This window comes from Patagioenas fasciata, chromosome 5 (assembly GCF_037038585.1).
Source record: "Patagioenas fasciata isolate bPatFas1 chromosome 5, bPatFas1.hap1, whole genome shotgun sequence".
Classification (NCBI taxonomy): Eukaryota; Metazoa; Chordata; class Aves; order Columbiformes; family Columbidae; genus Patagioenas; species Patagioenas fasciata.
Window position 1 is genome coordinate 65,768,035 of NC_092524.1, and position 117,410 is coordinate 65,885,444.

A 117,410-nucleotide genomic window follows, 5' to 3' on the forward strand; every position below is an offset into this window, starting at 1 on the left:
GTCAAAGAGACCTTGTTGACATGAGCACGTTTGGCCTGGGATAGCTCCTGCTTCACAGGATCTTCGCCAGTGTAAAAAGCACAGTGTTAAATGTCACCCGCTGAACCCATATTACTGTCCCAGCGAAAGCTCTGAGTGTTCTGGATTTAGTGTAAATAAATAATGTCGAAATAATAATAAAGAGCTATTAAAGCTATTATCTGGAAAGATTGCAGCCTAATCTCCAGTACAATGAAGATACTGAGTGTTGAATCATGCCTGGAGCATCGTCAGTAAGCGGCAGTGGTTTTGATAAAGGATAGAAGTGGATTTTTGGTTTCAGCCTGTTGTATGCCTACAGATTCCTGTGGTGAGTTGTGTCGGACCCTAAGCTGTGGGTCCATCTTTCTCCTGGTGGCAGAACTGACTCAGCCTCCTGTACTCCTGTACCTCTCGGTCTGGCTTGGGGAACTGGGCTGGTTTGGCCACACCAGCAGGACCAAACGAGTGGCACATGGCCGGGGTGAGCACATGGGGACAGGATGCAGGTGGGGAGGAGAAGGGGATGGGAAAGAAGAGAAGGAGATGGGAGAAGGGAATGGGAGGAGAAGGGGATGCTGCGTCATTTCAGCCCCCTTTTCATCCTCTGCTGGACCACATGGCAATAGCTGCATCAGCCTTCCCCATATAATTAATTTCCATGAGGAAGAAACTCCATGTGTGTCCTGGGGCCGCAAGGGCTGTGACTGCAGTTTGGGAAGGACACTGACCTTGGCTGCTCAGCTGGAGTAAAGCACCCAATTCCCTGGGCCTCCTGTGATGGCAAAGGGAGGGTGATCCCATGGCCAGAGCAAATTCCTGCTTGCAAAATCCCTTGTCCTTGCAGAAAGGCAGGCACAGCGCAAGGGAGTTGCAGGGCCTGGATTCGGCAACTCTGCGAGCTTACACCATCACTGGCAAATGGGAGAAGGTGGCAGGAGTGGGCTGCTAAATGCACAGCTTTCCAGCAAGCCTCAGAAGCAAACAGCTGTCCCAAAATAAAACAAAACACCCCCGGACAAGTTGAGGATACACAAAGGAACTGGCAGGCTCTGAATCTGGCCTCATATCAGTGGGTCATAACTTGAAAGCTTGCTTTAGACTGCTAAGAAAAACAGCTGCAGAAAAATACTGGAGACCTGCTTTAAAGGGGGATTTCAACACGGAGAGAAGCACTGGGCACCTGCTGGAAGCAGAGCACCTAACTCCCCTAAATGCCCTTTGAAAATCCCAGCCTACAGGCTGCAGAGCACTGCAGAAGGGCAGGATTTGAGTGATCTGAAGAAAATAAAAATACTCATGAAAAAAAAAAGTCAGCAATTTAAAAGTAATAAAAACCTACCTTGAGGAGGTGGGGAGAGCTTAGTGGAGTTGTGAGCAAGGGACAGGAGTCAGGGGGTGGGTGCTGTGCTTGGCAAGCTTTTGGTTTGGGGCTGTGATGCTGCCAAGAGCAGCCTGTGCGCATGGACCTGTGCAGTGTTGGAGAAAAATATTTGCAACTGCCAAACAGACCGAGTTTGCTACAGTGCCCAGAAGAGCTCTATCGCTGAATCCCTATCTGCACAGCAATAAAAAGCAGGGAGGGGGAGATAACTCCACGGTGAGATTCTTGCGAGCTCATAAATCACTGCAAGCCCGGGTCTTGGATCTGATGAAATCCCTGGGAACCCTGGTGGCCTGGTTTCCGCAGCGCTGCCGGCCCTGCCTCCACTAGCGACGGCATCATTGGGAGAAAAATGGAGCCAAGCAGTTGGGAGAGGGGGTGGCTTTTACTGAGCAATGGGGAAGCTGTTACAGCCCAAGGCTTTCTTAGGATGAAATGATTTAAGCACCTCTCTGGCATCCTGCTGATCTTTCAGACTGAGGGCAGGGGGGGAGTCCAACAGCTGAGACTCCTTGGGATGATAATTGTGGTGTATTTGCAGAATCAAAGGTTTCCCCTTGGAGCAGAGCCAGCAAGCTTTGGGAAGAAGAATGGATCCAATACAAAGGGTTTTTTTAAAAGCCCATTAAGTTGCCTAGGGGCTGAGCTCACGTTCCCACCGCCTCGCCTCGGCAGTCGGTGCCGGGGTAGCAAAGTTTCGTTCCCATCGTCTCAGCCCAAGTGGGAAAGTTCTTCTTCCCTCGTCTTCCCCTTCCCAGGTCTGCACAGGGAGGGGAATTGCCCCAGGGTCTGGGGGCAAACCTGGCTGTAGCCCCGGACGGAGCTGGGGAGCTGCCATCTCCCACCTCCTGTGCTGCAAATGCCCGGCCAGCTGCGGGGAGGCTGGGGCTGGAAACTGGGGCAGACGTGAGCCCTGAAACCTGTAACCTATGCTCATCATTTATGCTGTCCCTTACACATAAGCCAGGCATCTGGGAGGTGCATAAATGCTCCCAGGACCTGATCTCACCCTCAACTCTTGGGCAGCATCAAAAGCAGAGTGGCCAGCAGGTGGAGGGAGGTGATTCTGCCCCTCTGCTCTGCTCTGGTGAGACCCCCCTGCAGTGCTGGTCCAGCTCTGGTTCCTCAGCACAGGACACACATGGACCTGCTGGAGAGGGGCCAGAGGAGCCACAGCAATGATCCGAGGCTGGAACAGCTCTGCTGGGAGGACAGGCTGAGAGAGTTGGGGTGTTCAGCTGGAGAAGAGAAGCTTCGGGGAGACCTTAGTGCAGCCTTTCCGTACTAAAAAGGGGCCGATAAGAAAGATGGGGACAGACTTTTTAGCAGAGCCTGTTGTGATAGGACAAGAGGTAATGGTTTTAAGCTAAAGGAGGGAGATTCAGGCCAGACATGAGGAAAACACTTTTTGCAATGAGGGTGGTGAGAGCCTGGCCCAGGTTGGCCAGAGCGGTGGTGGATGAACCATCCCTGGAGACATCCCAGGCCAGGCTGGATGGGGCTCTGAGCAACCTGATCTGGTGAAGATGTCCCTGCTCATGGCAGGGGTGGCACTGGATGAGCTTGGAAGGTCCCTTCCAACCCAAACTCTTCTATGATTCCATGATTCTAACTCACCATAGGTCAAAACAGGGAGAGCCATCAACAGACCAGGCTTGCTGCAAGAGCTGGGGGGTCCTCTCCAAGACAAGTCTGTATCCTGGATATAATCTCTGGGAAGACTGAGATGTTTCAGAGATGGTGGAAAAGTCTGAACTCTGCGTGCCCATCCTCTCCTAGTGACACTACCTTGGAGGTTGCTTGGGGGAGCCCTCTCCATCCCAGCCCCCTGGGCTGGCTCCGTCCTGTGCCTGAATGCACATCCTGCTCCCAAGCACAACCTTTTGGTTCCCCTGATTTTGCCCAAAACTTAAACAGCCTGGTAGTCCCATCAGCATTTATCTCCTTAAGGGTTTCTGGAGGCAGCACCCAGACCAAGGAGTCAGCTCTTACTCATGCCACCCCCATGGAAAATATAAGAATAGGGTTAGTAATCCAGCTGTGACTAAGGAGGTTGCAACTAGGGAGGTCCTCCTTGCTGTTGGTGTGACCGTGATTCCTGCCAGCTTGGCAACACCCTTGTGTCACCAGCTATTTGGGGCAGTGAGGACATGGCCAGGGTCTATCCAGGTTGGGGGTTCAGGGGAGGCTGCTGTCACCACCAGGTCTTCTACCACCCCCAACCCTCCACCGCACGGCAGAGCCGCTCACCCCTGTTCTCCCAGGGGCTGCTTCTGTCCCAGGGAGGTGTTGCTTTCCCAAAGCTGTGATCTGAGTTTGCAACCGCTGAGCAGCACCAGCCATGGACAGCTTTTAGATACCGAGGACACCAGTCCTGCCAGGATATCAGCCAGACCCTTGTCCATGGACTTAAAATTATTGCAAGGCGGACAGAGGAAGAGGAGAGGTTTGTATGCTTGGGCAACCAGGGAAAAGGCTGAGCAGAGGAAAACTAATAGCTTTCCTGTTGTGTCCAACCCCATGTTCAGCCAGAAAAACTTTCCAGCAGGGCTATTCCTGTGGGTACAGCTCAGAGCAGTCAGAGGTGGCTGCAATACTCCTCCTTCCCCATCACCAACACTGCTCCCAGCACAGTGGGATGAAGCCACAGCAGTGCAGACACCGTGGGGTGGAGCAGCAGCTGGGCACCACGGAAAAGGGCATGCAAACCTGTGAAAGTCCTCCCAGCAGGGAAACTGCAATTGGAAAGCAACCAGAAGCCCTCCAGGGAAAACCCATAAGCAAATACACCCAGCCAAGACAGACGATCTCAGCGCACTGATGTCACCCCAGAAGTGCCCAGCGATGGAGCAGGGAGGCTGGAGCAGCCCTGTGCTCGCTCCAGCCACGCAGCACACCTGCCCTGTCATCTCTTGACGGGGATGCAGCGGTTGCTCTGCTGATTGTAATACTGTTGTCCAAGTCTTGTATCAGATCTGTCCCAAATCCCACTTTTTAGAAAGAAAAACATTGTGAGGACCTGAAAAAGACACACTGCTGTTTTGAAAGATACTGGGACCATGTAACAGGGATGGGAGGAAAATTCCCGCTTGTGCTGGTCGCTGAGTCTTCACATTCCAGCCCCTGTGCTGGGAGGAACAAAACCTCTTAGCTCTGCATTTACTGGAGACAGGAGGCACAAACTTGAAGTCATCTGGAGTCAGGCACTGTAAAAATTTAATGATGCAGGACAAATCAGGGTGACCAAAATAGCGAGCAAGACAGAGATGGTCTCGTGATTTAATGCGCTCGGCCAGGACTCAGGGTATCTGGGAGCAGTTCCCAGGTCGACTACAGGTTCCATGTGTCACCTTGGCTGAGTCACTAGGGACAAATGCTGCCAAGAATTGGCTTAGGCATCTTGCAGAAGATAGGTGCTTGGAAGACTGAATTATATCAAAAATCAGGACGATTAAAATATTTCAAATGCTGCTAGGCCCTTGATGGGGGCTTCTAATTCCCATTGGATAAGCTCCTCTCCCTAATGGATGGCAGATTTGGGCTGAGACCCACCTGGTGACCTGAGGGTTAACTGTTTTATGCTCCATTAAGACAATGGAGGTTCTGCATGAGTCTAAAGCAACTTGGCACTTCCTCACTCTGCTACAGATCTGGAGCAAAGGATGCTCTACTGATAAGGCAACAGCCTCTCTTGGCTCCCTGGCCATCATGGTGTGTTTGCAGCCTGCTACCCCAAGCAATGGAGCCAGCATCTGGCCAGGCCACTTCCACCTCCCCATTTGCATTTCCTGAAGAGCCTTAATCTGAGGTTTTAAATGGGAATTAAGTGACACCCTGGCTTTTTGCTGGCCCCTCTGCAAAGGCAATAAATTCAACCCCTGCTAGATGTGAACAAATAAAAGCAGCTCTCCCTGTAGGCTGTGTATGCACGTATCCCTGTTAAACCTTCCTCTGACAGCCCGAGCAACAGCTGGTGTAAATCTGCAGCAATCTCTGGGCTTGAGAGAGAGGCACTGATTTACACCCCTTTCCCACCCCTTTCTCTCCTCTTCCTCACGCTTCACCTCTTCCCTGGCCACTACGCCTCACCTTACCTCTTTCTCTGCTCAAAGGAGATAAATAACCTTGGATGTGAGGAAGATAACAGGGCACTGAACTTTCATCTGTTGAGAATTTGATCCATCTACCTTGAAACAGGGTGAGGAGTTTGCCTGGTACCTTCAATAGCAATTCAGTGCAAGAAAAGTCATCACTGGGAGTAGGGGGCAGAAAAAAAAAAAAAAAGACATGGGCAAAGTCACAGATCCCTAAGCAGGAATGGCTTGTTTTCTAGCAGGGTTGAGTAGTGTAGGTGAGAAGAGACAGTGCCCTCAACCCACTCCGATCAGCACATTTGCCCCCAAACACGGCATCTGACGCCGGCACAAGGCTACGAGTGAAGCCTGGACCTGGCAGGAGGATTCACCCTTGGCTTCGCGAGCTGTGTGGCAGGAACCTGTCAACTACAGGCCAGGCAAAAGCGAGATGATCCAACCCCAGGGCACGGCCACACGCGCAGCATCTTGCGGGAGACAGCCGGGAGGATGGATGGCGAGGGAAGCACGAGGCGCTTCTGGTGGCCGCAGAAAGCAGACGAGAGGGGAGGAAGGCAACCGCAGGAGCCACAGAGAGGGGTGGGGTGAAAGACCCTGGCCGAGGCAGTGAGATTATTAATGGCTTCCTACATCCCCAGAATGCCTGAAAGTGTTTTATATCTCACCGCCACTCGTCCGAGTCATCCATTCCCTGCAGGGCATGGTGGTTTGTGCAGAGGAAGCGGTGGGTGGATGCTGCGCTCTTCCAGCATCTCCCAGCAGAGAGTGGGCTTGGACAAGGCAGATCTAGAGAAAGACCTCAACTAGAGGCAGTTGCTGTTTGCAAGAAGTCTCACAATCTGCCTTCTAATTATTTCTTACATTTTACCCTTCTCTGAACATCTTGGGAAATAAGTCAGTTGCGTGGGCTAAATATCCCCACCTCCACCAAGGTAGAACTCCCTTGTACGCCATAAAGCATTTATGTGCATGTGATTAAATGCCATTGAAGCGAACGGGAATTTGCTTACAAGCAAATTACAAATTCCTTACAAGCTTAAGGATTTTGCAGAATCAGGGCCTAAATCCACTGAGTCTCTGCTAGCGCTCCCAGCCAACACAGGCACGGCTCAGTCCTGCCTTGGGAATGCATTTATTTTCCTTTTTGAGGCTATGAAACATTACGCCGAAGCTTCACCTCCCCCTGCCAGCTGCCGGGAGCTGATGTGAATCCTGGGGTGAGATTGGGCTTGGAGCTGTTAGAGATAATGCTGGTTTAGGGTGCGGTTTGTTTTCAAGCAGAACCTACCAGCTCAGACACACAGTCGCTAAAGGTCTTCTATGTACTCTAAAAGCCTCATATCAAAGAAAGAGCAAAAACCATAATGCTGTATCCTACCTTTGAGCTAAAACCAGTCCTGATTGCAGTTGATGGAAATCTTCTCTAAGCTCCAGTGGAGCAGGATAGTGGTAAAAGCACGGAGTGTGGTTTAGTTCATTCAGACTAAATCTTCAGCTTAGACCAAAACAACAATTAAATAAGAGCTATGGCCCATTTTTCTGCTGAGCAGATCATCTGCATAAAATGAAAGACTATAACCTCAAGAAGAGAGGGTTTTTTTCTTCCAGAATCAATTTTATTTAAGTTTTGTAAAGGGATGGGTTCCATATTCCATTACTCTCAGCTGAAACAAGAATGTCCTTTTAAGTCTCACTGGAGCAGACCCATAAAAACTCTCCCCCAGGGATAAGACAGTATTGATCGCACACGGACTGAGCTCAGAGAACATTTATAGGGTCTAGTGAACAGCTAACAATGAGCGATACCAAGTATAGTCTTACAGCTTTAGAACAAGAAACCCATTTTCTTTCCCTTAGCTCAGAGAAAGTCCTGGTTTAGTTTTGCATCCAGTGAACAAACCTATCAAAAACCTCCTGTTACAAGGCATTATAGGGATTATTCTCCAGGCAGGCCTGGTACCCATGTTTTCCCCTTCTCAGAGCTGGATGCTCATCTGTCTTACAGGATGACTATTGCATGTGTCCTACTTAACCAGAGAGGCTCTGGGCAGCTGGTTATTGGTTTTTCCTGTCTGAATATAGGAGCTTAATTTAATAGGCGGTTGTTGGAAAAACAAGCAGGAAAGCAACACAATGGGACTTGATAAGCAGCCTCCAAACAAGCTCCGAGGAGGCAATTACAAGAAAATGGCTGAGCTGCTTCGATGAAAAAGATGCATTTCCAGATGCCAACTGTTATACAGCTGCTTGCCCAAGCTGGGAGCCTCCAGATCAAACCATCACAATGTAGTTAACGAATGTTTTTGAGGAGAGGAGTAGGAAGGGGAGACCTGGGAGGACAATTTGTAGAGGAAAAAGGATGAATGCAAGAGTGTAAGAGAAGCTGTGCTGGGCTGGACACGGGGACCATCCCATTCAGCATCCTCTCATAGCCGATGGTGTGTGATAAGCCAAGAATTGTACAGGGATATTTTCCTGTAAACTCTCCAAGCCTGCAGCAGGCTGCAGCTCCAGAACTTCCTGAGTCCGTGGCTTGTATAGAAATAATGTATTGAATAGTCCTAGCCTAGTCATTTACCTAGGTGAAAAATGCTCCATATCTTTCATCATTAGCTCTTTGGTGAGAACAGAGACCAGAACTGCTCACAGTATTCAAGAGGAGAGCAAACCAGGAATTTGTATAGTGGTTTTTCCTCTTTCCTCATTAACTCCTACCCGTCTATTTGCTTTCTTGACTGCTGCTCAGCAATGACTTGATGCTTTCATCAAATTTATTATAACTTGGGACTCTGTTCCTGTGGTGTGACAGTCAGTTCAGAGACCATCACTGTGTGCATGGCATCTGAAGTGCTTCCCCTGAGGCTCATCACTTACATTTACCTCCACTGAATTTCATCTGTCATTTTATCACAAGGTCCTGAGGTTCCTCTGCGATTTGCTGCTGTCGGCCTTCCCAAGCAGCTCAGTGTCACTAACAGCCGTTGCCACATCCCCACCTATCCCCACTTCCACGTCATTGATGAGGATGCCGAGCAGCGCAGACCCCTGCACAGATCTCCACCAAACTCCTCTGGGCATCCCTTCACTGCACAGACTGACCATCCCTCCCTGCCCTTTGTGCTTTTTGTCTTTAAACCATTTAATTTTTCATGGCTCCTTACTCTCCTCAAGAGCCTTTGATGAAGGATTTTGTCAGAGCCTTTAGGAAATCTGTATTTATAACATCTATTAGGTCTCCATTGTCCACCAAATCTTTGGCTCCATTCAAGGAATGTGTGATTGCCACCTTCCATTGCTCCAACACCAAGGTAACATTGAGAGCACCTGCACAGTACGATGAGCACATTGCCATTTGCACCTCAGGTCCCTGCAGCACCCCTGTGCAAAAAACAGCTGGTTGTGGCAGCTGTAATTATTCCTTTTGCCAGTATGATCTGTCAGCCCTTTTTCTGGTACTTCAGCTCGAGATGCAGCTTCTGATGTTGTCCCTCTGCAAAGAAGGGTCCCAGCATTGGGACACCTACCGCATCGCATCACATTACAACAGGAATTCCAGTAATGTATCTCTTGCTGTGGGCTGGGATGGACACACGGACAGGTTCTGGGGTACCTCTGGCAGTTCGCATCTTCTCACACTTCTGGGGAACGGTAAGTCCTTGGCAAGACAAGTATGTCTATAGAAAGATGTTGATGATTTCAGAAGTGGTCATTTCAGCTTCCCGAGTATTGAGTAGTTTCCAGGGAGGTCCAAGAGGGATTCCGGGCTGAAAGATTCATTCTCAGGATGGCAGCTCAAGGGCTGGTGCTTGTTTGCCAAAGGCTACGCTGTGAAGAGCGATTTAAAAAAAGCTTAGAGGTGAAGTGAGCCCAGTAACAAGGGATTGGGGTGACTTTAAAATTCACAATCAATAAAGTGAAATAGTTTTTTCCTTTGCAAGTCTCACTTATCCTGTGGAGCTCATTGCAGGAGACCAGAAGAAGTTAGGAAAAGGACTGGGCAGGTGAGAAGAAGGAGAAAATCTCTTTTATGAAAAGTGTGGCTTTGTTGAAATATATCTTCTTGCTTTAAAAACAAAAAAGTCCAGTTGACATCTTAACAAATTTTTCTAATAGGCGTAACCATTCCTGAGACTCTATTGCATTTTCCTTGAGAAGTGGTACAGACAACTTGTCTGGAACAGGGACTTTGGTATGAAACCATATAGGATGGGTTGAAACTCTATGTGCCCAACCCTGGTTTTATTGTGCAGATTAAGTTCTGTGACGGAGCTTAGACAGGCAGAGGAAGCCACTGTGAGGTCTGTAGACACTTAACCTGTCAGCACTAGCATGGGCTCTATGCATACATACATTTCTGTCTCTCTCCTTCATACAGAAGGCCACTTAGGAGTCTGGATGGCTGTGTATAACCTATCCCAGTTCTCAAGTTACATTTTGTTCCATGCTTTGGTATCAGCTCCCCTAAGGAAGCTCTTTTGTTACTTTCCCATCATCGGTCTTTCCTTTGTCTCCATATCAATTAGTGCGGGCTCCATATGAAAAACAATCCCTGAAAATCCCTTCCAGTATTTTGGACCTTCCCATGTGATTGTTGCTGAGAAAAAAGTTAACAGAAGATATAAATAGCTTGACCTCTTATCCAGAAAAAAAAAAATGTTTACATAAGCTAAAATGTTACACACTATTAATTTGATCCGGAGTTTTCATTTGCACCAAAAGCAATAACTGCTTCTCCATTAACCCCACAGCCTTAGCTCATACAATGAAGTTATTACAGTGCAGGTGGATATCCAGCTATATATTATAGAATCATAGAACGGTTTGGGTTGGAAAGAACCTTCAAATCTCGTCCAACCCCTGCCATGAGCAGGGACATCTTCACCCAGACCGGGTTGCTCAGAGCCCCATCCAGCCTGGCCTGGCATGTGTCCAGTGATGGGGCATCCACCACCTTTCTGGGCAACCTGGGCCAGTGTTTCACCACCTTCAGTGTGAAAAATTTCTTGTGTCTAGCCTGAATCTCCCCTCTTTTAGTTTAAAACCATCACCCCTTGTCCAGTTGTAACAGGCTCTGTTAAAAAGTCTGTCCCCATCTTTCTTATGGGCATATCAGATTGCTGCTCTGGTTCACACGAAATTGGAACCCCCGGAAAATTGGTTTATTAAATCCGAGGTGACAAGCAGGGAATGTTGTAGCTTGGCAGAACGCGGTCAGGCAGCTCCGATGCGTGTCTGTGATCACCCGTGTCGCCAGCCGGATGAAACTTTATCTTCATCGCTCATCTGGGTGGCGGCAGGACCCTCCCTGTTCCCATCCCGCCTCCAGCTCATGCAATCACACAACAGTTTGGGGTGGAAGGGACCTTCCAGGCTCATCCAGTGCCACCCCTGTCATGAGCAGGGACATCTTCACCAGCTCAGGTTGCTCAGAGCCCCGTCCAGCCTGGTCTGGGATGTCTCCAGGGATGGGGCATCCACCACCTCTCTGGTCAGCCCGTCCCGGTGTTTCATCACACTCGAAACCCGCCGCCGGAGCCGCCGCCCCGCTCCAGGACCGGCCCCGGACCCGCTGGCGCTGCCCGGCGCGTCCCTGCGGCTCCGGCGGCGGCGGGAGGGGGCGTGGCGAGGGTGACGTCAGCGCGCGGGGCGGGGCCGGCGGCGCGGGCGGGGCGGGACGGCCGCGGCCCATTGTGGGCAGGGGCCGGGCGGGCTCCGCGCCGCTCAGCGCCGCGCCGGCAGGTACGGCGGGTCCGCGCCGCGGGTGAGTGCAGCGCCCCGGGCAGCGGCTCCGCGCCGCTCGCGTCTCCTCTCCTCTCCGTTCGGCTGGATGTTGTTCGGCGGGGAGGTGCGGGGGGTAGGTTGTCTTTCTCCCGTGCCCCGGGGGCGCTGGCCGTGGCTGGGGGGGGGGTCGGATGCGCTGGCAGTGGGGCGGGGGGCTGCGGCTTCTCTACGCTCGGGGGCTGCTTTTCTCCCGCCGTAGGGTGGGTGGAGAGAGGGGGAGCCGAGCCCACGCCCCACGCCACCCTGGGGCGCTGCGTGGGGTTGTCTCCCCCCCGTGGGGGGCCCCGCGGCGCCCTGTTCCGCCCCCCCGCCATCCCGGGTCTGCGGTCCCGCGGGCCTGGGGTGGCTTTGGCGAGGTGTGGGGGGGCCGTGGGGCCCCGCCGCCGTGCCCGGGCGGTGCCCGCCCCTGTGGACGCCGGGCAGGGGGCGCCCACCCGCGAGTGTGGGATGCGGGATGCTGCCGCGCTACCTTCTCCATGGCAACGCCTCCGAGGGCTGCTTCGGCCCCGACTCCTGCTGGCACGGCGGCTCCCACCCCTGCGGCAGCTCCCAAACCGAGCTTGGGCCCCATGAGGGCGGGATGTGACCCCCTGCTAACCCTCAGAGCCCCCAGGATGGGGTTCCACTGATCAACGCGTGTTTTGGGGTTCTCTCCCTGCCATGCCTCACCGGCAGGCACAGCAGTTTGGGGCTGCCTGATCATCTGTGTGTGCTGAGCCACCAGCGCTGGCGTAAAACACCTTGCTCTGGTGCATTCTGGTGCATCCTGATGCACTGCTATGGGAGCAGGGATGGGAGTAGGATTTCGGCATGTCTTGGTGTTGGGCTACGGGTGCATCAGTGACGGAGAATGAGTGGGTTTGTGGCTCAGGCATCGGCCAGATCGCTGCCAGATGGGGTGGTCAGTCTGTGTCACTGGCTACACCAGGCTGGAAATTTGGGGAGATTCAGATCAGGGGGCCTGCATCGATGAAGGACAATGCTCTTGCTGCATGAGAGCCTTGGGGGCTGGCACTCACTGCCATTGGCATGCGATGGTTGCAGTCAGATCCTGCCTGATCTTGACTCATTTGGCACAAAGTCATCAGTATTAACGGTGGGGTTTCATCCTTGGGGTCCGCAGCCGCTTGCAGACAGCTGTGCTGACACATGTGTCGGTGTCTGTGTGAAACAGGCTTTCTGCATCTTTAAATGATCAAGGTTAATTTAAGGCAAAAACATATGATAATTCTCCTGACGAAAACCACTTGAACTGACAGGGCTGCGTGCTGCCAGACGGGGGGCGAGGAGCTCCCCGCGGAAACTGGAGGTGGGTGGGAGATCATGAGGTGTGGCCGAGCCCCATTTGCCTGGTGCTGGGACGAGGGGAGCCTGTGGACACTGGATGTCCCGGTGGTTTCAGCCAGGCCAGAGCACTGCAGACGCTCAGCATTGTGCAACCAGCCGGCTTCTCCGGGCTGCACTGAGGAGGATGGCAGAACAAGGCTTTTTCATTTTATTTTTTCCCCTCTCTAGAGGTTGCTTCTGATACTGCATACAGAATCGGGTGGTGATGTGTATTAAGGCTGCTGTGGCAAACTGCGATGCAATCTCATTATCTTCTCTCACTAAAAACAATATATGCCAAAGCCATTCATGTGTCCTGCCTGCCCCACTTTCAGTCCCACCGGGAGTAAATGGGTCCTGCAGCGTCCAGACCTCTTTCTGTGGGCGTTGGGATTCGTTTCAGAGTCCATTGCACCCTGAGCCAGGCGGATTGGGCATCCACCTTGCTGTTGCTTGATTAATGAGTGACTTGCCTTGCTCTCCCCGTGGCCGTATGTCGGGAGCAGGAAGCAAAAGCCAAAGTCCATGATCCCTGACCGCCCCAACGTGTGACACCGGGACAGCAGGAAGCACTGACGCTTCCTGGCTCCGGCCAGCTCTGGGCAAACGTGTGGCTCTGCCCGTGGTGCCCCTGCCGTGGCCCCGGGGTTTTTGGGTCCAACCAGCCAGGCGTACATGCCACTCTGTCCCAGCCTCTGCCCCCGGGAGGCAAACAGGATGGGTGAGGTGTAAAATCAGCGCTGAATCCACTCATCTGGACTCGAAACGGAGTTAAACCGGTCTTGACCTGAGCCCGCTCCTTGTCTGACCCTTTGTTAGCAGCAGGGAGCAGGAAAGACCGTGTCGGATGGTACCAGTGGAGCCCTCCTGCCGAGGACGGGCAGGAGCTGGGGGCAGCCAGTCTAACTGGGTCATGTTTATCTCCCTTTGCTTCTGTGCTTTGTTTTGGTTTCTTCCCCCTCTTCTCCCACGCTGTCATTGCCACGGCTGAGGAACCCAGGCACAGGGGGGGCACAGAGCTGTTGTGCATTTGCAAATACCGTTTATCAGCTGGCCAGGAGCACGTCTTCTCCTGCTCCATACTCCTGTTTTGCAGTTTGCATGCGTCGACCATCGACACTGGCTTGATGCCCGAAGGTCTTTGGCTGATGTATTCATGGCAGCCCACTACATGTGCAGGTAGCAAATTTATATTTGCAAAAAAATTATATTTGCTGCATTTATAACCTGAGCTTGTTAAAAACTGGCTGGGGATGCCGATAGACGCACCATCCAGAGCTGGGTGGTCTTCTGCCCATCCTCCTGCTGCGCAGATATGCGCTGAGCCGCTCCTACACAGACACTTTTATCTCAGAAGTATTAATAAATGAAGCTTGCCTATTTATATGAGCCTTTTTAAGAGGCCGGCAGGGCTGCCTTGAAGGCTTGCTCGGCACTGCAAGTATTCAGAGCTTTTTTTTCTGTGCGTGCTCTCGCAGTCGATAAGCCAGGGCATCCAGCTGTCAGCTTTGGAGATTGCCAAAGCCTGCTCAACGAGATTTCTGCAGGCTTCGCTCACAAACGAGGATTTTGTTGGACGCTTTGGTTTCTGACTTGATGCTGGTAATTAAATATCTTAACTTGGCTTCGGAAAGCTGCCACTGCCATGGAGTGACTGGTGAGGCCATGTAAAGTAGGATGCGCTAGTTTTGCTGGAATTGAGTGTGACTTAACTATGGTTCTTCAGCCTGCAATTATTTTTTTTTAATACACTTTTTTATATAAATAAAAGTCTTTTAAGTGGGGAAGAAAAATCTTGTGTTATACTGCTGTGCTATTAAGCTTGCATGGACCTGCTGGGACAGCTGTTAATTTGCAAGTCGTGGCAGCCGAATTCTGTAAAATTCAAATCATGTCCATATTGATTTTGTTTTTTCCCTCCTTTTAAGATAATCATATGTGTACTTTTCACTCCTGCACCACAGCAGACATCATCACTGTGCTGAAAAAAGAGGTGATCTGAACAAAGGGCTGTAAATTGGGGAAGAAGTACTGAATGTCTGATCCTGACCTCTGTGTTCATTGATCTAGAGGCTAAGCCATATGAATTTACTTACTCTATGTGCTTACCATACGAGAGGAGGAGAGAAACAACTAGTAAAGGGTTAGAAAGAAGTTAAATATGGCAGCAACTTTTCTGCATATTGCAGTAGCTCCCTCACCCTTAATGACATATTTCCAACTTTCTATGTCATGCAAAAAATAGAGGGTCCCCAGCCCCTTGCGAGGTGCTGGGTGTGATTTGCTGTTTGCCTTTGATTCTTCTTTCCTCCTATACTTCTTCAACATGAGCTGGGTTGGGAGGAAAGCTGTGCTAGTGCCTTCTTACTCTCCTGCCCTCTCAGGGCACTTGGTATCTCATGTCCTCATGGTGTGTTATAACGTTGTGGAATACATTGAAGAACCAGGAGTTCTGGGGTGGTGTAAAAAAATCTCAGCTTGGTGAGTCATAAAGCTTTGTGGCCGCTGAGAAGAAAACCAAAGGAGATGGAGACGAGAGAAGCGGCACGGCGCACCATGAAGATGCGGTTAGTTGCCTGGAGAGTTTCATGATCTGAGCTGGCAGTACTTTGTTTTATGAGTGGTGTGGCCTCAGCACCAGCCACCTGAATTATAGCAAATTAACCAAATTAACATGTGAAGTTGGCCCGTGTTTTCCTCGTAGTGAGGTTGGGTGGGGTCCCTCCCAAGGGTGTCTTGTCCCATGCTGTGCCCAGGTCTTCTGGAGCAACCTCTTGTGCGTTCAACCTGAACCTTCGATCACCCCACCCTGTTTGTGCTCCCTCCCGCATTCACCCCTGGCCCTTCGGGTGAGTTTGTTGTGAATTTGCTATATGGAAGATGTTTATGATACTTGGAACACCTGGGTGAGGAGGTCACTCTTCCTACATCAGCCAAATGGATGGTGTGACCCAACCTAGTGACAGTCATTGATGAGTCAGTACTATCATGACTCAATAAATTACTCAATATATTACTCCTCATGAACTGAATTGCCTTGAGAGTCTTTGTGTCCAAAACATTGCCTTGACCCAGTGGAGGGGCAGTGTTGGTGGACAGACATGTTCTCACCCACCACAGCATGTACTGGCCGGTCATCGTGGCAGGGCTGACTGGTGCCAACGTGTCAAACCACCAGAGCAGGGTTGCTCTTCACACCTTGTCTCTTCCTGGAGGACATGCCCGTTGCTTGGCCACTGTTTGGATTTTCCTTTTACATCGTTTTGGACCTCTCGCGCTGAACTCTTCTGGACTCAGCACCGCACGTCCGCAGTGCGGTTAGTAAGAGGAGGTATGTTGCTGGTTGAGGCATCCTCGTGTTTCTCAACCCAGAGCGCCGAGCTCCCGGGTGCTTGCAGGGCCTGGCAGATGATTGAAGGTTTATTCGCTTTGCCAGACAAGTGGCTTCATGTTTCGCCTTCTGCATTCCTCTGGGTGAACATTACATAGCGCAGTGCTTTCAGCTACGTGCTGCTGACCTGAATCGTGTCTTCCCTCTGCACGCAGCTTCACCGCCTGGAAGTCAGGGCTGTCCCTCTCCAGGCTGCTCCGTCAACCTGTGAGTTTTTACAAGAGGGTAAATGAAATAATGTGTGGAGGGTGTGGTGGAGGAGCAGCAGAAGTGTCCGGCTCTGGCTTTAGCGTCAAAGGCGACTGTTGCTGCTTTTACCACCCATCCTTAAGGGGCAGTTTTTAGAAGCTGGACCCAGTGACCCAATTCCCAATGTCTGGATTTGGGCTGTTGCCAGGAGTTTTGCATGGAGGCTCCTTTGAATCATAGACCTTTGAAGGTCCCTTCCAACCCAAACCATTCTATGATTCTATGATCTCCTCTTGCACGGGCCCTGGGTGAAAAGCAGCTGCACCAAAGCTCAAAGCAACCTGGCAGCAGCCAGATAAAGAGAGGGGAAGCACCCAATTAATTCATCTGACCTGTGCACATCCTCAGGAGAGCAGAGGAAAACGAAGTGGGATTCCCCAGGTGTTTGTTGCTCCCTGCTGCTCATCTTTCACGTGGGGCTTTCTTGTCTCTCCATGTGGATGGGCTGGGCTGCTGGCAGCTCCTGCCCTGGGGCACCATGGCAGGAGGAAGGCAATTCAAAATTGTGCCATTCAGAGGCTGACTTGGGGAGGTTTTGCATGAAACACCAGCAGCTGGGCTCTGTACCAATATGCAAAACTGAGCTACGGAGCTTGACAGCTTTTGGGAAAGGCTCTGCGGGGCGTTGGTATCTTTGATGCTTTGCAGGAGATCAGCTTTGCAAGATCAGCTTGCCTTCCCATTGGAGGTCAGTCTAGCAAGCAGGACATCCTCAGAGATTTTTAGGGTTGAGCATTTAAGGGTAGACTATCAACAAGCAGGACACACTGCACACACTGGCTTTGGACAGAAACAAAACTGCCTGTACTGCAAGGCTGAAGGACAGGGGAGCAGGTGCTGTGCTGTGCACCCCGCAGCCACTTTTGCACCAGCTGGGCTAGGAGAAAAGGGTGATAATTGTCCTAAAAATCAAAGAAAACTGGGGTGTGAGTATGGGGGATGGAGAGGGGTTCTGGGGTGGGACCTGCAGTTGCTCAGGTCTGGGGTGTAAAAAGGAGAGTGCAGTGGGTCAGGGTGGTGGAAAGACCCACGGTGTTTTGTGGGTCCTGGCAGCTTGGTGCCTGTTATAGGCAACCTCTGTTAGTAGGAGATCTTGCTCCGAGCTCCAGCAGGGAGGAGGAGGATGGAGGAACAGTCCAGAGACTGTTTCCCCCAGCCCACACAAGCAAGAGGAATTGCTCGCTATGGCACAGCCGTGGAGGCAGCGCAGCTGGGATGTTTTCAGGCTTGAATGTGTTGCATGACATTTAGCTCAGGCTGTGGTAGGTCTGCCCTGCTGCTGCTCCTGAGTGTTTCTTTTGTGCAGACCTTTCCGAGGCGGCTCTCTGGAGCCGCACGTCCATCTGACTTTCACCTTGTCGTGAGATCTTTATTTTTTTTTTATTTCTGGGTGCCTGTTCCTTGCTTGGCCTCAGCATCTTCTAAACAAATGATGCTTAAAGGAGCTGTGAACTGTTGCGTGCCATCCCGGAGAGTCTGCAGCAGCTGAGGTCCGGTGCAGCTGTTTCCTTCAAGGATGCTTGTGTGGATGTAAGCGACTGTAAATCTGTTTGTGTAAAGCTTTCTCTCGTGTGGCTGCCAGACACCCTTCGCGCTCCTGTTCCTTCATGCTTCTGGAAACAGCAACACCTTCTTGGCCAAGCCAGAGCTGAGGACGGAGGAGATGTGGCTGGGAAGGTGGATACTGTCACCGTGCCCAGCTTTCACAGAAATTGTATGTGAAGGATGCTTCATTTTCCAAGATTTCTATCCCCCTGTCCCCAAAGCACTAGGAGTGTCATGGCTGTGGCTGTGTGCCCAGGACAGGGAAGAGAGGCTGCTCTCTGCCTTAATATCAGGTTAAGCCTTTTGGATGCAGGGTGGTTTTCAGCTGCCCTGTTTTGCTTGGCACCGTTCTCCTTGTATATAGAATCATAGAACAGAATCACAGAGTAGTTTGTGTTGGTATCTCATGCATGACTTTGGGCTGCCAGGGCTCTGCCAAGGGACACTCGCCCAGCCTGGTATTGGACCTTTTCCAGCTGCAAGGGAGAAGAGCAGCCCCACGGTGATGCCACCTTGGGTTTTCTTCTGCTGTCAAGTCCTGTGGTCATGCACAGGACTTCTCCCATCCCTGTTTCTCAGCCTCCCTGTGCAGGAGTCGACAGGGTTAAGGCTGTCGGCAGTCTGGGTGTTGCTCTGTGGTGCCAGGTGAGCGTCAGGCAGGAGAAAAGCTGAACTTGCAAATCTGTTCCTGGGCGCTCCGGTAAGTCACGCCAAGGACTGTTTGAACTGTGCTAATCCCCGCTGCCTCCAGAGCAACCTTGTTTACAAGAGCCTGCACTTCAAATAGGGATCCTGACAGATATTCTGCGTAAGCGATTTGCTTACCAAAGCTCTCTGGATACGAGAGGTTGGTTTCGAGATATCAGCCCATGTGCTGCTTCCTTGCCTCGGTGTTCCTGAGGCATCCTGCAAAGGGGACAACTCAGATCCATTTATAAACTCTAGCTCTTTTCATCTTCTGTGGAGAGTGCTGCCTGGCAAATCGCGTGGGAAATAGCTGGTGGCTCTGGAGCCATGAGAAATCTCTACCTGTCACACAGAGCAAAAAGATGTTGAGGAAAATTTTTGGAGCGTGCTAAATATTCTAATCCCTACAGTCAGTTTGCTTTTGGGTATGGAACTGGAAATGAGTCTTTCTCCTCATCGTTTTCTCACGTTTACTTTTGTATTAAATGCTGCTCCTCCACTCACAGAGTTCAACAGCATTTGACGTTTCTGAAGTGATGTAGCAGTGGTCATAATTGTGTTTGAACCGCGGTGGTGTGTGATGGGCTGTGATTTGGGTTACATAGTCATGAAATTGTGCCATTCCCTTAGTTGGCATGCCAGGACTCTCCTGACATCCGTAAAACGCAGTATCTCCCTGGCTTTTCAAGCCTTCTATAGTGTGACAGCTTTCAGCATGAGAAAAAGAGAGTGAAGGGGGATTTTAACCTCAAAGTACTCAGCGGATGGATTTCCGAAGGATCACTTGTAGTTGCATCAGAGGAAGCTCTGTTGGCTTTGCACAAGGGACGAGCCTGAACTAGGTGAGAGACGTGGGAGCGTGGAGATGATGTGTCTCACAGCTGTAGCTCGGTTGCCTTGTGTCCACATTTTCTACCCTTTGCCTCATGTTTTGAACTACATCTTTCATTTTGGTGGGAGTTGGGGTGAGACTGTATCTTTGGGGTCTGGTGTCCCCTGTATGCCATGGGCTGCTGGAGCAACTAAGGAGAAACCCATCCTTGGCGATGCCAAGAGCTGAGTTCCAGCTATGGCAATGGGCTCTTAGAATGTGTCTTGAGATGCATCTTCTTGCCCTGGGAAATCGACTCTTTGGGCAACATGGAAAGGGAGGAGAAAGACCCTTGAGAAATGGGTGCTCATTTTTCCAGGAGGATAAAAAAAAGCCCAGCAGAACACATCCTTGTCAGATAACACCACAAGGATGTCCGTACCCAGCCTCAGGGCTATGTTCTGTGCAGCTAATTACAGCTTGTCTCGCTGCTGAAACTAACAGTTAGAATCTGTTCACTCTGGGGTTCCCACAGCAGCTTTTTGGGATGGCACCAGCCCCATATCTCCATGCCTGGCGACCCTTGTCCAAGGCCAGGACTGGGCTGCCCTTTCCTTGCACCAAGCCTTGGGTTTGCAAGTACCCGTCATTGTTGAAGAAGGTCTTGGAAAAACACCTCTCCAGCCCTATGATGAACCCACCTGCTGCAAAAGACCCTTGCAAAGATGCTCTGGAGCCTGAGGGATGTTGCTGTGAAGTTCCAAAACACACAACCACTGTCCTTTCTGGCGCTGGCCTTGCTTTTGGCTCTGTCATGCCAGAGATCCGCAGTTCTGCTCTCCCTCGGGTGCAACACTTCCTGCTGAGCAGAATTGGCTCTAACTTGGGAAAATTAACAGAGCTGGGAGTCCCGGGCTGTTGCAGAAGGGGAGAAGGTTGTAACCAAAACACCCTTTCATCACCTCTCTACCTGTGGTGCCACTGGCTTCGCAGCGCTGCAAATGTGTTGCTGTCTAATTTATAATATGATGCATTTGGAGGACAGCTTTATATTCTTGTTTCTGAATTCTTGCATAGCTCCAGGAGGGGAAATTATCACTAACCTTTCGGTTCTGCGCGTGGTTTTGTTTCTGTTCGGAGTTCCGCGTTGTGGAAGCTCGCGGGGTGCTGCTGCCAGGTTGGTGAACCTGTGCCGCACACCTGGGCAGAGGAGCAGGGTGGGCTCTCCCCTGAGCTCCTGGGATGCTCGGTGCTTTCCCAGCACCAGCTCCAGCTCATACAGCACCTGATGCAGATGGATATGACCAGCTTGCCAGTGCTGGTCTAACCCCAAGCCTATTAAGAGCCCATAGGACTGAGTCTTCCCCTTCCTCCTCCTGCTTCCTCCCCGTCACTTGCTTTTCAGCACCAGGTTTTTGAATGAATCATCTAGGATGTGATCACACAGGAGACTTGCTTTTTAGTTTTTCACAGCCCCTTAGGAAGTGAATTCAGCTCTCAAGGGTTTCAGTCCTGTGCTTTTTAATCACGAGGTTCTCCATCCTTTCTACTCCGTCACTTGTGACACAACATCTCCTCAGCCGTATAAGCCTTTCTCCTGCTACTGCCTGCCTGCAGAAACAATAGCCGCTGGAAATGCTCTTCAAGAACCCAAAATGGATGGAGATTGCCTGTGGAAAATGCAGATTTGATCTACGTTAGGCCCTTTTGTTGGTGTTTTGTTTACCACTTGGTTATCCTTTTCCTTCAAAGAAAAGCAAAGCCCTTGTTCTTCCAGCATTCATCACGTCTGATGTGTTACTGGCTGGAAGTAACATGCTCAAAATACTGCATTCCTTTGTGCATCTTTATTTTCTTTTTGTTTGGCGGTGGGAGCTTAGGCAGTATAATGGGCAGATTAGCAACTGTATTTGTGGAGTAACCCATCTTTGTGCAGGTCTGGCTAGAAACCAATTAAGCTTGTCTTGATCTCTAAATGAGATTTTCATCCAACGCCTTACCCAACTGCCTTTTTGCATCCATTAATAGCGGGGTGGGATGAAAATAGCTGAATGTGTAAAGATTGCATGTTGGATAAATAGAGAGGCGTTGGTGGCGAGGAGGTTCCCCAGGTTGCGTGCGAACCACTGCCTCTTTGTGCGTTGGTTTTGTGGCTCCGCTTCTTGAAATCTGGGATTAGGTATATTTGGCTGACAATGTGCAAACCTCCGCGGTAGCGTGCCTGGTGCAGGCTTGGAGGCAGAGCTGCTGGATAAATAAGGAACATCCCATGGACTGCATTAATGTCCCGATCCCCATCCCTGGGGTAAGACCAGGATGAGTTTGGCAGCTCCTGGTGACTCGCAGCTGTGGGTCCCCCAAAGCGCTTTGGTCTGGGCTTATACCCTGGATCTGGGTTGCTTTGTAGCTGGGGAAATCCCAGCGGCTTTCCAAGGGGCATATTGCATGGCCAGGCTGGGGGACCCTGCCTGGGTGGTGTTTGCTGCCACTGCGATGAAAACCAGTCCGGGAACAGCACTTCAGTGCGGTGTTTTTGAAGAGAACCAACTAAATAAAGATGCCTTTAATAAACCGTGCCTTCGGGGAACCCTTGTATCTCTCTCCCAGACTGTTCCTGCGTCAAGATAAGATTGCAGAGCAGCTGGATTTGTGCTCTGCTTTGGGAGGTGTAGGTGGGGGAAGGGCACTGGGATTTCTTTTAGGATGTAATCATTCATTACAATCACCTCTATTTGTAAAATAACTACAGGCAAGGAGTGCACAGCCTAATATCTTCTTGCCTGGATGCCTGGCTTCTCTGTCGTGTCCAAACAGTGGGAAGAGAGGTCTCAAGGGAAGGAGGGAAAGAAAACACTGAGCAAACTCTGTTCTCTGTGTTGGAAAGGATCCCTTTTCCCCATCCCAGCTGCCCCAGCTCCAAGCTGGGAATGCAATCTCTGCTGGTGGTGGGTTATGGGGTGCTGGTGGTGGGATCACGGTGTTGCGCTTGTGCAAGGCCATAGTTGCTGCAGTTGAGTCAGACTGTGGAGCTAGGAGAAATAAATCCATGTGAGGCGTGGTCCATGGCAGACGGGAGCTCCTGGCATAAGCAGGCTCAGCTAATTTAATCTGTGGTGGACCCGATCTCCTTTGTCTTCTAGTTGAGTTAAATATACCCTTCGAGCTGTGGTTATGGAGCCTGACTCCAGTTTTGATGATGCAAAACGCGCTGACGCGGGATGCAGCTGCTGCTTCTGAACGGGGGTGGGAGGAGAGCGGGAGGGGGCATCTCATGGCCAAATCTCACTTTGCTCTCTCCTGCTCACCTGTGTCTGGACTGTGTCCAAGGCACGGGATGCTTGACGGGCAGCTGCGTGGAGATCTCTAACTCTGGATTTTCAGACTATGCAGATTTTGGAACTACTAGGTCTTGCAGCATAACCATAAGCTTTCCATTGTCTGACAGGTTATAAAGTTTAGTGGCCGTGCTGCATGGCCGGTGGCTTCAGGGCAGAGAAAAGGGACTTCTCCATCTTTGCAGAATTCCCAGAGGAAGCAGCTCAGAATTTCTGGATGCCACAAGTGAAATAAGTTTGTCTTGGAAGGCAAAACGGAAATTAAATGCCAGTTGGGAAATTAAATGTATTAATCCAAAGGTGCCACATGGAAATTATGCGGCTGGGATTAAAATCAGCAAGTTGTGACCATGTGCATTTTGGGGACCACCTGTTTGCACCCAGGTCTGCCTGTGTTGGTGCTCTGCTGGAGCTGCTGGGTGGGTCTGTCTGCATTGTCTCCCAAGGTTTGTTTTCTGTGATAGCATCTCAGATTCTTCAAAAGAGTCTTCAAAAGACTAAGTCGTCACTACAGGTAAAAAGCACTGCTGCATCTTGACAGTGTTAGGTTAATGGTTGAACTCAATCTTAAAGGTCTTTTCCAACCAAAATGATTCTGTGTTTCTCACCGGGGTGCCAGCCTCAAAGCCAAGAGTTGCTTTATCTTTTAGCCTTCTCTATTGCAGACCTCAAAGCAGCCAAGAAAGCAGTTCATCAGGAGAGCTTTAACAAAATGTGGCTTCAGGGTCTCCAATATCGGCAACTTCTAAGTTAAATATCCGGTGACAGTTGTGCAGGTGACTTGTGCCGCTGTTTGCTGTAGGCTGGCAAACCTCGATTCACCATTTGCTTATCTGCAGTATGTGACCAGCTTAGCCCTGAGCAGCTGAATTTAACCCCCTTATCTGCCTGTGTGTTGGCAGCATGGTGTGCCGTGCCGTGCCGTCCCACCGAGCTCTCCTGCTTCTCCATCCCAGCGTGCCAGGAAGAGCCCAAATGACCGCAGCCGTGGCTGGAGGCGGGGGCTTCTGAGGGAAATGGGTGTTTGCTCTCCCTATTCTATGATTCTGTGCCTGTTCTGTATTGCTTCAGGTGTGCATGGGCAGCAGCTGAAGGGAAGCATGTGGTGCTCAGGGATGTTCACAGGCTCACCTGTCCTGTCTGGGTACCAGCTGCACCACGGCGTGAGCACAGAGGTTGTTTTAGGACCACAGCAGAGAATGATAGTCCCCAAATACCATTGTGCCTGGCCTCAGAGATGTTCACCATCAGGGTGAATTTCTGAGACAGTCACCTGAAAGCGCTTGGTCCCAGCAGCCAGGAGCGTAAGGACCTGTGCAAAGCACATGTGCCAGCTCGCTCTCCCTCTTGCCCAGGCTGGGAAGGGCTGACAGGGCTTCCGGCCTTCCCAGCTCTGAGCTCTGGGTTCTTTGGTGTTATTTCTTGTTCCCCTGAGAGCTGTGAGCAGTGGTTGGTGCCCTCTGTTTTCACCACCCTCTCTGGGGTCTCTGCAAAACTGCGCTCAGGTCAGATGCGCCCCAGTGCTGTGCACAGCACGTCTGCTGCAAGGGAACATTTACAAATGCTGCAGTGATACAAATCCATTGATTTTTTTATTATTATTATTATTTTTTTTTAATTCTCACTGTGTAAAGGAGCCGTTTTCTCCCCAAAGAGCAGAATTTGGGCAGGTGGTCCATCCAAGGTGGTGGTTCCTAGTCCCCAAGGCAGAAGGATGCTGGAACCAGAAGGATGCTGCCAAGCCCTGGGGCTGGGAGGAGGGATGGTGTCACACCAGGGATGCGAAACCCATTAGCATTTTATTCCACAAAGCCGATGCACGTGGGAATGGCAACCCCTTGATGGCGAGTTAAGTGAATAGATGTGACGAGACATGTTCGTTTATCAAAATACAAATCGGTGCCTGGAGGTGGGCAGGAAAGGGTGTGTTTCGGGGAACGGGTGAGGCAGCGTGGTGGGGCGTGGGTGACTGCAAGCGATGGGGACCGCAAACACAGCTGTGTGTGCCTGCGCACCCTGATAACGTGAACTCATCGCTGCTGGGAGTCCCTGCCTCAGATTGTTGCCAAAGATGTGGTACCCTTTATTAATCTGCAGAGATAATTGTAGTTTTAATGTTACCAGCGGGGGAGTTTGCATGAGGCAGAGGCGTTCCTAGAAGACCTCCGCAGGTACCGTCCTGGAGGCATCCAACGTGACTCGGTGTCTTCGCTGATGGTTTTTGAAAGTTGGTCTCAAATTAGCACCGATTTTTAAAAACTAGGAGATGATCTGAAGACGGGGATGCAAGGAAGTGATCCCAGGATGTGATTTGGAGCTGTGGAAAGCGGTTTGAGCCATGATCAGCTGCACCTGTTCCTGCAAAAGGCAGTTTGGAGCGGGGCCACTGCCAAGCCTGCGGTGGAAGGGCAGCACCTGGCCCTGCCCTCGGCGCTGGTGGGGCTGGTTTGACTGATGAGGGTATGAGGAAGTGTCGCACGTGCACAAAAGCTGGATAAATGCTTTGTGCTGGGGAAACGTGAGCATTCCTCTCGCCTTTTCATCAAAAACCTGAAAAATATAAGTACATATTGCTTTGTCAGGGAGATGGTGGTGAGCATCCAGCAGCTCTTCAGCCTAGCAAGCAACCTGCATCTGTAAGCCAAAGCTAAATGAGTGCTGTCCAGAATAAGGCACAGGTACAGCCATAGATATATTTATTTTTCATGGAATCATAGACTAGTTTGGGTTGGAAGGGACCTTCAAAGCTCACCCAGTGCCACCCCTGCCATGAGCAGGGACATCTTCACCAGCTCAGGTTGCTCAGAGCCCTGTCCAGCCTGGCCTGGGATGTCTGCAGGGATGGGACATCCACCACCTCTCTGGCCAACCTGGGCCAGGCTCTCACCACCCTCAGTGTCAAAAATTTCTTCCTTATGTTTAATCTGCATCTCCTCTCTTTTATTTTAAAACCATTACCCTGCCTTTAACCAGTGGAACAAATGCTTGCAGAGAACAGCCTTGACCTCATCTCGACATCCAGGGTCCAGACTTCTGGTGGCTCCAGGAGGGAGCCTGAGTTTGACAAAAGTGCATTCAGCCCCCAGTATTGCGAGAAGTGGTTAAGACAAACAGGCTGTGATGCTTGGGAGTCCCATACTCCAGGATAAACCACTCTGTCAGAGCAGACACTTCTAATGGAGCTTCATGCAGCCAGAGGAGGACAATGCAGAAGAGGCCAGCGTGGATCTGTGCCATGTCTCTCCAAGCAGACAGTCCCAGCTCCCTGCCCCGTGGTGAGCAGACCCTGGACAGGTGGCCAGGATGATGCATGAGGTGCTGTTGGTGGCAACAACCTCTGTGTCCTACTCTGCCTGGTGGCTGCAGCCCTACACAAACCAACAAGTAGGTGTGGATGGAGCTTCCATGGGTACAAAGGGGATATCAAGCAGAATTTTTACCTACTTGCTTGCAAAAATCATCCATCAGATCTGTCTGCCATGGCACAGGGAGGTGGGAACTGGGTGAGATGTGGCTCAGATCCCTGTTGGCCTCCTCAGTGTCATCCTCCTCCAGGTCCGTGAAGCCCCATTAGAAGTGTCTGTTCCAAACGAGTGTTTTCTCCTGGAACATGGGACTGAAATGATATTGCTGCAGCCTCTTGCTGCCGAGGATAGCCCTCATTTTGTCTTGTCCTGTTGATCTGAATGAAGTAATTTATAAGGACGTTTTCCATGAATCGATAAATCCATGCTTACTGCTGTGCCTGGGAGGTTTAATTTGCTCTAGATACTGCACCGAGTATCTCTGTCCTGAATTGCACTGCAAAGTCCTGCTCTTTGGGGATATGGCTGGATCCTCCAGGAACAGGCTGTAGGCAGCTGATGGTGCCCTGTCCTTGGTTGTACATCTCCCAACGCGGGTTAAAGAGGTTAGGGAGGGTGTAAGTGCAACAGTTTCTCTAAGTATGCATGTGGAGCTTGAGGAATTTGTCCCTTGTGCCAAGCAATTCCTGCTGTTGCAGGGCTTGGGGAAATGGAAGCCAAAAATTGAAGGAGGGGAGGGAGCCTTTGGAAGGAGAGCATGGTGCAGAAATCTCGGTTACAGGTGGGTTTCCCTTGCAGATTTCTGCATGATGTTTCCTGTCAAGTGGAACTGAAACATTCCTGTTGTACCACGTCACCTCTCCTTCCAAAACCGGCTTTCATGAGCCAAGGAGCTCACATCTTTTGAAAGTGATGCACGTGTGCTGAAGAAGCCTGCCATGGGATCTGCCTGGAAAAAGTGTTCAAAACCCCAGCCCTGCTACACACAGAGAAATCAAAGATAACCCTGAGATCCCCAGTGCCCAGCTTGTTTCCTTTGTTTTGTTTGAGCACCGTGGTCCTGATGGGGCTGGAGCTATGGTCATGGGTGGGTTCATCGCCTGTGAGAGGACCTTCCTTTCTGCCCCACGCCATGGGTTTGGGGTGGGGTTTTTTTTTGTGCTAAGTGGTGAAAGACTGTTGTCATGTGTGGAAAGTAGTTTCTGACCTGTTCTTGGGGCACAATGGATGTTTTTGGGACCTCTGAGCTGATGGAGCATGGTCTGGGGTGAGCTGTCCCAAAGCCGGTCTGTCCATCCCGCTCCACCTGCCTGGCTGAACACCCAGAGACCTCTCTGCTTCTTCTCCAGAGTGGCTCCAAGACTGTTTTGCAGCTCTTGGAGGTCAGAGCTTACACTGGGGAATCTCGGACAGTTTCCAGAGCCAAACCCCACCATGGCAAGCGAGTGTGTGCCTGGTCTCTGCTTCTCATTTCTTTCATTGCTTCAGACAGCAGTTGAGCTGCTCACGGGGTTTCAGCAGGGTGTCCCCTCTTTTGTTCCTATATATTAGAAAAGTCTGTGCATGTGTTCATATTTAAAAGAAAAAAAGCATGTATTTTAGCATAGCTGTTTGTGAGCTATGCCACTTGAGATTGGTCTGATTGGATGAAGGAAGGATCATAGAATCATAGACTAGTTTGGGTTGGAAGGGACCTTCCAAGCTCATCCAGTGCCACCCCTGCCATGAGCAGGGACATCTTCACCAGCTCAGGTTGCTCAGAGCCCCGTCCAGCCTGGCCTGGGATGTCTCCAGGGATGGTTCATCCACCACCTATCTGGTCAACCTGGGCCAGGCTCTCACCACCCTCAGTGTCAAAAATTTCTTCCTCATATCTAGTCTGGATCTCCCCTCTGTCACCCTTGTCCTATCAAAGGATGTTGCTCACAGCCGTGTGCACACACCTGTTGCACTGCAGTTATGTGATGGTCCTACTGGTCTTGCCATGTTTGTGCTTGGAAATAACAAGTAGTGGCAGGGAGCGTTCCCATACCTGCTCAAACCCAGCTAGAAAGGCTTCCTCTGGTGTGAACAGCCTTTGGAGTAAGTTTTACAGCACCAGTGATGAGGTCTGGTTGTTGTTATTTGTATCACAGCCTGGTCCAAACCTTTCCATGTGTGCCCACTGTGCGTTTTCTCTCGCTGTTTTCCTACATGCTCGCTGACATGTTGGGATAAAACTGGTGCATTTGTGGTGGGAGGGCTGGGTGTGGGTTTGCTGCTCACCACGCTGCTGCCCATCCTCTGGGACAGCGAACGCAAGGTCAAAGCATCGCGGTGCCAGTGGCAAACTGGAGCAGCCATATAAAGTTGTCATTTCAAATAATTGCCAGGATGTTTTCTCCTCCCTTTCCTTCCTCCCCCATCCCCATGTTCTTCCCCAGCTCCATGTCCTTCCCCACCCACCAACTCAGGGGCTGCATGGATCTGTTCAGGATTTATATTAAAAGGGAAATTTTATGTATGTAATTAAAACATCGTATTGCTGGGTAGAAATGGGATTTGGTGCTTACTGCTGTGACTCTTTCTCATGTGTGAGGGTGAACTGATTGATTACTGAGGTTTGAGATTAAATATTCCCCTGAGCTCCGCTGGCATTTAATGTGGTGGGGGAGGGCAGAGAGAGGAGAGGAGGAAAATGATGGTTTTCCTCCAAGGCAAGGAGAGCAGAGGAATGTTTACTGAGCACATCCCCTTGTCTCACTCTGCTGTAACAGGGGCTCGCGGTGCTGGTGTCATGGACCACGATAAAGCAGGTGCCTTATTCTATATCCGTGATGGTGGGCGAGATGCTGGTGGGCTTTACAGGTTCCTCTCGCCACTGGGGCAAGCATCTCACATTGTCTTGTCCCTGTGGCTCCGGGGCATTCCGGTCCCATCTTGGATTCCTCCAAGCCCTACAGCGGGGTAGACCTGCTGTCCCTTCCTTTCTCCCTAGGAAAACGCTTTACTTATTTATTTTCCTTAATTTCTTTTAATCCAGAAAACACTCTATTTTGCTTTCAATGGGCGGGGAGGAAAAACCCCCACATGCCGCTCCTCAAGTGTGGGGTGGGAGCCCTGCCTGCGTGAGTTGGAAACATCCACTTTCCTTGAAGTCCAATTTTAGCTGAAGGCGACGGGATCCCTCCAGGGTACGGCGGAGGTTTCCTATCGGCCTAGACCTTAGGAGACACGCACGCAAACAAAAACAAGACAGAAGCACTTAGGTTTATTTGGGTGAATTCTTTTAGAAAAGGGTGTGACTTATTTTTTGCGAGCAGCCCCGGCGAGCACCCGCTTTGTTCTGCTGCAGTCGGGTATTTCAGGTCTTCCAAGATTTCATCAGAATAATTAGTTACTGTCTGTTTATACCTTCTGTTTTTGTTGCAGGGTTTCCAAAGGGCGTATTTATCTTCCAGAGCGCTGCCTAAGTGTCGCTTAATCATTAAGCATCTGATTTCCTCCAAGTTATCTGTCATGCTGCTTATGTAAGTAAATAAAGAAAAAAAGGAGAGAGGGTGGGGATTGTGTCGGTGGATTCTGCTTGGGGGGGTTTGTAAGGATTTTTCCTGATTGTCACGGGTTTAATTGTGAATTGCCTTTGGTTCCCAGCCCGTCATGCGGTGATCAGAGGACTGGATTGGTGCTTAATGACCCAGCCAGTTTAATGAGGTTGCTTTCAGCCAAACCTTCATGTATACCCCACTAAACTGGCAAAAGCTGTGCTACTCCCTGTCATTTCAGGAGGAAAAAAAAAAAATAAAAAGCTTTATAGAAATAAAGGGCATTTACTTGTCCGCTTACGCTTCTGACTCCTTGACCTGGTGGTATCCCTTATAAAAGTCACAGCTCTACCTGGAGATAAGTTATCACTGTAAGTTTACCAGGGTTAGAAATTGGGTGCTTTTCAGCCTGTATTTGCATGTTTGGTTTGGGAAGAGGGACCGATGATACACATGTTTGCCATCTCTTTAACACAGGAGATGAGGGCATGGATGTGGTGCTGAGCCCAGCCTGGTTCATGCTCAGTGCTTAAATGAATGTAATGATATTTTCCCTTCAGTGTTTACCACTGAGAGCAGCGGAGGGTGGCTGCTGTGCTGGTGGCAGTGTGAGGCTGGACAGTTTGCTTTTTTCCCCTTTGTGGTAGAGGTTGGGTGCTGGGATGCTGGCTCATTGGCTGCCCTGGCCACGTTATTTGTCATGTCAGACGGGGTGCACGCTGCTTCTGTGATGGGCTTAGGTCCTCTTAAATCTAGAAACAGCCATTGCCATCATCTCCTGTGCTCTCCTGTGTGATGGGGATCATAAATCTTCAAGGTGGGTAACTTTGTGTTAGCCTTCTTGGGGATTATGGATGCACAGTGGGGCTTTGCTCTCCATCTTCCCTGGGGGAAGCTTGTTAGAGGAAAGGGACCAGATCAAGGGCAAGGTCAGACCACTGGGATCTGTGGGGCTTTAGTGGCTTCAACAAACTCAATGAAACACACTTGCATGGATGTTAAGGTTGAAATCCCTCTCCCCTCTGCATTTGTTGGGATGAGCAAAGATGAACCACTGTGTTGGGGTGCATCTTGGACTCTGTGCCGTGGCAGAGCTGAAGCTGAGCAGGTTTCCAATGTCTCATCTACCTCACCCAGCTCCCAAGTAACATTTCTGGAGATGCCGCCAAATCCCCTGTCCCCTCTGGGACTGACATGGCTGTCACAGCCAGACACATGTTGCCGGTGGCCTTTGCTCTTTCTGCTCCGGTGTGCGTGTGGGTGGGAAAAGTCTGATTTGATGGAATTATTCTTAAGGAAGGCTGTCAACATGATTTTTTTCCTTGATGTTTACTCAGCTGGAAAGCTGGTGGAGGTTCAGACGACATTTCCTGAAGTGCTGGGGATGTGTGATGTGCAGTGTGACCGTTTCTTCTGCCCAGCGTGGTCCCTCCAGCTGCAGCAAGGGATGCCAGAGGCAGGTCCCTAATCCCCATCCTCCCAGCATGTCTCTGCCCGCTTCACCCAGCCTTTCACAGATCTGCTTAGTTTGAAAGAGGGAGAGATGGGGAGGAGGAGCAGAGCTGCTGGGAGTTGAGGAGGGTGAAAGCATGGAGGGGAAATGGAGGCAAATGCTGGGAGGAAAGGAGACGGTGTGGCTATTTGCCCGGTGCTTTAGAAGCTGCTTAGTTAAATGAAGCATTCACTGGGGAGCTACATTTGGCTTTTGAGTAGTTTTGGAGCGTGTGAATGCTCTGTTTTGCTCTCTTCTCCATTCCATGACGGGAATTGCCTCCTGTCCTCACCTCTGTTTGAAGACCATCTCCCTGTTCGAAGTCCACCTTGGAACACGAAAGATGCAGCTTGGTGACCAGGTGCTTTCAAAAAGCCCTTCCAGTTCTCTCCAAGCTCTTTGTCACTCTGGACCACCCATCCCTTGACTTCTCCCCAGTCTGGCCACTGTGAGCCGTGGCCACTGGGAGTGACCACAGGTCCCTTCTCCTGTGGTGCCTGCTGTGTGACAGATTTAGTGCTCATCACGCAGCACCAGCTGGTCTGGGATGGGCTGGTTGGGCTTCCATCACCTCTCTTCGAGCATCCCACTTGAGGCAGACCTGATACTCCTTTGGCTTTACTATACATTTGCAGGGCTGTGTGTTTCTTCTTTCAGCCACCTGAAACACTCCTCCCAGAGACTGGAAACTGATTTTTTACTTGGAATATCTTATTGCCTCGATTGTCCTGTGGCTTTTCTTTGTGCACTTGGGTGTCCTGCCACCTGGTAAAGCAAACTCGTACCGCTTAGTTTGATTTAATTCCTGTAGAAAATGAAGGTATTTCAAGCCATTTCCTTTCTTGGGCCACAGAATAACATAACCCTGTGACGGAGGATGCCAAAGGCAGACCCAGATCCTAAGGATTTGTGTGCAAAGGATGTTTTCTTTCCAATCTCAATCAAGGATAGAGAATATTCCTCCACACTGTAGCCACCCTCAGGGGACAGGCTGTGTTCCCCCATGCAAGCAGACCGTGGCCACCGGGTGCCACTGAGGTCCCCCTTGTGCTGGGGCCACTTCTCTGCTCTCACCCTCTGCCACGTGCCCACCAGGCACTTCCAGACATGGCAGGGGAAGGTTTGGGAGGAGCACACCCCATTTTCCTCGTAAAACTCCAAACAAGAGGCTTGGCCTGGTTTAGATTTTAAAAATAACTTGCACATTTGGAAGCTAGAGTTTCAGAAGGGCTCCAAATGGGATAATGGCTTTGATCGTGGCAGCCCAAGATCAAGGGAGGGCTTTTTTAGGTTTGCTGGATCAGCTGGAAAATATATTGTAGTGTCTAGACTTTATCATCCTTGAGCAAGGGTTTGGTTGTTTTTTTCAGCTCTACAAAAGGTCTGATCAAAAGCCCACGTCCAGTTGATAGGAGGGCTCCTTCGGTAAGGAGTCTGCTCTGGGTTTTGATTGTGTCCAGAAGTGAGCTGAAGGAGGTGGAGATCAGCTTTGGATTTTGAAGGACGTCGGAGACTCGGCTTTACAGGCGCTGCCATTTGTGATGAGGCCATTGGAGTGGGTGGAAGCTGTTGTGTCAGGAGCGGGGTGAGGAGCTGGGGACAGGGATGGGTTGTGTGCCAGCCCCCAGGTCCCCAGAGCCATTGGTCCTTGCAGCTGAGCACTGCTGAGTGTGCAATAACCATAAATGTCCATGCTTGTTGATGTTTGGACAGAACTTCAGCGTTTCTTATGTAAGTGTAGAAAAGGTATGTTTTTGTCTCTTTATTTTAAAAACCCACTTATGGAAAGTATTTATTTATTTATTTATTTTCTATGATTCCAAAGGATTAGAGGCAGAGGAGTAATGTCCTAAGATATTTGGAATAAACTAAAAAGCTTGCCGTGAAGGTGAGGACATCTGGCCACGTGCGTTCACTGACTCTCTGTTCCCAAAAGCCCACATAGCAATCGAACTCTGTCACGTTGGAGGATGCCCCATTGAGAAAGCAGAGGCAGTTTTTGTTCAAAATGCCTTGTTTTCTGCAGAAGGGTCTTGGGTGTGTTTTGGCAGGTGTGTCATTGGAAAAGTCATCGCCAACCATCTCCTCGGTGTGTGCTGTGACCCCCTGTGACGCTGCACTCAAATAATGGCACGGGCTGCAACCATAGCCCGAGGCTGTGAAAGCTTCAGCTGGAAGCTTTGGAAAGCATTTGGAAATGTTTTGGAAAACATTTGGATCGAGGATGTCATAGCTCTGCGTCTGGTTGTTTTCCTTTGCTTTGTCCTTGAGAGAGGGAACTGCTGGTTTTTTGTTTGTTCTTTCCATCAATTACTCTTTTAGACATATTTATTTCTAGGGATGAATCAGAGCAAATGCCAGTGTGTAAGCAGATTGCGGTGTAAAATGGTTTCAAAATAGGGCTGGATGGGATCTTGAGAGGTTACCTTGTCCTCAAGGCAGGGTCAGTTGAATCCATGCACTGAACTGGAAGGTGATCATGTTTACTGGGAGTTGTTTTCTCATGAATTAGCTAAGGAGGAGAGGCAAAAAAATCTGCCAAATAATGCTGTCAGTATGTATGCACAAGGCTCCCTCAATTTTTTCAAATAATTTGCTGAGTAAGTGTTGAAAATTGATGCTGGGTTTGTTCCCAGAGCTATTATTCCAAATAATATTCTAGAGTAACCTTTTCCTCCTTGGAATCTGCTAAAACACTGCAACTTTCATGGATGAGATGCATTTACCCATAGTCTGTATCTGACGTGGAACCATCCCTGTTTTGCCCCGTTTTTGAGACAACCAGACCCCAAGAAGCCTCACTGGGATGAAAACCAGTTTTTCTTTGTTTCTTGTGAATTAGACGTGACTTTCCATTTCTCCAGGTGGTCTCTGCTTGAGCTGGAGGGGCAACAGCAGAAAGCCCCCAACACGGGATAGTTTGGGGTGCTGCAACACCAGTCCCATGGAAGGCAACTGCAACATTGCCCTTTGATGTCTGAAAATTTATCTAAAGCTGTGCAATCCTGGGCACTGGTGGGAGAGGAAAAGTCTTACTCAAAATCCTTGTCTGCTTTGAGACTGAGAGCTAAGTGATGACTTTCAGTTAATTTCTCCTCTGTCCCAGCTTTTTGTCGTTAACGATGGATCAAAAAAACTATACACGGGAGCCCTAGATAATCCTGTCACCTTTGAAAGATGCTGCGGAGCTCCAGTGGGTCTTTTTTTCTTGCTTATACCTCCCCATTTGAGTGATGAAAGGTTTTGAAAGGGGTTCACCTGTAACCAGCGGGATGCTGGTTTGCTCTCCATCCAGCATTGTATTGGTGTTAGCATCCACACAGCCCAGACACTGACTGGTTTTCCTTCATCTGCTCCTTTCCCTAACCAGTTTACAGTAGGTGACAGCAAAATTCATCCATCTTTGGCCATGTGGCAGTTTGGCAAACCCCCCCCGGCCCATCTGTACATTTAAAGTCAAGATGGCTGGCATTAACGTTATTGTTTGGCCAAACGTATGCAGTGCTATCACGGCTTAGATTTGTTACAGATGGGTTTCTGGATATAGACTAAGGCATTCTGCCAGCCAGTTTTGTATCTGTGTAAAAGTGATTGGCGTCCCTATAAATAAAGCTGCTGTGAGGTAATAAATCTAAATATACTTATTCATTAAGTTATTTTTACATCTCAAGTGACTTGCTATCCTGGGTTATCATAAGCGAACCATGCTCTTCACATATGTTATCCACGGCTCCAGAAATGCAGCTTCTGAGGCTTTGAGATATTTTTTTCCCTTGGAAATAAGTGTGTGTGAACTATCCATGAGTCCCTGTGCCACAGTGGGATGAAGGACCCACTCACTGGGACCCCTTCACTGTCATCAGTGGCAATGACCCTCTCCCAGAGGCTGTTGTGGACAGAGCTCCAGAAGTGGTAGTGGCTGTAGATATGGGAATGTGGACTCTTTATTTTTTGGCTGACAAGTGAGTATGAATTTACTGGAGTATTTAGTCCCCGTGGCCAGGTAAATGCTGTTTGCATGGCTCCTTTGTTGCTGGGGAGGATTCCTCCACTAACATCTCCATCCATGCCCTTAGGTTGGGAGTCTCACAAAGAATTTCCTTCCTCTGCACTGTGGGCTGGGCTACATGGGCAAGGGGTTCTTTCCACCTTGTTTAACCATCCCTGCTGTTGTTTCAGCTACAGAAGCAGGACAAAAGTCCCCCAGAGCAGCTCCAGGTGCTGCTGTAGAGGTGCAGAGCTGGAGAGAGAGCCCGACCAGCTGCCCATGCAGTGGGGCAGAGACACGGGCGCTGGTAAACCTGGCTTGTTCTTTGAACAGGCTGATGAAAACACTGAGACCTGCAACCTCTGATTTCCTTGGGTTTGTTTTCCTTCTCCTTTCAAAGCATGTGAATATTCATTCAGTAAATGTTGAAGCATAGGGTACGTGTGCTTGAGTGGCAGAAAATCAGCCACCTCGCTTTCCTCAGTAATAACATGCATCATGGAAAGTTAACCTATGATTTTAGCTTAATTTCATAAAGAAAGGAAGCCTGAAAGTTGGTCTGTCTATCTACTACTCCTCCCTCATCACTGGCTATTTATCAAGTCCATTGGCTGGTTTTGTCCTCTTTTCCAGGTTGATTTTCATCTTAAACATGTGGAGCTGCTGCAAGTTCTGTCAAAATGGGTGCCAGGTTAGAAGGGTGTTGTGGAGGTTTTTTATTAAGGGAAGGGATGCAATGAAAACTCAGTCTGCACTAGACACCAGGGACTACACGTAAATGTTATGAACCTCCAAGCCATAAAGAGTGCTTTAGCTGGATTTACCATGTTACAAGACACCAGAGAGCCCATGTTGACGAACTCTGCACAGACACGTAGGTGTTGCAGGGGAGATGTTCACCTATGGGAATTCTTTGATGTCTCATGAATTTAAGTTATCGCTCTCTTATCACTTTCTATAACTACTTGAAAAGAGGTTGTAGCATGGAGGGTGTTGATCTCTTCTCCTAGGTAGCAAGTGATAGGATGAGGGGAAAATGGCCTTAAGTTGTGCCAGGGAAGGTTTAGATTTCTTCACAGAAAGGGTTATGAAGCACTGGAACAGGCTGCCCAGGGAAGTGGTGGAGTCACCATCCCTGGAGGTGTTTAAAAGACACAAAGATGAGGTTGTTAGGGACATGGTTTAGTGCTTGATTTAGGTTATGGTTGGACTTGATGATCTTAAGGGTCTCTTCCAACCGAAATGATTCTATGATTCCAAGTTGATCCTGTAGCCTTAATATAAATGTAGCTTACATTGCTTAGTTTCACAGAGGAAAATCTCTTCTTTGTTAGTGTTGGTATTCCTAGTGCTGCTTACCCCACCAGGTAGTGTAGCAGGATCAGCAGAGTCTTGTAGGGTCTTCAGAGGCTGGTAGCAACATTTGCATGTCTTGACTCTTTGGTGGAGCGGGTTGCAGGTCTGCAAGCCATTTGGCGTTGTGGAGGACGAGCTGCTGGGATTTGGCATCCCCAAGGTGGGAGCTGGGTGATGATGTTGAAAACCTCACTGTCTTCTGTCGCTGGAAAGCTTAACATGGCATGTGAGCAGCAGATGGAGAGAAGGACCTGTCAAGCCTTTCTGGTGCACAGTGGCTGAGTTGTAGCTGCGTGGTGGTGCTGAAAAATTGGCATTTGGGTTGTATCCTGGAGGTGCCGGAGGTGATATATGGCTTGGACAGACTGTTTGACAAACCTTAGAAATAAAATGAATCACCTTGTCTGGTGCAGGTAAGGGCAGAGATGACCTTGGACATCGCATGAGTGTGGCTGGTGCCAGCAAACAGGGAGGTGGTAGCCTCTGGGAACGATGCTCCCATGGTCCCCATGTCCTGCTGCAGGCCCTGATGCAGTAAGGGGGCCCTTTCCTTCCCAAACCAGCAAACAGCTCCTGATTGGCACGTGTCACCCAGGCTCTGGATGTACTGATGTACTGAACATCCGTAATGTAGTCTGGAGGTTGTGGTGTGTCCGGCTGTGCTTGGTGCTGCTGGTAGATGGGTCCTATGTAGGTCTGTGAGATCCTTGCATCACCTTATGTCTCACAGAGGGGAAGGAGGAGACCCTGAAAGACCATCCACCTACTTCCCTGCAGGGATACGATGAGGCGCGAGCAGAACTCAACATCATTGGGTTCTTGGTGAGCTGCCAAATGTTTGCATATCTGCTTGGCTTTTACTGCTAGGTGTCAATACTTTTTTCCACGCCTGGTTTTTGTTCTCTGCTGTCCACCAGAGTTTGAATTATTTGCAGAGTTGTTTTTTTTTCTCTTAGTTTCTTATTTTATTTTTTATTTTCCTTTCTTTCCCTCCCATTTGGTGCCTTAGTGCAAACACAGCTGAAGTACTGGGAGCCCAAACTAAACCTGTCCATTTACGCATTACCCGATTAGACGCCATGGTAATAAGCATTTGAATCTAAAGCCAGATTAGGCAGGGAACAGTCTGGGGCTGGATTTGCATAGCACACATTCCTTCTCCATGTGACGTGTTGGTAAATCTACTGAAAGTGAATTTATAAAGCGCCAGCATGCTTCAAGTGCTCCTGTTGATGCCTGGGTGGCTCCCCCCATGAGGCACTTAGCTGGGAAAAAAAATGCCTGTGATTGCCTGTAAGATGCTTTTTCTCCCCTCCTCCTGTGCTCTCACAGCTCATGTTGCAGTTGATGGGGACAGATAGCTCTTGCCAGCTCTAAAAACCTGCACTAATGGTGTTTTTGTCTGTAGAAGTGGTTATTTTGGGGTGTTTTCTCTTTCTGTGGCGATCTCCTCCAGTAGGGAAGTGAATCTGAAGTTTTCAGGTACCTAAATCCAGTGTGAAGCTTCTTCAAGCTTTCACTGCAATGTTACAGGTCTGGTGCTGGAAAGTGCTGCGAAGATTTTTATCCAAAAGCCATTTAATTTCCTTCCCCTCTGGACAGTCACAAGATTGTAGGTGACCTCAGGGTTGCTCTCTGAGTTATTGTGTTTTTAGGGCATCCAAACTGCAGGGTTAATCTGGAGCAACGGGCTACCAAGGTTAGAGATGGAGGAAAATGCTTTTAAAGATTTAGTGCAGTGGGGCTGGGCAGCAAACCTTCAGGCTCTGTGTTGTGCGGACAGGTTTGAGATGGAGGTCCTGGGTGCTGGAGCTTCTGGATGTTGAAGCTTCTGGGTGTTCTTGTTCTGTTGGAGGTGGGGGTTGAGACAGATGTGCTCATGCTAAGAGCTGAGCAGAAAACAACCTTATCCACCCCTTCTCGTGGTGACCTCTGTCTTGTGGTGAAGCGTATGGCAATGATAAAACTTTGGGTGTCGGAGCAGAGAAGCTCTGATGTTGTTGTAACCCCTGGGCCAGAAAGCACCATGCCTGCTGGCTTGGGTTTGCTTTTTTGTTGTTGGGGCTCTGCTTGATCACTTTAGGAGCTCATCCCACTTGAAGCCTTTGCTCGACTGGCTTGTGACACTCACAATGTGAGCAGAAGGAGCACAAATTGAAGATTAAGGAATAAGGCTCATCTCACTGGGTTTCAAGCTCAGTTAGACCTGCTGAGCACCACTTCGTCATCAGTGGTGTTGTCTGGGCCATGTTGAAAGATCTGTCGAGCTGGTTAGTGGAAAACTGCAGCCCTGAGTGGCTCCTATCAGCAAACTGAGTCGCTACCTCTGCTGCTAGAGCTGTTTCAGCTTCAAAGCTGTCACAAAGGTGTTGATTACCATGAAGCCTTGCCCACATGGCAGATGTAAAGACCTCTGCAAGACCCTGCCACCGCCAGGGCTTGGGAATCTTTGAAGTTCTTCATTGCTCTGGATTGTGAGTAAACTGGACTGATGTCGATGGGGAGAAGTACTTTCCCTTCACTGGCCAGAGTGCAGGACTCCAACCTGGAGCAAGAAGTCATCTGCAAGGAACTGTGAGCTTGGAAAGGACCAGGACCATCAAGGACTGGTTTGAAGACTCAAGAAAGTGAGCAAAGTGATGGTGTTGAACCATGCAGAGAACACAGTGGGTGTGTGGGAGGGAGCAGGTAGATGGAAGAGACCAGAATACAGTGCTGTCCCCCAGGAGAAACAGGTGACACCGTGGCTTTCTGAGCCCATGTCATGCCGGCAGTGGCCCTGGGAAGGTACGTCTGTGCTTGTGGGTGTTTCTGTAGTGTGGCTAGTCCCAAATATATCAACACCCAGACTGCCATCCTGCAGCAAATGAGTAAATTAAAAACTTCAAGCACAGTTATCTTCTCTTGGGGTGTCTGAGCCTCTCAGGATCCCCTTGGGTCGCTTTTTCAGGCAGCTCTTTGCAATTGCGAGGTTGTGGGTTTTTATATTTTTTTTTAATGAAAAGGGAGATCATTGTATAAGTATCTACGGGGATGGGAAGCTTGTGCTGCAATTTGTGGCGGGTGCAGTGTGAAAACCAGCAAAAAAGATAAATCCACTTCTATGCATAGCCCTGGCGGGGAGGTGGCTGGTTTCACTACAGTATCGCACCTTCGATGGGTGTTTTCTCACTGGAGCATTTGCTCCAGTGGAGCGGAGAGGCTCATTTTTTAAGCAGCACATAGAGATGGAGGCAGACAGGATGCCTGAAGCATTAGCAATGCTACAGATGCCCTGTTTGGACTTGAGTGTGTCTGGGGAAAACCAGATTTGGTTAAATCAGTGCACAGAAGACAAAATAGAAATCCCGTGTGTGTACTCGGAGTGTTTAAATTTGGTTTGTATTGATGCTACTGATGCTGATACTTTCCTGGATTAAGCATTAAAGTAGCCTCTATTGATTTTTAAATGCATCCCCTTGGGATCTCCACTGGTTGGATGTTCCTGCTGGGGAAGTGGGACCATCCATCAGTCCATCCCTGAGAATAATCCCGACTTTGGTGGGAGGCAGGATAGTTTGGCAATTAAAATGCTGTGCCTCCATTAATCCAGGTCCTCCAAATTGCAGGCGGTGGGTTTGTGCAGTTCTGGGAAACCTGAGTCCTGCTGTCCTGCGGCATGGGGTGGTAGAGCTCAGTCCTGGTCAATGTGGGGCTTTTGCCATAAGCTACATTGTTTTACATCTACATACAAAAAAAATATAATCAAACCATCCAATTAGTCTTGCCTGCTGTTCTCGCCTGCTTTTCTTTATCGTGTTTAAATGCAAACAGTCTTTTAGTGTAATGTAATTAAGAATTGCTGCTTTTTCCCAGGCCGGGCGGGAGCAGGCGTCGCGCTGGAGCTGTTGGGATGGCGTTGTGCCCGGCGCAAGCTCACGTATATTGTTTTTCAGCGTTCATCTGCTGTAGCATGGGGAGATATTAGTGTCATACTGGAAGGAAAGCGGCAGGCTATTTCTGCCATCAGACATATTTATCAAGGAATTCTCAACCCTCTGTTCGTACTTCAGGGGGAAAAATCACTCTGGATTAACATCAGGATTTAAAAATCTTTAGATGGAAATCAGCATTGCAGATGGGTAGGTCAGCTGAGAGATCTGACAAGTGTGGTTTGCTTGCTCTGGGCACTTTCTGGACAACAAGTTTAATGATATCTTGAAGTTTAATGATATCTACCCATCAGGGGCCCTGGTAGCAAGGACTCCTATTTACAGCAGCCTCCAACCAGTTTCCATTTTGAAAGAGAAAAAAACCAACTTGCTACACATTACAAGCTGCGTGAACACCCGTGGTTCCAGTAGCCTCACCTTAAGCTTGGGTAATCCTAAAAATCTCCAAACACAACCCAAAACTAGGCTGTGGAGACTCAGCCAGTAGCTCCTTGTTGCTTTGCTGTGCGTTGCGGTGCTGATGGAATAGAAGCATCTGCTGTTGAGCAACTTGGAAACTCCAATTCGCAAAGCCAAATTAATTAAGAGGCTTTAAGAGAGGAAAAACCTGCTTGTCTTCCCCCTTGGTTTTACACTTGGAGAGCCCCTCGCACCCCAGGGATTACTGCTGGAACGGGGAGCAGTGAAATGGAAAGTTCAACGGTGAGGCTTTGCATATGATAAATCAAAGTCACAAGGCCAAATATTCATTGGAGGAGCAGGGCATGAAGCTGGGAGGGGGAGGAAAAAAAGGGGGAATTAAAATCAAGGAAGGTTTTTTATTGAACTATTGTTCTCCAGGAAAAGGCTAATTGGCAAACAAATATCCTCCTCCAGTGGGAAATACAGCGTCTCTCTCCCCGCTTGCCAGGCTGTTGGGTTTTTATTGACAAAAGCTTTGCATCATCAAAGGGAGTAGTCAACGCCGGGAGTGATCTCGGAAATGAAGTGACTTAAATCCACGTCCTCTTGGATGGAGAGGGAAATACTTGAGAGGGGAGGTCTCCTGCCACCAGCCAGGCTGAGGGGGCAGGAGGTTTCTGATCACCGAAGCTGCTCTTCCTGGCTAATTATATGTAACTTGTGATACCCTGGGGTGGGCTTCACAGCTTGGTATTATCTGCATCCTGGAGATGTTGTGTGCTTCACGTGTTTTCCCACAGCTGGGGCCAAAACCAGTGATGGAAAAGGAGTGGGGCTGGATATTGGCTTGTGATGGGGATGGAGCTGGGATGGAGGAGGATGCTCACCCCGGGGTGCTTGGTGGTGCAGAGCAGCCCCTGAGCTGCCCAGGGAGTCTTGCATCCCTGCCTTGGCTGTTTTTGACTTCAAGGGCTGCCCAGCCAAGGCCTGACATTGCCAGCCCAGACATCTGCCCTGAGAGACCAGGTTCTTCTCGAGGCTGTGGGCTTTCAGGAGAGCCCCAGGCTGGTGCTAATCCCTCCTCGTGTGTGACCTTGTCTCTGAAAGGGCTGTCTCTGCCCCTTTGAGCCCCACCACAATGCAGCGTCGGCAGCTGCTGCCCCAAAACAAGAGCTGGGTGAGGGGAACACTAGGAGGGATGGCCCCTTGTGTCACCTTTCCTTTCTGCTGGATTTTTCTGTCCTGCCTTTTAAAGCTGGTCTGGGGGCAGGGGGATTCTGCAGCATCCTTCCTTGAGAGCCCCCCACCACCTGTGGATTTCTAGGAAGGCTTAACCTGCCTCCAACAAGAGTTTTCAGGATGCAAATCATTCAAGGTGTTTAAAGGAGGAACACGCAAGTTGAAAGGTATTTGTTGTGCCACCAAGCCACCCTGCTTTTTGCTTTGCTAAAGGAACACAAATCTGCCCGGCTGCTGGAAAAAAAGCATGTGTGTGTTTGCAGAATTGGGTCGTTTAGCACCCTAGTGAGCATTAAGAAATATCTATATATTTATATAGGTTCCCAAACTGGGTCTTGCCTGTGGTTCCACGCTTGTTGTCCTTGTTCCTGAAATAAATGGCATTTGCCTGAGCTGATCTGCTGGAGCTCCTGTAACAACTGGTCTGTAGCGGTTTAGAAGGTCTGGCACCAGTGCTCAGCTCATCACCCATTAAATTAACCCTGCTGATGGAGAAAATGTGACGTCCTTCAGTGTTAATGTGCCACTCACCATCTAGCTGACTGGGAAGCTTCCAGCAAGGTTTGGTTCTTGGTCCTCAAAAACTAAATGAAGTTTTGCTCCAGCAGCATCTTCCTGGTTCGATTCATCAGTGCACCGAGCTGTGCTGGTTTCTGCAGCCACAAGGTAAAGGGCTCTGTGGGTATCCCTGATGTAGATTCCCACCATGAAGAATGGATGCTGCAAGCCCTCAGCATCTTCTCCTTGGACCCAAGCTTATCTCCGTGCCCTGGGACAGACATAGTTCTGCAACACGCTGGCAGCGATCCCCGCTCTGGATTTTTGCTGGCTTGCCAAACTGAGCAGCGCTGCCCTAAGGATTGATTTCAGTTGGAAAGCGTTAAGACAGACCTCGTTTCACCCTGCTGTGCGCCACGTTCTTCCCCCCAAAAACTGGATTGCAGAGTCAACAGCGCGTGTGCTTCCCTTGGCAGGGAGCTCGCTCCTGCAACGGAGAGGCACCTTGCAAACCGAGCCGTGATATGCTTGCAGTGTGATGGGGTGGTTGCTCTTTTTCCTGGGCAGCATCATCAACGCTTCTAGATAGGAAAAAATCTCTCCCAGCACTTTTATTGCTTGCAGTAGGTGTAAATTTGTTTAGGTGGAAAAAGGAAGGCTTTTTCTGGTGTTTTACAAATTTGTGCAGCTGGGTTCTTTTCCCCATCAATGAATGTATGAGTGTTTACTGGCTCCGTGAAAAAAGTGATTTGATTTTTCTTGCCGAATTTCACCATCGAGTCCCTAAAGCTTGTCTGCTCTTGAGCAACATAAACTTCATTCTTGTGAGACAGCAGGCCCAGATGTACACTTCAGGTTGTGACGAATTCCACAATAAAAGCAAATAATACAAAGAGGAGGTGACACATTCGAGGCAAACGCTGGGTTTTTGACAGTGCTGGCAGATGGGGCTTTCCAGGAGTGAGCTGAGAGCTTGCGACCACAACCAGCTCCTGCCAGCATCCTTTGGGCACCGGACAGCCGGTGCAAGATTTGGAGATGCAAAACCCTCTTTATTGAGTTCACCGAGTATAACAGGACTTCTGGGAAGGGGGAGGAGGATCTGGTAATTCAGGATTTGGCAGATGTATTTATAAATCCATGAAACCCAAGTCTTTGAGATTTGCTTATGCTGAGAATTACAGCTCTTGTGATTTAGCGATGAGTCAGGCTCCTCCTGGCAGCTGGTTTTCCTGCGGCATCACGGGAAGGGTCCTGTCCCCATCCCCTTTCATGGCTGCTGTTTCACAGGTGGATGTACGGAGGAAAGGCAATCATCAAACAGTTTAAAGCCTTTAGGCAAGTGTTTTGCCTTTTTTTTCCCCCTCTTGCCCATACATGTGGATTTCCACCAAACACAAACATTCCCCTCCTGTATAGACTGTGTGTGGAAACAGCTTTACGATGGAGAAAGGGGGTTTTGGAAGTGGGAATGGAAGCTTATGGCCAAAAAAATCATCCTGGTTGCTTTTAACAGGAATGGCGATGCCAAGGATACCGGCACTGTGCTCAGCGTGGGGTCTGGGCTGGAGCTGCTGGTGATGGGCTCAGGTCCTCTGGGCTTCTGCATTGGAGGGAAAGGTGGCTCCTTCTTAGAGGAAGGCAACCCTATTTCTGAGCTTTTCATCCACACAAGGGCTCAGTTTCAAAGTTGTGGGGTTCTGTTTGTTCGTTTGTCTGGGTTTTGTTTGTTTTAGTTAAATAATGCTTAGATCCTCCTCATTAAAAAGAGTTTCTTTGCATTAGCTTTGGTGCAACCGCGAAACAGAGCAGCACTTCTTGGTCTCGAGAGGGATGAGCCTGAATGCTGCTGCCTGTTTGGAGAATCAGAGCACTGCACATGTGTATTTGAGGGCTTGCAATCGGGGCCAAACTTGAGCAGAGGTCAGGTTAGCAGGCGAGGCCAAAGAGGCTGCCAGCTGTCTTGGGTCCGTAAGGTGAAAAATCACAATATGTCCAGGGAAAGCTTTCCTGTTTCTCAGAGGATGCCTCAAATGTAGAGCTGGTCTGAAAAATGCTGCAGGAGCATCTGGCTTTTATTGCTGTGGAGATCTGGATGTGACTTATCATGGGAGGAAAATCATCTAGAATTGTTTGTTTTTAAAAAATTATGCAAAATACAGGATATTTCAGAAAGATGCACTCAATTTGAAGTCACTATCTCTGCAAATGTTTTTGTAATTGTAACACGTTGCCATCGTGAAACATACTGCTTTGGAATGGGGTCCGTCTTTTTGAAACAAGCTGTAATTAGTGCGTTTGATGTGCACCCCAGCACCGCACCATGCGTTGGGTGTTACGTGATGGGGAGAAGCACCGAGGGAGGGGGCACCATTGCTCAGCAGTGGGATGGGACAAGCGTAGGCTGCAATGTGTGGGATGCCAAATTTCTGCCATCTATATGCTGTAAAAAGTGGTCCAGGACACCCGGCTCTAGCACTCACTCGGGGTGACGGTGTCTTCCAAAACTGCCCGCTGAGGCAAAGCACCTCCTGGGCACCGCCAACCAAGAAGGTCACTTTGCACTGATGGAAGTCAGAAATTTCCATCAGTCGGGAGCATCCCAGGCTGCACTGAAACTCTGTGGGGTGAGAGGATGGAAAGCTTGATGTGGCCCAAGATGCTGAAATCAGTCAGGGCTTGGCAGAGATGGTCAGTGAGCATCTATGCACTTGCACAAAAATTCTCTCCCCTTATGCAATGTGCTGAAATAAAGCTCCCCATTGAGAAAGAGCTCGCTCAGGATCTTGCATCCTCGTTTTGGGAGAGGAGCCAAAAAAACAACATGCTAATATTAATATTTGAGGATTTATCTCCTAGCTTCTGGGTGGGTTGGAGGCAGGTGCGAAGGAGAGCGTGCACACTCCTTTTGCATGCGTTTGTACCCTTGCTGGGTATTTTTAGGCTGCAGACCGCAACACTGCAATACCAGTATTGGCTTTAAACCAGCTTGTTGGGGCATCGGTCACAGACAGGCTTTGACAGCATGTTGCTCCACGAGGGCTAATTTAGCTTGTTGAGGAGGCTGTTGAATACGCAAGCAGTAATTGCTGCTCTCGTTTCCTTAAAGCAAGGGCGGAAGCGACACCAGGGTCCAATTTTCTCCTAATGAGTGATTTCATTTAAGCACTGCTTAGGGCAATGTAGGCTTTTTGGTTTTTTCCTATTTTTTTTTTTTTTAGGGCTGAGAAAAACAACAAAACTTGTCTCTGTGCATTGCTGAGCTGCAGCCCATGGCCTCTGTGCTGCATGGGGTCCCTGGCTGGTCTTGGTGCCATGTGTGGGCTAAGTTCCTTCTCCTCCTCCTCTTCCTTCTCTTCCTTGTTCTCCTCTCCCTAGGCTTCCAGGCTGAGCCCGTTGCACACACATTTCCACCCTTGTTTCAGTGAAAGAGAAGTTGTTTGGAAATGATTCAGCCCTGTTGGTCCTTCCTTGGGATCTGGGCTTTGGCTAGAAATTTCCTGAACGACCCTTCCCATCCTATCATCTTCCCTGGCTCTGTACAGAGGCAATTAAACTTAATTTATTCTGGCCTGCTCAATAGTGAAGGCCAGAAGGCACCATTAGATCACAATCTGGCTTAAATTTATTGATCTAATTAGCGCTCAAAGGTATAAATGAGAGGTGGGAGCAGGACACTTAACACGTGATGCTGCGTGGGACCGGTCCCTTCTGCTCTCCTTAACACAAGCCGCCAGGTTGCCAGGGGCTGTCAGTTTTTCTCCGTGAATAGCTGTTTTCTGTAGGATTTGCAGGGAAGGAGAAGGCTGCGGAGCTGGACTTTGTTCTGACGGTGCAATCTGTGCTGTCTGCAGATCCCGACGACCTGCCAGGGAGCCGCCGTGTTTTGATTTTGATTCATCATTTCAATGAATATTCATCAGCCTTCTGAAGGTTTAATGCTATTTGCTTGGTAGCTAACATGTTCTCTCTCTAACCCTTTTTTAGCCTTTGTTGCTAATAACCTACAGCCCACTCAGCCTGCACTATAGGGTGGTTTGGTTTTTTTAATTGTTTACAGGTGAAAATGAGAAACCTCAGTAGCTCCAAAGCTGGAAGCAGCTCAAAAATACCTTGTCTTGGTTGCTACGTGACTGTCTGCTTTAAAACCCAAAAGAAAATCTTGCCTTTTGGTCTGTCATTCAAACTCATCGTACAACATCATCAGGAGCGTGTATCTCTGAAGAGCAGGTGGTGTTCTGATGAAAGTTTCCTGTACATTTTGGTAAACCCAAGTCAGAGCTTGCACATAGCGGTGAGTTTCATGGATGAGGTTGGCACAGCGTTGAAAAGGAGATCGAGAACACCTTGTGGAAGAGGAGAACGGGTCCGTTTGCTCTGGACCAGCATCAGGAGCAGGGTGAGGCCCCTTGGGAATGACCAAGTGACCAAACTTCGCAAAGTTGAGGATGTGTGGGTCAGGACTGAGCTCCTGCTGAGGCACAAAGTGCCGGGCAAGCCACCAGCATCTCCCTCTTCGCCTGCTCCTCGTGGCTTTTTAAAACCCAAACCAGCAACATTTTCCACTGCGTTGGAGGGAACAGAGGCCTGTGTGCCTTTGCTTTTTAGTTTCCTTCCCTCCTTGAGGAAAGAGACTCCCCAGCAGGTCCCAAGCCCCTCCTAACACCGAGGGATGCCAGCAGGCTGCTAATGGATTTACTGCGGTGCTGGATACCGAGGAGCTGCGATGAGAGAGATTTGATAACAGCTGAAATTCCTTTGGTGGCTACGTTTTTCCTAAGTCCAAGATGCTAAATGTGAAATGAGATTTGGGGATGTTTAGGAAGGGTTGACCCTCAGGACTGGGCACAGGGCAGTTGCACAGCCTGGGATTGTCCTGCGTGAAGACCCAATAGATGTTTCACATTGTTTGTGCTTCAGCAGATGTGCTAAAAACTTTCCATCAAAGATCATTTCAAGGGTCAGATTCTCTGATAGAGTAATGTGGATAGAGGCTGAGTTTTCTGCACAGTCCCTGTTTTGGGAGTGCAGCGTTTGCCTCGCAAGCGGTGGTACAGGGTCCGACCTCAGCTCTGCCCCCAACCTGCCTCCAGTGCTGGCTCTCTGTGGCTGTTTATTTGGGTGTCTAAATCTGTAATCAGAGGGGAACAGCTGGCTCCAGGGAGATCAGACACTTCCCTCCAAATACTGACCATTTTTCCCAAGTCTCTTCATAGATTTGTTAATAAAACTGAGTCATCCATATTTCAGCCTTCTGTATTAACCTTGGCTGTTTGTCCTGTCTCTTAACATCTCGGCGTCTTGTTTTGCAGAGATAAAATCTGTGGGTGTGTGGCTTTATAAGACAAATGTTTAGGCTTTTTTAAAAGTCTCTACTTTGCTGGTTGACTTTTCTCGTTAGGGTGTTTCTCTGCCATCCTCATTCCTCATAGGTGGGTCTCCTCTTGTATCATTGTCTCGACAGTCACAATTTTGGGGCAGTGTTTGCCTGGTCCTTGCCATTATCAGTTGGGCATGACGTGTCTGCCCTGAACTCTGCTTCAAACCTGAGTTTCAGAAATCAGCAAAGCCCAAGTGGCCTCTGGCACGAGCAATGCCCCACATAAGCACTGCGTAGGAAAGTCTGAGCTACCGGCACCGTGTGATTTTTATCAGCTCAAATCGCGTCTTGTAAATATTTACTGGAATTTCAAGTAGGGTTTATCTAATTAAAACCAAGCAAAACTTTCCACGAAAAAGAGCCACCCAACCGGCGGTTACTGGTGGATGTTTAGGGACATGTTTAAGAGTTGGAGGGAAGAATATAGGATATTTTCTCAGCTCTGCTGCTGTCTGTGGCATCCTGAGCCACATCAGGTCTTCAAGCACTGAGTCACACATGCTGGGGACCACGTACCTGGTTGCCCCAAGCACATCCAGCTATTCCTGGCAGCAGCCGCCTAACTTTGCCGTACGCCCGACTGGACTGAGACAGGGGCTGGCCTGGCTGCCACAGCACGGGGCGGTCACTGGGAATTTGCTGGGATTTGCAGCAGTGGTGGGGGTCCAGGACTCCTCTCCACGGGGCCGGTGGCACATCTCCCTGCCGCTGCTGGCTTCAGCACAAGGCAAGCAAATGTATCTTCTTAATTTGTCAAGGTTGCCAGGACCGTAAACATCAAAACTGAGCAGAAATATTTGGCACGTAAACCGTCTCCGCTCTTCCCCTCCGTGCCGAGCGCGTGGGTGGCTTTGGTTCCTCCTCCTGTCGATGGGACGGGAGCTGTGGGGCGGCCGCTCCAGCCTCCGCTCTTCTCTTCCCCTTCAGGATCTAGCGCCCAGGAGGGAGGGACGCCGAGGGTTTTGGCCATGGCCCCAAGGAAGAGGAGCAGTCGGGGGATCTCCTTCATCTTCTGCTGCTTTCGCAGCAGCGACCACCCCGAGATCACGTACCGGCTGCGCAATGACAGCAGCTTCGCCCTGCAGACCATGGAGCCCGCGCTGCCCATGCCGCCGGTGGAGGAGCTGGACGTCATGTTCACCGAGCTGGTGGTGAGTAGGATGCTTTTTTATTTCTATTTATTTTTTCTCCCTGTTTTTTTCCCATATTTATAATCTCCCCAGGCTTAGTTTTGAGTTTCTGGGCAAACCCTGGTGTGAAGGAAGCATCAGGGGCTGCTATTGGGAGCAGTTCTGTGCTGAACCTTGGGCTTTGCTCATCCCTAATGTTCTCCCACTCTGGGGTGGTTTCTCTTTCTCGTTAGAAAGCCTTGATTTCTTAGAGCAGGGCTTTGGGGCTGGTCTGGCTTCGTGCACCTCCAGGGTGATGCGGGGGCGTCCGAGCCGGTAAAGCAGGTTGTCTCCATAGGTGCAAAGTGACTGTACCTGCTGGGCACTCTGCGTTGTAGGAATTCTTGGGTGTGGGCTAATTGTGATTTGGAGAGTCAGGATACCTTTTCTCGGTCCCTCAGTATGAAAACTCTGACAAATATGAATAAAATTTAAAAAAAAAAAAAAAGCTGAAAAAAAGCTTGATTTCTTCCAAGCAGAAACATTTTGGAGTGGCTTGTTGGATAGGCCCAGAGTGCTCCACTCTGAGTTGATTCACCAGTGAAAGGGGTTTTCTCTATGGTGTTTTGATGTGTAGAGGGAACTGGGAGTCGTGATGCTGGTCACTCACACCTCATGATATAGCACGTCCTGTTAGGTGCCAGGCAGCATGATTTTGGTCAGCCAGACCCCTTGGTAGAGGGGACCTCTGGGTTGTATTATGACAGACCATTTTGCCAAGATGTCCTTCTCCATGGGTGGGATGTGATGGCAGACTGGGACACTCAACACAGCATGGCGGGATGAGACCTCCTTGCAGCAGAGCCTGTTCTTGCAAAGAAGCAAAACGCTGCCAGTCAGATTTGGTTTGTTCAGGTGGAGCGTGCACTCTCTGCTCCACATTTTTCTCTACTGATAACTTGGCCAAATCAGATTTTCCTGGGGAAATTCCTTCCCATGGAAAACTTTCTCCATGCCCCAGCCGGAGGCGGTGTAAGGGCTTGTGCTGCGGCTCAGCATCGCATATGCCCATGGTGTTTTCCTTAGCCTGTGATTTTCAAAGCATCTCTCCCAAATTCGTGCATATTCCATGCTGCAGGGGTCTGCTCTCTGTGCAGTGGGGCAGGATCCCAGCTGGGGCCAGGGCATGCCCTGCGGTGGCCCTTCTGCTCTCCATCCCTTGCTCCATGCTGCCAAGATTTGGGGATTTTTCCCCCGGCCAAGGGTGAGAACAAGGCTGGGAGGCAGCTGCTGCTCCAGGGAACGCCGGCAGCAGGAGCCGTGCTGGCTCCTGAGGGCTGAAGTCATTTGTCGGGGGGGGACAGTGAGTTCCCACCACGCTCCTGTGCAAGCAGCTGCAACCCCCTGGCTCCCCAAAAAACCCATCAGGCAGATCTCAACCCAAGCCAGCACTCGGGGGGAGGGAAGCTGAGCTCTGCCCTGTGGGTGCAAGAGGGCAGATTCCCATTCAGGGGGAGTGAAGCTGCAAATCCACCCTCCCTCTCCACTACAACAGCTTCTTCTTGCTCTCAGTAACCTGTTGGTGTCGGGTATTAAATTTCAGCATTAGTTAAATGGTTTGGAAAGTGTCCCACTGTTTCTGTATAAACCCACTGTGTAACATTTGGAAGAGAGACAGAGAAAGCACTCAGAGGCGCTGGGCTGATTTTTACGCCTGCGGGAGCCCGATGCCACCCAGCCCATCACGCTCGACCTTCCAAGGTGGGATGGCTTGTGCCCACTCTGTGGGACCAAGCTCCCTCCAAAGTCCTTGGTTGTCTCAATCGGTTGAGTTGAGGGAAGTCAAAGGGGTTGGAGGGGACCTGGAGGCTTTGCCAGCCCAGGTTGGTCCTTGGCCAACTCTGCTCTTGCAGCTTATTAGTGACTTTTCTGCCCTGTTTGTTTCCATTAGGGACTTGGAGTGGCAAGGGTGGAAGATTTCAGGCCTGAAATGGGCTGTATCTTTGGGGACGGTGCAGCAGTGGGTTTGGTCACCAGGGTGGACCAGGGTCTATCTCAGAGACCAACAGCCCCACAGGGTCCCTGCTCTACAGATCTCAGCCTGCTGAGCACATCAAAGGGCAAAACCTCTTTCTTTTTGAAGCCATCCCACAGAATATTCTCTCAGCTTTGGGTGTTTTTAAGTGTGCCTGTTCATCTGAGTCGGGAAATATCTCTAGTGTGAGAAATCAGTGATTGTCCTATGCCAACAGCAGAGGACCAGGGCGAGAGCTGCAGAGGGACGTGGAGGAGCTGACTCCAAGGTCAGCTAAAGGCTTGATCTGCCCTCCTAGTATGTGTTTCATGACCTGCTCTGTGTTACATGAACACTTTGGATTTTAATTAGTATAGTTAAATAGAATAAAAGTTGGGCTTTTATTCTATGGCTGTGCAAGTGTTTCTCAGGAGGAACATCAGAGGAAAAGGGGGTGTTTTATTTTTACCAGGGTGCAAACAGGAACAATCAGCCTGTAAGAAATGCCCTATGTCCATCCTGGCTGCAGGGACGATGTGCCCTGTCCCAGCCAGCGGCACACAGCAGGCAGGGCTTTTCCCTGGCTCAGTCCAGATGCAGATGTTGTTGCTGTTGTCAATGACTGATCACTGCTTCCTCCCGGAGGGACCTTTTCCCTTTCCCTTCCTTTTCCCCGGACTGGACTGAATGGGTTTTCGTCAGGGTATTGTTGAGATGTCGCTCAAGCAGGCACCGGCCCCGTCTGAAAGGCTTTTCTTTGTCCGCTGTCCTGCCGGGGCTCTGGCTCAGCCACCCAGGGAGGAGCAGGTGCTGGCAGGGAGGTGCAGACAAAAGCGGGGTGTTTCAGGAAGATTTACTAGTTCACAGCTCCCTTGGCTGGGACAAGGCTTTTCAAATTCGTGCAGCTCTCCTTGCATTGATATTGATGCGTCCCACTGGCTCGGGCCGACAGTGTTTGCTTCCATCATGCAGCGATGTGGTACCCGCCAGGCAACATCCATTGGATTTAGAGGATTTCGGGAGCCATCGGTCCTCTCGTAGGACACATCAGAAGGATCGCTGTGCCATGGGGCTGCTCAGCCCCGGCGAGGGGGAATATCTGGAGCTGCACGAGCTGCCTGCAAACCAAGAGAACAAAGCGGAGCCATCTGCCACGGCTTCTTTCAAGAGGCTCCTGCATATCCAGGCTAACAATACAGCGTTTCTTCAAAGGCTGAAATCTTACTTGCACGCTCAGAGAAAGCACTTGCAAAGCTCAGCATAATGGTGCCATATGGTAGATCTTGCTGTAACAATCCTCTCTATTTTCTGCCAGCAACAAGACTTTCTACCAGATGGGTAAATGACTGATGTCCTTTATATCTGGTAAACAGTCCTTGTCACTCTGAGGTTTGTAATGAAATGCTCTGTGTGTGGTGGTGTGCATCGGCCCTGTGGGATGTGCACCGGGCAGGGGGATGGAGGCACAGGGAGATTGAAAGTTTGCATTGGACGAGTTGGTTGAAAGTTTGCATTGGATGAGTTGCAGCGGCATCTCCATCCCGGCAGTGATGCTCCAGCAGCTCCTCTGACCACCTGGGTGCTGGAAGGAGCTGCCAGGGCCAGGGTGACTTTGCACAGCCCTGGAGCATGAGGTGATGCCTCTCCCTGGTCCCACATATTGCTCCCAGTCTGTGTCTCTGCCAACAGAGGGATGGGCTTGGAGGAGATACTGCCCCAGGTGCTCCTCAAGACATGTCTTCCCAAATACCTGGGCTTTGAGGAAATTCCAGTTACTGGTCCTAATAGGGCTTCTCAGACTTTTCACTTCTGACATGTCATTAGTGATGCAGAAGAAATTAGAGCAACCTCCATCTGGCCCTGCATCCTCCCTGTGATGTGCAGCAGCCCATGTTTAGCCTATGAAACCAGAGCCTCATGTCAGGCTAAACATGAGGAAGAATTTTTTTACAATGAGAGTGATGAAACACTGGCCCAGGTTGGCCAGAGAGGTGGTGGCTGAACCATCCCTGGAGACATCCCAGGCCAGGCTGGACGGGGCTCTGAGCAACCTGAGCTGGTGAAGATGTCCCTGCTCATGGCAGGGGTTGGACTGGATGAGCTTGGAAGGTCCCTTCCCACCCAAACTATTCTATGGTTCCATGACCTTACCCAGGTCCCTCTGCCTGGACTCTAGCAGCCAAAAAGGTTTTGGAGACCTCAGGAGGTGATGCTGGGAGGGGATGTTGGGAGACAGATGGCTGTGCAGTGTCCCCAGCCCCTCGGGCTTCGGATGGCTGCAAACCCTTGCCCACTGACATGGCCAGTGTCACTGAGGGCTTTCACCAGAATCTGCTGGAGGGAGATATTCACACAGGATCTCCAAAGTACTGGGCTTTTTGCCTTCCTCTCACGCGACGTGGAAGGCTGCTCCATCCCTCCCTGCTGCTTTATGAAGTAGTGGAAACTCAGGAGCCTGGGGAACAAAAAATAAAAGGTCTCTGGCAGCTTGAAACATTTATCACAGCATTTTATTTTGCTGTACTTGGGGTAACTAATGCATTTCTTCAGAGCTGCTCTTTGGACGTTATCTGTTAGGAGATAGCATCTCCCGTCACAGAGATTAATTCTGTGTCGCCTCCAAAATGCTTCATGGTGGTTGATCAGTCTGTGGTTCATGACATGGGGTGCTTGGGTGAGATGCTCCATGCATTGCCGGGATCATTGCTGTTATATGCTGCTTGAACAGGGAGTGGAGGACAACCCCAACGCGAGGAGGCGGCGGTGGTGCGGTCAGCGTGAGCGCTGCGACATGTTGATAGCAATGCCAGGTTGGGAACTCACTGCTGGTGATAACCAGTTTTACGTAGGAGCTTAAGTAATGCGCTTTTCCCTCAGTTTCTAAACCAATAAGGAGAAAGTGTGAGGTTTTGGGCCTTGCAAAACCACACGGCTTTTAAGGTAACAGCTGAGGGATCAGCTGCAAAACCCAGCTTTGCATTTCATGCTTGCAGGTCAGCTGTCGTTTTGTGCTGCCTGGTCTTTCCAGCATTAAGGACTTCAGGATTTTGAGAATCACTGAACGGTGACCAAAGCTGTTTTCCTCTATATCCGCAAAGAAAAGCATATGGTTTATACCTAGAAAAAATACAATTGTAGTAGCCCTTGCGTTCTGGGCAAAACCACCCCTTTTTACAGAGTTTATCCAGGACCAGATACTCAGCATGGGGCTCCTGACCCCATCCCACCGCTAGCTCCCAAGAGCGCCCTCGGCTTAAGAATTACTTTTAAAGAGAAAAACCACATTATTCAGTAATATCTGCTTTTAAATTCAGTTTGCAGGGAACCTTGTGCTGTACAAAGCACGGTTTTACCAGGCTGCCCAGGTTTTGCTCATTAGACGAGAACAGCCTGGACCTGCCACGCTCCTGTCCCAGCCCCACCGCTCACAGCGCTTGTTTTCGTCACCTCGCAGCGTTACACCCTCGCAGATAATCTCTTAAACGTATGTTTTGATAGGTAAGCATCTGATAGACAAGTCGCACACCTACACGGTGTGAAAATAAGTATTTTCTGCCTACCCGCGTTTCACGGACCTGAATGAAGTAATCCACCGAGGAATGCTACGTTTCAGCTGAAGCATTTGTGTAATTGCAACATCTGTTACAGCTACAAACCAGAGCGGAGGCTTGCCCAAAAACCGTGCTGTTCCCGACCCGTAATTTTACGAAGGAGCTGTGTTACAGCACAATGTGAACCCCAGCTGAAGTTAGAGAGCACATAAGAAACCCCTTTGTTTCCAGGAGAAGTAGAGCTGAAGTGGAAAAATTACATGGTCTACCTGCTAAATGCTTTCCACTTTGCACTTCGTAAAAGAGGAGGCCTTATCACTGGGAGATGCCTGGGTGGTTCATTCGGTGACCTTAATTGGGACATTCAGGCTTTTTGGCTTGCGCTGGCTCCAGTGTTTCTGACACAGGTCACCATGGAGGGTACCGACCTCGTTAGATGGGGCAATGATCTTCTCCTTCCTGATCGCTAGGTGTTTGGGTGGTGGTGTTGGAGTTATGGGCAGGATTGAGCAGCACGTGGGTTGTGCTTCACCACCAAGCTCAGCAGGAAATGCTCCTGCTGGGAATAGCCATATCTGCCTCGTATCCATTCGCAGATGCTGTCTGTACCACTGTGGTATCTGTCACTGGCAGAGTCTGGGTGTTCCTCGGCATGTGAGCATCACCAAGGCTGGGTTTTGGCAGCTGAGGCTTTCTGCAGCCCCACATGCAGGTTCCTACCTGAGCACCCAGTGGTCCTAATTCCCATCAGCTCCGATGTTCAAATCAATACTGTTATTTACAGGGATCAGCATCCTTCCCCAAAACCACCTGACATCTGTAAGCCCATCTGATGCCCACCTGTGCTAGGTATCTTGCTGGATGTCAAACCTCAGTCAGAAATTGCCTCCCCATAGGGTGATGTTCTGCTTTGCACCTGCTCAAGTTGTTAAAAGTGACCTTAGGATGCTGGGTGTGACCCAAGCCATGGTTGTGGGGAAATGAGGACCACTTGTCCCACCCAAGCCACAGGTATGTGAGGAGCACAATTCCATCCTACATTGCCATCAGCATCAGGCTGTAGCTGACTCCTGCTCCCCTCAGCCACATCCTTAGGGTCCATGCACAGAGCAGTAAATCTTGGGCAGTAGATCTTTCAGGATCGAGTTGGTGTGGGGCTTTGCAGCCACTAATTCCCATCCAGCCCCTTCTCAATGCCCTTCCTAGGATCTTAGCTGAGGAAACCCTCAAGCAGTTTAGCACCAGACCAACCATGCAGAGCTTTCCTAAGCGAGCATCTGCACTGGGCAGGGGACATCTGGAGCCTCACTCGACTCATTGGTTTGACTTCCAACTTCAGTAGCTCTCAGGAATACCAGCAGCAAAGACAGGATCTAGAAACTGTTCGAAAAGGGAAATTGTTTCAGTCCATAAATAGGTGGGAAATCCACATCCAAAACCTTCTTCTGTATTTGCCTGCTGCACTTTATTATGGTACAAGGTGCACCCACCAAAGGGCAGTCATGCCGAGCAGTGGTTGACCTGAATTTAATCCATTTTAGTGATCACGGTAGTAAATAATGGGCCAGTACACCTTATTTTTTTTGTTTTCGGGGTTTATGTACAATTGTGTGTAAAAAGCACAGCGGTGATCCATCTGCAGGGTTTCTAGATCTGAAGGTCCTCTTCAGGTTAAAACTTCGTTGACTGATAATTCAGATTGTAGAAGTACCCTGTGTTAATTAAAATAGGAGGAAGGTTTTCCAGATGATGTCAATGAAAAGGTCACAGAAGGCCAAGCTCAATAAATCAAAAAAAACAAAGGATATATGAGGTTACAGATAAGTATTACAACAGAAAAGATTGAGAACCCTAAGTAGATACTTCTCTTCTAAAAGACATTAGTATTGGAACATGGAGACCTTTAGAACCTTTAGCCTATTAAAATAATTAATTAGACAAAATAATATTGAAGCAGTACGTGCTGTCTGCCTCAGTTAGGTGTTTGAACTGTGGGGAATGTGAACCAGCTGCAGCTAGAGTTTATTGAAGAGCTAAATCAGCTCTCGATGGCCATAATCTTTCCTGCAGAAGAAGAAATGAATACATATTTTATTTATGTCTGTCCAGTCCACTCAGGTCAATAACTGAAAGCTGCAGAGCAGGGTGGGTTGGGGTCTTTTCTCTTACAGTCTGGAACAAAAATTCAATGTGGGAAGAGGTTGACTAGGTGTAAGCACTTTGAAGAGCTTACATGTTATTCCTTGCTGCTACTCATTCCCTTGCTGTAGGCAATTTCCTTTATTCAAAAATTCATTACATGATAAAGGCAAAATTAATAAAAATCTTCTATCTGTTATGCTTATTCATTAAGAAATATGAATAGCTGATTTTTGTTCATGTTCTGTAATTCCAGCTGCAGGGCGTCGTGGGTAAATTAAAAATATACAGTGATAATATGGGCTGGGATTGGTTTGTTTGGGGGGTTGTTTTTCAGTTCTCAGCGTACTCTGGCTGAGAAGATGTGTGATAGGAAGGAGGTATTTTTATTGCTAACACTTAAAATAAAAGACTTCATTCACTACCTTCCTATAAAACAAAACAAAACAACAAAAATGAAAACTAAGATAAATCTGCGCACATTGAGAATAATAAATGTTGCAAATAGAGGATCTCCTCCTGCGGTGCGTGTTGCCTGTGAAGGCTGTTAGTTGTTTGCACTGTCACAGCCACTGATTAATAAGCCTGTTTCTTTAGGAAAAGAGCTTAAAAAGAGAATAAGGGGCTAAATAAGGTGGTTCTGCGGTGGAGGACTACGGCGCAGATCGCAGCCAGGGCTGCGGGCAGCGGAAGATTAGATGAGGTACAGGGGGAAAAATGCTGATTGCCATTTCCCTTGACACTGCAGCGTTCTGGGATAAATCAAATTGATGAACTTGGAGAAGAATGCCTGGAAGAGAGTGAAAAAGCGATATGACCTCTGAGAAAGGAAGCTGATGCAGACTGCAACAGGCCTTTTTTATTTGTTTTTAATTCCCATGCTGTACCGGTTAATGCCAAATGTTGCCAAAAAGTTCCCACTTGTTTCTTTGTTCCTATTTTTCTTCTCTTTCTTTTGTTTCTGAGCAACCTTGGATCTCTTACGCTTAATTTGAGGATGCAGGAGGTCTTGCCTTTATGTGCTGTAGTCTCACAGAGGTTTCTCAATTCTGTGCTTCCATCCGTCAGGAGTAAATTCACTTGCTCTTTATTATGTTGGTCATTTATTGATCTGATGATGTGTTTCTATATGGGTGTGTGTATATACATACACATATGTATGTATTTATAAACCCAGAACAAGACAGCTAATTTTAATTAATTTTTATTTCTATTATGACAATGGCTGACCTCCTTATTTTCCCGTGTCTCCTCCATGTATTACAATTACACAGTTTATCAACCAGAAAGGTGCATTAGATGTCAAAATTTTTCGTCTTCTTTCCTACAACCTCTGAAGGTATTTTGGGGTGCAGACTCCTGTATAGGGAATTGTCCCTTATTGGATCTCTGCTCCCCCGCTACTTCTTGTAGAATGTTTGGTGGCCGATGAGACCTGTGGGATGTGGGGGAAGAACCAGTGGTGGTCATGCTGAGGTGCTGCAGCCATGGGTGCACCAGCTCATCCTGGAGATCATTTCTCAAAGTCAGGAGATTTGCAGCACCCTGCTGGCTTCCTGCTGTTGTCCCCATTAAAGCCTGTGGTTCTCAGCACATGGAAGATGCTAATTGAAACATCCACCATGGCATGGGTGAAGTGGCAGGGACAGGAGCTTGCACCAAGGACCGTAGTGTGATTCTGAGGCTGGACTTCATATCTTTTCTGCTGGAAGGGTCAAACATTTCTTCTAGTGGCAGTACCTTACTTTTCTGCTTGATCTGGCTTTGCCTTCAGGAGATGGTTAGAGACTACGGTGGCTGCAAAACAGAGGTGGTGGACTGTCCCTCTTTGGAGATACTCAAAAACCATACAATCATAGAATCATTTTGGTTGGAAGAGACCCTCAAGATCACTGAGTCCAACCATTAACCCAACACTGGCACTAAACCATGTCCCTAGGAACTTCGTCTGCACATCTTTTGAAGACCTCCAGGGATGGTGACTCCACCACTTCCCTGAGCAGCCTGTTCTAATGTCTGACAACCCTTTCTGGGAAGGATTTTTTCCTAATATCCAATCTGAACCTCCCCTGGCACAACTTGAGGTCATTTCCTCTTGTCCTGTCACTTGTTACTTGAGAGAAGAGACCAACACCCTCCATGCTACAACCCTGTTTCAGATCATTGTAGAGCGATAAGGTCTACCCGAAGACCTTATCTGGACATGCCCATCTGGACATGGTACTGGGCATTTACTCTGGGTAGCCCTGCTTGATCAGGGAGTTGCACCAGAGGGCTGGTGACCTGAGCTCCTCATGCTACCCAGTTGCCAGCTTGGAGAGGTATGGGCCATGGGAGCATCCCCTCTGAATACTGCTGTGTGTCCTCCAAGGGAAAGGGCCAGAGAGGTGGTGGATGCCCCATCCCTGGAGACATCCCAGGCCAGGCTGGACGGGGCTCTGAGCAACCTGAGCTGGTGAAGATGTCCCTGCTCATGGCAGAGGTTGGACTGGATGAGCTCTGAAGGTCCCTTCCAACCCAAACTGTTCTCTGATTGTATGATTCTATAGATCACTTGATAAAAACTTGTTTGGCCCATGGGATCGTGCTCACAGCCTGAGCCACATGTTTCTTAGGCAGCTTTCGGAGAACCCTGTGGGATCACCTTCACTGGATCTCGTGCTGTGCTCAGAGGGAGGGGAGGTTTGCTCGGCTTGAGCCGTCAGCAAAGCAAGCCGTGCGGAAATATTTACCCCCTAGAAACAGCAAACACATGCCGAGAATCAAAGCTCTCCTGTGAGGTTTTTTTTAATCATATTCAAATGAAGATTTAATGTGGAAACATGTTTCCTGATCTAAAGGTGAATAGTTTAACTGTATGGGATAAATATTTAAGAGAAGCGTGTCTCTTTCCAGAAAAAACACTCTGGGCAGAGACTTCCTTTTGGTAGCAAAACGAGGCTGTTATTTTACATACTTTGACCTGATTCCAAAAAAATATTTAAAATAGCAAATCTGGCAGATTCTGCCGTGGCTGGCATCTGGGTGGATGGGGCAGAGCTGTGAAGGGTGAGGCTGAAGCGAGGGGTGAGGGCTGTGAGCGTGATGGACACCGACCCACCGGTTATCTCCTCGCTCTTCAACAGCCGCCAGCATTGCATGGTGTAGCGGGAGTTCATGGCTTGCAAATGGCCTATAGAATTAATTGCCAGTTAGAATCACCTAATTATCAAGCTCGTGATTATTAATTGAAGGCGCATGTGGGTTTGAGGCTGTGCACAGCTTCTCTGCTGCGCTATTACTCCACCGTGCAATTGCTAAAGGCTTTGTCAGAGCTGTGTGTGTACAGTGGTCTGTGAGCCCCTGGAAAATGGCTGACGTTCCTGTCCCCTCTTCGTCTTTTGGAGTTTGAAGGGCAGTTTCTGAGCAGCCTTCTTGGGGCCAAGGAGTGCTGAGACACCATCAGTGAGCATCAGCGAAGGGCTGGAGGTGGGTGCAGGAATCCCCATACACATAAAACCAGCGAAGACCTGACTCCTCGCAGTTAAGTCACTGTTCCAATTCAGAATAAGAGTCATTAGTCACTGTTTGATTGTGAGATTGTTCATATTCACTGGGTGCCACATAGTATTTATTTAAACACCTCTTCCAAGCATCCTTCAAGATGTCATTAGGTAGGTGTCACTGAGTGATGCAGGGCTGCGATGACTGAACATGTTAGAGCAGGGGCACAGTGAAATGTGCTGTGCAAGACTCAGAAGCATTTCTGCACCTTTTTTGGATGTGTTTGCACATTGTCTTGTACCAGCACCTAATATGTTCTTCTGCTTTATCCCTTCTTGCTCCCGCTTAGGCTTCAGCTCAGTTTAGATTTTTTTTTCTTGGTTAATAAATCTTCGCATTTGCACAAGTTGTATTTTTAGGGTATGGGTATTTTGAAAGTTTCAATAAATATTTTTCTAAGGACCTAAGTACAGATGTGCGTGACTGGTGCTTTCATGCCTGAATCCCAGATTCACGTGGCAGGGAAGCAGGGTTGCAGTGGAAGCGCTTTCCTGCACTCACTCAAACCCTCACTGCAGAGGTAAATAATTATCAGGAGACCCTCGTCCTCTCCCACACTCCCAGATGGACTTTTCCAACAAGCTGAATTTCAGCCAAGTCTCTGTGTCAGGTGTCATCCTGTTGGCCACCTTTACATCTGCAGAACTGGGGCTGAGGCAGAGCTTGGGTATCTGACGGGCTCGTCGCCTGAGGAGAGACAAGGGGAGAAGGACATGGAGTGCAGTTTCTGTTCTTCACATGCACAAGACGTGCAAGGCTGACAAGACTTGCCCAAGGCTGGGAAGATCGCTTGCTGGATATGAATTCTTGACCTCCCAAACTGTAAGGACATGGGGGTTTGAAAGTGGCGCTTGTTGGAGGAGTCCCTCAGTCAGGTTCTCCTCCTTGGGTGCAGGGTGAAGTGTCTGAGATTTAGCTCAAGCTTTCGTAGCCCTTACTTTTTTCCAAGCCTGTGTTGTGGCAGCACATTTATTTCTGTTGGAAGGGTGTCTTGCAAGTCTGCTTCCAGAGCTCCACCACCATCAGCTCTGTGCAGCACAGTGGCTTGAAGAGTCAGTCAATATGGGGGGAAAAAGTCAAGGAAGAGGCAAAGCTCCTCCATGCGTACGTAACAGAAAAAGCTCCAAGACACCTTTCCTTTTGAGGAGTAATTTCATTGGGAAGTGAAATTAATACCTGAAGTGGATGTATAAGCCTCTCTGAGATGTTCGGGACTGCCAGCAGCCCTCTGCCGCAGCATGTTGTACTGGAGAACCCTTGGGTTTGGGTTGCAAGATAGCTGAAGGCTCCTTTCCTTGGCTACTGGGTGCAATATGAGTTTTAATTAGTTCAGCTGAATTTCTTTGTGGTATGTGGGCTTGCTGATGCAAGGACCCGTCATTCCCCATAGGCATCTTGCTCATCCTTCACCAAATGGGGCTGTTACCTTTGGCTGATATACCAGGGGCTACCAGCTTTAGTTGATAAGTGTTATTATTCAATCAGGGAAATTTTAATGGGTCTCCATGTGGTTTCCTTTTTTAGCTACTCTAATTGTGTAATTTTTAATGGTGATCCTCTTGATTAAATCCCCTGTTGGAGTGGGACGTGTTGTCTGGAGGCCATGGCTGGGCTCTCCTGTGACCTTCTACAGTATTTCCAGCTCTCCCACCACTGCGCCAGCATCCCTCCAGCATGCAAGTTGTCACCAGCGGTGCTGATTTTGAGAGAGATCCGTGGTTGTAAGATCAATATTGGCTTTAGCAATGAGCCTGCCAGCCCTGCCTGAATGTTTTATTTAGTTAGTTCTCTGATAAAAGCTTTGACCTACATCTAGCACCAGGAAGCGATGAGGCTTTGATAATACTCGGGCATCCCGGTGGAAAGCATGCTGCTAACCGAGCCTCCAAGTTGAAAATGGATGTGTCCTTTAAAATAAAATCAGATAAACCAATAAAGGTCTTAGTCAGTAAACAGCTTTATTTCTGCTAGACAATACGTGGTCCAGTTTTGATGGAGAGGATGTGCCTCTTTATGAACTGTAGATATTAGGAAAAACTCTTTCTATTTTTAGTTATAGTAAAACAAACCCAAAGCCAAAAAAAATCCAAAATCAGTTTTCTATGATATGAAGGTGTCAGCAATGGAAATGTGCTGGACCACTCGAGGTGCTCAGTGAAGCAGTTATATGTGATGCTAAAAAAGAAAGGTCCTATTTGAATTGTTGTTCTCTGTACGTGTCTTAGATATGGTCTATCATCTGGAGCTCTCAATCCTCTGTGCCAGGCTGTCTTGCAGGCAGCTGTAACGGCTTCATGGATGTCCTTTCCAAAACACTTGCTGCCTTTAAAAACAATGAAGACGATGTCTGGGAGGAACAGGGCAGGAAGGTTTGCAGCCCCATCCTCCCAGCAGCCAGCTGTAGCCCAGGAGTCAGGGGGAGGTCAGCAACAGCGGGATGAGAATCAGCAGCATTGCCCTAACAAATCGATAGTCACGGGGCGATGCTGCGGGACCGCTGCTGCGCTGTGGTGTGGCCCCACATTGATTTACATTGCTTTTCTGGGGGGTAGTGCTGTGCTGTCACCTGTTTGTGTACTCAAGTTGTATGTTTTGTGGGTTTTTTTCCACTTTCCAGGATGAACTTGACCTCACGGACAAGCACAGAGAGGCCATGTTTGCGCTCCCAGCGGAGAAGAAGTGGCAGATCTACTGCAGCAAGAAGAAGGTAAGAGACTCATCCATGCTGTGGCCAGGGGCTGATCCCCTTCCCTCCCACGCAGGGTGGGGAGGAGACACAGGGTGGACACAGCTCTCTCTTGGGATGCCAAGTGGTTTTTGGGATGTTGTAGAAATGTGTCTGTTCCTCAGGATGGCCCTGGTGAAGCAAGGGCAACCAACGAGGTCTTCAGTATCCAAAGTGCATAGCTCTTTGTCCTGAGCCCTTTCACGCTGGAGGAGGTGTCTCCACACCCCATGTGGGTATCCCCCACCCCATGTGGGGCCCTGCCTGCGCGAGCGGGTCAACGTGGAGCTCCGTGGCCACTGAGGCTGGCATTGCAGTGGTGGGGGCCAGCTCCAGTCACCATCGCTCATGGCTTCACTTTTCTCTGCTGATGTCTGGGGGCCCAATTACAGCCACCCCAAAAGCCTTCCCTGGGTTTCCAGTTTGCTGCCATGAAATTTTGTCCTCCCACCAGTTCGTCCCAGAGGACGACACAAGTGGAAAGCACCGTGGGGAAGCTGTGTCCCCTCTGCATGGCCTGTGAGAGCTTTAGCCCGGTGGTGCAGAGGTTGCTTTTAGGGTGAAGCTGTGTCACCCCTGGGGCACTGAAGGGCTGTAGGTTCATGGGTGGAACCAAGATACCGCTGATAAGAGACAAGTGATGATGCTATTCCACTGATCTGTCTGCCAAGCTGCTGGTGTGACTGGTCCGCTCTGCAAGGCTTGAGATGGCTTTCTCAAGCTGAAAACATGCACAGACATCTTCCCAGTGCTGAGATATGCTGACATCTGAGCTCAGTTGCATCACCCTTTAGATAGTGGTCAGGAACTGAGGTTCATCTGCGGGCAAATCAAAGCCCAGGTGACCGATATATCAAAGCCTGTGGTGGCTGCGTCAGGTCCATGATTGCAGTGTGCGGCAATGCTGGTGCCACCTCTCACGGTCCCTCCGGGATGGAGGAGATGGCCTCAACCGCCTTCCTCCTTTGGTTTGTTTGCTTTCACTCCTGGGGGTGTGCAGCCCAAGCCAGGTGGGGTTCTGTGAGCTGGCTGCCTGCAAGGTGGCCAAAATCACTCTCTTTTTCACCAGTAAAATGAAGATTTTTGCCCATCTATTCTGGCACAAGAATTACCCCCAGCTATCTGTGCTGGGACTCATTTGCCTTCCCAGACTTGGCCAAAGCAGAGATCCTGCAGGATGTACCACTGTGGGGAGAAATGAGGCAAAAATCCTCAGTCTCGCAAGTAGATGGAAGGACACCGAGCCCTGTGAGGGAAATGCCACCAGCTGGGGACATGGACCTGTTGGAAAGGGTCCAGAGGAGGCCACAAAAATGATCTGAGGCTGAAACAGCTCTGCTGTGAGGGCAGGCTGAGAGAGTTGGGGTGTTCAGTTGGAGAAGAAAAGGCTCCAGGGAGACCTTATTGTGGCCTTTCCATATTTAAAAGGGACTGATAAGAAAGATGGGGACAGACTTTTAGCAGAGCCTGTTGCGACAGGACAAGGGGTGATGGTTTTAAATTAAAGGACGGGAGATTCAGGCTGGACATGAAGAAGAAATTTTTGACACTGAGGGTGGTGAGAGCCTGGCCCAGGTTGGCCAGAGAGGTGGTGGATGAACCATCCCTGGAGACATCCCAGGCCAGGGTGGATGGGGCTCTGAGCAACCTGAGCTGGGTGAAGATGGCCCTGAGGATGGCAGGGGTTGGACTGGATGCTCTTGAAAGGTCGCTTCCAACCCAAACTGTTCTGTGATTCAGTTCCCAGATTCACTGCTATGTCCCCTAACCTGCAGGAGCTGGCTCAGCAGCGCTGGCGGTCACCTGGCCCTGCTCAAAGGACAATCACTGCCATTAATGCCTCTTTTCTCCTGCTGAAATGATGGCACCCGATTTTCCAGCTGTGTTTTAAGCCAAAAGCAGGCTTACCTTGCTCATGTAGGATTAAGTTTTAAGCCTCTCATAAATACCCCTGAAATCTCTGTATTATTGTTAGACAGAGACCTACCATGCTCGAGGTTTAAATCGGAAGGCAGAAGAGATATTAACAAATTACAGGCACTGGTCTGAATCAAGAAAACAGGCAGGGGATGATCGCTCATCGCTGCCTGTCGGATAAGCAGAGCCGTGCTCTGATGTGTCTGGATAACAGGAGACAACAGAGACTTAAATCAAGCAAAGCCATGTAATTATTATTGTGAATGGAGATTACATGTTATCTAATCTCCCAGGGCAGGATTTAGATGGAGCTGATGGTTCCTCTTCCTTGTTCCAGCACCTCCTTGCGCTTATGGTTTTTTAGAAACCGTACTGAGAAACTCTGTGGTCCCAGGGGGTGTTGAAGGATGGAGCCACAGAAGGGGTCAGAGGTCCTTGGGGCAGGTCCATCGAGGCTGGATCCTGGCTGCTGTTCTGCTCTGGTCCTCATTCCTCTGGCTGTTCTCAGCTGCTCCTTCCCTACTTGTGATGCCATCTCGGTGAGCGGCAAAATATCTTGTGCTGTGGCTGTAGCCTGCACAGCTGGGGCACTCCCTTGCCTCCATCAAAGGCAAAGGTGTGTGCACCACAGAAAACATCTAAATATCTGTCCTTTCAGCGTGTTCCCTGCTGCCATGCACCATCTCTGGCTCTTCTGATTTGCCGTTGGTGTCATCCGCCCTGCCCAGCTGTCCAGAGTGCATCCCGCTTGTTACATATTCCTGTGATGGGCAAGATTTGGTGAAAGGTGATGAAAATGAATCATTTTATTGTGCTGGGTTGTCCTGAAAAGGGAGCTGGCAGCACCTGGCCTTGGCAGTGCTTGTCGAGAGGAAATAAGGGAAAAGCAGCTATTCCCCAGGCACATTTCCTTCCCTGGAACATTTTCCCCTGGCCGGCTGCCCCGTATCCTAGTTTCTCTGCCCTGCAAGCAGCTGCTTTTATCCCAGCCCACAGTACCAGCTGGACAGGGTGGAGGTTTTGTCCCTCCCCGATTCTCCATCCATGGAGAAGCTGGGGCTGATCCCAACCCTGACCCTGCTCGGAGCAGGGCGTTGTTCTAGATGAACTCCTCATGGTCCCATCCCACCTGCATCACCCTGTGATACTCCTGGGGATGGGGAGGAGTGGGGACAGAGAGATAAAAAGCATCTTGTGATGGGGGCTGGCGAGTCTGTCAGCAGAAACCCGAGCGGGAACTGAAGTCTGCATTAAATCCAGCAGCCGTGCAGTGCTCAGGTCAGGAGAGAGATTTAAAGATTATTGGAGAGACATTCTTTGAAGTCATCAGTCCCCTCTATGGCTGTAATAAAGTGGGGAAATGCAAAGGCGGAGATGCATTAACAGCGGGATGAAATCTGCTTTTAGAAGTGGTATTTCTGGATGATGACTCGTTTCATACCTCATCCCAAAATATTTCACTCCCTGCTGGCCCCGCTCTCCGGGAGAGGATATTGCTCGGAAGCACGGGGAGGAAGCAGGAGGGTTTCCAGCTTTACCGTTTCTTTGGCTGCCGCTTTGCTTCAGTGGAAGAGGGTGACTCAGGATGACCTTTCTCAGGAGGCCATGCTCCAAAGGGAGTTAATTATTAACACTTTGCACTTAGTCTGCAGCACCTCTTAATTGCAGGAGGTTTGTCTCCTGCCAGCTGATGTACGTAATGTCAAGCTATTAAAGCAGCTCACCAGGTGATTTTTGTGAGCCTTAAAATATGAGTGGATACTGTGTTCAGGCAGAAGCTCAGCATAAATAACCAGATGGAAGGGATCGGTAGTGAAAACCAGCTCATGTGAATGCAGGATCTGGCTCTGCACCCCCCCATTTTGATTCGGCTGAGCTCTCTGAGCATCTGTAAAGCCAGGGGAGAGGAAAAATGACCTGTGGGACGCCAAGCGATGCTGCACTCTTTAAGCTTGTGTTGAAAACCCGTTGGCATTGCTAACGCCGAGTGCGTAGCTCTTGGCAGTGTTAAGCTGTCCCCAGCAAGCAAAGCTGACATCTAAAATTTCCTCAGACATCAGATATGCAACCAGGATCCCTTCGCATTAGTAGGTGGCGGTGGTGCTTTTGCAGAGGAGAACGGGGGAAAATGTGATAAATAGGGAAATGAGTGATGGCTCTCCAGTAATACTATTTTTCCCAGCCAAACAGCCTCTTTCCTCTCTAACTGCTCCGTCCACCCGCTCCCTCCAGAGAGCTTCGCTTTCCAGCTCGCTCTTCCTCTTGTAGCTCAGTCCCGCAGCTTGTTCACGGGGCTGTTGTTTCCATCTATTCCATTCATTTAAAAAACATAAATTATTTAAAAAAAAAAAAATCAAGCAAAAAGCTGCAGTAGCAGAACTTGGAGCAAAAGCTGACAAAGATGGCATGCAAGGGAAGGAGGGAAAAAAATAGCTCCTGGGTCACCTGGGATGGCTGAGAAACGTTTCATGGCCCCTGATCCTCCAGATATACCTGCGGTTATTTCAGCAGCAGGTTGAAATGTCATCTCAGGTGTCATTTCCTCGGGCTGACCGAGAAAATCGGGCCGTTTGCATGGCTGGGGGTATTTTTCAATAGGAAATGTTCATAGTTTTTATCTTTAAAGGTAATTCCCTTTTTAGCTCCAATCACAACACACTTTTGTTTAAGTAAGATTTTTCTCCCTCTCCAGCCAAAAAATGCATCTGTTAGCAATCTTTTTGGATTTTAAAGCGAAGCTTTTCAAACAATGAACCAGCTGACTAAGAAAGGCATCTGGTCATGCTGTATTTGCTTATGGGGAGCATAATTTTTAAACCCTGGGAAAAGTGTACAAGGGCATGTGTGTAATTGTAGAGGAGAGGGTATAGGAAGTGTTAGCCTATGGAAAAACAGAGTGGGCTGGGATGGGATGGTTTGGACCCCAAGATCCCAACTCGAGGAGAATCTGATAGAATTACAGCCCTTCATGGCATCACTCCATGAGCCTTTGGTAGGGTACAAGGAAACGGCTTTAGTTTCATTTATATTTTGTTGCAGGGATACCTGGTGGCTGGAGGGATGAGGAAAACCTGGAGAGATATGGTGGGACAAAACCTCCACCAGTGCACATTTGGGAAAGGCTTGGTCATGCTGATGGAGCTGGGCTGAATTTAAACTTCCCACGCAGCTTTAAAACCCATCCCCACCACTGTCTGCTTCTTTTTTGACCTTGAAAACAGAACCCAGGTGGAGCATCCACAACAGGCAGGGAGGGGGGAAGTTGCCAAAACATGATGGGCTGCCAGCTGCTGCCAGTTTTAAGCAGCAAGGAGGGGTGGGGAATACTGCAAAATAAAAATGCGATCAGGAAGATGTGTAAAAACAAAGGGGGTTGCTTCTGGTTTTGGTGCAGCAAGTCCTAGCTGAAGGGGCTTGTTGTTTTTCTTTTTTTAACCTCTTACTATGACTTCCATGGTGTGAAGTTCTTCTGGGGCAGACTGGCCTTGCAGGTGGTGCCAAGGGGGAGGTGAACCATCAAAGTCATGGATGTTGTTGCTGAAGGGCTCTCTCGGGTTTGCTTGGAGCTGGCTGCTGTAAACCAGTCCCTTCCTTCTGATTTGGTTTCACCCTGAAGGATCTAACCTGGTGTGTTGGACATCAGGTGGGTGGGGAACCCAGCCAGCTGTCCTCTGGAGTTCCATTATCCCCGAGCAGCTCCAGATCCATCACCACCAGTGTGGGAAGGAGGCTCCTGGATCAGATGGAGATGTCTCCTGCAGGTTGGCCATCTAAAAGGTGTTGCTAGCAGCTGTAACAAAGCACTGAGGAACTTCACAGGTGTCTTTCTCCCCAGTGCCATGGAGACGTGCTGTGAGCAGCTGTGGTCCTGCAGGTCACAGGGGCCAGAGCTTGTGGAGATGAACCTTCCAGGTGTAATGGTGCCCAAACAGGGCTCAGACCAGCCTGTGAACTGCTGGCTGAGCCACCATCTCCTCTGTGCTGCCGCCCAGCGTCCCGAGGGTGGTCACTGGGAAGAGCAAGGGCAGTCTGGGTGGGGGATCTGCTGACGTGCCAAGGGGGAGGCAGGCAGGCTGTGGAAGTGTCAGCCTTGTCACCAAGGTGTGGCAGGGCTGGGGAGCGCGACATCTTCCTGGGAAGAGCGAAGGGATGGGTGGAGCTGGCAGATCAGTGACCTTTGCTTGGAGAAGCTCCTGCTAATGCGGGATCTTGACCGGGCGCTGCTTTCCCCGTGGCAACCAGCACTGACGGAGGGGATGGAGCTTCATCATCGAGTTCACACCATGACAGCCCCTCACCACTGCCACCATGGCGTGAAACGGCCGAGCAGCAGCAGCATCCATCAGCCCCCTGCACGGAATCTGGGGACAAAGGGATGGCGGAGGCAAGGAGAGGGCACAGCGGTGCTGGGGCTGCAGCTGATGCCATTTGTATTTTTGCCAGGTCTCTGGAAGGAAGAAGTGGGTGTCAGGGGCAATGGGTGGGAAGTGAAGGAGGGGATGGGGCAAAGATTGCCCCTGGATGCACAGCTTTGGGGTTTCCTAATTTTTTGCAGCAGAGCACGTGTGTCTGTTGGGGCCGTTTCTTGGAGGACAGCAAGGGATGTTGATGTAAATCTTGCAGATGAGAAAGGATACCTGTCCTCGAACTGTGTTGTTATAGCCATCAGCCTGCCCCTCAAAGAGCAGCTCATAGTAAACCACAGCACAACACCGACCTGTCTGGAATATTGTGTCCAGTTCTGGGCCCCTCAGTTCAAGCAGGACAGGGAACTGCTGGAGAGAGTCCAGCGCAGGGCAACAAAGATGCTGAAGGGAGTGGAGCATCTCCCGTGTGAGGAAAGGCTGAGGGAGCTGGGGCTCTGGAGCTGGAGAAGAGGAGACTGAGGGGTGACCTCATTAATGTTTACAGGTATAGAAAGGGTGAGTGTCAGGAGGATGGAGCCAGGCTCTTCTCGGTGACAACCAATGACAGGACAAGGGGTAATGGATACAAACTGGAACACAGGAAGTTCCACTTAAGTTTGAGAAGAAACTTCTTCACAGTGAGGGTGGCAGAGCCTGGCCCAGGCTGCCCAGGGAGGTTGTGGAGTCTCCTTCTGTGCAGCCATTCAAACCCGCCTGGACACCTTCCTGTGGAACCTCAGCTGGGTGTTCCTGCTCCGGCAGGGGGATTGGACTGGACAATCTTTTGATGTCCCTTCCAGTCCCTGACATTCTGTGATTCTGTCAGTGGGGTTCAGATCAGCCCTCAGTTCTGTTCTTCTTGAGAAGAGAGTGAACACAACTAGACACAGCTCAGAGAATAAAAAATTGGGAGATATTTGTGTCCCTTGTGGCAGCCAGATGGGATGTGATGGAGAATCCTGGAGAGCTGGTGTTGGCGGTGCTCATCTCCACATCTGGGCGTCCCTCATGGAAGGCAGGCTGCAAAACTCGCATCCCCAAGACCCATCCTGGCTGCTGGGAAACCATCTTACCAATTCACCCTTTCAGACCGTGATACCCAAAGAGGTTCCTCCCTCTTCCTGCCTCTGAGTCACTTCCCTCAGGCTCATCACTTTGTCGGGGGGTTTCTTTACTACCACCAAATGCACCAAAAAGGGGTTTATCAGTGTGCTGTAGACCATTAGCCGCAGTAATTACCACTGAGAAGTGTCCTGCAGTGAGCCAAGGGAAACCCGTGCCCTGATCTTTGCCGGCTTTATTGTGCAGTTCCCCTCTGCCTGGGAAGGTCCTTTCCGACGAGCCTGCTCAGCTGTTCATCTGAATTAATGAGGTTCTGCTGCACTTAATTGAGAGCACTTTCTAAATTGGGGGTTTCAGGGAGGAAATGCAAGAGCCCGAGGGAGCCGAGCAAAGGGAAATATTTATAATGCAGCACGTTAATTATAAATGAGCAGTTTAGCCAATTTTGTTGTTCAGCCTCCCCTCTGCCCACCCCCACCCCCGGAGACCTTTATTTTTTGCTCCACTGCTTCCTTTCAGCCCTAAACAAGCAGCAGGTCCGGATCCCTGCCCGCCTTGCAGGTGTGTGCACCATGTGGAAAGGCCCTGGGACGCGGGATGAACCATCCCTGCCGCCACCCCATTCCTCAACACGGGTCCTGCTCCCTGCCCAAATCTCCTGGCTGGGTGCATCTGGACACCTCTTGGTGCTGTGCCACGGTGGGGACCTTGCTGCCCTTCCCAGCTGGTGCCACTGCTGGAAGCACTGGTGGGAGAGGGATGCTCCTTATAAGAGGTGCTGATGGTACCCTAGGGTAACAGGGAGGACCTCTGGTGATATGTCCAGGAGGTGACAGGAGCTAATGCTTTTTAGGGCCATGTCCAAGGCACACATGGGTGCCATAACTGTGCTGTCCCCAGGGACACCATTTGTACTGTGGGGACATTCTGCACTTCTCATGAGCGAGCTGGGTCCCGTCCAAATTACCTATCGCTGACCCTGTGTGTTCTCATCTTGGCAAGCTGCAGCTTGGGAAGTTTGGATGCACGAACGTTTCTCACGTATGCCTCTTGAACCGCAGTAAATATTTGGGACTCTGCTCCTTGGGCTCGCTGAAATCATCCAGAGGATCGGTAGTTGTCTGCATGCACAGCCGTGGGAGCAGAGGAGGAGGTTGTCCACCTCCCACCCTCACAGGCGACTGCGGTGTGGGATGACCTTTGCAAACATTGCTGAAAGTTAGAGAAGGGGCAAAGCTGTGCAGCAAGTCAGACTGTGAACTGAAGAGGGTTGATGAGGAGAGATGCCTGGGATTTGTATGGTATTGGTTGACTCTACAACCTAGACCTGTGTGGCATTTCTGCTGTCAATCCTTTCTCTTCTTTTGATAGAAGTTTTTAGGAAAATACAGTGGGGAAAATGGCTGATTTTGAAGTATTCTCTCAATCTGCCTACTTGCTGCAAGCAGTGTGAAGTGTAATTTATCTGGGCTCGAAGTTCTTCAGTCATAGAATCATAGAATTGTTTATGTTGGAAAAGAACTTTAAGATTATCCAGTCCAACCACAAACGTAATACTACCAAGTCCATCACTAAACCATGTCCCTAAACACCACATCTACACATCAACACCTCCAGGGATGGTAACTCTACCACTGCCCTGGCCAACCTGTTCCAATGCTCGACAACCTTTTCCATGAAGAATTTTTTCCTAATATCCAATCTAAACCTCCGCTGGGACAACGTGAGGTCATTTCCTCTCTTCCTATCACTTGTTACCTGGGGGAAGAGACCAACACCCTCCGTGCTACAACCTCCTTTCAGATAGTTGTAGAGAGCAATAAGGTCTCCCCTCAGCCTCCTGTTCTCCAGGCTGAACGCCCCCAGGTTCCTTAGCCGCTCCTCATCTCACTTGTGCTCCAGACCCTTCACCAGCCTCATTGCCCTTCTCTGAACTCGCTCCAGCACCTCAAGATCTTTCCTGTAGTGAGGGGCCCAAAACTACACACAGGATTCGAGATGTGGCCTCACCAGTGCCAAGTACAGGGGGATGATCACTGCCCTGGGCCCTACTGGCCATGTCCTACAGGAACACGGTAGAACCTGAAAACCCCTTGTATATCCTTCCAGATGCAGGGAGCTGTAGACTGCGATGACCAAAGGAGGCTGTGCATCATTCGTTGTCATAGATCAAGAGCCCAGGGGTCACATCCTTTAATGGGGGACATTGCTGGGTGCATGTTCCATCCTAACAACTAATGAAGCCCCCAGAGGAGTTGTCTGTTGTGCCTGGAGTCTCTCTTAGGGTGTTGGTAAAGTCATGGTCCCATGCCAGGAGTGGAGCCTAATTTGTGTCACATTATTCACTTTTCCTTACTTGTAAGAGACTATTTTTCCCCCCAAATCACATTCACCAAGGCTGTGCAGCCAAAACTTCAAGGGCACTGAAGAGTAGGTGCAAGAAAAATCTGAATGTAAAATTTCGGTTGGGTTTCTCCAAAGCTGATAACCACAAGACTGATGCAGTATCATTGGGGCAGAGTTTGGTCACAGGCAGGTGGTGTAACATAGATCGTATATAAAATATACTAATTGAATAGATCAGGTAATGTTCCCAAAGCTGGAGCTGTCAGTGGTGAACTCAGAGTGTAGAAAGTCACACTTATATTGATATAAAATAATGCAGTAGCTCAAGGGCACTTGAGAGGTGGTTGGTCACCAAGGGCAGGGCATGTTAATACTATTTTTACTGATTTGCTGTCTTTGTTTCACTTTTTTTCCCCTCCTCCAGGACCAGGAAGAAAATAAAGGAGCCACCAGCTGGCCGGAGTTTTATATTGATCAGCTGAATTCAATGGCTGCTGTGAGTATTTCCCCAACGCTTTGGTGATTGCGAACCCCTTTAGAGCACACAAGGTATTTCATCTCACCCCAAGCTGGGAGGCTGTGAGACGGATGGCAAACAGCAGCAACTTTCAGTATAAAGCCACCAGGCTGTAAAGAGCCCATTTGGTTGTACTATGCTACCGTTTTGTACCTGGGACACCCTTCTGCACTGTGCAGCCGTGGCAAAACACGAGCTGCAGTTCATCCACCCCACGAGGGCCGACAGAGCTGCCGTGGCTCTGAGTGCCCTGTGCCAAACGTGCCTGTGTGCTTAAAAGTAATTTTATGACATACTTTCTTGTTGATATCTTGCTGGGTGAGACAGAAGCAGCACTCTTTTCTAGAGGAGATACAGTTTATTTCCTGCAAAGCTGTGCAGCTCAGAGCCCCTCCATTCTCGCTCTTGCTGTTGGAGGATGAAGGTGCTGAGGTTTGTGGCCACTACACTAGAGATGGCAGCAGCATGGAAAACAAAAAAGAAAAGCGTCATTTTTGTATTTTTTTCCATATGTTTGCCCTGCTGTCACGGGGCCAGGGTGTCAGGGAAGGCCCGGCTGGGTGAGGGAGTAGGGGTGGAGCAGGGGGCTGTGGGCTGAGAAGGGAACAAGCTGCTTGCATTTGGGAATCAGGGGTGCCTGGGACTGGCCATGGGCTGCCAGCGGTCAAAGCCCTGAGCCTGAGCAGATCTTGTGATCAAATCCCGCCAGGTGCCTGGAGGGTGGCTTTGGTCTCCCTGACACACTGTAAGGGTCAGCACAGCTCTGTATGTCTGCTGCGACCCTTGTCTCTTTTTTTTTAGCCTTGGTTGGTGTTGGCAGGGCTCCCCCTGACATCTTTAAGGGCCCAATGCTGTCAGATGGTGCAGGAGGCACCTGGGGTGTTGCTTTAGCTGTGGCCTTGGTTGCACGAGTTGGGGTGCGCAAGTCATGCCCCCGTGCATGCCCGGGCAGCCACTGTCCCTAATGCCCATTAGTGGGTTGCACTGGGAGGCCTGGGAGTGACAGGGTTGACAGGACCCACCCTGGCTGACCTGAGCGTGGCTGCAGTGTCCTGTCCCCTCCCGGCTGTGGGGTGTCCCCTGGGCCCCCCACCTCCTCTGCAGGGGCACATGGGTACCTGCTGGGATGCATGGGTACCACTAAAGGACCCCTCCTTCTCCCTCACCCCAGTTTAGCACCTTCCCTCTGTGGACCCCCAGTAGACCTTGGCTTAGCCCCCTGCATCCTACTAGACACGAGGAAGAAATTTTTTACACTGAGGGTGGTGAAACACTGGCCCAGGTTACCCAGAGGGTGGTGGATGCCCCATCCCTGGAGACATCCCAGGCCAGGCTGGACGGGGCTCTGAGCAACCTGAGCTGGTGAAGATGTCCCTGCTCATGGCAGGGGTGGCACTGGATGAGCTGTGAAGGTCCCTTTGAACCCAAACCATTCTATGATTCTGTGATCCTCACAGCCCCCTCCAGCCCTGGAAATACATCAAAATTCTCATCACCCAGATGTCATCTGCAGCATCTCTGGGCAGGGCTCAGCTGGACACTTTCTTATGGGATACTGTGATGCAGTTATTTACCTTTTTGTTATATAAAGTGTTTTTCCTGGAGGATTGTGGGCCATACCAGGATTTACATCCAGAGCCCATGAGTTGGGGTGCTCCTTGCCTGGATTGCAGCTCTGAGTCTGAGGGTTGCAGGGGGATAGTTGTGAGCATCCTCCAACATGGGCTTGTCTGGATGAGTTGCAGGTCAGCAATTTGGGGTGACTCTACTCCTACATGCAGGGTGTTAACTCTGGAACTTAATGATCACACAGGACAATGCTAAGTGTGTCCTCTCGAGGTGGTTACCCAGCTCTCCCAGTTGTCTCGGGTCAGCATAGGCCAGCATGTTGCCTGGTCTTGGTGGAGACCAGTTTGGGAAAGAGGGTGCTGGGTTCCTTGTGGCCTCACTCAGCACTAGCCGATGTTCATTCCCTACTGCTTTGAGACAAAACCCAAGTGCTCAGGGAGATGCAAGGCCAACAGCAACGCTGCTCTGAAACTGATATGGCTTGAGGTGTTGCCAGCTTGTGGTGCCCCAAACACTGGCAGCTTAATTGTACATGTGCTAACGAATTGTCTGGGTGTTTGCAGGCAGCACCTCCAGGCTGAAGCCACCCACTCGTCCTGCTGTCCACAGCCCTTCTTCCTGAAGTGCCCAGCTCAGGCTGTCTCCTTGCAGACCACATCAGGTTTTCCAAACTGCCCCTTTTGCCAAGTCCTGCAATCGCCATAAGGATCTGGACCATAAAGTTGGACCAGATGATCCTTGAGGTCCCTTCCAACCTGGTATTCTGTGATTCTATGACTTTCAGACTTCCAGAGTGGGTTTAGTGTCCCAGCTCCATCCCCATGGCTTGGCATGGCGGGCAACAGGTGCTCGTGTTTCATGGGGACACCTCCCCTCTCACATCTGCCTTTCTCTTTTGCAGAGAAAAACACTGATCGCCTTGGAGAAAGAAGATGAGGAGGAGAGAAATAAAACAATCGAAAGTTTGAAGACTGCACTGCGGACGAAACCAATGAGGCAATTCCCTTTGCTTTCCTGGCTTTATCACTGTGGTCATGGGTTTGGATTTGAGTTCTCTGGCAGAGCGGGGGATTAAGTAGAAATATAAATAGGGCTGCACAGGACGAGGGAGGCAAGGACCTTGAAACGCTGCTTGCTTTTTTCAGTTCACCTCTTGTCGCTTTGTTCCTTTTCTTCGGTCCTTTTAGTGGCCAAGAGCTACCAGGACCTTCCCATCTGTTCAGACAAATCAGATGACTTCTTTTCTTTTTTTTTTTTTTTTTGCAAATTTGCTTTTGTTCTCATTGGAACAGAATGTAAAAATTCCTTCCAGATTAAATTTTTTAAAAATATCCATTTTTTGTTGGTCAACCAGGCCCTTTGTTTCAACTTCAGCTTCTCTTGCGCTTTTTAAAGGAATAAAATCACATGAATCTTCAAGCTTTTATGAAATGCAAAAAGAAAAAAAAATATGTTGCTAGGAGGTTTTGATGGGGAGGAGAAAGAAAGGGTGGGACTCTTTCTGAATGTCTGCAGTTTTTCCTAAATTATTTTCTCTGGAGTCTGCATGCTCACATCTGCAAAACCTTTAAGATGCCTTAGGTCAACATTTTCTGATGGGAAAGTATTTTATTAAGAAATGCACGACCTGGTCTGGTTATGAAAGAAACATATTTGCTGTTGCTTGCAAATACATTCCTCTCTTCATTTCTCTTTTACAATGTTTCTGGTGATGATACTTGGTGAGAAATTCCTGGGGTTGAGGGTGACCACCCAATTTCTGTGAAACCTGGACCTCTTGGGTGCCGACTCCCTGCAAGTGCCCTGGGAGCAGAGCTGGTACCCAGCCATGAAACTTGGCAAAGTCCTTAGAAGTGATTTGCAAGTCTTTCTGATTGGAAGTCAGAAGGATCCAGCAGGCTCTCTAGAAAATTTTACCTGTTGGACCTGCTTTTGCTCCCAGGGAAGTGAACATCACATTTCCTATTGACTTTGGCTGGAAGAAGAGCAGGCTTTGAAGCAGAGAGATCAGTTTTCCCCGAGTCTGCAATTACCCCTGTTGTTGCCATGCATCGGCGTGGCTTGTTTCAAATTAAAATCATCCCAGTGCTGGGATGTTCTTGGCTCATTTGCTTTATGAGCCTGTGCCTTTTGCCAAACCAGAATACACCCAGCCTGGATGGTGTTGGGCAAGGAGGTCCTAAAATGCCTGAGCAGCCTGCAGTGTTGTGTCTGCCTGCTCGAGCGAGTCTGCCTGGGGCAATGCCATGTATTTGCTGTCTGCTTTCTATTTAGTGCCATTATAAGTCATCATAAAAATCAGAAATCCCTTAAAATTGGTGAGATGTGTCTAAGGGAGGAGAAAGATGTGGGTGGTGAGGCAGGAGGGGCAGAAAGCCTGACAGGCATCACGGGCTTGGCTGATGTTGGGGTGTCAGACGGATGAGGAGGTGACTTCAGGGCTTGGGAGCTTCTTCCAGTCCTGTGCAAAACTTGTCCTATTTAAGGCTCAGTCTGGGGGCTGGGAAGGTTTTGCAGCAGTGTGGCTGCAAACTCGTAACCTCTTCCCAAGAGCTTGTGCTGATGGCTGGGTTAGCTGTTTTTCTTCCAAATATCCTAGCTCTACACAACCTTGTACAGATGATACCTGGTTGCCTACACTACTGGGCACTGATTAAATTGATTTTTGCAACTCCTCCCCTGTCTGTGGACTGTAGGCTTTCTGCTATCTGAAGTCCAGGAAAAAATAATAGAATCATAGTATCATTTTGGTTGGAAGAGACCCTCAAGATCATCAAGTACAACCATTAATTCTGGCACTAAACCATGTCCCTAAGAACCTTGTCTATGCATCTTTTAAACCCCTCCAGGGAAGGTGATTCCACCACTTCCCTGGGAAGCCTATTCCAATGCCCAACAATCATTTTTTGAAGAAATGTTTCCTAATATCCAATCTAAACCTCCCCTGATGCAACTTGAGGCCATATATATAAGAATATATAAGAAGGTCCTGGGTTTCCAACAGCAGACAAGTTAGCTCTGCTGGAGGGTAAAAGGGTCCGTTAGCATTTAGTTTTAAAGCTAAAAACCTTCTTTCTGACAGGTTTGTTACCCGGTTCATCGACCTGGATGGCTTGTCGTGTATTCTGAACTTTCTCAAAAGCATGGACTATGAGACGGCAGAGTCTCGAATACATACCTCGCTCATTGGATGCATAAAAGCACTAATGAACAACTCTCTGGGCCGGGCTCACGTCCTGGCCCATTCAGAGAGTATTAACGTAATTGCTCAGAGTCTGAGCACGGAGAATATTAAGACAAAGGTGGCAGTGCTGGAAATCATGGGCGCTGTGTGCCTGGTTCCTGGGGGCCACAAAAAGGTACTGGAGGCAATGCTGCACTACCAGAAGTACGCCAGCGAACGGACTCGTTTTCAGGTAGGTCGGTCTCAACTCACCTCTCAGCTCCTGTAAGTCAGTGTTCTTGTCCCTTCCTCCTCCTGGATATCTAAATGCCATTTGAAAATGATGTATTATGGCCGTTTGCAACTTAGATACTCTGAGAATTACCCCAGAACCTTGCCTGATGAGGTCTGCAGCTCAGTAAAGAGTGAGGAACCAGTTATTTAAGGTAGCACCCCCCTCAAAAAAAAAATCCTTGCTTATGCAGAGTTGCTGGGATTGCAGCTCTGCAAGGCTGTAGCACACCTGGATGGGCTGATGTTAGCCGAAACTGGTGCTGAGGTGGGCTGCAGCTGGGGATCTATCACCAGTGTGTTGCTACAGGGGCTGTAGGAGCATCATGAGGAGTTGTTCCTGCATCCATCCCCTGGCCGTTTGTGCAGCATTGGGGTTGTCACTGAGCTCTTAACTGATGTTGTCTGTTTGACAGACGCTGATCAATGACTTGGACAAGAGCACGGGGCGGTATCGAGATGAAGTGAGCCTCAAGACAGCCATCATGTCCTTTATCAACGCAGTCCTGAGCCAGGGGGCAGGCGTGGTGAGCACAGGGGCTCTTGAAGGGGGAGGTGTTTTGGTGGGTTTGGGGTGGGTTTATTTCAATAAGCTTTCTGAGGTTATGCACTTTATTGTGTTGACCGCAGCACTGTCCATTTCAGGAAAGCCTGGATTTCAGACTCCATCTGAGATATGAATTTCTCATGCTTGGGATCCAGCCAGTCATTGATAAACTAAGAGAACACGAAAATTCAACCCTTGACCGGTGAGTAGTGACCCTCAGCCCACTGGTTATTTTTGCCCTTGCCTTCTGGTTTATGGAATTGGCCTTTGGGGAAAGCATGTGGGTCTGGACTCGCCCCTCTTGAAGAAATTCTTTGCTGTCACCAGAGAGGGAGGGGAAAACCCTGGTGTGGTTTTGCTGCGCTCTAACATAGGGTTGAGCTGGGAAGGATGTGCCATCAGGAGCCTGGGGGGTGCTGCCAGCCCTCCTCCTCCTCTTCTCATCCCAAAATGCTCCTTGGAGAGGCTGTGGGGACTGAGAGCTCGAGACTGAAGATTCAGTTGATGTTCCAAGTCCTGCTTGTCTCTGAGCTGCTGCCAGACTGGCTGACTGCAATTAATTAATTGTCACGTTCATATCTGCTTTTAACTGTGGGGTTTTTTTGCCCCTTCCTTTCCTCAGGCACTTAGATTTTTTCGAAATGCTTAGAAATGAAGATGAACTGGAATTTGCCAAAAGATTTGAGCTGGTGAGTATGAACATTGCTGATGCAGACACCAGCACTCGATGTCATCGTTCCTTCTAAAAGTGCTTACATGGCCTGGGATGAAGTGCGGTCTTTTGGATAAAATGTGGAGGTTGTAAATCTGTTTCCTGTTGCCCTGCTCTGTTGCAACCTCCATCCTACAGCCTGTTTCATCCCTCTTCTCCTCTGGCTGCCAACCAGTGCTGTTTGCCTCTTGCAGTGCAGTGGGGCTTGTCTGTCCATCAGGCGTGGGGTGGGGATGGCTCATGGGGTTTGGAGCTGAGATTTGGGAAACAGGAGGTGCCATCGCTGGTCTGATGGCCTGACCTCACTTGGCTCCTGCTCGCAGGTCCACATTGACACCAAAAGTGCGACTCAGATGTTTGAGCTGACGAGGAAGAGGCTGACGCACACCGAGGCGTACCCGCACTTTATGTCCATCCTGCACCACTGTCTCCAAATGCCTTGTGAGTACCGGGGAAAACGAGGAAACCCCTGACTGCCAGGGGCTTGGCAGCCCATGTCTTCTCCCCAGGGCTGGCAGCGACCTCCCTGACGCTCCCCAAACTCTCTCCCTTCCTCCCCCTCCAGATAAAAGAAGTGGCAACACCGTCCAGTACTGGCTGCTGCTTGACAGGATCGTGCAGCAGATCGTCATCCAGAGTGATAAAGGGCAGGACCCAGATGCTACTCCCCTGGAAAACTTCAATATTAAAAACGTCGTCCGAATGTAAGTACTCGCCCGCCTTTCCCAGAGGTGGATGCTGAGCAGCACCAACACGGTCCCCTGTGGCTTTGCTGCCTCGGCTCTGGCAGGCGAGAGGGACAGGGACAGGGGTTATCCCTGCTGGGCTGGCATCACTTCGACCTCTTAAGTATGATGTGCAGGTGAATTAAGCTCAGCCTCTGTGTCTTCAGTAGATGCTCATCCCTGGAGACATCCCAGGCCAGGCTGGACGGGTCTCTGAGCAACCTGCACTGGGTGAAAATGTCCCTGCTCATAGCAGGAGTTGGACTGGATGAGCTTGGAAGGTGCCTTCCAACCCAAAGTATTCAATGATTCTATGATTTCCCCTGACTGCTGCTGTCACTGTTCCTTAGTCGTCACTTACTATCACCTGGTAATGTTTCTGCTCCTCGGTTGGACAAGCCAGCGTCCCTGGAGCTGTTGAGACAGCACCACATCCCACCCTGCAAAATCCCAGCTGGGGGAATCAGAGCAGAAGTGTTAGAAATACCAGTTTGGGAACCTTACATCCCACTGCCCAGGCTTGCTCAGTTGTGTTTCTTGCAGGTGATTGTCTCTTGTTTACTGTGGTAGGATTGTCTCACGTGCCACATGTCTTTTAGGTTAGTCAATGAAAATGAAGTGAAACAGTGGAAAGAGCAAGCAGAAAAAATGAGAAAAGGTGAGTGATGGAGACATGCATGGTGTTAACTTGAACCTTAGTATGCATGGTAAGCTAAACGGATAAGTATACAGGTATTTAGCTGGATGGAGTTTGCAGGCTTTATTGACTGGCTGAGATAATAACACGCTATGGGGCTCACAAGGGAAATGGGCCAAGCAGATATTCATTTTTTCATGGAGAGGCTTTGGACAGGGTATTAAGGCACAGCATGCACTCCTTTTTCTTAACTGTGCAGCTTCTCTGCAGGGCAGCGTGGGGCTTGGTCCCCCACATGCTGCCATTGACCAAAAGAGAGTGTTTGTCACCCAGAAGTGGTCTCATGGGGTTGTTTCAGAGCACAGCGAGCTCCAGCAGAAGCTGGAGAAGAAGGAGCGGGAGTGCGACGCCAAGGCCCAGGAAAAGGAAGAAATGATGCAGACACTGAACAAGATGAAGGAGAAGCTGGAGAAGGAGTCCAGCGAGCACAAGCAGGTCAAGCAGCAGGTGGCAGATCTCACAGCACAACTCCACGAGATGAACAGGGTGAGGCCCCAAACCTCTTTCCCATTGTGGCCCAGTCCCAAAGCTCCTGCAAACACTGTGGGCTGGTTTCTGGAGGCTGAGCTGCACAGGGGACTGGGCAAGGTGCTTGCTGGGAGAGCCACCAAGATGTCAACACCCTCAGCCGCATGATGTGAATTTTGGTGTTGCCCTGTGCAGGGACAGGAGTTGCACTCAGTGATCTTATGGATCCCTTCTGACTCAGGACATTCCATCACTGTCCCTGGTGATGAGGTGATTTTGCCTCTCCAGCTGCATTGGACCTGTCAGAAGTGCTGAAACCCTTGAGTGCCTCCTGTGCTGGTTAAATTTTGGCAAAAAAAAGAAAATTGGCATGAGGGCATTTCTTGGGTGGTGTCCCCCATCTCCATATGACTGGTCCCCTTTCTCTTTCTGTCCCAGAGGGCGATCTGTGCTGCTGGCCCCGGAGGACCTCCCTTACCACCAGGAGCTCCTGGTGGCCCTTTACCTTCTCCAGCTCTTGGATCCCTTCTTCCCCCTCCACCACCACCGCCGCCCCCAGGGGGATGTCCCCCACCGCCTCCCCCACCACCACCCCCTCCAGGCGGTCCCCCACCTCCTCCTGGACCCCCACCCCTGGATGGGGTGATGCCTCCCCCCGGAGCACCTCTGGGCTTTGCCCTCAAGAAGAAGAGCATCCCACAGCCAACAAACGCCCTGAAGTCCTTCAACTGGTCCAAGCTGCCAGAGGTAAGATGGGCAATAATTTGGGCAGTGAAACCAGAAGTGCTGGATGGTCACTGGTGAAGTCAGGGCAGGTGGGCAGGAGACCCTCAACCTGAAGTGATCCCTCATCTTGCAGAACAAACTGGCAGGCACTGTGTGGACCGAGATAGATGATGCAAAAGTTTTCAAAATCCTGGACCTTGAGGACCTCGAAAGGACATTCTCTGCCTACCAAAGACAGCAGGTAACAGTGGGCGCAGAGCGTGCGTGGGGATCTGGGCAAGGCGCCGTCATTGCAAGTCGTGCAGTTTCACTTGTGGTCTCAAAATACATTTCCTGTCATTATTTCATACCAACGCCATGTTTGCCAGATCGACCTGGTCTGCGTTATCCTCTCATCCACATGCCAGTGCATGGGTTGAAGTGGCCGTTCACGGCTCGGTGTGCCTGGTTTCACCCCTGCCCACGCACCTGACTGCGTGTGTCATGAAGATGGATTACCCAAAAAAAACCCAATAAAAAAGAGACGAGGAATGTATGAAAATAGCACCCAGATGTGGTCACAGTTGGGTGATATTTTTGGATCGCTCTTAACAGCAACTGCTTCGTGTCTCCGTATTGGGTGGAAAATGTCTATCCCTCTCTGGCCAAGAAGGAGTAAGTTTTGCCCACATCTGCCATGGGTGGATCTCTTCTTTTATTTTTGTAGTGAGCCCAGAGCAAAATGGGAGCTTTTGAACAAAAAAGAAAATCCCAAACCAAAATAATGACACTGCAGGCAAAAGTCTCTGCTTTTTAATCTCCTACTCGAGCAATATGGCCCCAGTTTGGAAGGCATCAAAGCACACAAAGAAAATTAGACGCTTGTTTTACCCCAGGCAGGACCACGATGGGCGAAAGCAATGAGTTTTTCAAGAAGGCAGGAGAAAAAGCAAGGAGAAGAGGCTGAAAAATTCATGTTCACCTGCTGAATGTCTGGCTGCATCGGAGGAGAGGACAACTTGTCCCACTCTTGCCAGGCTTAGGCACAGGGACAGTGCTGGGAAGGAGAGGACCTGACACATAAGCTTCTTAGGCAACGTGAGGGTTTAATGTCTTCCAGAGGCTAACTGAGGGAAAGATCAGGGTGGATTAAAGCAGCGCAAGTATCAAGAGTAACCCACCAGACGTACGTGCTGCCCTGCTATGCTTCGGGAACACATGGTGTTGGGTGCTGGCTCTTTCCCCTGGTGTTTTTGGAGCTTGACTCATGCCTACTGAAGGGCACATCTGAGGACAAGAAATGGAAGGGTAGTGAGAATAGAAACTTGGCATGTCAGCGGGACAGTTTGCCCTGTGGTTTGCCTGCCTGAGTCTGTGAATCACCTGGTTTGATGCAGATTATTGCCAGGCAGGAGTTTAAAAATAATTTGCCTTGGCTGAAGTCCTGCTGGGTGAAGCGGCTGGTTAGGTTCAGGGACAGCAAGGAGGAGATGCTGCAAGGAGAGCTGTGACATGGGCTTTTGCCCCAGATGGGACAAGGACCAAAAAGGAGCTGAACATGGGAGCCAGGGACTAGGGAGAGAATGGCAGAAGATGCTGCAAGAGTGTCTGGAAGGGAGATTTGGAAAGATGAGGTGACAGGTCACCTGTGAGATGCTACTGGGGCTGGAACCATCCTTGCAAGCCAGATGCCCAAGTTCCTTGGGGCTCATCCAGGCTTCATAATAGCACCAGTTTGTGCAAGTTAAGTGATGGGACACATCCCCCTGGACCCATGAGCATGTGATTGCTCAACTGCAGGTCCCTGGGGTGCCCTCCTTTGCAGTCCAGCAAGGGTAAGGGGTTCCTGGCTGTGTGCCTGCTCTGCAGGCAACTGCTGCACACACCAGCATGTGGGCTTAGATGTGCTCTTTAGAATCATAGAATCATTTTGTTTGGAAAAGACCTTTAAGATCATGAAGTCCAACCGTTAACCCAACACTGGCACTAAACCATGTCCCTGAGAACCTCATCTGTGCATCTTTCAAACCCCTCCAGGGATGGTGACTCCACCACTTCCCTGGGCAGCCTGTTCCAATGTCCGACAATCCTTTTCATGAAGAAATTTTTCCTAATATCCAATCTAAACCTGCCCTGTCACAGCTTGGGATGATAGACACACCACAGGGCACTTTGCATACAGTATGGGGCTGGGGGAGCTCTGTGTGAATGGCCTGTCCCTGCAAGGAAGGAAGGTGAACTAATGGATTTGTAATTTGCAGTGGTTTTGAGCTCTAGCAAAAGTTGGTTTCTGTCCCGAGCAAGCAGGGAAGGAGCAGAGATTTCTCCTTCCTCGTCCCCATCTTGAGCCCTTGGCTGAAAATCACTTGCCCAGCAATTGCACCTCTCCCCTATCCCCAGACCCTGCCTACCCATGCCCTGAGCAAACCAGGGCTCCAAAATCACCTGGCTGGGTGATACATCGCTGTGGCCGGTGCCTCAGCAGGGCTTGGGAGCAGTGTGCAGAGGTGTGTGTGGTGCAGGGAGCTCTCAGACCCACCACGAGTAGCTGTTGAGGGGCTGCTGTTGATGGGACTTGGTTATTTTCATTGCATATTGCCTGGGAATCCCAAAGCAGTGCAAAGACCTGAGACTTAATGATGTACTTAGTTTTCAACATCTCTTTCAATGCTTTTCCCACATCACAGGCTGGGATGTAAACGCAGGATATAAAGTGAGCTCTGCAGCTCTCAGGAAAGACCATTTCTATGCCGGGAGTATGGGAGCCCTCTGGGCTTCTTGGGGCTCATCCCAGGAGCATCCCTGTCCCTTGCTATCAGGAGGGCCTGTATCCTCCCTGTCCTCCCTGCTGAAGCTCTGCAGGTGTCTCTATCCCAAGCCCTGCAGTTGTGCGTGATACCAGCATTTACCAATCTTGTTAGATGTAAGAGAAAAACCTGTGGGAGCTCTGCATTTCAGGATGTGGCATGAGGACCCAGCAGGACTGGGGGTAGCTGCTTAAGGACACGCATGTGATGATGGAGAAAAGCAAGTCTAAGGCCATTAGGGCTTAGATATGCTACGCAGAAGTCTGCACCTCTGTCTGAGATGTTTTGAGAGCCTACAAAGGGAAGAGGCTGGGAGTGATGCTGATAAGTGGCAGTGACAGTCCTGGCAGGTCTTGCAGTGGTGAGTGATGTAAAAGAGCCAGGGCCAAGTGCAAAAAATATATGTTGTTGAACCAGGGGCTTAGCAGTGAACTGGAAAGGAATTTATCTCCCAAAAAAGGATGAAAGAAGAAAAGCCTCCAGCTCCTCCATGCAAGCAAGAGTGACCTGTGAAGGGGCCAGGGGCAACAGGGATGGGGAATGATTGTGGGGAGGGTGACAGCAGATTTAAAACTACTCCTTCTTACACCCCCATCCTGCGGCAGAGGCTAATTGCAGTTCGTGCAAGGGAAAGGGGCAGAGATGAGGCTGGTTTGAGGCAGAATCATAGAACAGAACCATAGAATAGTTTGTGAAGGGACCTCCAAAGCTCATCCAGTGCCACCCCTGCCATGAGCAGGGACATCTTCACCAGCTCAGGTTGCTCAGAGCCCCGTCCAGCCTGGCCTGGGATGTCTCCAGGGATGGGGCATCCACCGCCTCTCTGGCAGAGAGAGAGGGGTTTTGTAACAAGCCTTTTCTCTATGTTAATGTATGGATAGCCCCTCTGCTCCTGGAGCAGGAGACTGCACGAGGACTAGGTCTGAGCATCAGAATGGAAGGAGGGCCTCCTAATTAAGGGCCAGTTAAATGAACAAGAAGATACCCTTGCTGCTTGTGGGTATGCATTGTGCCTGTGCCATGAAGAAGCCTGCTGGGAAGAGGATGCTTTATTTAACACCAATCCTTTACAACCTTGACTGGTCCACAGAGTTAATTCTGCTCGGGGAACGAGTCAGCACAGTGCCAGACCAGGGTGCCCATGCTGCACCCCTTAGGTGTACATGCCTCTGTCAAAGAAAGGGTCGATTGCTCCTTTTCTTGGCTGACCTCTCATTGCCTCCTGGCACATCTTGTTCTGCTTCATGGCTGCAGTGTTGCATTGGTTTTTAGCCACGGGACTTGTGATCAGCACAGCTCAGCCCCGAGTTGGTGCTGACCCCCCCCCACCAAGTATTCGCTCCCATTGAATGGAGCCCTTTGCCATCCTCCCGCTCAGAGCCATGTGTGGGTCCTGGATTGATCCAGCCTCGGCAGCTGGTCAGGGGAAAACTTGCGAAAAGGAGGTTTCCTTCAAAAAAGAGGTGGTCATGGTGCTGTGTTTGGAGATGACCAACTCAAACCAGGCACGTGGGCCATCGTCTGCCTCAAAACACAGAGGCTGGAGGGAAGTGCTCTTGTAAACCAGCTGCCTTTGGACCCACCTACCTCCTCTGCTCACTGCCTACCTTGTTTTTAAAAAGAAAAAATAGATAAAATGACCCTTTTTTGCACCTTTGAAGCCTCCCTCCCCGTCACAGTGGTGCTGGATAGTCTCTGGAGCCAAGCACAAAAAAGAAAAATGAGATGCATCCCAGTGAATGACGAGGAAAAACCCGGTGTGTGTGTGTGCACACGTGTGTGGTGCCGGCTTTGCTGCATATGCTTCCAGTCTGCTGGGGGGAGCCCGGCAGGACAACCAGGTCTTTGGAGGAGCACAGCACTGGCAGGGAGTCAGGGTGGCATCTGGCCAGGCTGCCGAGCCCTGGAGAAGAGGGTTTGTCCCTGTCAGAGGAGAAATCAAGGGGAAATGTGTTGCCATGGCAAATGGTAAAGTTTTGCTGCAGCCAGATTTGCTCCGGGATGAGCCTCCCATTATTTTCACTTGAAAGCCCTGTTTTTCCTGGCAGTCGCGTTGGCATTTCAGTCCCTCAGATTTTCAAAAACTAGCAATTTTCTTCCCGGCACAGCGGGCTGAGCGGTGCTTTGGGCCAGGCTCGCCGACTCTGGCACAGAGCAGCATCAGGGCTCGGCCAGCATCTCCCACTTTGTCCCATGTTCCCTCCTCACCTCCTTGCACAGCAGCACCTTGGCCCCATCCACCCACAGAGCCACCTTTCCCTCTCCTGCCAGCCCTCCCCATCCTGCACATCCTTCAATCCTCACCACATTTTCACGTGCATCCCCCTATTTCGGCACTGGCAGACCCTGAGTGGGTCCCTGTGTTGCTCAGCCCCCCGTTGTTGCACCCTCCCCTTGTCTGTGCTTCGATTCCATTTGGTTTTGCTGAGATCACTGAACCGCATGTGTTTTTACTGCCTTTTTCCATGCTTCTGCTATGGCCCTAGGACTACTTTGTGAATGGTAACTCCAGACAGGTAAGCGAGCATCCACAAGAGCCCGGTGCCTGCGAGGGCAAGGCGAACGCGGGGCTGGGGACATGGGCGACATGTGCTGCATCAGGGGGTTAACGTGTGACAAAGTGAGGGTTAAATCAGAGAGGTACAAAGATCACCAGGTTGACCAGCTTGAAAGTTGATGCAGGAGAGGCTGGTGAGGGCCAAGCTGCCCTCTCTGCTGTCCAGCCAATGTGGAAGCCAACATCTGCATCCAGGAATTGAATTTTTAAATGCAGCTTAGCATAGAAAAGCTGCTACCACTGGGTATTTTTGCTTTTCAAAAAATGAAGATAAATATATTCACACCTGCAGATTGAAGCTCTTTGTTTTGCCAAGACCAGGAGGCAAAGCACACAAAAGGGGCAGCTGGTGGTAGGTGACTTGGGGCTCACCTTCCTTCACCTGCCACTGCCTTCCTTCTACGCCACCTGTCCTGGAAGCTTCCCACATCTTATAGCTGTGTTTTTTTTCCATTCAAACAAGTAAAAGTGTAAAAAATGGGAATTTTCTGTGCTCACAATCAACACGAGCAGTGGCTGTGTGTGAGGCCTCCTACATTTCTAGACGTTTAGTGCGGATCTGTAGCATGTGGGACCCTGTGACTCCAGGTTGTGTTGCTTCCAGAAGGATTGAATAGCCAGATTTTAATTGATTAACCTTACTAAAACATTTGATATGGTAAATTAAAACTGAGGGCAACATGAACCCCTTGGGCAGCACTGCAAAACTGTTATGTAGATCTGCCTGTTCACCTGCCACCACAATTTTGTATATTGTTACTTGTTCGAAGGTAACATTTTTAAGCTGCTTGGGAGCTGTAGGTGCTTATGCCCCACAAATTCCTGCTCTCAAGTCCCTTATTTTGGGGGGATTTCCGTGAAAGAGCAGCAAATGCTGCAGGTTGTGTTTGCAAGTGTGGTAGCTTGTATTGGTTAGCTTGCTCAGACGACTGATGCGTGAAGGGTGAATGCAGATGTTTGGAGTGGGGATGAAGAGCAAGAGCGATGCCGACTGTGTGTAGCAGCCCATAATGAAATATTTCATAGGAGGATTTATTGAAGTATCACAAATACGTATGCTAGGAAAGCTCGGCTTTATTTATTCAGCAGCGCCTGTGTGTTTGTAGGTTCTTAAATCTTCCCTGTCTGAGAAAATATTTACATTTCTAACCAGTGGCTTCAAAGCCCGCTCTGGTTTATGAAATGGCTTACTGTGTTTCAGTTACAGGTGACGGGTTTTACCTATAACCTGTGGTGACGCTCCTGATTAATGGGGGCCCACTGTGTATCACACTGTGATGTGCTGAGAGTACTAAATGTGTTTGCTTCTCCACGGCTTTTCTCCAGGGTTTTTTTGTTTGTTTTTTTGCAGAAGGAAGATGCTATCGATGACACCTTGAGTTCCCGGCATAAAGTCAAGGAGCTTTCAGTCATAGATGGCCGGAGAGCTCAGAATTGCAATATCCTCCTCTCCAGGTATGTTTAATGCCTTCTCGCTCTCTGGGGAGCCAGGGGGATGCTTGATACCCTGCCCAGGGCTGAGGGGCTGCTTCTCATCCCTTGAGGGGGGGTTTAATGACAGGAACCAGCACTGGAGGAGAGCCAGCGACACCTGAACCCAGCTATAGCCTTACACCAGTCACGATGGGGTGGAACAGGGGGGAGATGCAATTATCCAGATACATGGCAATTCACTGTCCCTGGAAAACCCCAGGGGGACTGAGGTACCCAGTGAGCCTTTATAAGGGTTGGGAGAGTGTTTAATTTCACTTCTTATCTTCTTCAGCCTGGGTTTTGTTTGCTCTTTGATGTGGTTGAGGAGGGTCTCTGTTAGGCTGGGGAAAGCGCCGACTATCAGCAGGATGCGGGGAACAGCAGCGTAATTCGGGCAGGGCCTGGCTGCCCACCCAGGTGTCCTGTGCCACATCTGGGTTTTGGGAAGGGGACATTCCCTTCTTCCAGCTGCCCAGCCCCATTGGTCTGACAGCCTCCTGCGTGCCCCTCACCGGGCAGGCTCAGCTCTGCTACCAGCAATTTAATCCCATTCCTGGCTTGCTGCCAAAGAGGATAAAAAGGGCCTTTTTTGGCAAGATAAACTACACCAGTAAGACTGACTTCTGAGAAGGGAAAAGCCAGGCTGGGGTGGTCTGAAGGGATCAACCGTCAGCGTAGCTACTTGGAAAAAAAAAATACAGCAGCAGCAAATGCCACTTGTTTCTGACTCACCCAGAAAAAAAAAATCCCAACAGCAGCAAAATATAGCTCCATTCAGAAATGTTTGCTCTGCTGCCTGGAAGTGCAGAAGCTTTTGTGCCACTCAGGTCCAGCCAGGATGGAACAGCATCACTGGCAGGTTGGGTTTGCATCCACATAGCCCAAATTCTGTTTTCCTGGGCTGTGGGTCAGCAGAACCAGTGCCTTGCCTGGGCAACCCGGCTGGTTTCCTTCCCTGGGCAGCATGCAGAGGCTGGTGCCTGCAAAAAAAGCCATCTTGGTGGGTAATTCATGGTCCCTGGTGCTTCCTTAAGTTCTCCCAGAGATGGTCCACAGCCCTGTGGACAGCAGGAGGGATGAATGCAGCGAGCTGTGTGCTTCAGAATTCGGTGGTAAAATTGCTGTGTTTATGGCCATTTCTGCTCTAGGTTGCTCCTGGGCATTTTTGTAGTTCTTAGCTGTCCAAATAAAAAGGATGACGATGATAGCAGAGTTTAAAGCAGCCAGGCGAATGAGTAGCTCTATGTCAGCCAGCTATTAGCAAGTGAAGTGATGGGATTCAGGGCACTGGCTGGGCTGCTCCCCACCAGAGTGGGTTTAGGTGTAATTCAGACAGAGGTTTAAGTGTATAATTGAAAGTTAAGCACACAAATAGCTGTTTTGTTGAGAAGAGGAGCTACTCACGCACTTTAAAGGCATCTTCTGTGCCTTACTGAGTAAAGTACACTGTTCTGAGTGCATTGGGGTTCATCCCGTGGTGCTCCTGGGGATGCACAGGCAGAGGGCCAGCCGCGAGGGCATTTCTCTAGCATTGCAGCAGCAGCCAAATCTACTTCTTCCCCCATTTCTCCAAGGGACCACAATCGAGTTTCTCTTCCCAAAATCCCTTTGGAAGATTTACTCTCTCTCTCTCTCACTCTCTGGTGATCAATAACAGGACTCAAAGGAGTGACAGGAAGATGTGCCAGGGGAGATTTAGGTTGGACATTAGGAAAAGGTTCTTCACCCAGGGAGTGCTGGACACTGGAACAGGCTCCCCAGGGAGGTGTCACAGCCCCAAGCCTGACAGTGTTCAAGAAGAGACTGGACAACACCCTCAGACACACGGTGTGACCGGTGGGGTTGTCCTGTGCAGGGACAGGAGTTGGACTCGATGATCCTTGTGGGTCCCTTCCAACGCATGATGTTCTATGATTCTACTCTTGATGCCAAGAGGCTAAAAGGAAGGGCAGTGTCGGGACGAAGCCCAAGCATCCTGCTGCCTCCCGAGGGCTTCAGAACCAGCCAGACTCCATGTGACTTTGCCCAAAACCTCTCATCTCTACCCATTCCAGTCGCCCATCCCTAAACCAGGCAGAGTCTCTGGTCCTGGTGGTGCCAAGGGCTTGGCTTAACCTGGTCTTGCTGGGTTGCTCATCACAGCCGGGCTCACGCAGCCACCACAGGGACAAGCAGACTTTCACATGCAAAACGACCTGCAAGCTTGGCCACATATTTAGGCCAGACATTTGTAAGCTCACCAGGCATTGTCTGGCTTGCAGCATGGAAAGATTACAGCCAGCAAGATACTTTATCTCTCTCTGTAGATTTGGGGGTTTTTTTTGCCTGCTTCCCTTGCTTTGGGAGAAATTACTGCACAGTGAGATCACTGGATTTTCCTCTGGCTTGTAATGCAGCACAAGAATATTTTTAACACTTGCTTTTTTCTTCTTGTTTTTCTGGAGAATGCTTTGCTGATGTCGGTGCATTATCGGGTCTTCCTCTGTAAACCACCCATGTCCTTGCCTTTGCTCTCTGTGTGTGTCTGTGTATTTTTAGTGCTGCTTTCTGCAAGATGCTTATCAAGCCCTTGCTCCATCGCTTTCTGCCTGTGCTGGCAGTGAATGGCTTGTTTGATTCCTCTCTCCGGCAACGCGATGTGGAGCATTTTGTTCGAATGAATGTGGCTTTTCAAGAGGATGCGTCCCATTCCCAGCAGAATTTGTGTTTTTTTCCCCTTCACACTTATTACGTCCTCGGCAGGACTCGACAAAAGCCACGCAAAGGAGCCCCGCGCTTGTCAGGCCGGTGAGCTGTCACTTCGCATCGGCGGGCTGCTGGCTTTAAATCCCCGTGACAGCAAGCCCTGTGACCCCGTTCCTCTCAGACGGCTCGCGTTGGACAGCTGCTGCCAACAATGATAATTATTGTGGTTATAGATAAGCTTCTAGCTTTCACTGGCCCCTTTCCCATCAAATTGTCTGAGAAGCTGTTTTCTTCTGGCGCCCCGCGCTCGCTCTGCCGATGCTGGGACAGGCTCTTGTTCTTGGCTCTGGGTTGTGATGATTCCTGAGAAAAGTTTTTTCAGCCTGCTTTTATTTATTTTTCTTTAAATATATTCTATTATTGACTTTGCTTTTAATGAACAGGGCTTCCAAACTCACCCTCATCTTTCACCACCCTCCTGGAGATGATGACAGTGGAAAGGCAGCACTTTAGATGTTCACTTTAGCTTTGGATGAGGGGTAGCTGCACACCAGCCACCTTCTCCCAGGAACGTGTTTGCCTCCCAGGGATCCCACAAATGTCCAAACCCAGCCAGTGTCTGCTGTTCACTGGGGTGGGAACCGATGTGACATTTGTCGGTGGCCTGAGCTCTTGTGTCACTGCTCAGGTGTAAAAGGGGTCTTCTTGCAGCTTCATATCCCACCTCAGGTCACATCCATCCCAGCCACTGCCCTTGCACTGGACAGGGCGAGTGTCCCCAGGACATGACTGCTCATCACTGCAGGCATCAAAGGGGACATTTTCCATGGATCCTGGTTTGCTCCTTGTGCGATGATCCTTGCAATGGTCCTCAGCACAATCTTTGAGCTTCCTCCCCTGGCTGAGGTGAGATTTTAATTCACTCATTATTCAACAAACTCTCTCTTGGGGGTTTCCCTCAAGCAGAAGGTGAGAGAGGGCCAGGTACAAGATGAGAAACATGAGCTTGTAAGGAACAAGTATTTAGTTGCCAGGTCTGTAAGACTCACCAGTCTTGAGAAAGCTAATCCTTCACTTCAGTCTCGAACAAAAGATTTCAAGCTAAACCAAGCCCTTTCTAGCCTGGTCTTCAGCTTCATCTTCCAAAAGCCAGCTCCATGGTCTCCATCTGCTCCCTGATGAGATGCCAGGAAAAACACTTTCCTCGTTTAATTACTTAGAGTGATCAGGTCAGCTCCCAATCTTCTTTTTGATCCGCTGATCAGGTTAATTCCAAGGTCTCACATCCCACCGTAGGCTGTGTTTCTGGTTTCAGCTCATTCCTCTGAGCTGCATCCAGTGTTTCAGCATCCCTTGGCAGTGCTGATCACCAGGACTGGGACAATGGGTTTCCTTATAGCCCATGAACAGGTTTTTTCAGTTGTGTGACTTTTCATGGCTGCAAGTACAGGGGACTTTTTCTTTTCTTTTTTTAACTATCTGTTGCAATGGTTTTAACCATCACTGCAAGCTGGGCAAGGGATAGGATGTTGACAGACAGAGTTGCAGGAGTTTCTGGGCTTTTCTTCTTTTGCATTTAGATTATTTTATCTACCACAATTCAAAAACATAAAGAAAAAATATGTGTAGGTTTGCAATCATAGTCCTTACAGAGAGCCATCACGGGGAGTTCTGCAGATATATTAAACTGTAATTGATGGCTGCTCCAATTTGAGGCTATGTCTTCAATTCCTGCACATTCAGTTGCCACCCTGCAAAAAAACCCTGATGGGTTTCCTGGGATGCTGAGCATCCTCTTCCCCAAATTTTGGATTTCTATCTCTTTCTCCCTAGAGGGACACTCCAACCAAAAGCAGCTGTGAGGGGTGGGGGAGGCAATGTCCAAATCCAAGAAAAGCAGCAGAAATTGGCCACATTTTCCTTAGGGGTCATGGCAATGGGTTCAGGACCAGTGCTGAGCTATGCTTCTGAGCCCAGGCTGGGCTGTGCTGTTGACGGGGACTGTGACTCCCCCTGTCCCCATGGCCATCAGGGATGCCAACACCACAGGAGTAGCATTGCTATGGGCAAGAGTTACATAGAAAAGTTATTTAATACATGTATAATACACTACTTACAATACTTACATAAAAGACTGTAAAATAGGGGATGGCTGCCTGTGGCGCAGGGAGAGGGAATTGGCTGGTGGGGTTTGACCCCCCGTTCGCAGCGGGTCCAGAGATGCTCATTGCTGTGCCTTGGCAGACCATGGTCCTACCATGTTTCTCACACATCCTTCTTCATAACATGCTGTACAGTGTTATTAGTGATGGTGCTGCTGGCTGGGAGTGAAGCTGTTCATGTTGCCTGGGTGCATAAGGAAACGCTCCTGCTCCTTGCCCGATCACTGGGCTGGGAATAACTCTCCTTCCCTTCCACCTCCCAGGCTGAAACTCTCCAACGAGGAGATCAAACGAGCAATTTTGACAATGGACGAGCAAGAGGACCTCCCAAAAGACATGCTGGAGCAGGTGGGCAATGTGTCTTGTGCTCCTCTGTGGTTGCCTCACGGTGAGACCACGCTGTGCACAGTGCTCAGGACCAAACTGCGGCTTTGAGAAGTGTATTGGGGCCCCAAATTATTTGCCAACTGTGTGTTGGAAAACCACCCCAGTGAGCTGCAGCAGCAGGCTCTTCTTGGTGACAACCAACGGTAGGACAAGGGGCAGTGGGTTCAAACTGGAACATAAGAGGTTCCACTTAAATTTGAGAAGAAACTTCTTCACAGTGAGGGTGCCAGAGCCTGGACCAGGCTGCCCAGGGAGGTTGTGGAGTCTCCTTCTCTGCAGACATTCAAACCCGCCTGGACACCTTCCTGTGGAACCTCAGCTGGGTGTTCCTGCTCCGGTTGGGGGATTGCACTGGATGAGCTTTCCAGGTCCCTTCCAATCCCTGATATTCTGTGAACGCAGTTTGGTCATAACATCGGTGCAGGTACCAGCTCTGCCCTGGGACCCCAAGGCTGAGCTAGTTGTCCGTTTTGTGGCCACAGCTTGAAGTTTTTGCTCAGTGGGGTTTTATTTTTGAAAGCTTCTTTAACGTTTGTGCAGTCCTCAAAAAGGGAATCCCACTTTTCACCCCAGCTAAATCCCTTTTTGGAGCATTTTACTCACCTGTCCTTAAAGCTGAGCTGGTAACAGCACTTTCAGCAGAGATGTGGGAGGATTCATTGTACAACATTTCCATCTGCAACTATGTAGGGTTACAGCAAATTAGAGTCCCTGACGTCTCTGACAGAGCTGATGCTGAAACCTCCTTGGAGTAGCTGTAGTGCATCTGTTGTAAAACCAGAGTGATGATGGGGCCAAAGCAAGAGATGCTTCTGCGGTGGGGTAACAAGAGGAATAATGTGATGGGCTAATGAGAGGAAGGTCACAGGGACAGCAATAACACTTATTTTACAGGTGCCTTGGGGTCACTGTACATGCTGAAAGGGTAGGAGATCCAAGCAAATAAATCAGCATTTCGCTCGTGAAAAACTGTAAATGCACCTCATGTCCATAAGTGCACTTTTCCTTGTTTAGCTCCTGAAGTTTGTCCCTGAAAAGGGTGATATTGACCTCCTGGAAGAGCATAAGCACGAGCTGGACCGTATGGCCAAGGCTGACCGGTTCCTCTTCGAAATGAGCAGGTTGGTGGCCCGGGAGACACGTGTTTTGGCCAGTGGCTGCATGGGCTGGTTGTGAGGCAGCTGTTTCATGGAGTCTGGTTGGGAAATATGCCCTGCTTACTGTTTTTCACATCAAGAAAGGAGTGGGCCAAAGCACGGTGCTCCCGTCCATAAGATGACCTGTGATGCTGTGCTCCTAAAATCAGGGTTGTGCATCCCAGACAAGCAGCAGCTGGATGGAGCAGCGAGGAGAGGGATGGGGAGATGGATCCTCTGGAGAGACGCTTCACAAGGGGCTGTCCCAACACTTTTCCCCTCTCATTTTTGGTATAAAACCTTAGTCTGGCACAACTTGCACCGTCTGCATCGTGGTGCAGCTGGGAAGTGCTGTTTGAATAATAACAAAGCTGTAGTGATGCTCCTTTCCCCTTTACACGAACATATCCTAAGGAACACTCAAGACTGATGTATGTAAATTCTTCTCAGCTGTGTAGATGAGTCCCACTCACCTCCAGGAATGACTCGTCCCTGGGGCTCCTGAGAATATATGAGATGGAAAGGAAATGTCATTTCTTCCTGCTCCTGGTAGCAATCATTTAAGGCTTAGAATGGATGAATAATCTTATCTTTTGCATGCACATCCTCCAGAGGTGCTGGGTTAAAATCTTGAAGCTCCTTATTTAGATCCAACTGAGTATTGAGCTCTTTGGATTTCTTAGCTGAACTTGAAGCAAGTCACTTGTTTGCAAAGTCAATGAGTTTTACAATCAGAGATCGTACCAGGAGATCAAAAATAGAAATGCTCCTGTCCTCCCTGAGAAATGCTCCGATGAGCACCGGGGCGATGCACCGTGTAGCTGCTGAGCATCAAAGACAGGCAGGACAGAGCTGTGAAGCTCAGACCTAAGCCCTCGGGGCTGGAAAATGCTCAGAATTAGCTTTCCTATCGCAGGTCACCTTTCTTCTTCACAGTCTCTTGCCCAAGTGTTGCTCCTGTGCCTTCATCTTTTGGAAAGCACAATGTCTCGATGCAAATGTTCTCCTTCATTTCTGGCACGGCTTTTTAATTTGCTTTGTGGTCTGTAACTGAGTGTGATGTCTTTGTCACCTCTGATTAGTACAACAGCGTAGCCTATGGCCTTGTCTGTGAGCACATCTCCCGTGGGTCCTTGGTCCAAATGACTCAAATCAGCCTGCCATTTGTGTACAAGGGAGATCTTGTTTAGCCTAAATACAACTGACATGAGCAGAGCTGTCCCTAATTTGCCCAGGAAAGGGCTGGATTGAGCTGTGTTGGTGACTTTTCAGCCCAGACCATCGTTTTGAGGATCCGAAGGTCCATTTTTGTTAGCGCTGGTAGTTGGCCTGTCTGTGTCCAGCCACAGCTCATCACAACACCATTGGGAGCCCAGACCTCATCAGCATATATGCTAAGGAGTGGTCGTAAATGAACTGTTTGTTCATAGCAATAGAGTGTAAAAATGCACTTGTTGAACCTGCTGAGTTAAGGATAGGCTTAAGCATGTGCTTAAGAGCCCACCTGGATCCACCCCAGGACAGCTGGAGCTTCAAGTTGTCATTTTTTCCCATCCCAGCATAGTTTCAAGGAGCAATGCGGTCATTATTTTTTTAATCACCGTGGCTCAAGAAAGCACAGCTGTGAGCAGCAGAGCAACTGAGCTCCACCTGGAGCAAGCAAAGCTCAACCTGCACCTCTCTTTTTTTCCCAGGATAAACCATTATCAGCAAAGGCTGCAGTCCCTCTACTTCAAGAAGAAGTTTGCAGAGAGAGTTGCAGAAGTCAAACCCAAGGTGGAAGGCAAGTGGCTGGACCTGATAAGGGGTCTAAGGGGCTCTGTGCCAGCATGGGGAACATTTGTAGGAAGAGCATCCCTCTGTGGAGGTTGCAGCAATGCAAGGGAAGGGAGGGAGCTAGTGGTCACTCTTTGGCCGTAGAGTTGCTACGAGGAAAGGGGACTGGTCTGCTGTCATGTCAGGGGGTAATGTCCTGCACCTCTCTGCTTTCAGCCATCCGTGCCGGCTCCAAGGCGGTGCTGCAGAGCGGCAGCCTCCAGCAGCTGCTGGAGGTGGTCCTGGCCTTCGGGAACTACATGAACAAAGGCCAGAGGGGCAACGCCTTCGGGTTTAAGATCTCCAGCCTCAACAAGATCGCGGACACCAAGTCCAGCATTGACAAGTGAGCAGCCCCTGCTCTCGTCCTCAGTAGCATCCATGGCACCCGGGATGCTGGGGGAACGGAGGGATCGTTAATGTTGCCTCCGGGATGTGGGTAGGTGAGAGTGGTCCCCTCCCTCCTGCCGCCCCATCTGGCACATCCAATGATGCAAGTGTCTGGTTTTGGAACAGGACAGATTTCGAGGGAAGCCAAGCTGCAGATCAGCACAGGGATTGATGGGGACTTTCCTTCCCAGGCTGGCTAAACAGCAACCAAGGCTGATTGGGAGGATCATCCTCCAAATGCTTTTTCCCCTTTTGAGAAGCCAAGAGCCATTGTGCTGTGGCTTCAGAGGAGAGGTTCCAGGGGTTCCTCTCCATGGGAAGCTCCTCTGCAGCCCCTGATGCTGCTGCTGCCATCACCTGGTTCGCTCTCCCCCACCAAGCTCCATGCACAAAGCGAGAGGAGCTGGGTCAGGTCTCAGACCTGCCTGGTTTCATCCATCTGTAAAGACAACAGAGATGGGAGCAGTGATGCTCAAGTCATCCTCTCTGGGTCGCTCCTGTGGAGGGATCTTGCTTGCAGGGACCAGTCTGCTCTGCACCATGGCTGCACATGGAGCAGACCCATCCCATGTCCCCAGACAGGCAGCAAGCAACATCCTTGCAGAAATCCCAAAACAGTTCATTACCAGGGGTGGGATTTTAACCAGAGTTTTCGACTGGGCTCTCGGCTTCCCATGTGCCGCCATGCTGACCTTGCTGATCCTCTCTCCTAGGAACATCACCCTTCTGCACTATCTCATCACGATCGTGGAAAAGAAATACCCCAAAGTCCTCCGCCTGCACGAGGAGCTGCGAGACATCCCGCAGGCAGCCAAAGTCAAGTAAGCAGGGATTTAGCTGGTGCTTCGGGAGCACCTTTCCCCTCCCTTCAACCTGCCTTTCCATGTCACCTTTCCTCGCTTGTGCTCCTGGTCAGATCCTGGCCACCAGGTTGGTGGCCATGCTGGCCCGAGGGCAGCCCAGGAGGCAGAAGTAAAATCACCTGGTGGCTTTAAATCTCAGCCCTTGCAGCAAAGGGCTGCAAGCCTCTGAGCACGAGGGAGGGGAGCTCCTGGGAGCAGCCGTTTCCTGTTGTTATCTCACCGCAGAAGCATTTAATTAATTTCTAATGGTACGTTAAGTAATCCGGGAGGAAGCGGTTGCGGTGTGGCTGCAGATAAAGGGCAGCTGTTTATCTGCGTGTGGTGGGGAGGTTTTGCCTGCAGTGTGGTGCAAGGACCTCACCTGCCTCCAGGTCCTTCCTGACCCTCCTTTTGCCACCAACATGGAGCTTCTGGTATCTACAATGAGCTTTTAAACCTTGCCCATCTCCCCGTGACGTGTTTGGAGCAGGCTGCCGCCATCTCTTTGCTGGCAGAGGCACCCATTCAGCAAAGACCTTAAGCACATGCTGAACTTGTAAGCACAGGAGGAATCTGCTGTTGCTCTGCAAAGCCCTCAAGTATGTGCTAAAGTCCCTCTGAAATCAATGAGGCTCTGTTTGGGTTTTAAAGTTCAGCAGGAGCTTATGGGCTTTGCTGTTTCAGGGACCTGAGCAGCAAAAAAATCACATGTTTCTGCAGTCAGCACGCGTTCATGTTTGCCATGGACATGAAAAGGGGCTGAAACCGCACCTCTTTAAAGAGGGGATGGCAAATATGCACGGAGTTTATGGCAGCTTGAGGATCTTTCAAGTTTCAAAATGTTCTTCTAGCAATGATGGCTTCCCGGTGGAAGGTCTGTAATGTGCAAAGCAAGCATCCTTACATTTAAAATGTAAAATAATTGTCAGCCGTAAGGATTAAACAAAGTGACCGGACAAATCTTGGTGCTCGAGGGGAGTTTGTGGCGGCTGCACCCGTAGGTGTTGGCTGAGGACGTGGTGGAGCAGGGCACGCTCCTCGCCGCGGCAGGCTCCGGCTTTCTCATGCTTGCGTATCTGCAGCTGTTGTACAGATACGCTTATGGGAAAGAACACGTCCGCATAGAGGGTTTTTTTCCCCCTAAACTTTATCATTTTGCTCTGAACTGGACACCATATGTAATATTTGGGTTGGGTCCAATCAGGAGTGAAACCAAAAAAGTTTCTAAAGCTCTGGAAAACCCTAAATTCCCCCCAGCCCTGCAGCTGTGAAGCAAAGTTACAGCCTCTGTCAATCCCACCACTAGTAATGAACTGCTGGAGCACAGGGCTCCCAAAACTGCATTTTCCCAGACTAAACCTGCCAGGAATGCTTGCCCCGTGACCCGACATCAGCATTTACAGGGACCCCAGCACTAGGACAGACATCCCTGGAAAGCCTTCAAGCCTGTGGTCATCAGGTCTTTGTGAGAAAGCTTCCACTCAGATGTCATGGTAGAAACCCGTAAGCACTTGAACTTGATGCTCATCAGGGGCTTGAGCCTTGTGTAAACACAGTCAGCGCCAGATGTGATGATTTATTTTTAGTTTTCTATATTGGGGTTGTCTCCCTTTATGAAAGCCTTGCTGCTCAGAAGGATGCTTTGCATGGCATTCACCTAACCATGGTTCCTTGAAAAGTCCACCATGTACTGGGACAACAAGCCAATCTTCTGCTGGCTCTCGAGAGGGGAAGAGAAATCTGTGCCTAACAAAGCCTTCTCCTGAGCTCTTCTTTTGCTTAAAGAGGTCTGGAGGCTGCTGAGCTTGCTAAGCCTTCACAGTCCCCCTGATTAAAAACACTGAAAAGTGCTTTGCTTTAAAACAAGCAACTGCAGCCACTTTGAGATAGGCAGATGTCCTAACTCAGAGGCCGACAGTCCAGTTCGCTGCTCGAGACACGCTGCTCAGCAAACAGGGGGCAAGCTGTGCAGTGCTGGGTCTTTTCAGTGGAAAAACATGGTTAAGTTGAGTGGAGAGCTGTAGAACTTCCCGGGTAAGACTGAAAATTAACATCTTACCATTTCCAACAGCATGACCGAGCTGGAGAAAGAAATAAACACTTTGAGGAGTGGCCTGAGAGCAGTGGAGACTGTAAGTATTATTGAAATCAAATATAGCCCGTCCTGGCTCTGAGCACTGCAGCATCCCTCCTTGGGGAGGCAGGCGAGGGAGCAACCAGTGAAGCTGCTTTTGTCTCATCCTGGAGATCTGTTTGTCTTTCCTTCCTGCCCTGCACATGCGCTTGTCCTCTTAGGGCTGTTTCGGCACCAAAGTTGCCGTGTGTGGTTCGGCACGTGTGGTTTATATCTAATAGACCAAGGGAGGATGAGTAGAGTAGGTGTAGTGACGATGCCTGTGGAGGAGCTGTGATGTGCCAAGGGGTCCCTTTTTCACTGTAAAACTGCAGAGGGCTGGGACTCAGGTTGAGGAACACTTCTGCAACCCGGCTGGAGCAGTGATGAAACAGTGGAGGTATCCCAAAAGGACTCGCTGTCTTGCTAAATTATGCTGCTTCCATGATTTCTCCTGCAAGATTTCACCTTAAAAGCAAACTGCAGGTGTGATATTGTAAAATGGGGTATGTAATCTGTGGTACATGGCAGGAGGGAGCAGAAGTGATGGTGCAGCCATGACACAATCGCACACTCAACAGCACTGCCAGAGAGTGGTGCTTCTTGTGTCCCTCATCAACCAAGGCCTGACCAGATATACATTTTTTTTTTCCCCAAAGGAGCTGGACTTCCAGAAGTCTCAGGTTCAGCAAGCGGGTGACAAGTTTGTGTCTGTCGTCAGCCAGTTCATCACATTAGCCAGCTTCAGCTTCTCCGATGTTGAAGATCTTCTGATGGAAGCAAAAGAGCTGGTAAGGTCAAGGTCACCAACGTCCTTGAGATCTGGGTAGCATTTCAGCCTTTCCTCTGGCTCAGGGGGAGGGATGGTCCGGGATGGTCCTGGGCTTCCCAGAGCACGCGCTGTGTGTTAACATCTCAGATACCTGCCCCATGAGATCATGCAAGTGTCCTGCTGAGACCCTGACATGAGAAAGGTGCTGGGCTGCTCTTCATGGTTTGTTTGGAGTGAGTGAGTGGGTACATCCCTATCCATCCTCAGGGCCTTTTTCCTGCTTCACAACCCAACATGCCAGGGGGTCGCAGGTCAGGCCAACAGACTGCTTCTGGGACACAAGATGTGCTGTAGAAAGCTGTGAGATACCTGTCTGTCTTTTGGAAGTGCGAGGCAGGGGTTAGCCATGGGAAAGTTGTGCCCATCAGCAGAGGAGATGATAGGTTATTTGTGAGGATCTGAGTTTTGGTGAAGAGGTTTCACTCAAGCCTTGAAGGCTTGCTTTGCTTTTTGTGTCATAAAATATCTCAGTTTTTGGTGGCTTTAGAGGGTGGCAGCTGGGGCATCTTGGCTAGTGGAGGCTGAAGGTGGAAAGATAGCAGGTTGTTCTGTCAGGTGTTCATGGAAGAAGAGGAAAAGATGTGATCAGGTCTTCGGGCTGGACATGAGTTTGATATCAGAGACAACCCAGGCTGCCCAAGTGACCCCACTTATATAGGGCAAAATAAATCTGACGTGTAACTTTGGTTGGAGACCTTCCCACTCTTCTCTCCAGAGGAGGAGAGGAGCTCAGTGACATGTATTGAAGCCAACTTCAGACCTGGTTAGAGAAGCTACTTCAGAGGTTCACCTTCCCCATAGTAATGCCTTGGTGAGTGCTTTGCAGCCATGTGCAATGACCTCTTGCCATGTTGTCCTTTTCTCCCTACCAGGCTGGTTTAAGTCACAGTGAAGGGGTGACCGTTGGCTGACATCTGTGATTCCCAAGCACCTTCTGCTTCTCCTCTTTCAGCAAAGGCTGTTTTAGAGGTTCCATCCTTGTCCCTTGTTGTACCAAAGGCCAATTGCTACTGTCCTTCAGACCATACACCCATGCTTGGGGATTATGACCAAGCATTGTCTTCCTGAAGTCATGGCTAACCCAGGCCACCCTTTTAAACTCTTGATGGTAACCTAGCAGATCTTGCCTACTGTGAGTTAGGACTGTGGAGATGGTGATGAATGCTCTGCAAACTGTATTGTCTTCCACTGACTTGGCTGGATCTGGAGGAGAAGGTCTGGTTGTGGTCCCCAGAGCCCATTGAAGTCCACTCTGAAGCAACGTGCGGCAGTTGCCATGGTTATTGGATAGGATGGGCTGTGCAAAGTGCACCAGCTCTTCACTTTTCAAACAAATGTCCAGATTCAAATTGTATTGCTGCTTTCTCTTAGGAAAGCAGCAGCATCATTATTTTATAAACTTCATGTCCTGCAAGGATAGCATTTTCAGCCTTTCCCACCACCAGAATTTCCCGTAACGTGGCAGAGAACCCAGTATCTTGATGAAAATCACCAAGAATAACCTCAATTATTTTGTCTGACACAGTGGCACCTCTCAGATTCCTCCCTGCATCTTGAAGTGCTATGTCTCTTAAGTAAATAAAGAAATACAAATACCCTAAATGTCTTTTGAAGAGCCTGAAGCACCTCTGCAAATAAAACTAAATCATACAAGCAGGCTTTAAAAATGTTCCTCTTGGTCTACACAGGAAAATCAAAGCAACTAATAAATCTGTTTGTGCTTTGATTTTGTTTTTCTTTACTTTTAAGTGTCCTTATCTCCAGAATGTGCCATCACAATTTTAACAAACTTTCTGTGCACAAAGAGTCTTCTTCAAGATGGAAGTGAGAACAAAGGATGTCAGTCCCAGGGATGACTTGTGGGCTCCTTGGGGACCTGGATACATCAGCAGATCATGGATGTCCTGTCCTGACCTGCGCTTTGGCCTCATTCGACTCCCTTACGTTAATGGTGTGCGAACAGCATGAAAGGCCGGAAAACTCCCTGTTTCCCTACCCAGGGCTGTGCCTGAGCCTGGGCAGAAACGTCTTAGAAGTTTCACCAACACATTTGGTTTCAATAGCAGAGCATGTGGCAGTGATAAATAATACCCCAAAAATACTTCAAAGAAAAACTTAAAAGTGCGAGTTTCCCTTCCCCTGCCGTGTTTACTATTAGTTTTATGTCTTCGGTCTTCAGTCCTGCAATATTTTGCTTCCTTGTTTTTACTGCTGCTTAGTTAATAAAGTCGAGCTGGAGCAGGGGGAGGCTCAGCACAGCCAGAGGCGAGAAGGGTTGTGTGGGGGATGTTCTAGGTGAGGGAGCTCGGGAGTGATCCAGGGCCTGTTACAATAGGGCAAGGGATGATGGTTTTAAACTGAAGGAGGGAGATTCAGGCTGGACATTAGGAAGAATTTTTTTTACAATGAGAGTGGTGAAACACTGTCTCAGGTTGCTCAGAGAGGTGGTGGATGAACCATCCCTGCAGACATCCCAGACCAGGCTGGACGGGGCTCTGAGCAACCTGATCTGGGTGAAGATGTCCCTGCTCATGGCAGCGGTGGCACTGGGTGAGCTTGGAAGGTTCCCTCCAACCCAAAGCACTCTATGACTCTATGTTTCTATTACAGGGCAGCAGGTAAAATGTCAGATTATTTATTTCATGCTTAAGTCAAGGTTTGATGAAGCAAAGCCCCGTGCTCCACCATGCTGCTGGAAGCATTTCTTCCTGCTCCATCAGGTTGAAGGCTTCCCTTGGGGGGTTTCACCAGAGCAGTGAGTATCTCCAAGACTGATGGACCCCTGTCTTTTCTCTCCCAGTTTGCCAAGGCTGTGAAGCACTTTGGAGAAGACACGGACAAAATGCAGCCCGATGAGTTCTTTGGCATTTTTGACCAGTTCCTTCAAGCCGTGACCGAGGCCAAGCAGGAGAACGAGAACATGAGGAGGAGGAAGGAGGAGGAGGAGCGCCGGGCGCGCATGGAGGCACAGGTGAGTGGGCAGCAACAAGTCCGGTAGCAACCCTGAGACACCCAGGGATGGCAACCGTGCCATGCTGTCCTTGACTGTGGTGGCACAGAGAGCACTGAAGGCTGGGCAAGGAGCTTCTGCACACTTAGACCCACCTGCATTTCACTGTTTATTGCTTAATTAACTAATGACCTTGGGTTGGTGAGATCTTGTTAAAGCATGCAGCAGGGCTAGTGGGGCCTGTGAGCTGCTGTGATCCAACAGTCATGGGGCTGTGGACCTCATCCCCTGGGTTGTATCAATAACCCCAACCAGCTCTTGCGTGCTAAGCACTGGGGTGGGAAACTGCTCTTCTTTCATGGATTCGCAGTTCACCACGTGCACGTTGGGCACCCCCAAAATTGCCTACATGAGAGTGAGATGTCTCCTTTCCTTTCCTCCCGCCGTGGTGCGGCACGCAGCTGAAGGAGCAGCGGGAGCGGGAGCGCAAGGCGAGGAAGGCGAAGGAGAGCGGGGAGGAAGGCGGCGAGTTCGACGACCTCGTCTCGGCCCTGCGCTCGGGCGAAGTCTTCGACAAGGACCTCTCCAAGCTGAAGCGCAACCGCAAGCGCATCACCAACCAGCTGGCTGACAGCAGCCGCGAGAGGCCCGTCACCAAACTCAACTTCTGAAAAACAAACAGCAACGAAAACTGGCAAAACGAAAAAAAAAAAGAACACGTGTCGGTCTTTTTGAAGTGGCTAGGGTTTTGGTTTTTGTTAATTCCCATTATACTGCCTTGCCATTCAAAGCGGAACAGTGGCACGCTTTCTCCCCACGGGCAAGCGTGTGTGTATATACTGTGTATATAGTCGGGTCGGGGGTGCGGATGGATGTGCAGCCCACCTTGACGGGTTCCAGCACTGCCTCCTCCCCTCCCATCGCCTCTGAAAAGTAGTTCTCCCCATGCACAAGCACAATTCCGCATCCGCGGAGCAACAGAGGACACAACCCCGAGATGCCAGCGGTCCCCGTGGTCCCCAAAGGCGATGGGAAGATGCTCCCCACCGCTCTCCTGCTGGGACCCCCCTGGGCCAATTGTGGGGGACGCCTTGCGCACAAGCCAAGCGGTTTAAAGAGGGAAAGAAAGAAACAAAGTTGACTGAACTTAATCTGGTTTGGGGTTTTGGTTGGGTTTTTTTCCTCGTTGTCGTGATTATTCAAAAAACTCGCACGTCTGTGCTTTCGCGCTGGTTCCTGAGCTCGGCGCCGCGGGCGCTCCCGGCGATGCTCTTCCCTGGGAAACGCTTCTTTCTCCTCTAACCGCCACCTCGCTAAAGGAAAAGAATTACCCCAAAGTGCTTATCGCTCTAACGCCACACAGATGTATTTATACTTTTCTAACGTTTTTCTGGCCCAAGATGGTGGGAAAGGTTGGTTCTCAGAGGAGATGAAGAGCATAAACTTTTGCGTTGTAATTTTTATTCTTGTTTTCTGTTCAATGGGACAAACTGTATCCTCTGTAAAGGTGGGTCAGGACCGAGGGTCTCTGATGTACGAAGGGGCTGGTGCAAAACCTGCCGGCTTTCACCCACCTTCTTTTCTTTTTCCTTTACGAGACACACAGAAGCAGCAATGCCAAGAAGCTTTGTGTCTTAGCCAGGTCCTTTTTAGACTTGTCTGCTGTTCATTTTCATTGCAAATTTGTAAGCAGAACTACCTGTCAACCGTCAGTCCAAAAAAAGACAAAAAAAATGATAAAAATAATTCAGAGCTCTCAGGGAGTAATAATTTAAAGGTTTAGAAAATTAAGAATTGGAGAATAAAAAATAACAACCATTAACATATTAACATTTCTATTCTTAAATTATGCTAAGTATATAGAGGACTGTTACTTTTTACTTTTATTTATTTGTGGTGTGTTTTTTAAGAAAAACAAAACAAAACCTTTTTATACCACCAATACTTTTGTGATCCTTTTTTTTTTTGCTTGTTTGTTTGTTCTTTTTCCTGTGGAGAGATGAGTTTGTCCCTGTTGCACTAGATATTAACACTATTTGAAACAAGGTTGGTTTTTTTTCTTCTTTTGTCAGATAATCGGTGTTACTGGTGGGGTATGGGGTGTCAGTTAACTATATGTACTGTATAGCAAAAGTGCTGTTTAAACTAATTTGTATAAAAAGAATATGGTTCTAAGCACCTGAAGGCCACGGGGTCTGCGTGCTGAGTGAAAGCTGTGAAAAATCTCTCTAACCAGAGTTGTCAAGAGCTGTGGTTTTAGCATTTTGTTCTTTTCTTGCAACTTTTGACGCACTGTAGATTTAAAAAAAAAGGAAAAAAAAAAAGACAAAAAAAAAAGACTTTCTGAGTAGCATTTAAAGCAGTAATAAATAAAGCAGATAAGCGCAAAAAAATAATGGAAAAAATGTCCAGCACCTCATATCCAAGCAGCTGCAAAACTTGCAGATTATGTTCAAAGGTGGAGTTAAGCACTTTGCTTTAAGAAGGAGGAGGAAGTAAAGACAAAAGGTAATGACAATACTATTCCTTAACTAAAGTGCCTCTATTTATATTTTTTATTTATGGCTGAAAAAAAATGGGGCTGATAACAATTAAGGGAATGGACTTTGGGGGGGAATTTAAAATGTTTTAAAAAAAGAGTAAAAAAAAAAAAGGTTAAAAAAAAAAAAAAGTCTGGCTTCTGATGGTTTAAGGAATGGTTGGTCACACGTGTTTAATTCCAAAGGCGGTGGGAGTTGGAAAGGGTGATCGTCTCCTGGGTCCCTGGGTGGGGGGCTCAGCCGCCAGCACCCACCCCAGCTCCTGCCTCCGCCACCCCAGTGCCACATCAGGACCGTTCCTGACTGATTTCCTCTCGCCCTTCCTAACTTGTTTGGTTGTTTAATTATTATTGTTTTACAACAGCCTCATTACGGGGCTGGGTTTGCCATTTCTTTATTTTGTTTCCAAAAAAAAAAAGAAAAAATATTATATCTCTATAAATAAATACAAAGGCTGTGTGCAGGTAATTCCATGTGCCATTGTTGAAAACTACTTTTAGATTGGTGCTGGTGTAAGTAGCCACTCTTTTCTCTTGGGTGTGTATTTTAAAGATCTTTTTTTTTTTTTTAATAATGCCAAAAAGGAAAAAAAAAAATCCATAATAATTTGTAAATTGAAGTATATGTCTCGGACCTTATTAGCTTCATAGTGACCAAGGTAGTCTGTTAGGTGCAAGGATGTTAGTAGTCTTAGCTAGCAGGAAATGCTGTGTAATGTTATGAGACTGTACATTTTCTAAGATGGCAATATGCAATAAAGAAAAAGATTTCGGTGAGTGTACATGGCAGAGTCACCAGTTACTTTTCAAACTAGTGGCATTTTCCCAGCGTCACTGATGGGGAAAAAAAAATAAAAATAAAAGGGTATTTGGGGTTTGAGCCAGCTGTTGCAGTTTGGGTGTGTTTGCAGTTGTTGCTGGCCTTGGCTGATCCCACACTTCACCACTTTCCTGCACGCTGGGTTTTAGCTGGTCAGGGGTTTTTTCCACCCTCCTGGCTCACAGATCCTCGTGGGCTCTGGAACACCTTCCAGAGAGCGACACAGTTCGTTTCTTCCAGCTTCGGTGCTGGCAATGCTGGTTCCCACCATGATGACCAGCCTTCCTCTGAGCATTGAGGCAGCTCATGGGTTTGCATCACGGGATCAGATCATCTCCCTTTCTCCATCTGATGGAGCTGAGCCAGCTGGTTTGGGCCAACATAGAATCACAGAGTAGTTTTGCTTGGAACGGACCTTCCAAGCTCATCCAGTGCCACCCCTGCCATGAGCAGGGACATCTTCACCAGCTCAGGTTGCTCAGAGCCCCATCCAGCCTGGCCTGGGATGTCTCCAGGGATGGTTCATCCACCACTTCTCTGGCCAACCTGGGCCAGTGTTTCACCACCCTCAGTGTTAAAAATTTCTTAGTCATGTCTGGCCTGAATCTCCCCTCCTATGGTTTAAAACCATCACCCCTTGTCCTATTGCAAGAGGCCCTGCTAAAAAGTCCGTCCCCATCTTTCTTATTGGCCCCTTTTAAGTACTGAAAGGCCGCAATAAGGTTTCCTGGAGCTTTCTCCAGGCTGAACAATCCCAATACTCTCAGCCTGTCCTCATAGGAGAGGTGTTCCATCCCTAGCAAGCCTATCTAGACACACCAGAGATGTTCTGTTGGCAGTAGCCCAAATCCCTCTTTACCTATTCACGCTCACCCACCAGACCACACCATTGCCTTTCTTGCACACCTCCACATCTGGGCTTGGTGTAATTTTTCTTCTTTCTCCAATGTTCTTTGCATTAAGTGACCTTTTCAGCACCCAGCACCACCAGATCCTGCTGTCTGTAGCAACAGGAGTGCCTGCATCATGCACAGACCCATATGCTTTCCCTTTCGATCAGGGCTTTCCCCAGTATAACCAGGAAGTCAGCACCGAGCCAGCACAGATGGAGCGTCCAACGCATCCCTGTGAATGTTGTGTGAGCTGTGTAGCAAAAGGACCTGAGCAAAACGGGAACAGCTTCATCTGCTCTTCATAACTCCTGTGTCCCCAGCACGGGGTGCATCCCTAAACACGTGTGAACAAGCCAGTCAAGCCCTACAGCCCAGAGAGGACCTGAAATTCTGGTTGATGGTAGATTGCAGGTTTCCTGGCCTACACCAGTGACACAGGATGGTTACCAGAAAGGGGACAGCGTAGTGGTGGCAGATGTGCGCAAGGCCAGGGCAAAGCTTTTGATTCACCTGAGATATTTAAGGGAAGAAAAATAAACCAAAACACTAAACCCTAGTAACATGCAAGCTTAACAACCCACAAACCCTTCCTCAAGACTGCAATAGCAGCATATATATGTCTCGAGAACATAAATTTGTGATACTACCCTTGTTACCCCAGAGGAAATGGGATTGGAGCGGGTGCTGTGCTGGACCATCTGAAGCCATGTCACCAGGAGCTCATGTCTTATCAGTGCCCTGATTGGCTGAGTTTTCACCTGAAAAAGGGTTCCTGTGCCCCAAATCCTGGCTGCTTCCTCCAGTTAAAGCCGTGAGGAGGGTGTGCCCAGACCTGCTGGTGCCAAGGGAGCTGCTGGGTATGACGCTCCCAGAGGAATTGCCCCACGGGCCACCCAGGTTGGTGGCACCAAACCTGCCGAGCCAGCCTTGACTTTGCTCCACTCCAGCCCAGCAGCTTGCCCCATTGCCAAAGGCTGGGCTGACTGGGAATCCTGACGGAGCGAGAAGTGTCAGGTTTCCTCTCCCATACTCAACCTGTCATCCTGGGCATGGAAAAGATGAATCAAGAGGCTGGGGTGGTGACCTGGTGCAGACAAAGCATTGCACGCAAAACTCAGCTCACCAAGCAGGGCAGACACGGCTCGATGGTTGTCCCAGCCCCAGAGGCAGCACTGCTGCTTTGGTGACAAAGGTAGGGTGGCAGGGTGCTGGGTCAGCAGGAGCTTGCTGGATTTCACTTCCAAAAATATTAATTTACTCCCAAGAGAGGGTACAATGAGGCTGATGGATCTGTCAGGCTTTGACGTCCCTCCTGGAGACACTCAGGAAAGGGGCAGCAAAACAGGGACATTGCCCGTCCTGCTCCCACCTGTGCTGTGGCTGAACATGGCTCTGTCGCCAGTGCCAGTGTCCATGTCACAGCTCAACCAAATGTTCTGGGGTAAAATTGCACTTTGCCAACATCATGATCTCACACAGCCAGATCACCAGATGTGTGGCTTTTGTGCAGGGCTGGCACTGCTGGAGCATGCCAGGAACAGGCTCATCCCTCAATGCAAAGATCAGTGTAGCAATAAAACCCCATGAAAGCACTCAGGTATTTCTGTACCAGCCTGTGCTGTGGGGTCAACATGCCTTTCAAAATGTGCTTCTTGGGGCAGATGGGAGAGGCCAAGCTGACATGAAAACTGTGGGGCGCAGGAGGGAGGCTGTGACCCAGCACCATCCCCATCCTTGTCCCTTCTCCTGAAGGCATCTCTCCTGTGATTCCTCCCTGGAATTGCTCAGGGTCCTGCAATATGTGTATGTGAAAACGTAATTTCTCCACTTGAATCAGAGGTGCTCTAACCTGAAACCTCTGAGAATTTTAAATGTTTTAGTCTTAAACCAGGCTTGATGCGTGTGTATAGGTGAGCCAGGGAGCAAAGCCGGACCTTGTGTTGCTGGGCCCCAGCAAAGCCTCAGAAAAGGCAGCACCACCATCTGCTGACACTTTCTGGACTTGACAGTTTTAAAGCTGTCCTGAGAATAAAATCAGTTCTGCCTCTTGCTGTCCTCTGTCAGATCTCTATTGTGTTCTGAAAAATTCAGCGTTCTCTGGATGCAGAACAGTCAAAATGCTGAATATTATACTTATGTTGTCCCCAATGTGGTTGAGGAGAGAAAATTTTAATTCTATCCATCATAACTGACCCTGTCAAATAGCCAAAGTTCATGACATGTGGCTTCATTGTGGCTTTCCTCACTGCCTGAGCTCCAGGTTGATGCTCTGTCTGTGTGTGTGCAGGCAACACAAATGCATGTCTGTGTAAGAGAACTCAAAGAGAATTTTAAGAGAGAACTTTCACAGGTCCTGTCAACTTAGCTCTGTTGCTTTTGAAGTCATGGAGTGCCCCACTCCACTAACACTCCCTCCCAGGACTTGTCTCAACACTGGGGTCTGTGTTGAGACCCTGGTTTGCGCAGGCTCCCCTTGCTAAAACCCAGCTTTCCCTGCACTCTCTTGTCACATTGCATGAACTTGATGGTAAGGTGGAGTCTCCTGGGGCAGCTCTGTGAAGATAAGTCATTGAATTTTTTTACCCTGAGTGTGGCAAAACACTGGCCCAGGTTGCCCAGAGAGGTGGTGGATGAACCATCCCTGGAGACATCCCAGGCCAGGCTGGACGGGGCTCTGAGCAACCTGAGCTGGTGAAGATGTCCCTGCTCATGGCAGGGGTGGCACTGGATGAGCTTGGAAGGTCCCTTCCAAGCAAAACTATTCTATGATTCTGCGATTCTATGAATTGTCATTTTTCCATTAACTTCTTTACCAGCACATCATCTCTTTGGCTTTTCAGGACACTCATTAGGCAAAGCCTGGCTGGGATTGTGCCCACAACTCTGCCCAGGCTTTGGGCTTTGGGGAACCAGGAGCTTTTCCATCTGCTCAAATTTGCACTTGTGTATGCTCACAGGGCTTTACTTTGCCAGGCTCTGTGCAGAGCATCCCCTGGGCCAAAGGAAAGGTGAGGACGCCCCAGCCTTGTGCTTTGCTCAGCTCCCAACCTCTGCCTGAGACCCTTTAAAGAGTGAGATCAGAGTGTGAAGCGCTCAGACAAGACCTAGTTTCTGCAGCAAATCTTTCCATTTTAATAGCAAGGGGCAAGTACTGTTTGAGTTATATTTTCTGGAAAGAATCCACAATTCAGATGTTGTATTCAAAACCTGATGTGACCTCAGGGACAGAATATTACCAAATGTTCTGTAAAATGCACCAGACTGAGCACAGCAGCCACAGGCACAGGTCGGGGAGAAGCACAATTGCCACGGCACATCAGCTTTCACTGGAGAAAGAAATGACCCGGTTACTCAGAGCATTTTTCTTTCCCTGATGCTGAATTAGTTCAAAGTATGTTGCTAGACTGGGTGAGTAAATTCCATTTACGTGGTTGTGAGGGAAAAAAAACCAACTTTTTTAAGCTCATGAATCTCTTTGGCTGTTCCCTTGTTCATTAGTTTCCGAGCTGACTATTTATGGAAGAGTTAAAGTTGAAAATAGTTTATAAAGGCAAGGATAATAAATGCATAAAATTAAGGAGTTGGAGTATTTGGAAACTGCTCCCCAATCAGTTTTGTGGGCTTCTGTCAGTGCTTGCCTTTTTGAAACAAGCTGAACCTGGAGGAGCTCAGTGCCAGCGAGACAAGAAATAGCACAACTAACAAAGGGTTCCTCTCAGAGTGAGTTTTCTTCCTCTGCTGATTCATCGCTGGAGCCAGCTCATCTTTCCTGGCCACCCCAGAAGCCTGTGGGCACGTCGGTGTGCTGCGTCACCCAGGACAAACAGCCCCAGCAAGGCTTCAGGGCTCGATTGCTGCAAGTACCAGCACAACCCTTCCGGCCGGGGTGGGAAGAGGAGCACAATGATCCCTGCAGAAAACACACGGATTGTTCTTCAGTCGTGGCTGTTACAGCTTGTGCTAGAAGAGCCTGGCTTTAAGACTCAGCCAAACCCCATCCCTGAGCAAGAACTGGTGGGTGAAGCTGAGCACAGAGCGGCAATGCCCGCAGTAATGGGGACAGGAGCAGGGCAGGGCAGGGCTGTGCAGGCACACCAGCCTGGCCTGGGGACCGCTTGGCACAGTGCTACCACCTCCCTGGGCAAAAAATGCTGGAGGGTGTCACCACCCACCTTTCTTCTGGTTGAGGAGGGGTCTTTGTGAGTGAATCGGTGCTGGATCTGTGCTGGTATTTCCTTCACCTTTGAGTCCCGCTTGCTAAGTCTCCCCTGGCTTCAGTCACAACCCCCTGGGGTCCTCTTGGCTGAGCAGATCATCCATCACTCTCCAGCCAGACTAATGCAGGTCCCGGTGCAGTGCCCTGGGGTTTGTGCTGCTTTCACTTTGATTTCCCCAGTGAGTCATACATTTTACACCACCAAGAAGGATTTACAATCTGCCTCTCCATGCCACTTTTCCTCCTGCTTCTCATAGTGGTGATTTCCTAGGAAAAAATGTCTGGAAAAGCAAAGTTATTACAGTATCACAGTATGTTTGGGATTGGAAGGGACCTCAAAAGATCATCCAGTCCAATCCCCCTGCTGGAGCAGGAACGCCTAGGTGAGGTCGCACAGGAACATGTCCAGGCGGGCTTTGAATGTCTCCAGGGAAGGAGACTCCACAACCTCCCTGGGCAGCCTGCTCCAGTGCTCTGTCACCCTCACTATACCCCAAGCACTTCAGCTGGGGTGAATGTAGATGCTTAAAGACTCAAGCAGTGTGATGCCAGCAGCATGGCAGTAGCAACCCCTTTGCTCCTTTGCAAATTGGGAACAGCAAGAGGGCTGGCCATGGTATGGGTAGTGCCTCATCCTCCCACATCCAGCCCCACTGAAGCCCCTGGGACTCAACCCACTGGTCCTGGGAAGCTCACGACTTGTGGCAGCAAAACATGGGGTCACCCAAGCCTGGATCCCATTGCGGGTTACTCCTCCTGCAAGATTTGGGATCATTTTATTCTTCTGGTGCTCAGTTACTGCTTTGTGCCTGTGTAATGCTTTGCAAGTGGATCTAAAGAGTCACCTATTTACTAATAGTCGAAGTCACCATATAAAAATACAAATGCAGCTAGAGGGAAGAGGCAGCTCTGACACTGAACTAAGCACCCTGCCAGCATCAGGATTGCTCTCACCAGGCATCTGGACTGCAGGTTTACAGCTCTGCAGAGCGTCCAGCACAGGCATTAGCCATTGCCGCACAAAATGACACTTTTCTGATGTGCTTTCGAAATTATTAATTTCAGCCTCTACAACAACCCTTCCAAAGAACAGCATGTGCCGAGTTTAACAATGACTACTGAATCCATCTTTTGATCTAGGTTTCAGAGAGGCCCACTTAGGGCTTGCACCTTTGCTCTGAATGTTTTTATTTGGGATGCAGCAGTCCTGAGGGCAGAGTGGTTGATCTCATTAATACAAGAAGGCTTTTCTTAGGATCATTAGCAGAAAGGGTGTGCTGGCTGCTCAGATCTCTGCTGGCATCTGCTGGATGTGCAAGCCAATGCCAGTGCTGAAAGAGAAACGGGGTGGTGGGTCTCATCCACCTGAGCTATTCTGGTTCTGGTGATGACTGTCAGCTATTACAGTCCATCAGGATGTCACTTATCAACTGCTAATTGTTCATACTTCCTAAGTTATGCACAAAGCATTTGTTTTGAATGGAGACTTTATCCAGAGATTAGGAAGGGAGTGGAAAATCATTACATGATGATTAAATCAATGGCAAAATCACCATTGACTTCAGTTAGAACAGCTCCTTCTAAAATGCTTGTCATTCAACACGACAATGTTTTCCTTCTAAGATTCAACACCTTAGTTGTATCACTCTTTAACTGAGGGTAAGAATGCTGGAAAGTCAACAAGGGACTAAAGAGACCAAAGACTAATTTTTAATTTGGCTTTGACTAACATTGTCACAGGTATCCAGGGCTGAGCTGATCTTCAAATCATGTGAACTGCTATCTCTCTTATGCCTAATATCCTGCCTTGGATAACCCACAGGATTTTTAATTGGGGTGCTAAAAAGTGTCCCGACGTCCTCTGCAGAGCCCTTGTGCAAACGAGATTGCAGCTCACCTTGCAGTCAGGCTCATCTCAAGGGAGGAAGAAGGATAGAAGTATTTCAGAGCCATGGCTGGAGGGTTGGAGCCTCAAAGCCAATTTTGCAGTATCTAAAACCTCAGTGTCTTGCTGCCTTCTGAGCTCCTTCAGCCCAGGGCTCTCTAAGTGGGGTGATACCAGCATGGGCATGTAAGAGGTGTGGAGCTGATGTCCCTGTAGACGCTTGGCCAGGAGACACCTCCTGAAATGTTTTCATTCCCAGGAACAAGCAGCTGTGACCATGGGCAGAGTTTTCAGATGCAGGGGAAAACAGGGAGGTACACCTCAGGTCTCCTTCTCCTGGATGAACACATGGAGCTATTGTCAGGTGCAAGGAGAGACTGACAACGCTGGCTTGTTTGCTAGCATGGCCAAGACCTTCTCACCCGCTCTGCTGAGAGGCAGCAACCTCCAGCACTGCTGGGACACAGCAGCATTTCCAGCACCGGTCCGTCAGGCAGCCTGCAGCCTTCGGTGTGTTTTGTGTGTGTTCCCATGTGCCTCTTTGCTCTTTGTGATTTATTTAAGACACTTCACCTTTCAGTTGTATTTTTTAAAATATACTTTTAAAAACGTGGCTATAGATCCATGTACCTGATTTGCTCAACAGTGGTGTGATATGAGAAGCATCTGAGGGAACTGGGGCTGTTTATCCTGCAGAAAAGGGGGCTAAGGGGAGACCTTCTCGCTCCCTACACCTACCTGGAAGGAGGTGGTAGCATGGAGGGTGTGGGTCTCTTCTCCCAAGTAACAAACGATAGGATGAGAGAAAACAGCCTCAAGTTGTGCTGCAGAGGTTTACATTGGATATTAGAGAAAATTTCTTCCTGGAAAGGGTCATCAGGCATTGGAACAGGCTGCCCTGGGAAATGGTTGTCACCATCCCTGGAGACGTCTAAAAGATGTGTAGATGTGGCACTTAGGGACATGGTTTAGTGGCAGACTTGGTAGTGTGAGGTTAACGGTTGGACTCTATGATCTTAAAAGGTCTTTTCCAACCTAAATGATTCTCTGATTCTATGATTATGAGGAGCAGAAGACAGGCACAGATTTACAACACAGACTGACTCCCTACTGGAGCTGCAGCAGGTCCATGTCAAAAAGGATCTGGTCAAGAGCCTCCCCTTGCTACAGCCCAAGTTACTGTTTAACAGAAACCTGCTAACTTGTGACAGCTCAAAGACCACAGCAGCTGCCCCTTATTCAGCTCTTCACATACAAGACTAAAGCACAGGCACCAGCCAGTACTTATTTGAAGATGTTGAAATCTGTGTTATTCCAACTTCACTACCACCTTCCTAGAAAGCCGTGTTAGTAGTTCACTCCTGGTGCAGCTCCTGTGATGCTTTGTGGTCGACCTCATTTCTGGCATCCCCACTCCTGCCCTTGCCAGAAGCAACTGCCACAAGGATGCTCAGCTGGCCTGTGCTACGCTGGTCAAGGCATCTAATCAGGAGAAAACAAAAACAGTGTGCAAAAGAGGGAATCAGTGGGGTTTTTTGGTTGTTTAGTGGTTGAACTGGTTAGCGAGAGTCAGTGGGGTGGTGGGGACAGAGGGGACTGGGAAGGTGGCCAGAGCGGAGGACCGAGGGGAGCAGGACCACCCTTTCCAGGGGCTTTCTGCCCTAAGATCAATGCAGCCAGAGAGAGCACGGAGCGGCACATTGCGGATCAGGAACAGCAGCACTGGACCTTCAGCTTCCTCATTTTCTTAACACCAGAACTGTCCCTTAGTTCAACTACTCTAACTTGGTTCCAATCGGCAGAAAAAGCTCTTCTTGTGTGAAAACAAAACAAAACAAAAAACCAAACCCAACCAACCAAATAAACAAACAAACCAACAGCAACAAACACTGTAAATCTGTGTGGTGCCAAAGACAGGAAGGCTCTAAATGATGAATTCTGATTAAAGTACAGGCTCTGCTTCAGAGCTAGAGAGGGGCCAGGCTACAAACAGTGACATCCTTTCTCCTAGGGAATGGACTTCATACCACAGCAAGGATACATGCCAAATGTCATTTGTACCCCCGTCAGAGGATCGGTGTTGCGGTGCTGCTCTGCAGGCGATGCATGGACTAAAATACAAGTCGTTTGCTGTCGCCTGCTGTCTGTACTACACACGGCTGCTGACCACTGAGCTCAGTTTTCCTGGCTTATGTTCTCCCATTACAGAGCACAGGAATTTACTCTAAGGGTTGTTGCTGCCACTCACACAGAAACATCCTTTCTGGGAAGGCAGAACCCCACAGGTTTTCTTTGCTGTCTCCTGGATTGTAGTTAAAGTTTTCTACAGATAATATGTCGATGACTAGCGGAACATGGGCAAAAGCTCTTTAAGCTGTTGAAACACCAGAGTGCTCTGCTTGGCAAATTATCCTGCAACAAATCTCCTTGTAACCACCTCGGTACGAATTAAATCTAATCTCATCATTCACAACCACCTCCTCCACTTTACACTAGCCAGACCCAGCTAGAAGCTAGACAAGGGCAGGTATACAAGAAATTCCTGTCCAATCCTTCCAACAAGTCACTAAGTGTTCACTTGCCACCCAACAGCTTCTGCGAAAAGCTGTGGTGTTTTTGTACGGCTCCCCTCTGTAACAATATGAATACACTGCTTGGTTTGCAAAATCCAGGATCTGCAGGGCAAAGTATCAGTGCCGAGAAGCAGTCAAGTGTCAAATCTTCTCCTCATGGACTTTAGGAGCATCACAGAAGGAAATTACACTAATGCTCACAGCATAAAATATGTCTGCATTAAAATTTCACGAACAATCAGGTCTGTCTCTACTATAATCCATCTGGCAATTTTTTTACAGGAGTTCCCTCTCAAGGCTGGGCTGAGAATGATGCCAGGCAGAGACACCTTCATCTCCTGCATAAAAGGCAATTTATTTCTTGTCTCACAAAGTAATGATAGTACATTCAC

The 117,410-nt window shown here is 49.4% G+C and overlaps 2 protein-coding genes across 7 annotated transcripts in view; one reads left to right on the forward strand and one right to left on the reverse strand.

The window, feature by feature from the left end:
• Positions 1–11,156: 11,156 nt before the first annotated feature.
• DAAM1 (dishevelled associated activator of morphogenesis 1) lies at positions 11,157–107,413 on the forward strand. Of its 6 annotated transcripts, none has more exons than XM_065838458.2 (27): positions 11,157–11,257; positions 29,338–29,435; positions 48,665–48,888; positions 62,711–62,800; positions 72,974–73,045; positions 75,537–75,631; positions 77,718–78,051; positions 78,506–78,616; positions 78,735–78,838; positions 79,259–79,325; positions 79,672–79,789; positions 79,914–80,052; positions 80,673–80,731; positions 81,069–81,256; positions 81,677–81,985; positions 82,098–82,205; positions 87,237–87,266; positions 88,659–88,762; positions 93,891–93,975; positions 95,029–95,135; positions 96,845–96,933; positions 97,143–97,311; positions 98,069–98,176; positions 100,269–100,329; positions 100,970–101,101; positions 103,943–104,113; positions 104,554–107,413. In XM_065838458.2, exons 3-27 carry the CDS (start codon positions 48,706–48,708, stop codon positions 104,761–104,763), a joined length of 3,243 nt encoding a protein of 1,080 aa, XP_065694530.1. In that variant the 5' UTR covers positions 11,157–11,257; positions 29,338–29,435; positions 48,665–48,705; the 3' UTR covers positions 104,764–107,413. The 6 variants fall into 6 exon arrangements, with proteins under 6 accessions (XP_065694530.1, XP_065694532.1, XP_071665865.1 ...); XM_071809762.1 differs by having other exon boundaries at positions 11,217–11,235; XM_071809761.1 differs by lacking the exon at positions 11,157–11,257 and adding an exon at positions 11,267–11,350.
• Positions 107,414–117,354: 9,941 nt separating this feature from the next.
• The window catches only part of GPR135 (G protein-coupled receptor 135), a 2,629-nt gene continuing 2,573 nt past the window's right edge, over positions 117,355–117,410 (reverse strand). Inside the window, exon 1 of the mRNA XM_065839672.2 lies at positions 117,355–117,410. This exon is cut by the window's right edge and continues 2,573 nt beyond it. The gene's annotated coding sequence lies outside the window, so the exon portion shown is untranslated.

Excerpts from the sequence above, each read along its gene's own strand:
- DAAM1 (XM_065838458.2), top strand. The coding sequence starts at position 48,706 with ATGGCCCCAAGGAAGAGGAGCAGTCGGGGGATCTCCTTCATCTTCTGC. Across the intron at positions 78,052-78,505 it reads GCGAACGGACTCGTTTTCAG|ACGCTGATCAATGACTTGGA; the intron begins GTAGGTCGGTCT and ends TCTGTTTGACAG. Across the intron at positions 88,763-93,890 it reads TGCAATATCCTCCTCTCCAG|GCTGAAACTCTCCAACGAGG; the intron begins GTATGTTTAATG and ends TCCACCTCCCAG.